Below are 121,896 nucleotides of genomic sequence, written 5' to 3'. Positions count from 1 at the left end.
TCAGTGACAATTTACAGTCCTCATTGCTGTGATTGGTTATGTGGTCATTGCTGGTATTGATAACTATCTTCTTCCACTGTCCACTCTGTATTCTCTTTGCCTTCAGGAAGTACCTCAGCTGGTCATGTTACCTGGTTGAAGGACCCAAACCTTTCTTTCTTTTCTTTTTTTTTTTAAGATTTTATTTTTTATTCATGAGAGACAGAGAGAGAGAGAGAGGCAGAGACACAGGCAGAGGGAGAAGCAGGCTCCATGCAAGGAACCTGATGCAGAACTCAATCCCAGGACCCCAGGGTCACACCCCAGGCTCAACAGCTGAGCCACCCAGGCATCCCACAAACCAATATTTCTGATGGGTCTGGCCCTTAGTAGCCCTGCCTGAATTAAGTTATCAAAGTTTTCCATTGACCTTAGTCACAGGGCATGGCAATACTAAAAGATACCCTAAGGGATCTCTGTATTCCACACATTCCTTACCTCCACTGTGGAGGATAGTCCAGTTTCCTCTTGGTAATCAGGCTCAATTACCCCAGCCAGCACAGGAACTCTCTCCTTTGCCTGTTGATGCAGACACATAAGATGTCCAAAGTGGCTGAGCTGTGGTCTCAATTTCCAGTTCAATGGACATCATAGTTGTATCTCCTGGTGGATGCATTTCTCCCCTTGGAACTAAGACTTCTAGACCAGCAGGACACAGAGTCGTGAGAACAGGAAGCAAATATTTTACTAGTGGGTCACTGGGGGTAACAGTAAGTGATACCAATTCCATTTCCACTCCTTGGCTCCTTGCACTCCTTGTGGGGGAAACAGTGCCATATATTGGATACTGATTCAGGGTATATACAGCCTTCTGGAGAATGCTTTCCCAGCCCTGCAAGGTACTGACATCTATCACCCATTTACCCTGCTGATTACTCAGACACAACATCTCCTTCTCTGCATTTGTTCACTTTGAGTTTGCCATTTTCTTGGATCTGTTCTAAATTCTGAAGTGGTTTTCTTCAAAGAATTTGGGCTTTGTTTTTTCTCACTGTGTCACTTCTTAATCTAATACAATCTACTTTTCATTTTTCATACAATTAATCATCCAAAATAATCAGTCTTGCCATTATTCAGAGATTCCTCAACATGTCTTATCTATTCATGGAAATCTTTCTCATTTTATAATGCTTCTATGAATTTCTTCTCAAATTTTAGGGGATTTGAGACATAAAGGGAAGCAAACATATGTGTTTGGCCTATTATATCTATCCATTCTCTGGCTTTGCTGTTTAAATGTAACATATCATGACCAGAAACAAAGAATTTCTGATTAAAAATGGTGAATTAGTGGGGTGTCTGGCTGGCTCAGTACAGTATGCAACTCTTGATCTTGCAGTTGTGAGTTTAAGCCCCACATTGGGTGTAGAGCTTATATTGAAAAACTAAATAAAAATATATTTTTTTAAATCAAAAACCATTTATTTTTTTTAAAAACTCCTTTAAAAAAAAAAAAAAAAAAAAAACCTTGTCCAAAGTTTTTATTTAAAAAGGTGAATTGGGCAGCCCGGGTAGCTTAGCAGTTTAGCGCCGCCTTTGGCCCAGGGCCTGATCCTGGAGACCCGGGATCGAGTCCCACGTTGGGCTCCCTGCGAGGAGCCTGCTTCTCCCTGTGCCGGTGTCTCTGCCTCTCTATCTCTCTCTCTCTATGTCTCTCATAAATGAATAAATAAAATCTTTTTTAAAAAATTTAAAGAAAGAACATTTAAAAAAACCACAAGAGCAAATGAAATGAAAAAAGACACATAATATTATGATAAATTTTGCCAACTTTTTTTTTTTTTTTTTTTTTTTTTTTTTAGAGAAGGAGGGAGAGAGAGTAATGGGGACACAGAGAGAGGGAAAGAGAATCTTAGGCAAGCTCCACAGCCAGCACAGAGCTTGGTCTCACAACCCTGAGATCATGACCTGAGCCAAAATCAAGAGTCAGATGCTTAACCTGCTGAGCTACTCAGGTGCCCCATGCCAACTTTTATTTTTATTTTTTATTTTTGGAAGGGTACCAAATTACTTTATTTGAAGGAACGATACAAATGAAAGAAGTAGATGTTTCGGTATAACTTATAGAAAAGGTAAAGGTAACCCCAACATGCGTGCACTGCCTCGGTGACCAGGGAAGTCACCCTGTGGCTATGGGAAGACAGCCTAAGGCTTAGCTCTCACTATCACTGTTTCCCAGGGCGTGCTTGTCAAAGAGATACTCTGCCATGCCAGATTCGGGAGCCCCCATCTTGCGCAGGCTGGTTACATGGTCACCCAATTCTTTGATGGATTTCACCTGCTCGTTCAGGTAATGAGTCTCAATGAAGTCACACAAGTGGGGGTCATTTTTATCAGTGGCCAGTTTGTGCAGTTCCAGTGGTGACTGATTCACACTCTTTTCCAAGTGTAACGCACACTCCATTGAATTCAGCCCATTCTCCCAATCGTCACGGTCTGGTTTCTTAATATCCTGAAGGAAGGTTCTACCACCTCGTTGGTTCTGCAGCTTCATCAGTTTCTCAGCATGTTCCCTCTCCTCATGAGATTGGTGGAGAAAATATTCGGCCAAGTTCTTCAAAGCCACATCATCACGATCCAAGCGATAAGACACGGACAAGGAGACGCAGGACGCGTAGAGCTCCACGCTGGCCCGGCGGTGCTTCTGGCGCACCTGCGCGGGCGCGGCGTCCTGGCGGGGCGGGAGCGGCGAGAGCGCTGCGTGGAGGTGGAGGTGGCCAGGCCGGCTCCGGGCGGCGGCCCCGGAGGGCAAACGAGCGCCGGCCCCGGCCCCCCGCCCGTCCGAGCACTGTTGAAGCAGGAAACCGCGGCGACTCTGGCGGAGACTCCCCCAGCCAACGCTCAAAAGATAGAGGGCGGTTGGGTAGGGTGACAGGTGACTGCCGGGGGCGGAGGGAGTGCGCGAGTCGGTCACTCCACGGAACCCCTCAGGGGCTCAGTGTTTACAAGCTAAAATGGGGTTCTCAGCCTGCTGCAGGCCTACTTCCCCAGACCACACAACTAGGTAACTATTTCCCTACTCATGTTTCTCCACCCCTCATGAATCAAAGGGCCAGAAGGTTATTTTCCGGAAAATTTGAGTCCAAGAAACTCTAGATTCAGGAAATGTCAGTCAAATAGAGGGTAGTTGTGAGGCAAGGGGCTAACAGCATGGAAAAGAATTCTTACATACTGAGCTATAACTCCTGTATCAGTTTCCTCATGCTGCTGTAACAAAGTACCACAAACCACAAGTCAGTGGCTTAAATAACAGAAGTGTGTCGTCTCACAGCTCTGTAGGCTAAAAGTCCGAGATCAAAGTGTAGGCGGGATTGGTTCCCTTTCAGTGCTGTGGGGGAGAATCTGTTTGTCTCTCTCCTAGCTTCTGGGGGTTTGCTGGCAATCTGTGACATTCCTTGGCTTAGGCTGCATCACTCCAATCTCTGCCTTTATCTTTATGTGGCATTCTTCTGTGAGTGCATGTCTGTATTCAAATTTCCCCTTTTCACAAGGGACCATCATATTGAATTAGGGGCTCATCCTATTTCAGTATGACCTTATCTTAAAGAGCTACAACTACAGTGACCCTATTTCCAAATAAGGTCACATTCGGAGATACTGAGGTTTACACTTCAACATTTGAATTTGGGGGTACATAATTCAATCAATAAAGTTCCCTTACTTATCCTATTCTCAGAATTCCAATAATTGGATATTCTGAACGCATCTTTGTCACCCTTCTCCCTGTGTGTTTGAAAAAATTGAAACAACCTAGATAAAAAGTTTTAAAAAACCTGACATTTGTAGTTCTTCAAAGATTGCATTTTGCTTCAGTTTATTCTACCTGTTGTCAAGTCTCACCCACATGTACAGAGCTTCCAATCAGCTCCTTAGTTCTTAAATATGAAATGAGCATCCTGGAATCACTAGGTACCTAAGTAGTGTTTCCAATAAGGAAGAGACAAATGGAAACAGAAATATAAAGGCCTAAAGGAAACAGACATAATGCAGTATCAGAAGAAAGCTTTTTTAAAAATTATAATTAATAATCACAGAGAGATAAAATACTGCGATCATAAATTTATCTTTTTTTTTTTTTTTAAGTAAACTCGACCCCCAATATGGAGTTTAAACACATGACCCCAAGATCAGGAATCATATGCTCTACACACTGAACCCATTAGGATCCCCTGCAATCATAAATTTAAGATGGGATGCTTTGAAAAGAAAATGTTTCCAAAAAAAGAAAGTGGTCTTAGAAAGCAGGATAGAATAAATGAGAGTAGATTATCAAAGAAATAATATAATATGAAATGTACATAATAAAACATATGTGAAAATATATATACATGAGGAGTGCCTGTATGGCCCCATAGGTTATGCGTCTGCCTTCGGCTCAGGTCATGGTCCTGGGGTCCTGGGATGAAGCCCCTCATCAGGCTCCCTGCTCAGCTGGAGCTGAATAATCTGCTTCTTCCTCTCTTTCTGCCTCTCCCCCAGCTTGTGTGCTCATGCTCTCTCTCTCTCTCTCTCTCTCAAATAAATAAATGACATTTAAAGAGAAAAGAAAATATATATGTACACGAATTTTATGTGAAATTATATCTATATAATATTTATTTTCCTGGAAACCTTCCCAACCCTTTTTCCTCTTGCTCCACTCTCAACCTGTTTTTCTCTAGATCCAATACAGTAGTCATCCTGGGATGACTAGATCCAATACAGTAGTCATCCTGGGATGTCTCTTCGCTGCTTTTCTGACAGTAAATATTTACAATCTAAAAATAACATAAAACCACCTTATAAACTAAGAAACAATATTGAGAAAAGCTCTAGATTTATTAATATAGCAATAGACGACGAAAGACAGTAAAGCAATCTTCTTAGCCAAAATTTTGATTAATTGTGATGCAACAATGAAGTTATTTTTAGTCACACAACATATCAAGAAATAAATCTTCCATACAATCTTTCTTGAGAAGCTTTTTGATGATATGCTTAAGCCAAGCAATGGATTATGCAAAGCATAGGTTGTGGACTATAAGAAAGGAAGGATCTAGCCAGACAAGCAGCAAAGCAGAGACATTTCAGGATGACCACTGTTTTGGACCTAAAAAAAAAAAAAAAAAAAAAAAGGAAAAAAGAAAAGAAAAAGGAAAAGAAAAGCAGATTCAAATTTGAGCAGGAGGAAACAAGGCTGAGGAGAAATGTCTCTAGGAAAATAAATATAATTAATAGTTTGACATATTTTTGCATTACTAAGGTATCTGCTATAAATAGGTATATAGATATTGCCATATCTCTTTGGGAAAAAAGGGAACATAATAAAATGATATAAAATTATAAAATTTTCTTAAAAATCAAAAAATTGTTTGAGAAAGGAAATATTTTTTTTAAAGATTTTATTTATTCACAATAGACATAGAGATAGAGAGAGGCAGAGACACAGGCAGAGGGAGAAGCAGGCTCCATGCCGGGAGCCCGACTTGGGACTCGAGCCTGGGACTCCAGGATCGCGCCCTGGGCCAAAGGCAGGCGCCAAACCACTGAGCCACCCAGAGATCCTCTGAGAAAGGAAATAAATACATTATTTGGTTCAGTGGTGAACAGTTATCTACAGGGCCATAAAAATGGAAACTTTTAAAGAAAATGGAAACTTTTTTGTTAATTTTTTAACTACGTAATATGGTGAGAGAAAGTGTGGAATGATGATAGTGGAAAACAACAAAATATTCATTTTTAAGCATATTGTCTAAAATTAATAAATCAAATTTGTAACATAAGCATATTGTACCCAAAATAGAAGAAGAAACAGGTAAAAGAGTTCAAGGTAGGTGATGGGAGAATAGAAGAATAGGGAAGGGTGAGAGAGTGAGGCAGGGATTACTGTTTATAAATCATTTACATTATCAGATGTTTAAAAGTGTATGCATGTGTTATTTTGACAAAAATAACAGATTTTTAAAAAAGAATACAGAAACAAATAAAACACCAAAATATACTGATAATAATTTGAAAACATATTCATATGTTTCCCAGATGTGGTATGATGACTGGTACTCTACATACAGCCTTAAGAAAACAATCAGGTTGATCAGATACTTATATTATTAGCTTCCTTGTTTATACAAGTAACAAACATAAAAGTCAATGTGATGGACACATTAATATACACCTAATGAGTTAAAGGTTAATTGTAAAGACAGAGCATTTGTAAAACCTATAGAAATGTAGAATCTAGTCATGTGTATGTATGACTCCATGAGGATACTGATTGCAATGTTCTGGCAGTATTTGCAATTTTTTTCAACTTATCATTTTACCATTTTTTTAAAAGTTTATTTATTTATAATCTTCACCCAACGTGGGGCTTGAACTCACAACCCTGAGATCAAGAGTCACATGCTCCACTGAATGAGCCACTCAGTTGCTCCAGTAGTTGCAATTTGAATTACAAAAATCAGCTCCATCTTATGGGTATTCCTAAGAATGTGGATTAATAACTACATGGATTGTAGACATGAATTTCCTACTTGTGACTCTTGTGATGTCCGTGAGTTGATATTTTGGTTTTCTTGTTTTTTTTTTTTTAAGTTGATAATATTTTGTGTTAGCCAAGGGTGCAGCATAAGGAATCTACAAGAGGAAGAGATGAAGAAGCATTAGAGGCGAAAGAAGAAAATAAGAAAGATTAAGAACAAATGGCCAGTAGAATAGGGAAAGATTGCACATTGGTTGTTCTGTCACTGTGATACTGAATAGTAAAGAAATTACTGTTGTGCCAATAAGCAAGGGGATGTTAGGCAATCCCCCACCAGAACGTTTTCAAAAGACTAAATTCCAGAATAGCTACCTTCATGGAGAATAATAGAATTAAATGACAATGACCAGACAATTAAAGTGTTTCATAGACATTATATATTATAAAGAACTACCTGATGATATGAGATTCCTTTTATTCTCACTGGATGACAGATTTTAAAACATGTTGATGGAATTTTAGCAGTGATTAAATTTATGTTTATTATAGACATTTTTGAAACACAGTGGAGTCATGTATACAACTACTATGAACAACTAGGAAGTTTAGGCTATCTATAGAAGAAAAATACAGGGATATTAAAGGTATAGCTTTGAAATTAACTCCCCAACTCCCCAGTATGTACTTAATAATGAATAACTTGGGAAAAAGAAAGATGATTTAACTTTGTAAATGTGCAACTAAATTTTATGAAAGTCAATTTTAAGAATTCAAAAAAAAGATGTTTTAAAGTATATGTTCAGCAAATTCTTTTTTTTTTTTTTAAAGATTTTATTTATTTATTCATGATAGACATAGAGAGAGAGAGAGAGAGGCAGAGACACAGCCAGAGGGAGAAGCAGGCTCCATGCCCGGAGCCCAATGTGGGACTCGATCCTGGGTCTCCAGGATCGGCCCTGGGCCAAAGGTAGGCACTAAACCACTGGGCCACCCAGGGATCCCGTGTTCAGCAAATTCTTTAAGGTTTTCATTAATAGTGTAAATGTATCATGATATTGCTATTCTTTCAGTTGGATATAACTATTGTGTTCACAGGTTTCAATAAAAGTCTACTTCATATTTCTACACACATATGTATGTGTGACAAAGATAACTTTGCTTGTTGTAAATAAGTCAACACATAGAGGTGTAAAAAAAAAAAAAAAAAAAAAAAAAGCAAGGATTCTCTTTCACCTCATTCAATATCACCACCCGTCAGGAATCTTGACATATGGTGCAAGTTGTCCACCTCATACATAGTGTACTTCTATTGCAGTGTTTTTTCCCTCAAAATCAAGAAAATGCACTAAATTTCTTTTACTTAATACTGTAGATATTTCTTCTGATCCATACTTTAAGATCACTTGAAAAGTTCTGTAATATGGATGTGTCATAATTTTTGGACCATTCTCCTATTGCTGGACATTCATAGTATTTGCAGTTGCTTACTATTATAATATTAAAATGAACTTCCTTTCCATATATCTTTACATATTATTGACTATTTTGTTCCATAGGATATATTAATAGAAGTGGAATTTGCTAGATTAAAAAGAATACATAGGGGATCCCTGGGTGGCTCAGCAGTTTAGCGCCTGCTTTAGGCCCAGGGCGTGGTCCTGGAGTCCCGGGATCGAGTCCCACATTGGGCTCCCTGCATGGAGCCTGCTTCTCCGTCTGCCTGTCTCTCTCTCTCTCTCTCTGTGTCTCTCATGAATAAATAAATAAAATCTTTTTTTAAAAAAAGAATGCATAAAACTATTATTATTGAATAGGTACTACATGAGCAATGCAAGAAAAAATTCAGAGGAAAAACAAATATAAAAAGGATGTTTTTGGGACACCTGGGTGGTTCAGGGTTGAGCGTCTGCCTTTGGCTCAGGTCATGATCCTGGGGTCATATATTTTAATCTTAAAATATCTATTTTGTGGATTACAAAAACCACCAGATTTTCAAAGGATATGCAGACCATTTAGTCCACAAATTTTCAATTTCTACTACTCTTCTTGTACAAAATAAGACTTTGAGAATCAAAACAAAACCAGTAATAACTGTTTGGCTAACCAGTCTTATGACAAATGCTTAAAGAGGCTGCTTAGAAAACACAACAATATGTCCACCTTCACTCTTATCACAGTGTTATTTATGACAATGAATTATGATACTGTATTATCATTAAAATGTATGCTCCTTGAAGGCATGGATTTATTTTCTCTGATGTGTCCCCAGTGGCTAGAGTAGTATTAGGTATAGGATAGGGACTCAGTAAATACTAGTTGATTGCATATTATTCAAATTTAACCAAGAACTGGAAGACATAGACTTAAAAAAAAAAGATTTTATTTATTTGTGAGTGACACAGAGAGAGAGGCAGAGACATAGGAAGAGGGAGAAGCAGGCTCCCCTAAGGGAGCCCGATGTGGGACTGATCCCAGGATTCCTCATGCCCTGGGCCAAAGGCAGGTGTTCAACCACTGAGCCACCCAGGCATCCTGGACTTAGACTTTTAAGTGATCTTATTTCAACATTTAAACAAGAGGTAAGATACATTCACTGTTTGTAGTATGCCCATAAAACAGCTAAAATCAAGTAACATATAGAAAGGTAGTCAGATGGAAATCATGCCCTACATTATCAAATGCATTGGATCACCCGTAGTCCTATTGTACCACCTGGTTTTAGCTTTCACAGGGATAGGTTAGCTACTCTAAACCCAGGAGCCTCTTTGCATCATGACATACTGTGTTATAGGTACATAATACAACTCAACTTACACAGACACAGAAAAAAAAAAAGGAACTGTTAGGAGACCCACAGGTACATATATTCAAGTGGTTCACCTTTAAAAAAGGTTTAATAAAGATTTTAATGAGATTTTTTAGGAAAAGTAAAGACAGATCTTTGATGCTTTGTTGATATTAAATGGGAAGCTGAAGTATTGACTGATTTTTTTAAGGTCCTTCCTAACATTTTGATTCCAGGAAATATAATTACTTTATAAATTCATTAATTTTCTGTCAGAAAGAAGCAAATAGGAGAAATGTATGCCCTCAAAACTATATAAAACTACTAAAAGGCAAGACAACTTTCAACTTCTAGCATTTTTTAACCCCAGTGGTGAATAATATAGCAAATCATTGAAAAACCCAATGAAACATATAGAAGGCAAATTAGGCCCTTGTCTTTCATAATTAATATTTCTAGAAGTAGAAAATTAAAGTTTCCAATTAAAAGCACTTACTAGGTTAACTATTACCTATGTAATTTTTTTTTTAATTTTTATTTATTTATGATAGTCAGAGAGAGAGAGAGAGAGAGGCGGAGACATAGGCAGAGGGAGAAGCAGGCTCCATGTACCGGGAGCCCGATGTGGGATTCGATCCCGGGTCTCCAGGATCGCGCCCTGGGCCAAAGGCAAGGCGCCAAATCGCTGCGCCACCCAGGGATCCCTACCTATGTAATTTTTAAGGAAAAGAGCTATTTTTAGCTATGATGTGAATCTGATTTGACAGAATATATGCTTTTATATTGAGCTTAAGGGCTAATAATCCTATAGAGATATAAGTAGTAGAAAAATAAAACTCAGTAAAATTCTGTTGGTATTTTGTAACTATGTTACTTAAGAAAAATTAAATATAGGGCACTTGGCTGGCTCAGCTGGTAGAGCATGTGACTTGATCTTGGGATCAAGTCTGAGCTCCATGTTGGGTGCAGAGATTAAATATTTAAAAAATATCTAGATGTTAACTGACTCACAAAATGTGCTTTCAAAAACTTCTGAAACAATTTCTTTTTGAAATTTATTTCCAAAAGTCAGAGACAAAACTTTAAAAGTGACACATTTATACTAAGGATACATGCTTGAGAAAAAGAAAAGAACAGGAATACAAAAATAGACATAGTAAAATTTTAATGAATACAATATTCTGATGTTCCGGATACAAGTAGAATACCACTAGGTAAGAACTGTATTTACCTTCGAAGTCTAGGATAGTATGGTTGGAGATAAACGAAGGTTTAGGACAGCCATTTTGCTATTCACAAGTTAATCAGTGCTGACCAGAAACTAAAGCAATTTATTTTGGGTTAAGAATTTCAATGAAATTATAGGATGAATCTTCTTTTTTAATGAATATGTTTTAAGGTGATCTGTACTCATATAAAGGCAGTCAGGGCAAGTCAAACCACAGAGAGCCCTCACAAAGACTAAGCACCAAATGACGAAATGTTTGTGGCTTTCATTTTGAGCCACTTTAAATTTTATTTTGTTTAAATGTGTTTTCCATTAACATTCACATACAAATTCCTTCAGGCAAAAGTTTTAACATAGAACTTTCTTCTTGGAGATCTTGCCAACTGTTACTTACAATAGTTTTTAAGCAATGAATACTTCAGAACAATCCCAAGCCGATACTTAATTGGTTACAATTGTAAGATGCAGAGCTTTTTTTAAAAAGTTTTCTGGTCCCCCAAAATTCAGTAGGGCCAAATGCATTAACTGGAAATAGCATTTGTTAAAAAAAAAAAAAAAGTCTTAAAAGAAAATAATGAATAAAATAACTATTTAGGCTCTTGTACACAATCTTTCTAAATTTTCACCCTGTAAGAAATGATTACAATGTCCTTCAGGCCTGCTATATGCCCTACAGAATTAAACAAAACAAAACAAGAAATTTAACATTTCAACAAGCTAGTAACTATTTACTGTAAGCATATAGTGAAATTCTGGAAGACAGACTACCATACTTTAAGAAAACACTATTAACAGGTAAGCTTGTATTGAAGGCAGTTTATAAATGAAACATTACAAATCTTATGTTTATGCATACAACTTATAAAATAGAAAAAAAGCTATTTTTCCAATAGTATAGCATCACACTAACACTATATAGTTAAGATCGAAAGCTTCTGTACATGTCCACTACACCTCCACAGCAGCATACGCCTCAGACATTTTCCTTTGTTATCCAACATATGCCAACCATGGTTTCACGGATTTGTACCAGTTTAGGCAGGCTAAAATAATCACTCTGCCATATTTATTTAACTATGAGACAAAGTTAACCAATTTCAGGGAACAAAAGGTTTCATAATCAGTAAACATATTAAACTTCCACAAAGGTTGGAAAATGCTTCTAAGGACATGATATAATCCTAACAGGAGGATGAATTATGCCCCTAGATAGAGTGTATGTGGGAATAGTTAGGAGCCTGGAGAAATAAAGACATATGGGACCTAAATGATCATCAAATCAGTAATAGCTACTAGAAACTCAAATTTTAGTGCAACATCATCCAGTTTACCACTTGACTACTCAAAACTGTTCTGCTGTTAGTGTGAATTAATATTGAAATAGAGAGCAGTCTGAATCACATGGAATTTTGAAAAATTAGAATGATTGTGTATCTAACCTTAGTTTTGTACTCTGAAAATGTTATAAAGCTCAATTATTTTCCTGGCTTCTTAGATCTTCTACCATCTTAAGTAATTCAAATTAAACATGGTTGCCTGCAAATTCTTTACTAGGGGAAGTAAAAGCAAAGTACATTTTGGTTGTTTTGGTGCTGGTCTCATGTATGTGCTTTAGCATTGACAGCACTACTCCAGGCATTTATTGTGCTACTTTACATAACTAAACACGAGAAAAACTCATTCAGTCTGAAAATCTTTTTTTTTCGTGGCAGGCTTATTTAAAAATGAAAACAAAAACCCACATAAGTTCTAAAAATCAGATGGGCATTTTGACAACCTGAACTAGGAACTTTTAAGTCTGTCAAAGAAACTCAGACATGGAAAGCTGCTTCTGAAAAATATAACGTTTTTTCACTTTGGCTTTTTTTTTTTTTTTTTTTAATCTTAACGATTTGTGGTAAAATGACCTCAAAGAAAACTCCCAAGTCACATTGGGCATTCATGTCAGTGCTTTGTAATAGAAGTGTATTTTCTAAGCATTTTAAATTTTAATGTTTTCAAGGAATTTAAGTTCTTTTTTTTAAAGCTCTAGTCCAAGTCTTCAGCTATTTAGTTTTTTAAAAATATACTTTGGGTCTTCAATAGAGAGGACATAACTGGGCTAAGCTACTTTGATGACCTTATAGGATAGTGAGGTTCACTCATTTCCTGAGCATGGTTGACCCTTAACAGAACTGATTATTTCCTCACTCAGTTATGCAGGATACTGCCAGTCTCTACTACAAAAATCTTGCCAGTCTTTCTAGGCAATTGTTTACCATCCATGTTTAAAAACCTTGTACTACCAGAGGCAAAGCACATAAAATGAAAATAAGTAAGCTTGTTTCTAGTCTATTTATAAAGCCTTATAAATCATATGGGAAAATTAATGTATAGAAAGTAATTTCCTTATTATCTGATCTGTCCGCCAAAAAGTAATTACTGGGTTTCTGTAAAAACAGGAAACTCAATCATAAAATGTCTACCTGTTTAAATTAAAATGCCAATCTTGAAAAGTTTTAACATCAAGACACTAAAAAAAAAAAAAAAAAAGCAAATTCAAGAGGATGTTTGAAATGAAATTTCTGGTTCAAAAGTACTAAAATCATGTCACTGCAAAATTCCCCATGGCTTTTTGGCACGGACATTGAAATAAAGATTTTAGTCTTTCCGTCACTTGAAGCTGCTACTAAACACAATTAGCCTTTAGAAGAGTGGAAAAAAGACTGAGGAACTGAAGGATAAGGTAACTACATCATATGCACACATAGTTTGAAATAAAGTCATTTCTTCAAGGGATCTGAAGATACCAGAACAGTTTCCCACATCCCTTCTTTTTTGAAGAGAATTCTAATCAGAAATAATTCCTTTATGTTACTGTGAGTGGTGTTGCCTGGCAGCAGCTTCAATTTCCTAGGCTAGTGTTCAATCCAAGTAATTAAGTAATCTCACAAGGAATAATCATATATGGCAACAGGATAAAAGCAGGGCAGTTCTTCCATGCACAAACATTTCAGGAGAAAAACCATTAATTTTAAAGATAACCATCAGGTTTCAGGTATCCTAGCACACTCTAAACCCTAAGTTTTGCTTTACACCATTGGTGACTAAAATTAACAGTAAGTTTTGCAGTGAGGTTTTTTTTTTTTTTTTTTTTTTGCCTGCAACTATATACACATTGCAAAACTATTCTGCATCACATGATTTTAAATGAAATAAATATAAAAATGAACCACACAATCAACACATAACTTTAATACTCCACATTTATCTTGATCACAATGGTGGTAACCTCCTTGTCAACAATCTTGTGAGTTGAGGAGTTGATTCTCATTTTCATAGCCATCAGGCAGATATGCTCTCCTCAGCTGGTCTGACTTAGGTATGGAGCCTCCATTCTTCACATGGCGAGACAGGAAAGCACGGACTGCTGGGTGATCAGCCTTCTCAAGTGGGATGTTGGCTTCCAGGCACATTTTCACAAAGTCCTGGATAACACTGACTTTCTCTGTTTGCGCAGTACTGTTGCACTGAAGGGATGCAGTTAGGGGCCTCTGCTTCTTTCTCACATTCTGCTCTTCAAACTCTGCCTTCCTCTTGGTATGAGTCTTTGACTTAAGGTGGTCACTAATGGCAGACTTGCGAACATGATTCAGAACCACATTGCAAGAAGTGCAGAAGAGTTTTCCTCCATCTTCGTGTAGCTCACCTCCAAACTCAGTGACTCGATCCAGGGGAGTCACATATAAAGCAGTCTTAGAACGGTTTCGAGCAGGTGGTGCTGTCACTACAAATCTTTCCATTCTGACACTGAATAAGGTTCTTTCAAGAGAAACAGAGATAAGTGTTAAAACAACAGTTTGTTTGGAGAGTAATTAACAATAAAAGGTATAAACATTTCAAGAGTAAAGACGTCGGAAAACTTAATTCAAATGAATAAACTGTCCATTAAGTCTTAACTTACCTGAAATACGTATAGGAAGGCAAAACCAGAGCAAGCTTACTAGTAACATCTAGGTCCATTCCTTGAATTTGATGAAATTCAAGTAAGTTAAAACTATGAAAAAAGAACTGCAACTAATTCAGATGTCACTATGTTTTAGGAAAACTCAATCTGATATCAATATTTAGGGTATTAATTATATATATATATTTATATTTTATTTATTTATGATAGTCACACACACAGAGAGAGAGAGAGAGAGAGAGAGAGAGAGAGAGGGGCAGAGACACAGGCAGAGGGAGAAGCAGGCTCCATGCACCGGGAGCCCAACGTGGGATTCGATCCCGGGTCTCCAGGATCGCGCCCTGGGCCAAAGGCAGGCGCCAAACCGCTGCGCCACCCAGGGATCCCGGGTATTAATTATATTAGTCTCATCCAATTTAGATGTGTATTGAAGTTTAAAAGACTCTTTTTTACCTTCACAGTTCTGGGCAACTGATTTTAGGAACACAATTATAGGAAATTATGTTCAAAAATTGCTCAAACAGGTGGGCCAATAAATTGCCCTAATTCTATATGAAGATGGGTATAATGTCCAAAATTGTTCTGAGAAGAAAAAAAGCAAAAACTGAAAAAGAACACAGACCAACTGCAATTAACAGCAGCAACAATGACATAAAATGGTAAAGCCAAGATACAGAGCTCAAAGTAAATAATTTTTTAATGTACATATATGTCTACCGAGTTTTCTAAAGATGATCAAGATATGCAAAGTGCTTTTTCTAACCCCTGTTCCCTCTTTTTTTCCCTTAAAGATGAATGCATTTGTTAATTATTTATTTCACTTATATTATTTCATTTGGTAAGTTAGAACAAATCTAAGAAGGTAACATAGTGCCTAGTATATAAGTCTATAAATCCATTTGTTGACGGAATAAGTAAATGATTTTTTTTGTTATTTTTCCAAGTATTTAACTCAGAAGCAGCTTAATAATTTCTCAATTTACCCTAAAAACATTTTTATGATCTTTGCCAAAATTATGACGTTACATTACGGACACTGAAAACCTGAGATAAAGAACAAATGTTGTCAGTGACAACCATTCGTTCTCTAGAGCCATGCCTTTGGGCTAAGCTCTTACGTTAACCCAAATATAAGAAATTAAAATGAATTTGATAGAATTCAAGATGGAATTCTGTTCTCTATAAACACGTTAGACAAAAATTCTTAAGTGCATTCTGAATAACTATCCTTTAAAAGTGTAACCAGCAATAAGGGAGTATTCCCTTAATCTATATTAGATAATTTATTGTTGGGTTATAGGAATTCTCTCTCAAAAGAATGCTAAATTGCCAATGCGTTAGAAACCCATGGACATAAACTCAAGAGACAAGACATAACGTTTCAGAGAAATTCTGGAAAGTATGATAAAGTTTAGGTTTTAATACATTTAACTGTATCTTCTTCCAATTAACAAATTATTCAATGTTCGACTCTCACGTGCCAAATATTGTGTTAGGCTATAGGTTTTCAATGGCAGAGAAGACAGATATGATTCCTGCCCCCAAATCAGTTACCATTACATATGTTTGTACTTTAAGTCAGTGGTATGTATTTTTTACTCCTCTAACAAATCAGTCAAAATTATGATTAATTTTGTTCTAACCTAGTTATAAAAACATTAAATATCTGTGCTTAGGAACGCCTAAATCTTGTGATGTGACAGTCTTCTGTCTTTTAAAATTTGGATTTCCAACTTTAAAATAAACATGATCAGTATTCTCTGAAGCGTAAAATGCTCTATCATTTGTGCTAATGTGAAAGGCCTATATACATTCCACTGCCTGTAACTTTCAAAAATCTGTTTGTGTTACCGCAGAGGGAAATATCCACCCAGTAGAGGATGCTCGGCTTTACAGAGACCCGAATAACAAAAGTGTTTTCAACAGATTGTAAAGATATTTTAAACGAGGAAGTTAAGCGCAGGAATTAGCCAACAAAAGAGAAGCTGCAAATTTACTAGACCGAAATCAAACTCACAAGTTTTCAAGTTTAAATGTTTACCCGATCAGTTTCCCGTTTTTTTCGTCTTGATATTTAGCAGTGAAGGGTCTCCAGAGTACAACCAGAGACGCTTGAAATCCTGGCACTTTGGTTTGTTCAAATCCGGAGCCGCCTTCAAATCAGTTTTTCAACAAGTGGTGATGGGGAAATAGTTCCTGGGCTTGCACCCTATTTTCCCTGCGGTGCCGGGAAGTCATGCCTTTACTGTAAAACATGAAAAACAAATGGAAAGAAAATATGGGGGAGGGGAGGGAAAGAAGGGGAGATAAAAAGACGAACAAGAACGACGCGGCCACCACGGAGGTGTCCTTAAAACCGCTCTCTTCAGGTGGACTCCACACCACCCATCCGGATCCCAACGTTTACCTCAACGCGGTCCAAGCAGTCCTCTTAGTTGCCCGCCCCCCTTGGCACCTCCTCGCGCGACCCAGGCCCCAGGGTCGGGGGCGGGGGAGAAAGGCGGGGCGCGGGGCGTCCCCGGCGTCTGGACTCCCTCCCCCGCGCCGAGCTCAGCACCCTGGCGCCCACAACCCCGGGCCGCCAGCCGGATGAGGCCGGGACCGAGCCGCGGGCCCGCGAACTCGACAGCAGAGTTGGCGGCAGTCTCAGGAGAGGAGGCGGCAGGCGCCCGGCGGAGGCGTCTGCTGTCAGGCTTCCCGTCTCCTCCCTCTTCCTCCCGCCGACAACGGCGCCCCGGCCCCGCCCCCGGCTCCCGCTTCAGGACCGAAGGCCCCGGGCCCAAACCCCGCACCAACGGCCGGGCCCACCCTCGTTCTCCCTAGCTCCTCGGTACCGTAGGATCGGGGCCGCCGTCAGGGGAAGTGGATGAGACCCGGCCGGAAAGGAAAGGAGGAGGAAGAAAAAAGGAGCACGGGGGTAAGGGAGGCGGAAGACCCGTCGCCGCCGCCGCCGCCGCCGCCGCCGCCCGATCTAGCCCCGCGGCGGCCGCCGTGTCCCCCGCCGCGCCCCGTCCTCTTGCACCGCCTACTGCAAAGCTCGTAGGCGGGCCCCAGCAACCGCCGAGCAGCGCTGACCAACGGACCGAGAGTCTCTCAAACAGACGGTTAATTTGGCCAATGGGAGTTGAAGGGCGGGCATGTGTGTGATTGGCGGCCAGACTTCTCCAATGAGAACTGGGGGCGTGGGTGGGCGGAGCCGGAAGTAGAGACCGCCGAGAGGCCTGTCCGGCTGGGGCGGAGGGAAGGGGGAGGGAACGAGAGGAGGAGGAGGTTAGCCGAGGCAGCTACAGCGGCGGCGGCGTAGGGGCTGGTACGCGCTGGGCGGCGAGAGCCTCATGGCGGAGGAAGAGAGCGATCAAGAGGCCGAACGCCTCGGAGAAGAGCTCGTGGCCATTGTGGAGTCCCCGCCAGGCCCTGTCGGGTTTAGAGCTGCGGGCGACGGCAGAGGTGGCGCTGGCGGCGGCAGCTGCGGGGTCGGCGGCTTTGGGATCAGCAGTCGGGATTACTGCCGACGCTTCTGTCAGGTGAGGCGCCCGTCGGCCGCCTGGACTTGTCACCCGGGTCCTGGGCCTCCCTGCGTCTCCTGGCCTTCTCGTTCTCGAATCAGGGCTGTGTCCGGTGTTCGCTCCCGGAGCCCAACCGGGAGAGAGAGTGAAGATCCCTTCTCCACCTATCCGGCTTGGGGTGGGGGGCAGGGAGCGGGGCTGGGATGACCCGCGGGTTTAGGGTTGCTAGAAAGTGAGAGTTTGTCAGGGGTGGAGAGGTGGCGAGAAGAAGGGTCAGCTGGCAGGAAAGCTGTGTACTGACATTCCTCCTCTGCTCCGAATAGACCCCTTTCCGCCCGAGGGTCCCGCCTTATTGGGTTTCCTACCCTGTTCCTTCTCACTTCGTTTGGAATCTCCGGCAGCATTTCCTGCCTTCCCTCCTCCGCCCCTTGCCCCCCGTATTCTCCCCTTTTTCGGAGATGGGTGGCATGCCATCTCTCTACCGCCCCCTCTCCTGTCATCGCCACCCCTCCCCCTCTGCTTAGGGTCTCCTGTCATCCCCTCTCGGGATCCCACTGGGCCCGTTCTCCAGGTGGCTTAGGAGCTGACCCACTGTTAGTTACTTTGTCGGGAGGTGGAGGTTATGGCAGTGTGATTGTCATTTTTCCTTCTCTTGCGCTGCTTTCCCGACACATGTACTCTCTTTTCTAATGAACTGCTGATAGAGAAAGTAGTTTTCCCTAAAGTGCTGCTCTGGTGACCTCACCACCCCCTTCCATGTTTTAAATTACAATGTATTTTACGCAGCCTGTAAACTGCAGCGTCCGAACGGTGACTGTAAATTATTTACTTGGTCGTCTGCCACTACGATTTATGTACTTTAGAATCTGAATATGATCAAATATTATGGCAACAAAGTGCTTGTCTAGGTGTAAAATTCTTGTAATTTACATTCACATCTACATGTATTTATAGTTTAAACATTTCGTTCTCATTCACAACACAACACTTTTGTTTTGCGAACTGTTTTGGATTTTTTTTCTCTTTTAACACGCCATTCCTTTTTTTTTTTTTCCATTCCTTTTTTTTTTTTTTTTTTATCATCATCTTGGATGTATACAGTTCAAATCATGGCTCCACCACTTCCTAGTTGTGTTACTTTGTAACCTAAGTAACCTACAAATTACTTAATCTCTTTGTGCCTTAGTTTCCTCTTCTGCCAAACGGAGAGTAATTAAGTTGGTGAATAAGTAAAAGATTTGAATCCTTCACATATTAATTAAAGTTAGCTATTCATTTCATTGTGGTAACAAGTAGGAGTAAAGTTAACAAAAAGTGGGCATTGTGTTTGCTGAAATTTGATTTTATGCTTTTGCAAGCATTGAAAGAAAAAGGATGGAGTTGACATTTTCAGGTGTTTTTAACACTTTAGCTTAAATAGTTTCTTGACTCCCTCCTCCCACCTCCATAGATAAGTTGGTTTGAAGGTGGAAATTGTCTTGGTATAAAGTGTGTCAGTTTTCTTTGGCATTTGTTGTCTGATTAGTGACTTTCTTGAATTTTTTTTTGTATTGTGATTCACTGGATTTAAGGATTATTCAGTGTCTTTACAGTACTTCTAACTATATGTTTTAGGGGATCCCTGGGTGGCGCAGCAGTTTAGCGCCTGCCTTTGGCCCAGGGCGCGATCCTGGAGACCCTGGATCGAGTCCCACGTCGGGCTCCCGGTGCATGGAGCCTGCTTCCTCCCTCTGCCTGTGTCTCTGCCTCTCTCTCTCTCTCTCTCTCTCTGTGACTATCATAAATAAATAAAAATAAAAAAATAACTATATGTTTTACATGTAGAAATCACATTATGGGTAGACTTTGTATCTATGGCAATTTTAGACTTCTGAAAATTAGGTTACAGTTGATTTTTTTTTTAGTATATTCACAGGCGAGTCTTTTCATTTTTTCTGTTTTCCCTCCTATATCATTAATGAGCAACTTGGTTTTGATAACAGTTAGTTTTGTTAATTTATTTGATCCGATAACTGTTATTTGCTGTAGAAGTTGAAATTTTGAGGACCAGAACATTTTTATAGAACTTTTAACTACTCTTCTGTATCTTGAAATCAGTTTTAAGAACAAATGAATAAATTTAGTCCAAAATACAGCATCTGAACAGTGACAGTAAATTATTTTAAGAACAAATGAAGTTGATGGTTCTATAAAGCTTCACTACCTCCTAAATATCCAGGAAAATAAACTAAACAGGAAATACTTTTTTTTTTTAATTTTTATTTATTTATGATAGTCACAGAGAGAGAGAGAGAGAGAGAGGCAGAGACACAGGCAGAGGCAGAGGGAGAAGCAGGCTCCATGCACCGGGAGCCCGACATGGGATTCGATCCCGGGTCTCCAGGATCGCGCCCTGGGCCAAAGGCAGGCACTAAACCGCTGCGCCACCCAGGGATCCCTAAACAGGAAATACTTAATGAATTTTTATTTTGTATTACTAAGTTATGAGTTAAGTTATACTGGCATACTTTCATGTTACTTTTACCTGAAACCTCATTACATATTTTATAGTACTCTAGATTACCAGTAGTTATGTTCTTAGGGTTCCTGTCCTAGTTCCACCTTCCAGGTGAGCTTTGTGTAGTTCTTTTCTGTATTAAAAGTTTAAGATGGAATAAAGGATTATTTGTATTAATTTGAATTTTATCCATTGATTAGTATAATTCTAGTATAGTAGTTCTGTTTTATTTGCCAGTAAGGGAAGCAGTGGGTCATATAATCTAATTTCCAAAGATTGTTTCTTTTTAAGTATTTGGGCTCCTAATATTTACTAAGAATAATTTTAAGTTACTTATATTCATTAGTAAATTACTTAATCATAAGTAATCTATAAAATGGATAATATGTACTTCGGTGGGTGACAGTTAACTAAATATATGAATTAAACACAGAGCCTTGTCGTGTTGAGAAGAAAGGCTCCAATTCATCTTCCTTTTAGAAAGAAATATGAATCAAAATTTCTTGGCAGTTAGTTTTGTGGGTGAAGGGAGAAAGGAAGGAGCACTTCAGGAAAGGTCTTTTATCATTTACCACAAGGAAAAGTAAAACAGAAGACAATAGGTAATGTATGTTGATAAATTATACCTACACTCAATAGTTGGCGATGTATTTTTCTGTTTGAGAAGCAATACCAGTAATTATAAATTCTCAAATTAAGGGAATAGACCCTGAGGTTTCAGCTAATTTTCGAGATGATGGATTTGAGAGATTCAAAGTGTTGGTTTCCAGATAGTTATATGGTCTAATGTTGGACTGCTTCTGTCATATCCTCCCTTGGCTTTTATTAGTAGACTCTGAACAGATGCTTAAATAGAACTGGCCCTTAACTGATACTTCATTTGCGTTAGAGGGGGAAAAATCAGTTTTATTGAGGGCCTACTAACTCTTAAGGCCTTCATATTGGTCTTATTATGCAAGTTACATATTTGAAATCGAGGCCTGAACAAGTTAACTTGTCTTCAGTTCCCAGTTGGTGGGCAAGCTGAGATTTGAACCAGCTCTAAATTTCTACTGAAAGGTTGAAATTACAAATAAATCTTCAAATAATTAGGGGCACCTGGGTGGCTCAGTCACTTAAGAGTCTGCCTTCAGCTCAGGTCATGATCCCTGGGTCCTGGGATGGAGCACACATTGGGCTCCCTGCTCGTCAGAGAGCCTGCTTCTAAAAGTTCTCTTTCAAAAAATAAATAAATAAATAAATAAATAAATAAATAAATAAATAAATAAATAAATAAATAAAAGTTCTCTTTCACTATGCCACAGTATAAAAAATATTTCAAGAAATAGTTATTATTTCTCTGACTTTGGTACTGTGAACTACGTAAATACTTGAAGGCCGTAATAATTCAACCTACCTTGTTGCTAGGTATATTGAAATGTTTTCATCATAAATTGTATACTAGTGAGTTAAGGTACTTTCTTCTTAGTTTAGTGCCAGGAAGACTATAGTGAGGGATAAAGAAGTATTTCTGGAAATACTTGGATACATTGATTAAAATAGATTTAAAATCGTTTTTTTTTTTTTTTTTTTTACTACAATAGGATTAATAGCTATTCCATGAGGATGTCAAGAGTATGAAAGAAGAGAATGAACCTGAAGTGCTCCATACTGTACCTAGCACATAAAGAAGATTAAATAGATAGAAGCTGTTAATATTTCTGTTGTCTGAAATCCTCTGAAGGTTTAAGAGAGACATTAGAGATAATCTTATAATTTGCATCCCGCATTTAAAATTTAGAGAAAATTTAGGAATGTTACATTTCTAAAATTGTTATTTAATTAGAAGACCTTGATTAAATACTAAATGATGTGCAAAAAATATTGCATTTTCTTAGAGATTTTGTTTCCTTCAGGGGACCTTTGGTAAGTCTGGGGATATTTTTGATTGTCTTCATGGGGGGGTGGTGTTGCTACTAGCATATTGTTGGTAGAGGCCAGGGAGGCTGTTGAACAGACATAGGGCAGCCCCAACAACAAAGAATTATCTGGCCCAAAATACCAATAGTGCCAAAGTTGAGAAATCCCACTATACCCTTGCTTTGGAGCTCAGTGGATACTTGATGTCTGTAATACTGATACAAATGGCAAATACGTATTTTTTAAAACACATGCTAATGTCTCTTACTTTAGAGAAATTAAAATTAAAGCTTTTTAATTTTTATTTATTTATTTTTTAAAGATTTTATTTATTTATTCATGAGAGAGAGAGGAGAGAGAGAGAGAGAGGCAGAGAGGCAGAGACACAGACAGAGGGAGAAGCGGGCTCCACACAGGGAGCCTGATGTGAGACTTGATCCTGGTACTCCAGGATCACGGCCTGGGCTGAAGGCAGGCGCTAAACCACTGAGCCACCCAGGCGTCCCAAAGCTTTTTTTAAAAGGTGATATTTATGTAAGTAACCTCTACACCCAATGTGGGGCCCACACCCACGACCATGAGATCAAGAGTTGCATGTTCTTTTGACTGAGCCAGCTGGGTGCTCCTGGAAAAATTAAAATTTAATTGTTTTTGGAAAATAAAGTCTTTTTTTCTTAGTCTGAATATAGAATTTACATGTATTTATAGTTCTTTGAGTAGTTTCTTGGGGTATAAGAATACATTATTAATTCTTGCTATTAATTGGAATTATTTTAAAATTTATTTTGAATTTTTATAAATGTTTCATACATATTTATTTTAAAAGATCCTACAGGGCTTATTTATCAGGAATTGCATTTTGCTGCTAATAGAGACCTGACTTAAATAAAACTATTTAAGTTTATTTAAGTTGTATACATTTATATTCTATGTGAAAAATCTTGAATAGATAGTGTAGGAATGACATGATGGCTTTATCATCATAGTACCATCATTTGCTTTTTCTCCTCAGTCATCCTTGTCTTATCTCAAGTTTGCCTCATGACTCAGGGTAGTTGCTGGAGTTCCAGTCATCACATCTGAGTTATAAGTGGCAGGAACAGGGTGTCTCTGTTGTAAGCCAAACATATATTGCCCAAATCCTATTCATTGACTTTCCTTCCCATCTTCTAGCAATGGCCATCTGAAAAATATGTTAGGAATTTTTTTGTCTTATTTTTTTGTGCTATTTTTCCTGATGAACACATGTCTGTGATTCTGCTTGTAAGGAAGAAGAAAACGAGAATAAATATTAGAGAGGCAACAGTTCCCCCCCACCCCAACAGTTTATCATAAAAAGCAGAAGTCATACTGTCCCATTCTTAACCCACTAGTTCCCTGGAGGTAATCACTTACAACTCTTTCAGCTGTTATGATTTTTACCTCCATGTTTATAACTTTTCCCCTTGTTATAGATATGATCAGTTAGCTTAGTTGATGGAGGAGGTAAGGGAGTACCTTATGGTCTCACTGTTCAGTTTGTACACTTTGATTTTACCACCCCTCCTCCCCCTTTTCCTCTGTATTGCTTCCCTTCCTTCTGACCCTTTCCTCCCCTCCCTGCCCTGAGTCTCTTGAGTCTCTTACAGGTTCAGCCTCTCCAGAGAATCCAGAGATTCCATTGATCTAGTATGGGAAGGGATCTGGGGGAAACTTTCACCTCCACTTTTGGAGATACATGGTGTTTCAGATTCCTAGTTTTTCTGATGTTCTTCAGTACAAATTAACCTGTTCCCGAATTCCCTCCCTCCTTTCTAAATAATAGCAATCTAAATGTTGTCATCTCCCCCTTTCCATTGTCCTCCTCGTGGATTTAGGTCCTTTGAAACAAAAATATTTTTACTGGTATTTCAGTGTTGTTCTCAAGTAGGAGCAGAAATGTGTGTTCAATATGCCACATTTAACTAGAAGTCTCAAATTAATTTTCAGCTCAATAAGAAAAATAGACATGAAAGATGATGAAAGGGAAAAGAACTGAAACTAATTCATAGTGATTTATTTACTTCTGGAAAAGAGTATCCTCCTTCCTGACGTACTCTATCGTGAATATTGAGAGCTAGAAATAATAACATCACACAGATTTACTTTATGTGTTCCTTTTGGCAAATAAATTTTTATTACTAAATTGCAAGTTAAAATGTTAGCTTTTAAAATATGGCTTTGAAAATTTGACACATTTGGGACATTTCCAGTGTTCATAAAAGGCGAATTTCATGGAAACATTTATGTATTATAGTTAGGAAAAACAAATTAAAATGAACCCTAGATCTTGATGGCCATATTTGGGGAGCTAAATGCTTTGTTAATGTTGTTTAATGCATTTTAAGTTGACTTTCATGAGTGAATGGTACTAATTGCTCCTTATGACATTATTTATGATAACAGATCCTTGAAAATAACCTTAATGACCAAAGTTAGGGGAGTTGTTACATATAGTAGAATCCTCTGTTCGTGTTTTAAAATAATACTTATTCATACGGAAAACTTCATGGTATAATTACTGAAAAGACACAAGAAGCAGGTAATTTAACTTGTGTAAATAAAAAGCCTGAAAAGAAATATACCAAAAATTTGATAGCAAATAACTTATTAGTGATAAGTTTATAGCTGAATTTGATTATTTTCTTTATTCTTATTAATTTTTTATATTTTCTTGATTAAACCAACTACCTTTATAATCAGGAAAAATAAAGTATAAGAAACACATTTTATTTTTTATTCTTCTACCATCCTACTTATTTTCTGTAAATAAATGGAGTAAATGTTGGATTACTTGAGTATGATGAAATTTTAACTACTTGTTTCCTGAAAATATGTGAATTTTTAAAAAATGAATTGGTTGAGTAAACTTTTAAAGGTCATTTTAGGTTAACCAATGAGACCCTAAATTTACATAACTTCTTTATATACAATCTTGCATTTAAAAATGTGCCCATATTGCTTTCCAATAACCACCCTTCATACTAGCTTAAAAAAATCAATCTTAATTTTAATTTTGTAGATAAAGTGGTAGAGAAAATATTTTTAAATGAAGTTCATTGCTTTTAAGTATTTTAATGATACCATCATTTTGCAGTTCTGCTAAACAGAAGTGAGGCACCAGTTGTACTATTATTGTTGGCACTGAATCTTGATTTTTCTGCCAAAAAGTGCTAAACTATACCTTAGCAATTACAAACAAAAGAAGAAAAGAGAACTTTAAATTTGAGAAAGCTATGGTAAAATCAGTGTCTAATAAGTTATTTGAAAACATAAATACGATCAGTAAAATATGGTTAATTAGTATACCATTTTATTTTATTTTTAAAAATATTTTATTTATTTATTCATGAGTGACACAGAGAGAGAGAGAGAAGCAGAAGGAGAAGCAGGCTCCGTGCAAGGAGCCCGATGCGGGTCTTGATCCCAGGACTTGGCAGGATCATGCCCTGGGCCAAAGGCAAGCGCTAAACAGCTGAGCCACCAGGGATCCCCCAGTATACCATTTTAAATGCATATTAATATATAATGGTAAGGATGGTGGGCCATTTAAAATCTAAGGTAATTTATTTAAATGTTCTAGTTATAAATCATTTATAGTAGTACCTAGTCTAAATTAAAGTAGAAAGTATTTTTAAGTTACAATAAGTTACAATCTAACACTAGATAGGTAATCTTTAGTTTTCATATAGTATATATCATGTTGATTTCTTAGCTCCCTATATCTCTTGACAGGTCAGCTCATTATTTCAGCAGTATGGGTCTGTTTCTTAGTATAAGACCCAATCAATGTTTCCTGGTTAAAGCCATGGTGGAATACTGGTGGCAAACTAAACATGTGAGGAAGTCTGTCTGTAGAATTCATTACTTAAGATCCTAAAGTCCAGTACACTGACACTCTGTACCAAGCACTTGGTATACTCAACCCTTCAAGGCAGAAGTGAATATGAAAGTAGCTAAAAGATTTTCCATCTAGGCTGTAGGAAAAAGAGTCATTGGTATTATAGTTGAAGTTTGTCAGTTATATAAGGCATTGGGTACACAGTGGTAAGGAAATAGGCTTACCATTATATAATAAAAACAAAAACAACAAAACAAAAATAAAAACTTTTTGCATACAGTTATAATTTTCTTAAGTTCTATGAAGAAAAGATATACAATATATAAAATAGAGGCTAATAAGAGGCCTATTTTTGGATTCTTGGGCAAGTTGAAGTCTGCTGAGATTTTTTTGGTTTAGTTTGAACATGCTGAATTTAAGATGCCTTTCCTTAGCCAAGGAGTGATCTTAAAGATAGCTGGATTTACAGACTCCAGAATGCAGAAGTGAGGTCTGGTCAGCCTAGCTGTGTAGTTGGATGATATTTGAAGTCATGTCTTTGGATAAGCTAGCATAGGGAGATAATATGGAATGGGAAAAGAAGAAGACTTAGAAGTGAACCTTTAGCAAATCCACAGTTAAATTTCCTGGTAGAAAAGATTGAGTCTTCAAGTGAAATCTGAGAAGGATCAGTTAAATTAAAGAGGTTGGAGAATTCCAAGTGACTGTAGTGTCACAGAAATCAAGGGATCGAATGAATGAATGGTACTTGACATTGAAAGCTATTGAGATCCAGCCATTGAATTAGCATGAAGTCTTTGGTGACTTTAAGCAGACCTGTTTTGATGTAGTGATGAGAACGGGAGTCAGACTGGAGTATGAGGAGTGAGAGGCAAAGAAAGAGAGACCAGACCGTAAGTAAAGATAACATAAAGGAGAAGGAAAGGCATGAGCAGAAGTTGGAGAACTTGTGGATTAAAGGTGAGGATTTAAAAAAATAAAGTGCCTAGAATTTGGCATGTTGAAAATCTGATGAAAGTGATTTATTTGAATGGATGAGGTAAATCTACAAAAGAAAGAAGGGATAATCTATAAAATAAGATTCCAAAACGGAAAGGAAGGTTACGATTCAAAGCACAAATGGGATTGCTTTATATAGGAGCCTTGGGGTAGCAGGAAAGTTCATCTGTTGAGAATACATGATGCTGATTGGAGATTTAAGGTAAATGGAGATCTAAAATAGTAGCTTCTTAGAGAGGTATGTTGAATTGACCTACAGAACCATTTGAATTTGTTGATTATGAATGTAGAGCGACCATTAGTCTGTACTTTTTGTTCAGCGGTGCTTATCTGCATAGGTGAAGGCATGGAGAACATGATTATATTCATTGGGGGTTGAGTGATATATTGTAATTGATCAGTTAATTTTGAGAAAAAAAGAGTATAAGCTCATTTTCTGGCTCCATTTGTGGTAAAACATGGTACAGAGAAGTGAAAGGAGGAAAGAAAAAAGGTAGAAAAGTGGTTATGTCAGTACAGTAGCCCCCTTTATCCAATTTCATTTTTTGCGATTTCAGTTACCTGAGGTCAACTGTAGTCCAGAAGCAGATGATCCTCCTTTTGACGTATTGTCAAAAGGTCAGTAGTAGCTTAACACTGTCATATTGCTTATGTCATTCTCCTCACTTCATTTAATGACATAAGCATTTTATCAACTCACATCATCAATAGAAGAAGGGTGAACAGTACAATAAGATATTTTTGAGAGACAGACCACATTGTCATACTTTTGTTACAGGAAATTGTTATAATTGTTCAATGTCATAGTTATTATTATTTATTTATTTATTTTATTTATTTGTTTATTCATGAGAGACGCAAAGAGAGAGAGGCACAGACACAGGCAGAGGGAGAAGCAGGCTCCTCGCAGGGAGCCTGATGTGGGACTCGATCTGAGGCTCCGGGATCACGCCCTGAGCCAAAGGCAGACGCCCAACCACTGAGCCACCCAAGTGTCCCTAGTTATTATTTTTAATCTTTTTGTGCCTAATTTATAAATCAAACTTCATTATAGAGATGTATAGGAAGAAACATAGTATATATAGAAGCTGAGGTACTATCTGTGGTTTCAGGTATCCACTGGGAGTCTTGGAATGTATTCCCTGAAGATACTAAAGGGGGAGTACTACAGATATTAATAAGTACACAACATTGCTCTATATACAATGAAAATATATGTATATATAAAAGTGGGTATATATAATGTCCCAATAAAATGTATACCCAGTTTATTAATATATATTTCTATAACTGGAGTTTACTAAAATTAACCATTGTCAGTTTTAAAGTTTCAATATTCTAATACTCACTAATCGCTGTTGTCACTGATGAGATGTGTGTGTTACATTTTTCATGTCTGAAAGATTTTATTTAAATATTCTATATATGTATGTATAAGTCATATTTTGAATGCTTTCCAGCTATCAGGTGCTGGATAAGTCCTTTTACGTTTTTTATCACTTAATTCGTTATGTGCTGTTGTTCCCATTTCATAGATCAGGAAACTAATAAGACCAAGAGAGTAAATGGCTTGACTAAGGCACTGTAGCTAGTTTGTGATTGTTAGATTGGAATCTGGCCAGCCTGACTATGAGGAACCTGTGTGTGTACTTAGCCATTTTAATATACACATACATTATACTTTACCTAGGAATATGCACATTTGGTATCTATGGTAGCATCTGTGTATACATATTTGATAAAGCAGTTGTGGACTGGGTAGAAATACTGATTTAAAAAGACTGAACGCAGCAGAAAATAAAGATGTTTATGAATGTAAAAGAGAGAGAAAAATCAAACTTAAGCTATCGGAAATTCCCTTTAAGGAGTGTTTTAACCCTTTAATTTTTTCTTTTCTCCTAACCCACCTAAGTGGGCTATACTTGTCTCAGAAGCAGTGGCTTTCTATAGTGTTTATTTTTAAAATGCAAGAGTTGTGATGATCACAAACCAGTTGAAGTTATCTTATGTGGAATATGTCTTAGATATTTATCCTAAATGATTAAATTTTAATGTTTCTTTCCATATTACTTAGATACAACCTTGCATAGTATGTGGAATTCTTACTAATCCAGGGTACAGTGGATATGCATTTTTCTACTTAATTATTTATCCTTTTATCATGCTTTGAAAACTCTTGCCTAAAGATCTCTCAGGTAGAAGTCTAAGTCTAAAATTTATATTCCATGTTCACAAGGGCATAATGAAATGGATATCTCATTTTCAGCTGGTAGGGGTAAAAATCACAGCCTTTCTGGACCACTGTTTATCAAAATATATTACAAACATTAAAAGTAATTTTTACCTTTGGCTTAGTGATTTTCCCTAAGCATTAATTTTTGAGGAAATATAAATTTGGACATTAAGCTGATTATCATAGCATTAATTGTAATTAATGAAAGGAATACATTTAAAATGGAGAAGCAACCAGAACATCTAAAATAGTTGAAGACTTTCAACCCTTATAAACTATTAGCACTAAAAAATGATGTGTTCAATGACTATGTAATGACCTAGGAAAACATAATAATAAAAAAATTTAGGTGGAAAATTTGTAGCAGGATTACACAGTTTGAATGTAGGCTAGTGCAGTCTCATTGTGCTCACATGCAGATTTTAGAGAAGGAAAGTGTGTTGAAGATAAATCAAATGAGCTATTTCATTAGAAATAGGATTTTTTGATGATAGTATAGAGGAGCCATTCATATACTTCAAGAAGTCTGTGAACTCTGAACTTATTTGCAAAAAGGTGTATTTGCCATTTCCTTGTTGAGTAAGTCTGAGGGTTTCTTTCTTTCCTTCTTTCTTTCTTTTTTTTTTTTTTTTTTTTTGTCTTTTGTCTTTTGTCTTTTGTTTTTGTCAGATTTTAAGAATTTCAAAATTTGGGACACCTGGGTGGCTCAGCCTTGGGCTGAGGGCGTGATCCTGGAGTCTGAGATCCGAGTCCCACATCAGGCTCCCTGCATGGAGCCTGCTTCTCTCTCTGCCTGTGTCTCTGCCTCTCTCTATCTCTTTTGTTTTGTTTTTTTATTTTTATTTATTTTTATTTTTATTTTTTAAATTTATTTATGATAGTCACAGACAGAGAGAGAGAGAGAGAGAGAGAGAGGCAGAGACACAGGCAGAGGGAGAAGCAGGCTCCATGCACCGGGAGCCCGAAGTGGGATTCGATCCCAGGTCTCCAGGATCGCGCCCTGGGCCAAAGGCAGGTGCCAAACCGCTGCGCCACCCAGGGATCCCTCTCTATCTCTTTTGAATAAATAAATAAGATCCTTAAAAAAAAAAAAAGTTTCAAAGCTTGCTAAAAAAGAAACACAACCCAACAATAATCCAAACAAACCAAAAGGTTAGGAACCTTTGCTGTAAGCCATTATGAGATAAGCAGTGTTGCCTGTTTTTATAAATACAACTTTACTGGAGTATGCACATTCATTTTAGCATTTTCTATGGCTGCTTTCATGATACAACTGCGGAGTTGAGTAGTTGGGATAGAGGATATATGGTCCATAAGCTGTTTTTTGGCCCTTTAAGAAAAAGTATGTCAGCCCCTGTCCTAGATCTCATTTATTCTTTGCAACAACCCTGTGAGATAAGTACTATTTTTATCTTCATTTTCTGAATAGTGCAGCTAAGACTCAGAGAGGTGAGGCAACTAACTCCAAGTCACACAGCTTGAAAAGGGAAATATACCAAGATGTTAACAGTGGTTATATGTGGGAAGTACAATGATGGATGATTTTGTTTTCATATAGTATTCAAGTTTACTACAATGAGCATACATAACATGATCAAGAGGAAAGAAAGTTTTAAAAAATATAGGTAGAACTAAGTTATGAGAATCTTAAAATTCATCCATCCTTTTATTATTTTGATTTCCTATGTGTTATCCTGTGTTTATACTTATAGTAGATGTGCAATTTTTGCTTCCCTTCTTGGCATTGAATCTTACTATGTAGCTCCTTCTTAATGCTAAATTGATTTTTATGGAAAAAAGAGAAATTGTTGTTTTTATGGTTTCTTAATTTTCTATTAACTGAAATCATTTGTTCTTGAACTCCTGAGATTATCTGTTCTCTTATTTTTTGAAGTTACTTCAAGTTTTAAGTGCTATAACTTAATAGACACTCATAAAATGCTGCATAAGTATCTGTCCAACAGTATATAACTTACTTTTTCTTAACATCAGTCAGTTGAATTAGCCTTAATTATTTTAGACATAGATCTAGATACATAAAGTACCATAAAAGTGTTGCAGAAAGTACTCCTAAAAGAAAAAAATTGTCTGAACTATGTGAAAACTTCATTTTAATGATTATAGGGGATTTAAGAAGGAAAAAGTCACAACCCCTGCCTTCACAGAACTGAATCATCTTAAGGAAGAAAAGACATATCTCACTACTGCATGCACTCTTAGGACTTTGATGCAAACCAGTTATCTTTTCCTTGGATTATTTTATTTCCCTGCTTCCAATTTTTCTGTTTATTCTCCATACAGCCAAAGTGATCCTTTGAAAGACGTAAGAGTGAGATCTCTTCTAAACCTTCCATGCTTTTCTTTCTCAGAATCAAAACCAAAATTCTTACAGCGGGCCATCGTGCTTCATGATCGGGCTCTTATCTAGTTCTTTGACTAGTTTCATAATATTCTTTGTCTCTACTAGTTACTTTCAGCTGTACTACCATTTTTGCCCTTCCTTCAACTTGAATAAGTATGCCCCTGCCCTTGGCCTTTGTACTTGGCCTTTATTTTGTTTGCCAGAAGCACTTTTCATTTGGATATCTATATGGTTTGCTCTAGGACCCTGCTCAAATACCCTTTTTATAAGAGAGATGGAGGTCTTCCTTGAACACCCCATAGAAAGTATAAAGTAGTATCACATCTCTAGCATTGTCTTTTCCGTTTACCTTGTGTTTTGTTTTCCAAGGTATTTAACACTTAACATATTTGTATACCAATTTTCCTTTCACTAAAAATGAAAGTGTTAGGGTGCTTGATACACATTAAGCACTTAATAAGTTTAGAATAAACGAATGAGTAAATATAAATAAACCTAAAACAGGGAAACGGCTAGTGCCACTAACACAATGTATGTTAAGTCCTCTACAAATTCACATGGAGACTACTTCTAATAGTCATAATTTAGGAAAGTTTTAGTGGACAAGGTAACATTTGAATTGAGTCTTAAAAAATTGTTAGTATTAAAATGTAGACATGAAAAAGGAAGTGGTATGAGCAGGAGGAAATTATAAGTAGAACAGATAATTTGTGAAAAAGGTAGATGACATGATGTATTTATGTATGGGGGTAGTTAATTGTGTAGAGCTGTGGTTCTTAAAGGTGTGATTCCCCAGACCTGCAGTAGGAATGTGAACACTATTAGCAATGTAAATTTCTCGGCCCCACCCCAGATTTACAGTCTTGAAACTTGGGCTGAGGCCTAGCAGTCTGTGTTTTTCACAAGCCTCCAGGTGTTCTGAGAACCACTGGACTAGAACATATATATTCAGAAAACTATTGGTACATATTAGGATTTGAAAAAATGGATTGGTCTAGATCTTGGCTTAGGAATATGAATTTTAGGTTAAAAGCACAACAGTACCATTATTAATCTTAAAATATTGTTTTAAAATAGACTTGAAGAAGTGCCTCTGGCTAGAGGTAGGGATTTTTCAGGAACTATAGCTTGGGTTGTCTTCCTCTGAGTCAGCTATTGTTGCTGGGAGTAGCTGAGTAGCTTCCTGGGAGTAGATTTTTCACATCTTTAAAAGAATTTTTTCATTCCCAATTTCTTTTGTGTCTTAACTTTTTAAAGAATCCAGAAGTCAGTAGGGCAAAAATTTATTACTCTACACAGTCCAATACCCATTAAATTTAGAACAGTAGTTTCTTCAACTTAGTACATAGTCCAGTTGACTCATATTACTTTTGCCAGTAGAGTTTAGTGATATCACAGGGAAGATAGGTGCACAGAAAGCAGGGTTTTAAATCAGTTTTGGTTTCAACCTCACTAGGGTGTCAGTCACTTGCACCAACTGCCAGAGTCTAGAACTTGTACCTAAGTCAAGTGGTTGATTGTCTCACTGTGTGTCTACAATACTTTGGGGGGCAGTGGGAACTCTTAATCTGAACATTTCTAGTTCCTTGAAAGTGTATCTGAATTTCTGCCTTGCAAAGTTTGCAAATTTCTGTGGAAAGTGGCCCTGGGCACTAGTGTGTTTGATGTTTCCTCCTCAGATTTTTTTCATATTAAAAACTTTTAGTTTCCGTTTCATCTGTGTAGTCCTGGTATTCCTGTGCTGCAGTAAGTTTGTAATCTGTTTAGTGTCACAGCTTCTAAACTATCTCTTTTAAATAGCATATCACTTACTCAGTGTGTACAGTTCAAGGCAGATCTCCCCAAGACTCCAGCCCTGCAATCTGCAAAGCCCCAGTGTTCGTTCTATCCTTGTCTGTAGATTTCTTCGTCCCCAGCGTTCTGCCAAGACATTTTTTAGTCCTCTGCTACCTTAACTGTTGCCATCTTCCTTGGCTGTTGCTGTCTTCCTGAAATTCCTCCGCCTGTTGAGCTAAAACCATAAAAGCACTCCTGTTATGCTCCATAGTGCTGTTTTGTGGAAAATAACCATAAACAGGTACCAGAGATGAAGCTGCTTTTGATGTTTCTGGTGTCTATGCTTGCAGGAGCCCAGAGAAGACAGTATCTCTTTTGCCACTTGCTCCTCTGGACCTTCTCTTTACTCTGCTTTTAACTGTTCTGGGTCTTGCATCATTTGTTCTACTTCATTGGGAGTGTAAACATTCCTTTTTGTCACATTCCATTTGGTAGTATTAGGTTATGCTATTTCAGATAAACATAGCTGGTTTTTGTTTTTGTTTATATTTTAGCCTGTTCTTAAGTTGGCTTCTCTTGTCTTTTTCCTTTCTCTTTGCCTTTGGGCCCAAGTTTGAATTACCTGTTGTAATTGTAGAACATTCAAACCCATATAATGTCATAGATAAAAGTCAAGGAATTCTGACTTCATTAAAAAGCATTCATCATCATACAGATTTTGCCCACTGTCATCTCCCTGACTTAAAGAAAATTTTATCAGCTCAATCTCAGACCTAGGACTGACCTCTTATGTTTTTCTTCAGTGTTGCTTTTCCTTTTCACTCTCTGATGTCTAACTTTGAGTTCCTCGGGCACTTTCCTTTTTGATGCCATGCCATACCATACAACCCTCCATAATAACTAGTAATTTGAAATGTCCGTGAAATGCTGCTGGTATTTTAAGGTAATCTCCTGGCCTTTTTTTTTTTTTTTTAAATCTTCATATCTGACAGATTTTATGTTACCTTATATAATGGTCTTCAAGGTGTGGTTTTTCACTTGCTCTTATTATGGACTTTCTATTTCTTTAAAAGAACATCTTGCCATAGTTCCAGTCTGGTTCACTCAGATTTTCATCCAAAGTTACCTTCTCTTTTTCTTTTGCATACTGTTGGAACTAGTCCCCCTTCCTTTCTAATGGGGAGCAACTATAAAATAGCCTTTTCCCCTAACTCAACCTTTAAGAGCACATAGTTCTGGCATATATGTTATTTCTTTTTTCCTATGTATCTAGTCTTGATTCTTGTTTGTTTTTGGTTACAATTTATTCATTTGAGAGAGAAAGAGAAAGAGTAGGGGTAGAGGGAAGGGCAGAGGGAGAAGGACAGGGAGAGATTCTTAAGCAGACTCCCTGTTGAGCACAGAGCCTGACTCAGGGTTGATCTCACCACCCTGAACCAAAATCAGGAGTCAGACTCTTAACCAACTGAGCCACCCAGGCACCCCATTTAGCCTTAATTCTAAGGGTGAATGTATTCTTAAGGTCGTACTTCTTTTACATCTTTATCAATATGATCTCCTTTTATTTTTTAACTCTCCCACTGTCATTTAATTATAAGTGTGTCATTTTTAAACAGACTTAGTTATTGAGACTGAGCAAACCTGGTACTTAAAGTTAGTGTTTGATACATGGACCTTTTAAGTTTCTCTTTTGACCTTTGAATTTGTAATAATTCCACCGAAGTTTCCCTGTGTAATAAGGAATCTGACTCTTCATCTGTTCACTTGATAAAATTTACTAGCCATCTTTGTTGAACTCAGATAAGATCTTCACATCTACAGTCTTGATTAGAGTAATGTACTTAATTCCAGAAGCTACTTGAGACCATATTGTGACGGTGAGTTTACAAGCCTTTGGACAAATTACATGAATCTAAGTTGCTCTTTGAGAACAAAACTAAGAGGTAGAGAGATAGTGTTCGTCCAACAGATCTAGAACTACTTATTCATTTATTTTTCATTTTTTATCAAATTTAGAAATTTTATTTTTTTAATAAACATACAGTGTTAGTTTCACATGTACAATATAGGTGATTCGATAAGTTCATAACCTCACCTGGTGCTCATGATGACAAGTGCATGGCTTAATCCCCATCATCTGTTTAACCCATTCTTCCAATCCCCTCCCTTTTGGTACCTATCAGTTTGTTTTTATAATTAAGAGTCTGCTTCTTGATTTGTCCTCTTTTTTTTTTCCCTTTGTGCATTTGTTTTGTTTCTTAAATTCCACGTATGAGTGAAATCATATGGTATTTATCTTTCTCTGACTGACTTATGTTGCTTAGCATTATATTCTCTAGCTCCATCCATGTCATTGCAAATAGTAAGATTTCATTCATTTTTTATGGCTCAGTAATATTCCACAGGAATAACAATTTAAAGGCTAGACGTCTAATTCACATACCAGTATTCTAAGATGCATATGGAATTTAACCAACTTTTCTGTTTACTCCTCTGGCTTGTAGTTATTGTTGAGAAACCAGAAAGAACAAAACATTTTCCACCTATTAATGTCTAAAACCTCTATATGACTAAAGGATTAAAAAAAAAGCAATAATAAAATCAGTGCCTCAGCCATACCTACAATACCCTCTCTGGCTAGGCCATGCTGAATTGAAGTCAGATGCAGAGCGCTCTGCATAGCCTAAGCCAGTTAAGTCATTTTTATGTGCACAAAAACGTGTATACCACTGGCTGCTGGCATGCACAGAGGTTTCTTCATCTTACATTCTGATTTGATGTTTAAACACATTCGCTTGTGCATATATTTTGGGGTCCACTTTTTTATTTGCCAATTTTATTGTTTATGAGAGAAGCATTTAATATATTCTTTTTAATGAGTTTGGAATTGAATGAATAATTGATAGGGATCAAAATTTGTCTAGAACATTTAAAATGAGCCTATTTTTTCTTTGGGTCAACTTAAGAGAAAAGTTGGGTTTTTATGTAAGTATGTATGTATGTATTTATTTAGAAAGTTGGATCTTTAAGCAGATACTCATGCAACCACATGGAGGACCCTGGTTTGTCTTGTGCCATAGGGATGCAGGAAACTCAGGAAGATGAGAGCCTTCTGTGAATGATATTATAATGGATATTTTTGTTTTAGTTTGTAGCTTTGACTAGATAATCATGAAGATTCCTTTTAATAGTAGGAAACATCAAGGGGTCCTTGGGTAGCTCAGGTAGTTGAGCATCTGACTCTTGATTTTGGCTGAGGTCTTGATCTCATGGTCCTGACATTGGGCCCCTCACTGGGCTCAGTGGTCAGTACAGAGTCTGTTTAAGATTCTCTCTCTCCCTTTCCCTCTGCCCCTCCCAACATGCGTGTGTGAGTGCTCTCTTGCTCTCTCAAGTAAATGAATACAATCTTTAAAAAAAGATTGTATGGAATATTAAGATTTAGAGGTGCTTACTCCATTTTCCATTTTGTAAATGGTTGAGTCTTACTACATTCGCAGAACCTATTAAAGACCTTAATGTTACAGAAATATCTGTTTAAGGAGTAGTGAGCTGAATAAACAATATGCTTAATTGAGTCTCCAAAATAACTGGATTTTAGGTTGTCTTTTACTGAAGATTATGTCCTTTGGAGATTTCAAGCAACTTTTAACTTATTAGGATGTATTTCTGAACCATTTTAGTGTTTTTTTTAAATATAACTTTAATTTTAGATTTTCTTTACATGATTATGCTGATAGAAAAATCAAATGATGGTAACTCTTGTTTTGAACAGAACTTTTCTTTACCTTTTTTATTCTCAATAGAAAACTTAAAAAAAAAAGAATCTTCAGGTATCCTCAGGCATGAGTATTGTATTGCTGTATCTAGGATACTCATCATTTGTCAATGAGTATTGGGCTAAATAGTTGAAAGTTAGCCAATAGCTTTTGAAATTGTTACTTATTTAATTTTTTTAAAAATTTTAAAAGATTTTATTTATTTATTTTTCAGGGAGAGAGAGAAAGAGAGAAGGGGGCAACAATTAGGAGGAGCTGTAGAGAGGGAGAGGGAGAACCAGGCTTCCCACCAAGCAGGGAGACCGATGTGGGTCTTGATCCTAGGACCCTGGGATCATGACCTGAGCCTAAGGCAGATACTTAACTGCCTGAGCCACCCAGGTGCTCCTTGGCAGTAAGTAGCTTTTGAATAGATTTTATTTGGGAGTGGCCTATCTGCTGGCTAAAAGTGTATAAAGTTTGTGTAATTTATCACACTTGGAAACCAACAATTAACCAGTTAACATTGATACAATGAAACAGTCAAAAAGTGAGTTTACCTTTGTCGTTTTCTTAGAGTATGCCAGGAATTATTCAGGCTTGTAATATATTCTCTTACTTCTCCAGGCACTCTGTGACTAAGGTGATACTAAATTCATTTTACAGGAAACTTAGACTGAGAAGTATAATTTTGCTAAGTTTGCTAAGCTAATAAATGACAAAGCCAGGTCTGATTCTGAAACCTGTACTCTTTCTGCATGCTGCCAATCTATCTGATGTATTTTTTTTCCATCTGACGCTAAAAAAAAAAAGATACCCATAGATAAGGGTAAATCTTGATGTGTAGTTAGGTAACAAAGTAGGGAAAGTACATGTAGAATTGTGCTCATGTTATAAAATATCGTCTAGAAAATAAAGTAGAACATTGAGGGAAAAGGTGAGAACAAAAAAAAACTTTAAAGTTTTAACAATTGAACTAATTTTATGCTTATTGAAAGCATAGTACAATTATCAGGAATAGGAAAGCAACATTGGTGTGTAATAATCACTAAGTTATAGTTATTAGAAATTTCAGTTTTGGGGACACCTGGGTGGCTCAGTTGGTTAAGCATCTGCCTTTGGCTCAGGTCATGATCCCGGGGTCCCAGGAACAAGCCCCACATCAGGCTCCCAGCTTAGCTGGGAGTGTGCTTCTCCCTCTTCCTTTGCCTCCCCCCAGCTCCGGCTCTCTTGCTCTTTTGTGTTCTCTCTCTCAAATAAATAAACAAAATCTAAAAAAATGTATTAAAAAATTTAAGTTTTTCCACTAATGTTTTTTGTGTTCCAGGATGTTATTTCTAGATCTCATGCTGTATTTAGTTGTTATTTACCCTTAGTCTCTTCCAGTGTGTAACAGTATTTCAGTTTTTTCTCATCTTTCACAACCTTGACACTTTTGAAGAATATTGATTAATTTTTTTTGTAAAACAACCTTCAGTCTGATAATTTTTCATGATTGGAATGAGTTTAGGCATTTTTGGCAAAGTACCGCAAAAATGCTATTGTTTCTTGGTTTGCCATACCAAGAGATTTATGATAATGATACATTTTATTACGTACTGGTGATATTTACCTTGATGATTTGGTTAAGTTTGGGTCTGTATGGTTTCTATACACTTTCGTTACTATCTTTCTATTTTTAGTTGATGAATGTCTTGGGGGAGATAATTTGAGACTGCAAATCCTGCATTGCCTCAAACTTTTACCCATAAATACTAGTATTGATCCATGGATCTTGTCTGTAGCATTCATTACTATGTATTTGCCTAATGCTGATTCTCTCTCTCTTTGCTTCTGTATTTATTAATTGGGATTTTACTGTGAGGAAGAGCTGTCTCATCTCTAACATTTATTTATCTGATTATTTATATCACTGTGGACTCCTGGATATTTATCTTGTTCCATGGATTAAAAGTCTAATACTATCACTTATTTTGTTGCTTAAATTATTCTAGCTTTGGCAGGTAGGAGCTCCTTCAGGTTGGCTCCTGTGTTCTTATACCCCATCATTTATTCAGCATTTCATGACTTTCTGGCACCACAAAATGTTATTATATGTTTATAATAATATATGTTTATAATGTCCATTGTAATGTTTACTTTATATATTTAGAAAGTCAGCAAATTCATTCAGTGCATAGATTGCATGTGAATTTTAGGGAGACACATTTCAGTCCATAGAGATTTGGATGATGTAAATTAATGTTCTTAAATAATGAATATAATTTTTTTTAAAATTTTTATTTATTTATGATAGTCACAGAGAGAGAGAGAGAGAGGCAGAGACACAGGCAGAGGGAGAAGCAGGCTCCATGCACCGGGAGCCCGACATGGGATTCGATCCCGGGTCTCCAGGATCGCGCCCTGGGCCAAAGGCAGGCGCCAAACCGCTGCGCCACCCAGGGATCCCAATGAATATAATTTTAACTGAATGGGTTTATAGTAAGTCTGACTTTTGACAATTTTGCCAAAGAATGAATCTATGCTCATCCTCATAATAATTTACCTTGGTAAATTAAGATATGGCAGTATGTAGTATATACTATATCCCTTTTAGATTTGGGTATATGTTCCTGTAAATGAGAGAGCTGAGAAAGTGCTGTAGGATCATTGCAGGATTCTAGCATCTTTGGCAGTAGCTCTGCCCTTCTCTTCAACCTCCCTTATATCATGCCACGCTTTTGGCCTCAGCTGTAACTTCTTTTAGCGGTATTCATATAGTTCCTAAAAATTATAGTAAATTGCATTGCAGTATGTTTGTTATGCTCTTCAAAATGAAGGAAAAATAAAAGTTTTGGGACTCCTGGGTGGCTCAGCAGTTAAGCGTCTGCCTTCGGCTCAGGGCAGGATCCTGGAGTCCCGGGATTGGGTCCCTCATGGGGCTCCCTGCTTCTCCCTTTGCCTGTGTCCCTGCCCCTCCCTCCCCCATCTCTCATGAATATAAAATAAAATACTTTTTTAAAAAGGAAAAAAGCTATAAGAATAGAAGCTGAGAAAATAGAAAGGTTTTTTTTTTTTTACCAGTCTTTACTGGACAATTGATCTTTATCCCATTTCTTAGACTATTTTCTTGAAGAATTTAGAACTGTAGCAATAGTTGATTTTAAAGATCCAGGTAAATGCTTTTTCCTTTGTTTGCAGGAATTACAACATTATTCTGGCTACTATGTTAAGACTGTTCTTTGTTAGAGTCCAAAATAGAAAGAAAAATGTAAGATATGTTGCTTGCTATACTTTGGCCTGGTAGAGCATGTTCAAATTATGATGTCATGGTGTCTACTCTCATTAGCTGAGTGCTTATGATGGCACAGGAGAAAAATTTAAAATAAAAGGGCAACATAATGCATAGTTTCACATGTTTTAAGGAAAATATTTAAGAGAGAAATAGTGTTATAGTGAGTCTTTTTTGTTTGTTTCCATTGCATTTATTACTAATATAAAAAAATGTTAAAAAGAAAATAATTCATTCTCAGTTCTCCAACAGCTCTCATCCTTCCCTCTTGCCCACACAACTCCTGACCCATTTCCTCAGGGCCAGTGCAGAACCGAACCTGTTCACTGCCGTTTTCACAGAAAACAACAAGTGCCAGGGATGAAGGGAAGAAGGTTAGACGAGGGCGACAGTACCGTCAAGGTTCCTTCCACCCAAGGGTAGACCAGGTAGAGATTCACAGAATTCAGACGAAAGGGCTGGTGGCCTCACAATGACGTACTCTAACCAAAGTGGGCTGGAGAGGAGATAGGATAGCCCGTAAGAGGCTTTAGAGGACATCTCATGGGCTTGTGTCAAACCCCGAAAAACCAACACCAGGAGAATGGGGAGACCAGGGAGGCAGTCTTACGGAAAGTTTCACAATTCTCCCACGTTGGGAGGTGGAAAGTCTAGAGGGCATCAAGAGCCTCACTCATTTTGGCAGAAAAACTTACTCTAGTGTTGGGAAGTCACAATGATGCCGTGGACACTGAAAAAGGCTACGTACGAGGGGATGCACAGTTTTCACAAAGCACAGTGGTCACAGGCCAGAGCGGTGGGGATCATGCTACTGACGCAGGATCTACAAAATCCCAAAGCAGGGAGAATGGCCTTTCAGGAAGTAACTCTGCACCAGTCATCCATACTTGACCCCAGGTCAACCTGGTGAGTTTCACAGAGCAACTGGCAACTTTGGGGGTAGGGTTTGTCACATAAAAAGGACTTAAAAACAAGCAGCTAGAAGAAGGGAATGGTAGGAAACTGCTCCAGGGCTCTTAGGAATCGAGGGCAGTACTGAGGGCTGGGTGGACAGATGCACAAGAAACAGCACCAAAGAGGTTTCCTGTTCAGCAGTCAATCAGTGAAGGGGAAGAGGATCCAGGAGGCAGTTGAAGAGAGCAAAGGTAGGGTCCCGAAGGCAAGTCTGGAGGTTGGATCGGAAGAAAGCCCACACGCTGGGCACCAGTGATGAAACACAACTCTGGACCCCCAATGGGGGAGGTGGCCGATGGGGGTGGGTGTCACTGACTGAGGGTGGTGGATGGAACAGCCTCACAGTAGCCATCACAGGGCCACAGGGAAATATATGGTCGCTAGGTCAGAGGACTCCTTCCAGCACAGTCTCCTAGAGGAGGTCTATTGACGCCTGGGTGGTAGAAGGCACAGAGATCCTCATATCAACAGTGGCCCTTTTTGGCAAAGTGTCAGCAGACAGGGTGGTTGGATTTGTCTTCCATAACTTGGGGGCCATCCTTGGGCAGGCAGGTATTTTTAATAAGAGACCAACTTTTGAGCCTTCGGGGATTTCTCTGCTCTTTGTGAAAGCCTCCTTTGGGACTGGTCCAGGAAAAGGAGGTTCAGTATTGGCCCTCCACCAGCCATGACCATATGGGTTGCTCCCTGGATTGAGCCTCTGCCCCTGGGAGGAGGTGGGAGGCTCAGCAGTGGTAGAGTCATTGGTCCCCTTGATCCTGGAGGACCTCTGTGAAGAGCTGACTTGGGGTCATCAGGCTTTCCATTGGCCATGGGGGGAGGGCCCAGAAGGCTGGGTGGTCCGATGGGACTCCCATCCTCCTTGTCTCCAGTCTCCTCCCGCTCTGGCAGCAGGGGCTGTTGCAGTGGCGGCGGCTGCTGCTGATTCTGCTTCTTTCATTTGGGCATTGTGGTTGCATCAATGGCTCTGTTATAGTGAGTCTTAAAGTGTTATATTAATGTTTTTTTTTTTAATTTTTATTTATTTATGATAGTCACAGAGAGAGAGAGAGAGAGAGGCAGAGACATAGGCAGAGGGAGAAGCAGGCTCCATGCACCGAGAGCCCGATGTGGGATTCGATCCCGGGTCTCCAGGATCGTGCCCTGGGCCAAAGGCAGGCGCTAAACCGCTGCGCCACCCAGGGATCCCTATATTAATGTTATAGTGTGTTAGTGTCTGGCATGATATTGAACAGTGTAAGAAGATATGTAAATTTCAATAATTCTGTTTATATCCCTTCAAAGGTATTCTGGCAAACTATTGGAGGTGTTGCCCACAGGGACATTTATTTTGTTAGGTTTGAGCTCAGCTAGATTAGGCAGTGTATTAGTAGCAGAATCTTGGTGAGTGAGGAAAGCTATAAGAATAGAAGCTGAGAAAATAGAAAGTTTCTCTTCTAAGGAGATAAACTCATCTCATAAATAGGAAGTGAATAAGGTTATAAGTAGATATGGATTAGGGCAAACTGTTGGAGATGGAAGATAGGAAAACATGAGACTGTCAGGTACCTATATTTTAGGTGGCATCAGAATGGTGTTATGGTGGCCAAAAAGAGCTTAATAAACTGGTCAAACACTTTAGTGAAGAGAAAATTTAGTCAGGAAACCACAGTTTATCCAACTCTTTTTTTTTTTTTTTTTTTTTTGCCTTTGGTAGTTTAGAAGAGTGTCCTATTTGGGCTCATTATAGTTAGTAGTAATTTTTACTGTCCAGTTAGCTTTCTGGTATTGCAATTTGAAATTGTCAGAGAGCCATGAAGGGTCTAAGAGTCTATCTAAGTTAGCCTGCCAGAGTTTGATGAATGCTGGCAGAAAACATGAAACTCCTGGGTCAGAGATAATGGACTTTATTTCTCATGTACTGCAAGCAGCATGAGCTTCATGCTTATGATGGCCAGTGGTTTCCCTTGACCTTCAATTTTCATAAAAGTGATGTAAGTGGCATAGGTGGATTCTCTACTCACAGTGAGTTTTCAATGCCGTACTTTAAGGAACCCTAATCTTTTATAATGGTTTACAAGAGTGTCTGCCTAGCCTTTGCTCTAGAGGGAGATGACACTGGGATTGTGCTAAATAGTAAACAGGCTCACATCTGAGGAGGGAGACATCATCTGTATTTTTCAAGGCTATTGCCTATGATTATCTTTGAAAAGATGAAGGCAGTTGGGCCTTTTTTTGAAAAAACTAGAAATACAAGAGACCCAAGGAAAATTGTCTCCTAACAGAAAGTGATGAGAGTGAAAAGTCCTTGAGCTCTTGAATGTCTTGGCTTTTGTAATCTTCTATTTTTTTCAGCTTTTAAAAAAGAGTTGGCAAACTTTCTCTGTAGTGGGGCAGATATTAAATATTTTAGGCTTTGTGAGCCATATGATTTCTGTCATAACTATGTAACTGATTGTTATAGCAGGAAAACAGCCATAGATAGTATATAAATGGATGAATCTGGTTCTGTTCCAGTAAAGCTCTAGGGACATTGAAATTTAAATTTCATATGATAGTTAGACATCACAAAATATTTTTTTCAACGATTTAAAGATGTAGCATCCATTCTTAGCTTGTGGGCCATACAAATACAGCTGGCAGGCCAGATTTGGCCTGCAGGCCATAGTTTGCCAACCAGTTTTACATGATGAATTTTAAAAATATAATACATTGTTTTAATATAATAGTTTTGCATATAAGAAATCATAATTAACAATTTATAGCCATTGATAGTTCTAATATGCTCTCTCATAAATTATCCTAATTTAGCTTCACAGTAAACCTGCAAGATAAGCATTATTATCTCTATTCTATTTTTTTAAATTTATTTTAAAGATTTTATTTATTTGTTCATGAGAGACACAGAAAGAAAGAGAGGCAGAGACACAGGCAGAGGGAGAAGCAAGCTTCCATGTAGGGAGCCTGACGTGGGACTCGATCCCGGCTCTCCAGGATCACGCCCTGGGCCAGGTGGCACTAAACCATTGAGCCAAACGGGCAGCCCTATTATCTCTATTTTATACTGAGGAAACTAATGCATAGAGAAGGAAGATGACCTATCCAAATTAATAAAGCTAGTAAAGTTACAGAGCCAAGACTAATTATATTCTGGACCCTTTCCTCCATCATGTTGTACAACTTCAACTTTAATAATTGGAGCATCCATCATACTACTATATCTTTAATACCTATTGGTGCCAAAATGCTTAGAGTTTAATCTTTAATAAGTAGTAATGATAATTATGTTTATTTCTAATTTTGTTATTATATTCTACTCTAGCTATTTTAATATTTTATAATTAATGTTTTAACAAAGGTTGGAAATGGGAGATGAAGGATATGTGGTACAGTTAATTAAAGATTCGGCATTTCAACAGTAAAATTATTCATACGCTATTTTTCCCACATTTTCAAAGATAATAGTTAAATTTTATTTTCAATTGTATACGATTAAAATAAACAATAATGTTTTTCCCCATTTGTATTCATGCTGAATTAATGTTTTAATTTAACTAGTTGTTTCATCAAATTTTTAAACTCAAGATGTTGAGAACATTTTCTATAATAACGTACTTTTTTGGATTATTTCCCCATCAGGTGGTTGAAGATTATGCTGGAAGATGGCAGGTCCCTTTGCCACAGCTTCAGGTTCTTCAGACTGCACTTTGCTGTTTTACATCAGCCAGTGCATCATTCCCAGATGAATGTGAGCACGTACAGTATGTTTTGAGTAGCCTTGCTTTGTAAGTACTTTTTACTTCCTATAAAAGAATTATTTTTCTTGACATATTTGAGAATTGGGTTTTGATTATTTTCTCTGTGGAAGGAGCCTTTCTTAATGTCTTCACTCGAAAAGAATTTCCCAAACCCTGGATTATGGGGGAAAAAAAAAAAAAAAAAAGGAAAGAAAAGAAAAAATTTTCTATTTTCATTTAAGGTTTTAGGTTTAACTTTGAACATAAAACCATAAATTTACATTTAGTTTTAGAGTTAATTGGAACTATATCATACTTAAAGGATCTATCCAACAAGAGGACCTAACAATCATGGATATTTATGCCCCTAGTGTGGGAGCTGCCAAGTTTATCAATCAATTAATAACCAAAGTTAAGACATACTTAGATAAGAATTTTTGCATAGATTCTTATGGTCACTACCATCACTTTCCTTTTTTAATTCCTTAGCTTTAATGGTAAGTCCCAAAATACAGCAATTGAGGCCATCATAGTTAGCAGAGGGACCTCAAATCAGGCCAGAAAGAACTTGGGGAAACTCCTGGTTTTTAAAAATACTTGTAGAGGAATTCAAGTTAAAGATCACATTGAGCACTTGTGTTTATTGTTTTTGCTCTCATAGATCTGTTATAGTTATAGTAAAGATGTAAAAGACAGAAATACAGTGAAAAGAAAGTAGAGAAGAGCCATCAGTGAAGGAAAGATTTAAAAAATTTTCTAGGGGAGAGAACATAGAATAGTGGTTACTGAAACATGACAGAGCAGTCCACAATTTCACTTGCTTTTTGTAGTGTGTGTGTATGTGTGTGCGTATGCGTGTGTGCGCCTCAAATCACAAGTCACAATAACATGTAGTGACATCATTTATCAACATTAGAAAATACAATTAGAAAATATATCAGAGAATGTCTTGTAGGATCAGTATTATTTAGTGAAATTGTTGTTTTATATATTTATTTTTATGTATGTATATACTTGATTATTTGTAAAATATTTTACAAAACTGTAGCAGTTAAAACAGAATCATCCCCTTCCTTATAATATAGAAGGTCTAAACAGTTTGTCCTGCTCCCCTTCCCCCAGAATCGTAGAAAGGTGTAGAGTTTGAATATACACAGCGTGAAATAGAGAGTAGGGTATGAGATACTTTGGGAAAATGCAGATAAAGGAGTTAATTGCAGTTTTTCCATTCAGGCCACTCACCAGACTTTAGGACCAAGTTGGGGTAGGGAAACAGAGTTGCTGCCCCCCCCCCCCCCCCCCCCCCCCCCCCCCCCCCCCCCCCCCCCCCCCCCGCGCGCCTCTTAAAGAATTAAAATGACTTTGGAGCAATGACCTTTGCATTCTGGTAGTTAAAGTTTCCTCTTTGAGACAGCTCACTAATCACTTAATTACCCTGAAGAAAAACTTCTCAGTCATCAAGGTCTAGACATGCTTATAGAGCTCCCAATTAGTCTGCTTATGGACTTATTCTTAAATATTAATGGGGATTCTGGAATCCTCAAACAGTGAGGAATACCTTCAACATGCAAAAAATACAGTAAAAACAAAAAAAATTTGGAAGAAAATTAAAAAATTAAGAGAAATATAAATTCTATAGTATACATTTTCAGAGAGAGTTGAGATATGTGTAGCATTAAAACATCAACATATCATGCTGTGTGAATGGAATAATGACATACTAAAAATAAATTTGTGGAAATTAAGAAAATCTAATGATGGTTAAAATTTAAAGTTCTGTAAGAAATTTGGAAAGTCAAGTTGGAGAAATAATCCAGGATGTCAAAGAGAACCAAAGAGAAGGAATGTGTCAGAGAAAAAAAAAAAATGATATGGTGCCTTTATATAGGAGGTTCATTATCTGACTAGTTGGAGTTCTAGAAAAGAACTTCTAGAAAATATATTGGAGGAGAATTTCATTCTTTATTTTTATTTTTTATATTTTTTTAAAGATTTCATTTATTCATGAGAGACACAGGCAGAGGGAGAAGCATGCTCCATGCAGGGAGCCTGATGTGGGACTCAGTCCCGGGACTCCAAGATCACGCCCTGACCCAAAGGCAGATGCTCAACCACTGAGCCACCCAGGCATCCCTGGAGGAAAATTTTAAAGAAAAAATAATTTTCCAGAACTGAAAGTCATTAACTTCCAGACTCAACTCAAGAAATGCTTAGCACAGTAAATATAAAAGATATACAGTGAGCAGCTTGGGTGGCTCAGAGGTTTAGTGCTGCCAGGGTGTGATCCTGGAGTCCCAGGATCAAGTTCCGCATCCAGCTCCCTGTATGGAGCCTGCTTCTCCCTCTGCCTGTGTCTCTGTCTCTCTCTCTCTTTCTGTGTCTCTTTGTGTGAGGTGATGGATATATTAACCAGCTCGATTTAGGTGATAATTTCACTGTATCTGCATATTAAAAGATCAAGTTATATACCTTAAATATATACAATTTCTGTTTGTCAATTATACCCTAATGAAGCTGAAAAATAAAATGTAGGAGGAAAGAGAATTTAAAATATAACCTTATAGAAGAAGTTTGTAAGAGCAATGCAATGTAAAGAAAACTATTATTTAAAAATATTTTATTTTATTTTATTTTTTTATGATGCCCAAATGAACTTGGGAGATAAAATTGGACTTTTTGATTATAATTGACAAACTTAAGCTACTTGAAGCAAAAGAGGAGGAAGTGTGGGGGGCATTTATTAGATGACTAAACCATGGAAAAGCAAGGACTAGAACTAGTTTCAGGATTTTCTGAATCCAGACAATAAAATATATTCTAGAACTGTTCTCCCCCTTTGTGTCTTCCTTTTTTTTTTTTTTTTTTTTGTCTTCATTCACTCATGGCTGCTAACTGTTCTGGGATTAAGCTTAGTTTTTTAACCAAGAGAGAAGGAAATCCCTTCTCCCATTTGTAATCCTCAAAATATTTTTGGGAACTTGAGTCCTGCCAACTTATGTGCCTACTGCTTTGACTAAAAGCCGTGTTTAGGAGAGTCTGTTGATGATCAACTCACCCCATGGCTGGAAGAATGAGGATACTACATTGACAGCCCAATCAGAACCATAGAGATGTTGGAAGGGTAAGCAGTTCCCTCAAGAAGTAAATGAGGTAGTATGAAAGAGAGCTAGCTGGCTAGGTAAACAAACATAACAGATGTTGGCTACAAAGAATAATTTTATGTGTCGTTTTGAAAACTACTAAAACCATTTTAGTTATTCTTGATTTCTGAGGAAAAGTACTAAAAGAAATACATTAGGGATCTCTGGGTGGCGCAGCGGTTTAGCGCCTGTCTTTGGCCCAGGGCGCGATCCTGGAGACCCGGATCGAGTCCCACATCGGGCTCCTGGTGCATGGAGCCTGCTTCTCCCTCCTCCCTCTGCCTATGTCTCTGCCTCTCTCTCTCTCTCTCTCTCTCTCTGTGTGATTATCATAAATAAAAAAAAAAAAAAGAAAGAAATACATTATTTGTAAGCAAGAAGTATTAATTTTGTTTCAGTGCCTGTTTGGATTTCCACCTCCCCCTTTCATCTATATAATCTTTTTAACATTAGTGTTACAATGAGAAATGCTTTTAAGGTTTTCAGAAGTACTTTATTATTTTTTTTTTACATTTAACTCATTTATTAATTTCTATTTCATTGTTTGCTATCTTTTTTTTACTACTGCTAATAAAAAAATAATGTATTAAGCAGAAGCAAATCTTATCTGAGATGTACAGTGCTAGAAAAGAAAGTAAACCATCTTAGTGGTTTGTCAAAGAGTAATGTTTCTTACAAGGAAAACTTTCTGCATTATTTGAATTTGCTTTAACAGAAAAGTTAATTGTAGTTTTAGTACCAGAAGAAAAAGGAAGAAAATAGCAACATGGTGATACTATTAAAAGAATGAGTCTGTTACAGTGTTTGATTTATTTAAATAAATATATAAACCAGAAAATTCTTGTAACAATTCCATAATTATTCATTCATTCATTCTGTAAATCTCTTGAGCTTAGTTCTAGGCTAAAATAGAAAATAAGATAAGTCCTTGTTCTCAAAGACCTTATAAAGCTAAAATATATTAAATAAGCAATCACATTATGTAATTATAATTATGAAAGAATTACAGGGTACAAAGAGTACAACAGGGGACTTGACTTGGTCTGGGTGGTCAGGGAAAATTTGCTGGGTAAGCTAACATTTGAGCTGAGCTCTGAATGAATGATAGCAATAAATTAGATGAAGGAGCAGAAGAGCCTCCCAGAGATGGCAAATAAGATGTTCAAGGTGACTGAAGAGGATGTCAAGATATTAATGGATTTCATTGTAATTCATATCTGTTTGTTGAATTCTTATATATGATCTATATCATGTACTTAACACTTTTTAATTCAGTTAATATACTAAAAAAATACAGGTGAGCTAAAGAGTTAAGTAATTATCTACTAGATTTTGTTTTATAGTGTATATATATACATATATATACATATATATACACACACATACGTATAATATATGTTAAGCATATACGTTACTATACTCTGTGGCAATATTGTCTGGTCCATGTGTCCATCTTCATAAAAGCCTGTTCCACTTTGTAAATTATACATATGTGAAGATGTGCCTTCTTTAGACTGGGAAAAACTAGTTTGTGAAGGTCTTTATAGGGAAGGAAGATGGATTCTCTTTTTATTCATCCTTGATTTTTTTAAAATTTTGTGGAAATGAATATAGTCATGTAGAGAGTTGTTTTAAATTGACTAATTACGATTTTACCTAGGTTGACTCTTTTTGAAAGCTGTATTTTTTTTTTTTTTGTATTTTTAAAGAAATGAAGATTTTGTTGTGTGTGTATATCTGTATTTGCACTAAAAAGGACCTCAGGTTAAATCTCTTTTTAGATAAGAAAATTTAGGCTTGAGAAGTTTAGGGAACTTTTGCAAATCTGAGTTGTTGTTGTTTTTTTTTTCTCCTATTGTTATCTTAGTTTCGTTAAACACTGAATTCTGTTGTATTGGTAGAACAGAGCCAGACACCCTGAAAGTAGTACTGGATCTTCAGGCAGAGAACTTAGACTTTACCAGTTTTATATAAAATAAAAGCAAACTTTAATGCTGCCTTCCCCACCACTTTTAGCCCAACAGAAAGTAAATGTTCATAGATTTTAGCATTCCATGCAGGCTTCAGTGATGAATAGTCTATTTGCCTGGCAGCCATTAGGTCCAAAAAGAACTGTATGGTTCTCTGGAGAGGGAACTAAGTTCAGCTAGTAGTGTTTATTTTGTGTAGTAGCAAATACTAAAAACGTATACCCTAATATGTCAAACTGCCTAGAATAGAAGACCAAAAACCTTCTCTTTCATGGAATTAAGTGAGTATAATCAGCGTCTTACTTAGAGTGGCTAGACATTCATGTTTTAGGCCATACATATAATGATAGATCAGTAACCTTTTCTGACTATGTTGCTAAATTGAATTACATTACAAACATAGAATTTGTGTCTAACTTCGATTTAAGTTATTTGGTTGTATTTATAACTTAGGTCTAGGCTTCAACTAAATTAGGAGATAGCCTAGAAATTAAAGGAAGAAAGGATATTTATAAAAGGCTGTTTTTTGGATTGTGGCCAGGCTCTACAAAAGGTGTTTGTCTGTCTTATGGCCCCAATCCGTATATCCTTTCTCTGCAACATATATCACTCTTACTGCTTCTTTACTTTTTAATTATTTTGACCAACACTTATTCAAAACCTTCTCTAATGTTATATCTATTATCTTTATTAATCATTTGTGGCAGGTGATCTCATTTATTTTATAGAGAAATCTAGGCTATCTGCCTGCTGTTTTCTCTCTCTAAAAAAGTGATTACTGAAGCACCTGTCTGGCTAAGTTAGTAGAAGAGCATGTGACTCAGTCTCAGGGTCATGAGTTCAAGCCCCACATTGAGCATGGAGCCTACTTAAAGATTAATTAATTAATTAAAAGAAATTATTTCCTTTTTGAGGCAACTGGTGGTCTTTTTTTTTTTTTTTTTTTTAAAGATTTTATTCATTTATTCATGAGAGACACAGAGAGAGAGAGGCAGAGACACAGGCAGAGGGAGAAGCCAGGCTCCAAGCAGGGAGCCCGATGTGGGACTGGATCCCAGGACTCCAGGATCACACCCTGGGCTGAAGGCAGGCACCAAACCTCTGAGCCACCCAGGGATCCCCGCAACTGGTGGTCTTAATTTAATTCCTGTATTAAATCCCCTTAGGATTGCTTTGTTTTTTGTTTTGGTTTGCTTTTTTTTGTTGTTTTGTTTTTTTACTATTACATTATAATATTTTGTTTCCAGGATTTGTTGTAGCTAAAGTCAACATTAGAGACACCTGTGTGCATTTGTTTATATTGACCATGTTTAGAAACTCGGCATTTCATTTGGTGCTACTAGTAGCCTAGAATCTTTTTTCCTTATAATTTTGGTCTTTATTCTGCATTTGTTAATTTTGGGGTGAAGCAATTCAGACTTCATTTTACTGGCATTTAATAGTCATTTTATTGGCAAAGAGAGAGGGATTATTAAATGCTATATTTGTATTGACAGAGATGAGAAGTGATGATGACATACCCTGTTCCCATCCATGTTGGCATTTGTTAGAACCTAGAGGTATATACATGTATAGTTTATAAAATGGTATTTACTGCTTTTCTAATATAATCGAAGGAAGGCTTGATAATTCTTTTGGTCAGTGGAGATACACAAAAACTAGAGAGAAAAAGCAGTAGACTAAAAGCTCTTACTATTTCCACTGCGATTAGGAAGATTAATTATTCTTTAGAATAAAATGTATATAGTCATTATGAATGGTGTAAATACATATTAGAATTTTTCTGAATTTGAATCTATTTATTTTGGGCTAAGCCAGATTCCTGAAAAACTACAGATCTGAACTATTTTAAACTCTTTTTCTCTTCCTCCTAATAGCTTTGGTTCATAGAACTGGACCACATCATACTGTCAGCTTTCACTATGGAATAAAACAAGAAAAAGAAAAAAAAATGAAATGCTTCTGAAGTTATTGAAAAGATGACAAAGTTTTGCCCATTGCACCTTATATAGTAAGGACTTATGCTTTTAAGTCTGTGTGACTTAAAAGCATTCCCTTAGATGCACCAAAATTACATGGAAGCAAATATTAGGAGACCTAAAGGGAAAAATAGATAGCAATATAATAGTAGTAGGGAGCCTTAATATCCGTCTTTAATCATTGGTTAGATTATGCAGACAAAAAAATAAGGAAACATTGGCCTTAAACAACATATTAGACCTGATGGACCAAAAAGACAAATACAGAATATCCTATCCAAAAGAAATAGAATACACATTCTTCTCACATGCACAGGATAGATCATTTGTTAGGCCACAAAATGGTCTTAATACATCTTAGAGGATTGAAATCATATTAAGCATCTTTTTCTGACCATAGAGGTATGAAAAAAGAAATCAATTACAAGAAAAAACTGGAAAAACTATCAATATGTGAAGATTAAACAGCATTCTATTGAGCAAATAGGTTAAAAAAGAAGTCAAAGAAAAACCAGGAATACCTTGAGACAAATTGAAATGGATATATCTGTACAGTATACCAAAGCTTGCAGGATGCAGCAAATGCAGTGTTAAAAGGAAAGTTCATAAAGATAAGTACTTACTTCAAGAAGCAAGAAAGATGGGATCCCTGGGTGGGGCAGCGGTTTAGCGCCTGCCTTTGGCCCAGGGCGCGATCCTGGAGACCCGGGATCGAATCCCATGTCAGGCTCCCGGTGCATGGAGCCTGCTTCTCCCTCTGCCTGTGTCTCTGCCTCTCTCTCTCTCTCTCTCTGTGTGTGACTATCATAAATAAATAAAAATTTAAAAAAAAATTTAAGAAAAAGAAGCAGGAAAGAGCTCAAATAAATAACCTTACATCTTAACTAGGAAAAAAGGAACAAATGAAGGCCAGAGTTAATAGAAGGAAATAAATAACAAAGATCAGAATGGAAATGAAAGAGAGACTAACCTGAAGAAAAGATTGATGAAACTAAGAGCTAATTCTTTGCAAAGAGAAGCAAAATTGAGAAACCTGTATCTAGATTCATCAACAAAAAAGGAAGACTCAAAATCAGAAATGAAAGAGAAGATAGTATAACTGATACCACAGAAATACAAAGGATAAGAGACCACCATGAACAGTTATACACCAAAAAATTTGATAACCTAGAAGAAATGAATTCCTAGAATCACATAATCTACCAAGACTGCATCATTAAGAAATAGAAATCTGAACAGACTAATTACTAGAAAGGAGATTGAATCAGTAACCAGAAACCTCCCAACAAATAAAAGTTTAGGACCAGACAGCTCCACTGGTGAATTCTATCAGATATTCAAAGACGAATTAATATCAATCCTTTTCAAACTCTCAAAAAATTGAAGGGGCAGGAACCCTTCCAAACTTATTTTATAAGGCCAGCATTACTTGAATACCAAAACCAGACAGGGACACTACAATAAAAGAAAGAATAAAAGTCAGTATCCCTAGGAGCATAGGTACAAAAATAATCAACAAAATATCAGCAAACTCAATACAGTAGCCCATTAAAAAAATCATACACCATGATCAAGTGGGATCTTTTCCAAGGATGCAAGGATGGTTCAAGCATTCACAAATCAGTGTGATACACTGCATTAACAAAGTAAAGGATAAAAATCATATGATTCTTTCAATAGATGCTAAAAATCATTTAGCATCTATTAATGCTATTGAAAATTGAGTATCCATTTATGATAAAATCAACAAAGTTGGTATAGAGGGAACATACATTAACAACATAAAGGCCACATATTATCACAAGTCCACAGCTAACTCACACTCAGTGGTGAAAAGCTGAAAGTCTTCCCTCTAGGACAAGGATGCCCATTCTTACTACTTTCATTTACATAGTAGTGGAAGTCCTCTCCAGACCATTCATGAAAAAAAAAACGTCATCCAAATCAGAAAAAAAGTAAAACTGTCTCTATGGAAGATGACATGATAATAATAAAAAAAAAAGATGACGTGATATTATGCATAGGAAACTATAAAGAAAACTGTTAGAGCTAATAAAAAAAGTCAAAGTTACAAGATCCAAAATTGTTGTATAAAAAGGTTGCATTGTTCTGTGCTAATAATGAACTGCGAGAGAAATGAAGAAAACAGTCCTATTTACAACTATATCAAAAAGAATAAATATCTAGAAATAAATTTCACCAAGGAGGTGAAAGGCCTGTACACTGAAAACTATATGACATTAATGAAAGAAATTGCAGAAGACACAAGTAAATGGAAAAATTCCATGTTCACTGGTTGGAAGAATTATTGTTATTAATATGTACATACCACCCAAAGAAATATACAGATTCAGTTTAATCTCTATCAAAAATTCAAGGGCATTTTTCACAGAAATAGAACAAACAATTCCTAAAATTCGAATGTAACCACAAAAGATCCCAAATAGCCAAGGCAATCTTGAGAAGGATGAACAAAACTAGAGGCATCATGTGACCTAAATTCAAACTATATTACAAGAAAAAAACCTATATTACAGAGCTGTGGTGATCAAAACAGTATGATAGTGGCATAAAAACAGACGTATAGATTAACATTAAAGAATAGAGAGCCCAGAAATAAATCCATGCATATAAGGTTATTTTTTTATTTTATTATTTTTTTTTTTTATGATAGTCACACAGAGAGAGAGAGAGAGAGAGAGAGGCAAAGACAGACAGAGGGAGAAGCAGGCTCCATGCACCGGGAGCCTGACGTGGGATTCGATCCCAGGTCTCCAGGATCGTGCCCTGGGCCAAAGGCAGGCGCTAAACCGCTGCGCCACCCAGGGATCCCCCATATAAGGTTATTTAATTTACATCAAAGGAGCCAAGAGAATATGTTGGGGAATGTACAGTCTTTAATAAATGGTGCTGAGAAGACTGGACAGCCACATGCAAAGGAATGGATCTAGACCATTGTCTTGCACCATGGACAAAAATCAACTCAGAATACATTGAAGACTTGAACTTAAGACCTGAAACCATAGAACTCCTAGAAGAAAACATAGGTAATACGGTATTTGACATTGTCTTGACAGTTATATTTTTGGATTTGACACCAAAGGCAAAGGCAACAAAAGCACAATGAACAAGAGGGCTTACATCAAACTAAAAAGCTTATGCACAGCAAAGGAAACCGTCAACAAAATGAAAATCAGTCTACTAGATGGGAGAAAATATTTCCAAATCATATTATCTGATGAGGTGGTTAATATCCCACATATTAAAAAGAACTCCTATAGCTCAAAAGTAAAAAAAAAAATCAAACAATCTAATTAAAAAATGGGCAGAGGATCTGAATAGACTTTTCCCAAAGAAGACATACAGTTGGCTAACAGGTACATGAAAAGGTGCGCAACATCACTAATCATCAGGAAATGCAAATCAGGGATCCCTGGGTAGTTCAGCAGTTTAGCGCCTGCTTTTGGCCTAGGGCATGATCCTGGAATACCAGGATTGATTCCCGCATCAGGCTCCCTGCGTGGAGCTTGCTTCTCCCTCTGCCTGTGTCTCTGCCTCTCTCTCTCTTTCTCTGTCTCTCATGAATAAATAAAAATCTCAAAAAAAAAAAAAGAGGAAATGCAAATCAAATCACACCGAGTTATCACTTCATACTTGTTAGAATGCTTAGTATCAAAAATACAAGAAATAATAAGTGTTGCCAACGATGTGAGAAAACAGAACCTTGTGTCCTATTGGTGGGAATATAAATTGTTTCAGGCACTATGAGAAAAAGTGTGGAGCATTGTCAGGGAATTGAAAGTAAAAATAATAATAATCCAACAATTCTTTTGAGTATTTATCTAAAGAAAACAAAACCATTAACTTGCAAATATATTATTATTCCTATGTTTATTATAGTGTTATTTACAATAGCCGAGATATGGAAAGAACCTCAGTGCCCACTGATTTGAGTAAAAAAAAAAATGTGATATACACGTGGAACATATATATGTTTATATAAACATAGAATGTATATATATCTCCTATATATACCACAAAAAAGAAGGTATCTTATTATATGTGACAACATGGATGGACCTTGAAAGCATTTTGCTATGTGAAAGAAGTTAGAGAAAGTGATCTCACTTACGTGTAATTTTTAAAAATTTTTATTTATTTATTCATGAGAGACACACAGAGAGAGGCAGAGACACAGGCAGAGGGGGAAGCAGGCTCCACACAGGGAGCCCGACGTCAATCGGCTCAATCCCGATCCCGGGTCTCCAGGATCACGCCCTGGGCTGAAGGCGGCGCTAAAACATGGAGCCATCCGGGCTGCCCTGCATGTGTAATCTAAAACAAAACAAAAGTCATAGATACAGAGAACAGGTTGGTGGTTGTCATAGATGGTATTGGAGGTTGGGCCAGATTCATGAAGATGGTCAAAGGGTACAAACTTCCAGTTATAAAATAAATAGATCGTTGGAATATAAAGTACAGCATGGCAACTATAGTTAATAATACTATATTGTATATTTGGAAGTTGCTAAGAGTGTAGATCTTGAAAATTCTTAACACTACAACAACAAATTGTGCCATGTGTGGTGATGAGTGTTAACTAGACTCGTTATGGTGGGCATTTTGCAGTATATGCAAATATCAAATCATGTTGTATACCTGAAACTAATACATGATGTCAGTTATATCTCAGAAAAAAAATAATTCCCCAAGGATTAAGGCACCAAGACAAATGTATATTTTTAAAATATTTAATAATAATAAATATGTGACTTACTTGCTTGAGGCTATTAATTACAGTTTTCTCAAGCCACATGTTCTAAAATTTTATTTTATTTAAATTCAATTAATTAACAATATAATGCATTATTAGTTTCAGAGGTAGAATTCAGTGATTCATCAGTTGTGCATAACACCCAGTGCTCATTACATCACATGCCCTCTTAATGTCCATCACTCAGTTACTCCATCCTCCCACCTCTTCCCCTCCAGCAACCCTCAGTTTATTTCCTATAGTTAAGAGTCTCTTATGGTTTGTCTCCCTATCTGATTTCATCTTATTTTATTTTACCCTCCCCTCTTCTATGACCCTGTTTTTGTTTCTTAAATTCCACAGATGAGTGAAATCATGTGATAGTTAGCTTTCTCTGATTGACTCTTTTCATTTAGCATAATACCCTCTAGTTCTATCCATGTCATTGCAAATGGTAAGGTTTCTTTTTTTTTTTTTTGATGCCTAAGTAATATTCCATTGTATATATACACCACATCTTCTTTATGAATTCATCTGTCGATGGACATCTGGGCTTTTTCTATAGTTTGGCTATTGTGGACATTGATGCTATAAATATTGGGGTGCAAGTGCCCCTTTGATCACTATGTTTGTATCTTTTGGGTAAATACCTAGCAGTGCAATTGGTAAGTTGTAGAGTAGTTCTATTTTTAACTTTTTGAGGAACCTCAATACTGTTTTCTAGAGTGTGTACTAGCTTGCATTCCCACCAGTGGTGTAACAGGGTTCCTCTTTATTCCCATTCTTGCCAACATTTGTTGTTTCCTGACATGTTAATTTTCTGACTGGTGTGAGGTGGTATCTTATTGTGATTTTGATTTGTATTTCCTTGGTGCTTTTTTTCATGTGTCTGTTGGCCACGTGTATGTCTTCTTTGGAGAAATGTCTGGTCATGTCTTCTGCCCATTTCTTGACTGAATTATTTGTTCTTTGGATGTTGAATTTGATATCTTTAAAGATTTTGGATACTAGCCCTTTATCTGATAAGACATTTGCAAATGTCTTTTCCTATTCTATAGGCTGTCTTTTGGTTTTGTCGACTGTTTGTTTTGCTGTATAAAGGCTTTTTATCTTGAGAGAAATCCCAGTAGTTCATTTTTGCTTTGGTTTCCCTTGCCTTTGGAGACATGTCTAGCAAGAAGTTGCTGCAGCTGAAGTCAAAGAGGTTGCTGCCAGTGTTCTCCACTAGAATGATGATGAATTCCTGTCTTATATTTAGATCTTTCATCCATTTTGAGTTTATCTTTGTGTATAGTGTAAGAAAATGGTCCAGTTTCATTCTTCTGCATGTGGCTGTCCAATTTTCCCAGAACCATTTGTTGAAGAAACTTTTTTTTCCATTGGATATTTCATTCCTGCTTTTTTGAAGATTAGTTGACCATAGAGTTAAGAGTCTATTTCTCACGATATGTATAAATTTTTTAAGACTTATTTATTTGAGAGAAAGAGTGCGAGAAAGAGAGAAATAGAACATAGGAGGAGGGGCAGAAGGGGAGAGAAAGAAGCAGTCTCATCACTGAGCAGAGAGCCCAATGTGGGACTCTATCCTGGGACCCTAAGATCATGACCTGAACTCAAATCAGGAGTCAGATGCTTAACTGACTGAGCCACCCAGGTGCCACTTAAACCACAATATTTTGAATACATTTTCCATTTTAATTTTATAACTAGAGGGATAGAAAATAATTTCTTGTTTGTCATATATTTGTTTCCTTTTTTATTTTCTTTTTGATTAAGATATATAGGTAATTTCATTTTTTTAAGAAAGATTTTATTTATTTATTCATGAGAGACATAGAAAGAGAGAGAGAGGCAGAGACACAGGCAGAGGGAGAAATGGGCTCCATGCAGGGAGCCTGACGTGGGACTCAATCCCTGGTCTCCAGGATCAGGTCCTGGGCTGAAGGCGGCCCTAAACCACTGAGCCACCGGGGCTGCCCTATATAGGTAATTTCAATCAAGATCTAGTTAGGGAAATGTAAATCACATGAGATAATTCAGTAGAAGGAATTTAATTCCTAGGAACCATTTAAAATATTATTAGAAGATCTGAGGGATAGATGAGGAGAGGATGGTGAACCCAGACTTAGCAATTCTGATAAGCTACTGTTAGCCATAGAAATGGAAGGACAAGGTAAAGACATTAGAGATAGTTAATGAGGGGAAGAACCATGAGAGGGGATCTTAGAAGAGCTGTAATTACTGCTAAAAATGGCTCAGAAGAAGGGCAGAAGGAAAAGGCTTGTCACTGCTTGCTTTCTCCAGTCTTTCATTTTCCACCATTGCCAAAACTAACCGGAAGCCAATTAATTAGCTTCTATAAAAGTGATAGATTTGCTTTTAAAAAATATTTACTGATTATTGAATTCTAGGTTAATAGGATAGTTTTTTCCCCTTAGTATTTAAAGATGTCCATCCATTGTTTTCTTATTTGCCCCCCCACCCATGAAAAGTCCACCTTCATTCTTATTTTTGTGGCTCTTGTATATAATGTGCCCTTTTGGGAAGCTACTTTTAAGAATTTCCTTCATCACCTTTTTCTTCTTTAAGTTTTGGGTAGGTAATACATGCTTATGGTTCAAAATTCAATAAGTAGAGTGGGTATACAATAAGATATCCTGCAATTTGTGTTTACATTTCTACAGGAAATCAATGTAATTGTTATTTTTTGGTTGCCTTCCGGAGATGTTTTATACATATACAAGAAAAAAATTCATTTTCTTTTCCCCTATTTTGCAAAATTTCACGTGTAGTACATACACTTTTGTACTTCCTTTTGTTACCTGAATATCTTTCCCCATCAACACAGAAAGAGTTTCAGCAGTCATTAAAATGGATGCAGAGCATTTCACTCTATGGATACATGGAAATTTAATTTAATTAACCTGTTCCCCATTAAAGGGTATTTGCTTTTTGTTCCAATCTATTACTGTTTTATCAATAACACTTTAATGAATGACCATGTATGAGTGGCCCTTGGAATATGGACAAGGATATTTGTCTATTGCAGATATATCATAGAATTGCTAGATCACTGAATTTGACACTTGTCATTTTGATAGATAATATCAAATTTCTTCCATGGAGGTTGAGCCAATTTATAATACTGCCAGCAGTCTAAGAGTACTTGTTTCCCTACACATTTGTCAATACTTGTATTTAAAATTTTTTTAATTATCACAGTTGTCAAACCTATTCAGAAGTAAGAAGGAATATTAAAATGAACTGCCCTACCTATCATCAGCGCAACAGTTATCAACATATCATCAATCTTGTTTTCTCTGTACATCCCCATTCTTCACTCATTTCTAGTTATCTTTTTTCTCATTTACAGATTTACTGAGGTATAAATTTCATATTACTAAATTCTTGCTTCTTAGGTGTGTAATTTGATAATTTTTAGTAAATTTATAGAGATGTGTAGCTGTTATCCCAATCCAGTTTTACATTTTCATCACACCAAAAAACTCCTCATGCTCATTTGCAGTCAATCCCCAGTTCCTCCTCAGCCCAAGGCAGCTACTGATCTATCTCAATAGAGTTGTTATTTCCAAACATTTCATATAAACAATATGACACAATATATAGGCTTTTATATGTGATTTTTTTCCCTTAGGATAATATTTTTGAGGTTCATACTTGCTCATTCCTTTTTGTGATGACTATTATTCCATTGTATGGATATAGTACATTTTGTTTATGCATTCATCAATTGATGGATATTTGGATTGTTTCCACAGTTTTTGGCTTTTGAACATTTGTGTACAAGTCTTATGTGGACAGATGTTTTTATTTCTCTTGAGTAGCTAGGAATGGAATTGCTAGGTGTTATAAGTTATGTTTAACATTTGTTTAAATTAGAACTTCCAAACCAGGTTCAAAGTGACTATACCTTTTGTAATTCTAACCAGCCGTCTAAGGAGGTTTTGGTTTTTACACATCTTTACTAACACTTTTTTTTGTCTTTTTTATAATAGCCATTCTGGTAGTTGTGTGGTGGTATCTCACTTTGGCTTTAATTTGCATTTCCTCAGGGCTGTTGATGGCAACCATCTTTTTGTGTACTTATTTGCTATTGCAGATCTTCTTTGGGAAAATGTCTATTTAAATCTTCTGACCATTTTTCAGTTGGATTACTTACCTTATTGAGTTGTAAGATTTTTTATATATTCTGTTTATATATTCAGGATCAGATAAGCAATTAATAAATACTTCCACTCTGGCCTGTCTTCATTTTCTTATCGGTATCTTTTGAAGTTTATTCCTGGTTTTAAGAAATTTGATTGTAATTTGCGTTGTGTAGTTTTCTTCATCTTTCTTGATCCTAAGCTTCTTGGATCTTTGGATTTATAATTTTTTAAAAAAGATTTTATTTATTTATTTGATAGAGATATAAACAGAGGGAGCAGCAGGCAGAGGGAGAAACAGAGTCCCCACTATGCAGGGAGCCTGATACAGGGCTTGATCTCAGGATCCCAGGATCATGACTGAGCTGAAGGCAGATGCTTAACCAACTGAGCCATCCAGTACCCCTGGATTTATAATTTTAACCAAATTTGGGATATTTCTTTATAAAAATTAAAAGATTTTTATTTTTAAGTAATCTTTATACCAACTGTGGGGCTTGAACCACAACCCTGAGATCAAGAATTGTACTCTATACCCATTGAGCCAGCCAAGCACCCTCAAAAATAATTTTGGAAGTGTCATTATGTTTTCTAAAGGGATGATACTTGAAGAGAATAGACAGTTGACCCATAGTTTACTCATGGTTCTGTTCATTTTTATCAGTTCCTTTTCCTTTGGTGTGTTTTTTTTTTTTAATTTTTTAAATTTATTTATGATAGTCACACACAGAGAGAGAGAGGCAGAGACACAGGGAGAGGGAGAAGCAGGCTCCATGCACCGGGAGCCCGATGTGGGATTCGATCCCGGGTCTCCAGGATCGCGCCCTGGGCCAAAGGCAGGCGCCAAACCGCTGCTCCACCCAGGGATCCCCTGGTGTGTTTTATTTTAATAATACCCTGTCTTATTTTCACTGATGTTATCCTCTGCAGTGTCTGGTTTGATATTAATCCATGTAATATATTTTTCATCTCAAATATTCTATTTTTTGATCTATAAAAGTTTTTTTTGAGTCTTTTATATGTTTATAACATGGTTATTCTTTACTTTAGGAGTTGGCAAACTATGGCCCATGAGTCAAATGCTGCCCATGCCCCCTTTCCCTTTTTAATATGGCTTCCAAGCTAAGAATAGTCTTTGTATTTTTTTTTTTTTAAGATTTTTTTTTATTAGAGACACACAAAGAGAGAGAGAGAGAGGCAGAGGGAGAAGCAGGCTCCATGCAGGGAGCCGACGTGGGACTTGATCCTGGGTCTCCAGGATCACGCCCTGGGCTGAAGGTGGCACTAAACTGCTAAGCCACTGGGGCTGCCCAGTCTTTGTATTTTTAATGATTTATTTATTTTATTTTAGAGAGAGAGAGAGAGCACGCGTACATGGAGGGAGGAGCTGAGGGGGAGAGAGAGAATCTCAAGTAGACTCCCTGCTGACCATGAAGCCCAACTCAGGGCTCGATCTCATGACTGTGAGATCACAACCTGAGCCAAAATCAAGAGTCAGACCTTCAACCAACTGCACCACCCAGGCGCCCCAGTCTTTGCATTTTTAAACAGTGATGTTAAAAATGTGACAGAGATCTTGTATGGACTCCCACGCCTAAAATATTATCTGGCAAGCCAACCTCCACCCTAACCACAATATAACAGTAGAAGAGGGCTTCGTCGGTTAAGTGTAGGTTAAGTGTCTGTAAGTGTCTGCTTTTGGCTCAGGTCATGACCCCAGGGTCCTGAGATTGAGCCCTGACTAGACGGCTGCCTGCTTAGTAGGGAGCCTGCTTCTCCCTCTCTCTCTGCTGTTCCCCGCTGCTTGTACTCTCTGCCCCCCTTTTCTCTCTGTCAAATAAACAAATAAAATCTTAAAAAATAAAGCAGTAGAAGAATTTGAAGCTGGTGATACAGTAGAGGTCGTGATAGCAACAACATAACACAAACCTACTTAATTCGTGACTAGATTTACTTAAATTTCCATAATGAAGGGTAATGGAAGAAAAGGGATCTATTCCCAGGCATAAATACTATTAACATCAGTCTGTTCTGTTGTATATCATGAAGTCCAGCTTTTATCTAAAAATTACAGACACATAAAAAAAGAGCAAGAAAGAAAAATCACTATCAAGAGAAAATCAATTAGAAGAACTAAATTCAGATATAAGTGCTTTAGGGAAAAAGTTGATAACATGGTTTAAACATATTGGGGATTTTAGCAGAGAGTTGGGACACTTTAAGAAAGATTCAAATGGAAATGCTAGAAATAAACGCAGTTTATTTGATGGCATATCTTAGAGTTGACACAGTTAAGAATGAATAAACTTAAATATAAGTCTATAGAGATTACCCAGACTAAAAGTAAAAGAGAAAAAGAGAAGAAAAACTAATAACATTTAAGAACTTTGGGAAAATATGAAACTGTGTAATATATGCCTACTAGAATCTAGAAGGTGATGAAAAATGAAGCTGAAGAAATATCGATAGGATTCTGGGTGGCTTGGCAGTTGATGGTCTGCCATTGGCCCAGGTCATGATCCCGGGGTCCTGGGATCAACTCCTACATCAGGCTCACTGCAGGGAGTCTGCTTCTCCTTCTGCCTATGTCTCTGTGTGTCTCATGAATAAATAAAATCTTAAAAGAAAAAAGAAATATTGATAAAGGGATAGCTGTGAATTTTCCAACTATAATGAAAGACATCCAACCATAGATCCAGGAACCTCAGAGAATGAGCAGGATAATTTCAAACATATACACACTACAGTACCACCTAGATCACCTAGAAGCATCACATTCAAACTCTGATAATCAGAAGAAATCTTGAAGGCCACAGAGTAAAAAAAGCTAATTTAGAAGACTAAAGAAATACAGCAGACATCTCAAACTATGAGCACAATGAAGTGACATCTTTAAAGTACTGAAAGAAAAAAAAAACTCTCCAATGAAGAAGGATAATTAAAGATGTTTTTAGGGGAGCAGAAGCTGAAATTATTCATCCCCAGAAGACCTGAACTATAAAAGATATAACAAATATGATGTCAGATAGAAAATCTACCCAAAGAAATGAAGAGAGCCTGTAATGATAAAAACTGAAGATAAAATATAAAATTGAATTTTTATTTTTAATCACTGTAAAACTGTCTAAAGCAGAAGTTGGCAAATACTGTTTTAAAGGGCCAGGTGTTTTTAGACCTGTAGACTATAGGGTGTTATAACTACTCAACTCTGCTCTTGTAGCACTAAGGTATCCATAGACATAAATGAATCCACATGGCTGTGTCTCAAAAAAACTTTTACAAAAACTAGTAGCCAGCCTATGGATCATATTTTCTAAATGCCTCAGCATTTAGAAGCAAGAATTATAATGAAGCATTGTTTATAGCATATTTAAAATGAAAATAAATGACAAGAATAGCACAAAGATTATTATACCTAAAGTATAATATTTGAAGGCATGCTGGGATTTGTTAAAGATATATTGTAAATTCTAGGGTAACCACTAAAAACATTGAATACAAATCTGGATATATTAAGGCTAAGTGGAGATAAAATGGAATTATCGATCAATTTGAGTAAATTTGGAAGTTACTCAGTCCAAAAATAGGTGGAAGAAGAGGTCAAGTGCAATAGTGAACCATGACAGAAGAAATAGAAAATAACTGTTAAGAGAAGAGGTTTTAATCCAAGCACATCAAAAATGATTTTCCATGTAAATGGTCTAAAAAACCTGTAAAAAAAGACAAAATTCGGTTGGTTGGATAGTAAAAAACAAGATCCACTAACAGGTATATAACCGTACCCATGTCCTTTTTTTATGTAAACAGACACACTTTACCCTTTTTAAAAAAAAATTAATATTATATCCTTGGAGATACAGATTTAGTTCAAGTCCCTGTTTATACCTCATAGTATTCTATTGTGGAGATATACCAGTTTATTCAGTCATATCTTCTAATAATATGTATTTGAATTGTTTCCATTATTTTCCTACTTAAGTGGTGCTCTGATTAATATTCATTTACATGCATTTTTAAATTTTTGCCAGCAGGTTTTTGGGGTGGGTTCCTAGAATCTGTGTCAAAGAATGGATACATAATTTTGTTGAGTAGTCCAAAGTTTCCCTCTGTAACAGCTCTTAACATTTTGCATTCACATCCACAAAATTAGGCCTTGTTTACATTCAGCCTCACCAATTTTGTGTTATCAGACTTTTTATTTATTTTTTTACTTTTTGCTAATCGAACGAGAAATGGCATTTTAGTGTATTTTTTAAAAAATATTTATTTCTTTTAGAGAAAGAGCACAAGTGGGAGGGACAGGGGGAGAGAGAGAGAGAGAGAGAATCTCAAGCAAACTCTGTGTTGAGCGCAGAGCCCGTTGCAGGGCTCAATCTCATGATCCTGAGATGAAGACTTAAGCGAAGATCAAGAGTTGGATGCTCAACCAACTGCACCACCTAGGTGCTCTTCAGTGTAGTTTTAATTTGTATTTTTCGATGCCTGGGTGGCTCTGCAGTTGAGCATCTGCCTTTGGCTCGGGGTGTGATCCAGAGTCCCAGGATGGAGTCCCACATCAGGCTCCCTGCAGGGAGCCTGCTTCTCCCTCTGCCCATGCCTCTGCCTCTTTCTGCGTCTCTCATGAATAAATAAATACAATCATTAAAAATTACAATAATTTGTGTTTTTCTTATTGTGAGTCAAGTTGAACATCGTTTTGCATATCTCTACAAATCATTATTTTTTCACTTATCTTTTGATTTTGCTTATGTTATTTGTATTTTTAGACATTTTAAAATGCAATTAAAATTTGTCAGTATTCCTCTATTGCTCCTGAATCTTGAATCATAGTTAAGAATGATTTAAAGAAAAATGATTTCTTTATAACCAAGTTATATAGGATTTTTATCTGATATTTATAATGTTTAATTTTTTATATTTAAGTTTTTGATCCACTTTGAATTTTTTCTTTTGGAAGCTGGAGTGAACCAATTTTGTCTTAGAACATTTGAGTATCTAATAAGGAAGAAGTCAACTTTTTCCTTACTGACTTGAGATGCTGCTTTTGTCATGTATGCACTTTTCACATTCAGTTGGTCTGTTTTTGGATTTTTCATTTCATTAGGTTATTTGTTCATCTGCCAATACAATGCTGGTTCTGTTATAGAGGCTTTACAAAATGTTTTAATGTCGGCTAGCTCCTTTCCATTGCTCTTGCTGTTTCATGGTTTTTCTAGGTATTCAACCTTCTAGATAATCAACTTGCCTACCTACACAAAACCTTGGGAACTGGGACGCCTGGGTGGCTCAGCGGTTGAGTGTCTGCCTTTGACTCAGAGTGTGATCCTGGAGTCCCAGGATGGAGTCCCACATCGGGCTTCCTGTATGGAGCCTGCTTCTCCCTCTGCCTATGTCTCTGCCTATCTCTTCCTGTGTCTGTCATGAATAAATAAATAAAATCTTAAAAAACAAACAAAAACTTGCAAGAACTTTTATTGTATGTAAATTTTTAAATTACTTAAGGAGAATTTGGTGCTTAACTTACTCAAGTACATACTATATATGTTCATATGTTCTTTACCTTCCTCCAGTCCAAGGACACTGGAACAATAATGCTAAAGTCTCTCCTTGCAACTTAAATGCTATTTATGTCATGTATTTTTGCTGTATTTTAAAGCCACGATGAAATTTATTCATAGTGTCAAAATGTGTAGCCTAGGGGCACCTGGGTGGCTCAATGGTTGAGCATCTGCCTTTGGCTCAGGGCATGATCCTGGGGTTCCAGGATCGAGTCCCACAGCAGGCTCCCTCTGCCTGTGTCTCTGCCTCTCTGTGTGTGTCTCTCATGAATAAATAAATAAAATCTTAAAAAAAAATTTGTAGCCTATATATCCACTAATTTTTATCTGAGGTCCTTCTTGCTAATTTAATTTCCTATCTATTTGAAAACAGTTTCTGTTTTTCTGTGGTTGTTTATAGATTGTTTTTGTATTTGATGTCTTATAGTTTACTGTGATTAGCTAAATGTAGACATATTTTTATCAATCCTTAGGGGATTTCCTGGGCTTCCTAGATCTGAAGGTTGGTATTTTTCATCAATTATGAAAAAGTCTTACCTTATTTTTACCTCATCTCTTTCTCTTTGTCTCTATTTTTTGTGCAACTATAATTAGATATCATAGACATATACATTCCATTCCATGTGTCTCCAGTTCCTGCTTGTGTTTTCCATTTCTTTGTCTCTCTACATTGTATTATTCTATATTAGTAAGTAGATTTCTTGCTTTTGGATAGGTTAAGCATCATAATTCAGAGGAATTTTCCTATGGTAGATAAATACATAAATCCACATTCTTGTATTTCAGGATGAAAATTACTTCTATGCTTCAGAGACCTAAAAAAGAATAGTAATTCTTGTTATAACTACCAAACAATCTACTATGTATGTCTTATTTTAAGGAAGTCTGGTACCTCATTTCCATTTCCATGAGAAAAAAGTCTGACTTCCCAGCCTCCTGACGGAATATACTGTTTCATAAATGGGGACTGTGGCTATACTCTAGTTATTTAAACTTGTGTAACACATAGTAGTGTACTGATTGAAGAAAGTAAAGTATGATTATACATGGTATAATTTTTTTAATTCAAAAGCATGCTATTTATCATGTATTTGTCCTAAGTAATGTTTTTATATAAATCATTTTGTTTAAGTAATTCTATTTTGAATAATTACTTCAGTTTATGTAAATGAACTTCAAGTCATAACTTGGACTAAGGTTAATTATAAATTGATTTGAATATAAACTGGTGATATTAAATATACATTATTATACAGACATTAAACATATTCAAAATTAAAAACTGATATAAACAGACACTACTAAATTTTTAGAAACCTTTTGATGAATTTAGTCAGATATCTTAAAAATCTTCATAATTTAAGTGAGGAAAAATTGGTGTATTGTGTTTCAACAAAATTGACTTTGTCATAGCAGAGAACAAATCTATGAAGATCTTGTGTTTCCTGTTAGATTATTGAAGGAGGAACTTTAATGGCAAAGTTAATAAAAATTAATAAAAATTTTATTAAATTAATAAAGTTTAATAAAAATTAACAGTATTATATTATTACAAGCATCGATAACTCTACCAGTGATTGTTCTAAGTGCTTTACAAAAGATAGTTACTATTATTGTTTCTATTTTATAAATAAATAAACTGAGACATAGAAATAGTAAACGACTTGCCCAAGGTTACATATCAAGAAAGTGCTAGAGCTCAGATTGAAACTCAAATACTGTGCCCCTGACCAAGGGTGAGTAAAGGGCCAGATAGTAAATATTTCAGGTTTAGCTCATAAGGTCTCTGTTGCCACTACTCAGTTCTGTCACTGTAGTGTGTGTAGGCAGCCATAGCCAAGATGTAAATGGGTGGGTATGGTTTTCTTATAATACCTTATTTATTGACAGGATATTTGAATTTCATGTAATATTATTCCAGGTTATCCTTCCTTCCTTCCTTCCTTTCTTTCTTTCTTTCTTCTTTCTTTCTTTCTTTCTTTCTTTCTTTCTTTCTCACAATGTAAATATAGCTAACTATCATGCATTACTCAAGAGGCTGTCATTGGGCCAGATTTAGCCTGTGGATGGTAGTCTGCCATCCCTGTTTAGACTGCTACATATATTTTGGGGTTCTACTTTGTTCTATTCTGGACTCACCCTCCACCATATAGTGTTTATTTCCATGAGGGCTAGATAACTTGATTTCCAAACGTTTAGTTGATCCTTTATGCTAGTCAATAGGAAATACAACAGATTTGAAACCTGAAGTTTCTACTTCTGTATATAATCTAGATTTTTCCCCTAGTGATTTCAGTACTACACAAATACTTGTTTAATTCCCTGAAGCCCTAAGGCAGAGCTAGCTAGATTATGTTGTTTTGTCTTTGTCTACTCTTACTTTGCATGTACTTTCTGTCATTTTAATAACATTATCGTGGAGTTGGGCCTTGTTACTGAGGTAGCTGATATTGGGTCATGCACAGATCTTTTATAATGTTGGCTCCCCTTTCATGTCGCCACAATTCAGACATATAATTCTGCATATTTTATTGGATTTGGTACAAGGTCACGCTCATCTGCATACTTAGATCTAAATATAACTACATAGCACATTCCGTTTCTACTAAAAGCCTTCTTTCAATGCAATTAATTGCCCTATCAGTCAATACTATCCATTCAATACAATGATGCAATCCCTCTCCCTTCTACTTAGTGCAAATTTCAACATGTTATACTAGAGATATATATATAAAGTATAATAATATGATAGGACAGAATCAGCTATATATTTGGAGAGAAGGAAGGGCATTTTAAACCAGATTCCTAGGTGAAATTGTATAAATAGGTCTTAAGGAAGCAATAGATCCTGTATCTTAAGAGTACAGGCCTTAAGGGAATGGGGAAAAGTTTACTGTAATTGGAGAACATGAAATATGTGATAAAAGCTCTGTGTAGAAGTATAGTTTTGATTCAGACATAAAAGTTCTCATATCATGATAAGGAATTTGTATTTCCTGCTTTAGATTAACAATCTCAAATACCTACATAGACTGGGAAGAGAATGATAGTGAAAAATAAGGTAAGCAGCTAGTAGAGGTAGATGGAGACTGGCACATTGGAAAGGAGGTTGATACTCTTGTCTACAGGCAGTAGTTGCTCAGCTTATTTTGTCATAGATGCAATCTCTGTATTATAGGGGTTCTTGTTTTTTAGGAGTGTACAGAAATCTAGATTTAATCTGAAGTAGCACAGTTTTTAAATATTAACAACTGAATAAAGCTGAAGATCTTTGCTTTAAATGGTACAATCCAGACAGCAGTTTGCAATGTCTGTTAAATAGTCAAATCATTCTGTATCTTAGAACAATAAAATGGCAGCTATATTGAGCATGGACTTTAAGTGTGGAATAGCAAGACTGGAGATAGGAAGGGTCTATTAGAAGCTTAAAAATGAAGTAAATGTGAATAAATGGTTTGTTAATAAGGATAGAGAAGATTGCAGAGGTACACTGATGGGGTTTTTTTCATATTCACTGATAGTAAAATAAATAATTGCAAAAAGGTTAATAATGCAAAACAATTCTTTATATTCCTGCCACCCAAATTCTGTTTTACTTATGTGGTCAGCTGCTTTTACCAGTTTGTCTCATATCCCTCTAGATAGTTGGTATTCATGTGCCTTCTACCCCTCCCTTCCTTCCCACAAATGATAGTGTAATTAATGTATTTCTGCATCTTTTCTTAACAGTATATCTTGGAATTTCCCCTTATCTAGTTACATATGTATATATAATACACACACACACACACACACATATTTGTATATGTATTCTCATTAACATTTGCATTATACTTCATTGTTTGGGTGTATTGTAATTCATTTTCCCAGTCCCCTGTGGTAGACATTTAGTATGTTTCTATTCTTTTGCTATTGTAAATCATTTATGGATGGATATCCCTATTTGAGCTAATGTGTGTGTATCTGGCTGCTTTAGTTCTATAAGTGGAATTGCTAAGTCAAATGATTGTGGGAGCATCATACATTTTCTGATAACAATTAACTGTGTTTCCCTTTGAAAGTACCTCTTACCATCCCTCCAACAAGATATCAGAGACTATTTCTATACATCAGAGTCGTCCTAGAATAAATCAACATTTTCATTTTTGTAAATATGATAGAAAAGGTATTTCATCTTTATAAAATTTTACTTATTTGAGTAAAGTAGAACATCTTTTCATATTTGAGAAAAAAATTCACTTGTATTTCTTTACTGTGAAGTAGTCCTCTCCCAGTGTTTTGCCAGGTTGTTAACTCTTTAAAAATTACTTGTCAGAGGCATCTGGATGGCTCAGTGGGTGTGTCTGACTTGTGATCTCAGCTCAGGTCTTGATCTCAGGGTCTTAAGTTCAAACCTGGCATTGAAATTCACACCCAGTGTGGTTCCTACTTAAAAAAAAACAACAAAAAGTAAAAAATAAAAAAAAGTAAAAATCAGCTGTTAAAGCTTTTTCATGAAGGAAATCAACAAAGATTCTTTCTCAGTGTATCATTTGCTTTGACTACATTTATGCTTTTTGGTCTGTTGACATTTAAAATTTTTAAGTAGTGAAATTTTTATAAAATGTTTATGAGGCATGGTTATTATATTTAGAAGAGTCTTTGTAATTATTGTGTGACACTTGGGACTTTTTTTTAAAGATTTATTTATTTATTCATGAGACACAGACAGACAGAGAGAGAGAGAGAGGCAGAGACACAGGCAGAGGGAGAAGCAGGCTCCTCGCAGGGAGCCCAAAATGGGACGTGGAACTCTATCCTGGATCCCAGGATCACGACCTGAGCTGAAGGCGGGTGCCCAACCACTGAGCCAAGGTGTCCCACACTTGGGACTTTTATATGATTTTTTAAAGCTCTATAGTCCCATAGCTATGTTTGCATGCTAAAAACTATTCTTAGAGAGATTAATACGGATTAAAGGCAAAAGGTGATTAAAAAATACAACTTTAGGTATTCCTAGTTGAGTGCCTTGTCAGTAAATTAAAAGCTAAAGATTTTGAGGTATTTGTCATTTTGCCCTACTTTTGGATTACTAAGTAATATTAAATAATTTTCATAGTTTTTCATGCTCATGATTAGAAAATAAGTCATTTTTTTCCTGTATGAATTATGAAGTATTAAAGACACATAAAGTATTTAGTAACAACATTTTCCAAAAACAATTATTATTTTTTTTTAATTTTTTTAAATTTATTTATGATAGTCACAGAGAGAGAGAGAGAGAGAGAGGCAGAGACACAGGCAGAGGGAGAAGCAGGCCCCATGCACCGGGAGCCCGATGTGGGATTCGATCCCGGGTCTCCAGGATCGCGCCCTGGGCCAAAGGCAGGCGCCAAACCGTTGCGCCACCCAGGGATCCCCCAAAAACAATTATTTAAGAAGGAAGAACCACAGATTTTGGGCAGTCTGTCATGAGTGGGATAATCAAGGTAAGCCTAGAGTTTGAGAACTCCTGTGTCACTTATAAGATACCTAATTGGTGATATTGCTATAATATAAATGTTGGCTGAGTTTCACAGTGACTCTAACTTTCTTATACTTTTGTGTTAATTTTATCCATTAAAATGGACCCATTTTAAATCATCTTGACATATGTAGCAACATTTTTGCCACCTGGTATATCACTACATTTTTTTTTTTTGTCTTGTGTGTGAACAGTGGTAGGCATGAGTAATATAACTGTTCATTCTATAGTTCTAGAACTTCAGTATATTTCTTTCTTTGTATTTTCTTTGAAGACATTTCTATTAAAACTTTACCGAAAACCTGACATAAATCTTTTTTTCTATTTTTAAAGATTTTATTTATTCATGAGAGACCTAGAGATAGAGGGGCAGAGACATAGACAGAGGGAGAAGCAGGCTTCTCACAGGGAGCCCATATGGGACTCGATCCCTGGACCAGGATCATGCACTGAGCCACCCAGGTGTCCTCTAACATAAATCTTAAATGATCAGTATAATGATTCAAATCTGGCTATTTTGAAACAAAATACCTGATATTACATAGCTTTTATGTCTTGAAAATATTTCAAATTGGGGCAAAAAAAATTAAAGAAGCAGTGGAAATTATTATTCACTTATTCTTTCTAGGAGCTTCTTTGAGTTGCTGTTGTTCTTTGGAAGAGATGAGTTTTATGAAGAGCCCTTAAAGGATATTCTCGGATCATTCCAGGTAAAACAGTTTACTCCTTCACATTTTGTCTACATTTAACACATGCCTTATTCTCCCCCTAAAAATGGTATATTGGTTATTTATTGCTTCTAAGTTTTTATACTTAGTAAGATGGCAATGCTTAGGATCCCATATATTTTACTAGGAGGAAAAAGAAGGTTCTTAAAATTAACTTCTAGCTGTATTTCTAAAAGCAGTTCAAATTAAGATTCTAATTCCACATTTGCTAGACCAGAGCCTACTGCTACCACCCTTGTAGATTTCTAAGCACATCTGGCACATATACTCACATTTTTATTGCTCCAGGCTTTGGTTTCAAAGCCTGTGTAGAATTCAGCCCTAGTATAAAAGGACTCTTCCTGCGTAGCCTGTCTCCTTGTCACTTGGACCCTTTGGCTATATCCTGATTTTCTCAATAGTCTTCCCCAGATAGGAGGTGATTTATTTTTTTTTATTTTTTTATTTTTTATTTTTTGGCAGGTGCTATATAAAAGGAAAGAGTAAATCCAAAAGAATGAAAAAGATCCAAGACCTCATCTGTAGACCCAAGAACATTTGATCTTTTTACCATTTACTTGAGAAACAGTAACTAGTAACTGTGGCTCAGTAATGTGTCCTTGTCTTTATCTCATTATTCTTTGAGGTAGAATAAGGAAAGATGTACTTTGAGCTCCCTCTAGGGGTGAAGTGTTCAGACATTTTATATTCCTATTATGTGTTAATAGGAGAGATTATGGTCAACTAGGAGTATTACTGTCAATCTTTAGGAAGGAGATCAGCACAGTAACATAAAAGTATGCAATCTTTTCTCTCACCTAGAATTTTTATACTTACTGAAAGAGAGCTTTTAGACTGTATTAAAATAGATTTTTATGATTGCTTACTCTGGTACGTACATAGAAATAGGCAAATTAGAAGCAGACTTAACTGGCTAAGATATATCTAAAACTTCTTCACATTCGAATCTGACTCTAGATTTGTTTTTCCACTCAGTCATTGTTTTTCTACCCCATTTTGTCTCAGTGCCATCAAAAGTATTGATGAGGTAGCAGTTCCTAAAATTATTGATGAAAGAACTAAAAGCCACTGGCACTAGGCTTTTAAAAGCTTAAGCTGGTTTTATGGTTCTGTTTAACCAGCTAGCTTTTGACTCCTGCTTAAGTATTGTTAAATTACATCAATTACCTGATATATACTCCTCCCATAGCATTTGCTTCCTAAGATTAAACAAGTACTCTGCTAGTCTTTTGGATTTTATTCTGAATCACCAATATACCTTACTGCAAGTTTTCATGCTGTCTCTTTGAATCTCCATGGATACAGAATGACAACTACATTGTGACCATTACCAGGCTGACTTGGATTCTAAGATAGCATTACTTATAAAACATACTCTGATTTTAGAGTTGTAGAAATAGTAAAAAACAAAAAAACAAAAAAATGCATCTTATCTAAAAAAAAAAAAACTCCTCTTTGAATCAATAATACTTATATTAAACATTCTACTTTATCCATCCTTATATTTAGCAAAAGAGTAAAAATACTTATTTTCATGGAGCTTAATTTTTTTTGTTTATTTTATTTATTAATTTATTTTGGTAATCTACACACTGTATGGGGCTTGAACTCATGACCCTGAGATCAAGAGTCCCTTGATTTTCCAACTGAACCAGCCAGGCACCTCCTTATGGAGCTTACGCTCTAACTGAAGTCTATATTCACTATTTAAGACTTTGTAATTTTCCACTCCACTTTTTCTTTGTCGCTTGTGTTCTTGGCAATCCATCCTTGAATTTTTATTAAGCAAATATTTATTGAGTCTCTAGTATATACTAGGCACTGAGCTCTGGGAAAAACGGTAGTAACCACAACCAGAAAAACCCTCCTATTGTGGAGACAGAAAGACTATAAATCAAATTTTTGTAAATGTAAGAGTATTTTAGAAAGTGACAAATGACTCCCTTGAAAATGAAGCAGGCCAGGGAGATAGGGAGTGCTAGCATGGTGGTATTCGGGAAGGAAATTTCAGTATTAAATGAGATAGTCAGGAAATGCCTCATGAAGATGTTAACTGAGCACTGATAATGGGAACTTCTGAAGCAGTGTTTGTAGAGAGATGAGAGATAATATTGAATTCTGTTTTAAATATGTGAAATCATAACATCTGTGAAGGGATAATTTTATTTGTTTGTTTATTTAGAGCAGGGTTTCCATACAGTTTATTAAAATAATTCCTTAGGAAAGAGTTCTTGGTTTTGTACCCTGTTCTATCGCCTGCTCAATTTCTAAAGCTCACCCTTCCTTTTGTTCTCTTTTGTTTTTAAAATCTCTATGCCACTTCTGCCACTTTGTTGCTGTGGCTTTTTCCTACTTCTGGCTTCTTTCTTCCTACTCTGAATTTTCTTGAGCCTCTAACTCCTGCCTCTTAGGAGAGATTTCGCCACCTTTCATCCTCCATTTTCTAAGCCGATCTGCTATTTGGTGTTTCCAGCCTGTGCCCTTAGGGACCCAGGAAGGGCCAACATGTAGGTCATCATATACAATTCCCTAAACTCTTGCATTTGCTAAGGTTTGTAAATTCCCCAGCCTTTGGCTTATATTTGATAGTCCCGTGATAGTCCCAGTATCACTTTTTGAAGTGTTTTTATATTTTCTTTTTTTTTTTTTTTAAGATTTTATTTATTTATTCATGAGAAACAGAGAGACAGAGAGATAGAGACACAGGCAGAGGGAGAAGCAGGCTCCATGCAGGGAGCCCAACAGGGGACTCAACCCCAGGTCTCCAGGATCATGCCCTGGGCCGAAGGTGGTGCTAAATCACTGAGCCACCCAGATTGCCCTGTTTTTATATTTTCTAATGCAAACCCTATTTCCCCAAGTGGTTTATTACTATCTATCTTTCATAAAGATTTGTACCAGCTTCAGATCTTGTGCTTTCTCCTCTACCATAAGTAGTACAAACATAATGCTGCTCATACTTTAATGTACCTGGGAATCTTGTTAAAATGCACGTATTGATTCAGTAATTCTGGGGTAGGGGCCTGAGAGTCTACACCAAGCTCAGAAGTGATGCCTCTGGTGCTTGCCTCTGGATCACAATTTGAGTTAACAGGGATTAACATTCCTTGCTGGATTTTAGTTATCCCTCCTGTCATGGTGTGGGCTCTGAAGTCATACTACCTGGATTTCTGTTTGCACAGTAATACCAAAACATGGCCCTTGAGTTTATTCTTATTTGTTCAATTAATTTCTGATCTCCTAAAATCTGAACTGCTTAAATAGAAATTTTAAATCTTGTTATTGACTGACTATAATTTTTCTTCTACCTTATTCCAAGAGGAAATTTCATTCTTAGAGCCAGATGTTCCATTTGCTGGCTTCTTAAAGCTTGCTTTCTTAATTTTTTATCTTCCAATAATTTTTCTTTACTGAAAAAAGAAGATGGCACATTTCTTATATGATGCACCTATCTCATTATTATTTTTAATCTGTCCATTGGTGAGCTTTCCATAGGCCTGTGATTGATTTCATACACTGGGTCTCCAAATCCCATTAATGTAATAAAATAAAATTTAGATTCTCAATGAAATGACAAAAATAACATGAGAACAAAATTCCTTATGAATGTTGGAAACTAGGATCAGGATCTGTATCAAGCACTCAAAGATGAATCCATCTGGAGTAATAGGCCAAAAAATATTTGATTAACTGAATGTGATTAAATAGGGGAAGGAGAGGGGAAGACCTTCCAAATGCGACCCAGTAATGCCCCCTACCCCTATCAGCTTGTAACAGTGGGGACTGGAAGAAATACCAGATGGGCATTAGGTATATGGCCAATCTCATTCTTGAAAGTGCACCAGGTGTGGAGCAGAGCATACAGAACAGGAATACTAATGTAACTAAGCTGTAAACATTAAAAATGGAATGTATGGCTCTCCACAAAGCCACTGAGAAAATGAGACTGTGACCCAAACTAAATGCAGCCTGCTGCAGTATACAGAGGTTAGAAAGTTTTGCAAAGGGGTATGGCTATCTCCCAGTGTAGCTTCCTCTTTACTGCCTCATGGGCCATTGATCTGACAAATTAAATTTACAACTTTTCCCTTCTATCTTGGTTGAACTTAAAGGAGTCAACAAAAACCTATTTACCCATTAGTAAAATAATAAAATTAGCTCTCTGATCTAGCTATTCTAGGATAAAGAGATTAATGCCATTTACCATCAGTTACTTGGTTAAGATGAGAGGACAGTTGAAAAAAAAAGATCCAGTTTTATTTCTGTGGTTGAGCTCAAGGGTATCCTCCTTGAAACGAAGTGAAGTTGAAAAGAAGGGACTAACCTAGAGTAGCTACAGAGGTAAAATATTGTATGGAGATGAAACTACTAAATTAAAAGTAGGCGATTAACAGTAGATTCGCTCCAGAAAAAAAAATGAGTTAGTGAAGGAAAAAGATCTCTAAAAACATATTTTCAATTCATAGTTATGTGCAGCCATATCTTGTAGTCTTCAATTTTCAGGATAAGGGAAAGTTCCTACAAATGCAGGACTCCTGTAAAACAGGATCCTAACAAAGGAAAAAATAAAATCAGGCTGGCGATGAATTTCTCCATTGTAACAAATACCAGAATAAATTAATGTCTATCAAGTTTTTCAAGGGAAAAATATTTAATAATACAGCTCCTAAGCCCTAGAATTTATGAGAGAGGGCAACAGAAAGAAATAGTCCAAATACTAGAGAAACAAAGCAACTACAAGTCTTTTATCAGAAAAAAAAAAGTATGCCAGCTGATTTAGAAATGGTCAAAACAAAGAATTTACAAATAGAATTGTTTTAGAATTTAAAAATAGGACTAACATGAGGAAACAAGCAAAAATTAGTAGACTGTTGTTAATATGGCTATAATGAAAATTCTGTTAATGTGTTAGGAATGATTCTGGAAAAAGAAAACACAAGTGCACACATAACGATATGGAACTAAATTCTCAGATTATGGTATTGATTGGATGGAGGTAAGGGAGATGAAGAATCAGGTATATTTGGGGGCATTTAAGCTGAAGTAACCATATAGAGTAGTGCCATTCACTAAGTGGGCACTGATCATAGGGGAAAGAAAGGTGATTATAGGAGAAAGAACAGGCTATAGAAAGAAGATAACTTCATTCTAGGTAGAATTTTAAATATTTTTGGAAGATGCAAGTACTAGTGCCCAGTGATAGATAGATTGATTGGTCTGTATTTTATCTTTCTTGCTTTTTTTAAAATTTAACCAAGAACATGTATTACTTTTATAAATCAAGAGACAAATAGATTGTTATAAAGCCTCCTCACTCCCAGTTTAAAAAAAGAAGAAGAAGAAGAAGAAGAAGAAGAAGAAGAAGAAGAAGAAGAATATGACCCAAGAGTAGTCACCAAAATGCCAACCAATAATCCAAAAGCCTTAGGTTTGTGGTTGTTTTAATAAGCCTGCCCTGACCTCAGTGAAAACTCTATCCTCATCCCTGGGGTCAATGTCTAAATCACAAAGATCTTTTTTGTTCAGAATAGAAGTAGGCCTTAGTTAAGCTTTCCTTCCTGAGACTCTACCCTATTTTTTAATATGCGTGTCCTTCTTTGGATAATTGGGGGAAACTAATGGGAGGAGATAGGGATATAACCTCCCATATAGGAGGAGGCCCAACCCTATCTTATTGCAATAGCACCTTAAAAGGAGAACAAAAGGAATCAAAAGTAAAAGAACCAGCCACAGGAGAGAAGTTTAAATAAATTGTCATGTCTATCTGTTTCACTGGGGCAAGAGTTGATTTTCCCCAAGAAGTCGGAGTATATATTCATTGGCATTATAACCCAGTATACCGCCCCAATTTTATTTTTAGCTAATATGAGAAGTTTAAAAGATATATTCTATTTGAGAGAGAGAGAGAGAGAGAGAGCACCTGTCTGAGAAGTACCCATGGGGGAGAGGAGCACAGGGAGAGGGAGAGAAAGAATCTCAAGCAGACTCCCTGCTGAGTGTTGGGCTCCATGCTCACAACCCTGAGATCATGACCTGACCTGAAATCAAGAGTTGGATACTTAACCCACTGAGCCACCCAGGAACCCCTAATATGAAGAATTGACTTTCTACTAAAACCTTCTGGACTATGTTCTCTGCCTAGACTATTTGGAAAAAAATCTTGGTATTCAAACTACCTTTGTAATACTGGTTAAAAGGCTTTTCAAGAGGGGCACCTGGATGGTTCAGTCAGTCGAGCAACTGCCTTCAGCCCAGGCCATGATGGCAGAGTCCTGGAATCAAGCCCCTCATTGGGGTCCTGCTTGGGGTAGCCTGCTTCTCCATCTATAGCTCCCCCTGCTTGTGCACTCATTGTCCTTCTCTCTCTGTCAAATAAATAAATAAATAAATAAATAAATAAATAAATAAATAAATAAATATCTTAAAAAAAAAAAGGCTTTTCAAGAATACAATCATATCAACTTAATAATAGCAAGACATTTTAAGGAGTAGTTTCAAAATTGTGTTCACATATTCTTTTCTTCTCTAATAGAAGTTTTCTCCTGTCTCTACTCAATTCATTTTGACTACATATGATGCCACCCCACTTCCTCCACCACAAGTTTTTTTACTGTTACTGAGACACTAATCCCTCTGTATTCTATTTGTGGTTTGATACGTCTCTCCAGCTATGCCATTAGATCTCATGGGTAGAGGCTATTTTCATTCCTTTGTCTCTAGCACTTAGTAGTCTTAGCCCACAGTATTCCTAGGTTTGGCAACACAAATGAAGGATAAAGAAGTCCATAGACATTTTTTTCTTTAAAAAAAAAATCCCTTTGTTGACCTCTACAAAACAAGAAACAATGAGGTATAGTTTCTGAAATTTACCTCATGGTCCATTGGTTACTACTGTACAGTGAAATGAAGGACAGATCAACCAATGCATTTATGGGATGAAACCACTAAATATTTACTTGTGGATTCTACTCTGACAGTGTTAGAAAAAAGAGAAATTGAAGTCTCCTTAATGGTGAGAAAAGTATAAGGAAAAAGATTTCACTATCTATGAAAGGAACATACTTGACAAGTATGCCACATATTTAGCACTTGGGAGTGAAAAAGATTGATGTTAAAATTAAGGTTGCATATTCTGAAATCATTTCATAAAAATTATATTCCTTAGATAAATCTTGTGTTGAAATGGCTAAAGCTTTGGTATTTTTTCACTGTCATTTTTATGTTTGAAATTGTTACTCCTATTAATAATTCTTATATATTACCACCTCAAATATTTTCACTTTCTCAATGTATTTTTTTTAATAATCTGAGAAGGAAACACTTTACCCCAACTGTTGAAGTTCTGTAATCGTTTTGAAGGGATTTAAGAGCCAGAGTTATTTCAAGCATAATGTAATAAATAAACTTGAGACAGTTAAGCTCAAGGAACCAAGAGCAAGTCTCTAAGACAAAGGGCTGTCAGCATCAATAAGTTGCATATCTCAGGAAAGGCCAGTATACCCTGACACAAAGGATGATGGTCATCTCAAAAGCAGGCATTAAACCTTGTGAATTGATAGTTATTCATACCATATTATCCAACTATAAACAAAGATCTTATGTTCTGAGCATCTTACAATTTTGTGTTGTCATGAACAGGCAAGTGCCTTCAAAATCAGTGATTTTGCTTAATGCTTTGAAAATACCTCTGAAAGCACATCAGGGTCATTAAGGTATTCATTGATCACTGAAAGATGATTCTATAGTGTCCTAATACATAATAACTAGAATTATGGACATATTAGTACTTGGAGTAGTTTGTTTTCCCAGATAAAATACTAAATTATAGAAAATTTAGCTGTAAAGAACAGTAAATGTCATTAAGTCCAACCTAACTTTAATACATGATGAAAGCAAGGACACAGAGATTCAGTCATTCATCCATTCAGCATTTATTGAAGATTAACTTACACAGTTTGTTGTGTTGCCAGAACGTGACCTGTTAAATCACGTTAAATCTGTTGAATCAGATTTTATATTTATTTCTTTGTGTGGAAACCTGTATTCAAGTAAATCCTGTGCACACCTTAATTCTGCTTCAGGGTCTGTCTTATAGGTTAGAACCATAACAATAGTACTTCTCTGTTGGCTATATTATTTCTTTACCAATTGAAAGTGTTAATAGGGTTTGCTTTCATTAGCATGGCAATCACCAATTCTGAAATTTGGTTATACTCTCAGTTGAAGGTTTTGCTGTACTTATGACTGGCCTCCCCTTCAGATAAAACTCCCAATTGCTATGCTCGCTTCGGCAGCACATAAAAAAAAAAAAAAAAAAACTTCAATTGCTAATTTAAGTATCATTTACATTTACTCCTTAAGATTTTTTACATGTATTAGAATGTAATCATGTTTATTAAAAAGGGAACAATTACTTATATTTAAATATTCATTTTTTCTGAAGTTCACAAATGGGGCATCTTAAATACTTCACTAAGTACATGATTCTAATTATTTTTAAAAATCAGATTTATGTAATTTATAGGCATTCATGCATTTTTATAACTTTGAGATTGGGCGTCACCTTAGAAATTGTTTAATCCCATAATACCTTATTTTACAGATCAGAAAATTAAGCTCTGATGGATTTGAGGTTTATATAGAAGTAGAAGGACCTAAGTCTTAGCTTCAACCAGTATTACACTTAATCTGTTCTATGAATTGTTATAAGCATGTGTTTTCAGTAATATAGATGTCAAAACAATAGGTTTAAAGAAGTCTTTTTTTAAGTTTTACTTATGTAATCTCTAGATCCAACATGGAGCTTGAGATCAAGGGTTACGTGCTCTTCCAACTGAGCCAGCCATGCTCCCCTAAAGAAATGTTTCATTTATACTACTATCTTTATAAAATGCTTTGTGTTCTAAATTTTGAGATCTTCTAAAGATTTACTGGGGAGAGAGAAGAAGAAGAAATTAATGGGGTTATCTAAATGATAGCAGATGAAAGCCTAGGCTTAGGCCTAAGTTACTAGTGTAACACTAGTAATAACAGGAAGAAGCACATCAGATAATAAATAAAATTGACATAATATTAAGATTAGTAGAAGACAGTGAGTTTAATATTTGATTCCAAATCCAATATAAAAACAAATAATACATAAAACCAGGGATATCTAGACTTTTGATAGGACAGCAATCCAGGTTTTAAAAAAATATATACTTATCAATATGTGTATATTTATGTACATGTACTTATATACATTAAAACATAAACAATTTAAAAAGATAAAAGCAAAGTAATGTTTTAACTGTAAAAACTAATGACAGCAGTGAGATTAAATGTTTTATTATGAAAAATTTTAAAACTAGGTCATATATTAATTCATAGTCTGATTTTAAGTTCAGTTTACTTTGATACTTGGGTTTAGTAGCTGTCATAGGTGTAAAGATACCTTTGGTAGATACAAATGAAAAATCTTATAAACTATGATACTTAGTTTTAAATTCCTTTCACCGAATTTAGAGTTGTCAACATTTGACTACTACTGTTACTGAAATCAGTGTTTTCTTGATACTAACCATTTTTAACGTATGAATTGAAAACCCATTAAAATGCCCCAGGCACAAAAAAAAAATGCTCCAGGCACAGATACAAACATTATAGGTGACACACTGATTTTTGGCAACTGCAAAGATGTAAAAATGCAAACACTTCCAAACAATCATTTAAAATTATTTTCTCCATAAGAATTTTCTTTGAAAAGTAGTAACCTTTTCACAGTTAACACTGTCCTGTTTACTTTATATGAGCAAACTCACAATGCTTACTTTTTAAAACAGGTAAATATTCCTTAGGAACTTACTGCAGAAAAGAACAGCAAATGTGTGATATTGTCTTTTTATAAAAGAAAACTATGTAATATCTTTAAATTTTACAACTTTTGAAATGCTTTGCCATAAGATAACCAATGGAAGTGTGATATTAAATATGATTGTATCTTATTTCAAAGTATTGTAAAGGTTTTACTATTTTAAAAGCTCTGTTTCTATAACATTAACCACATTGAAGACCTTTTTCAAATATTTTTGCTTTGATTTTCTACAATAGCTTGTTTTATGATTGAATTTGACATGGTAGTGTAATTTTACTCTGGAACCTGCATTTCATTCAGTATGAGATAAATATTTCATAGTGCTTCTGGTTACATGGACTTCCATAAAACCCTATTTTGATTAAAGAGCTAATTATTGAGAATTTAGTTTCTCTGGTATACCTTTCCTTTCTTGGCTCTGTTTGAAGAAGCTTTTGATTACCTAAGAAGTAAGATGTCAACCCTTAATAATACAAGGCCTCCTCTTATAATAAATACCAAGAGTGGACTGGAACTGATTTTTAGTATGGCAGGAGAAGGAATTAAGCTTATTATGGATTGAGGTAGCTAGCAGAGGGTTCTGAGGGAAAAGTAGGACTATGAAAAGATAGGAAAAGATTTAGATTGGTTTATGGGAGGATTTAGATAGGTTTATATGAAGTTGAAGGAGAAAGAGAGTGATAATGAGAAAAGCATAAGCACGAAAGTGCATGATGAATCTAAGAGACATGGAAGACATGACACTAGAGGAAAGGATTCATGTACAATAGGTGAATGGGAGGTATATAGGTTATAGGGAGGTATATCCAGAGGTCCTTAAATATGAAGTTGGGACATTAAGAATTTCATGTTATGAAAAAAAAGTCATCCTATAAGCTGCTGAAGAGTTCAGATCAGGTATATAGAATGGACAGAAAACTGGTCTACAGCTTTGCAGACATGTTGTAGGTGTCAGTTCTAAAGAGGCAGCAAGTTCAGGGAAGAAAATTCTTCTGGAACAAAATGCACAATATTCATGAGAGGCAGACACCTAGGCAGAGGGAGAAGCAGGCTCCCTGCAGGGAGCCTAATGCAGTACTTGATCCTGCAACTCCAGGATCACACCCTTGGCGGAAGGAAGACACTCAACTACTGAGCCATCCAGGTGTCCCCAAAAGGCACAATAGAACAAATCACAATAGATTCCGAAAAAAGAGTGAGGGAAGGAGTTGTGTTTTCTCTCTACCTTTGGCAAAAACACAAGGTTGAATGGAAGTTTCTGAGGGAATTATATTTAGCATTGTTGTGGTGAATATCATTGATAGTAGATGGACGACTTAATAAAGGACCAGGTTAATATACAGGTACAGGTTTTTAATTAAGCATTCTAAAATATATATATACACACATACACACATACAGGAAAGATAACTTGTGAATTCTACCGTGGTTTAAGTGCTTCCTTTATCACTTTCAAGGCTTTTAAGTTGTATATCATCCACAGAAGCCACCATACTACTTAAGGAATGAGGAGCCAAAAGATATTTACAGACTTACTTGTTCTCTTTCATCCTATGTCTTTTTAAGTAGGCCAAAATGAAATATACTTTTCATCTCTATTTCTGTCCAGAACTATTTCCCATAAAAGTGGTCTCCAAAATATGGTGTACTTGGCTCAAGAAGTGCACATACACAAAAAAAATCAAAACTCTACCTTATAAATTTTATCTTAGAAAAATGAACTTCAGCTAATTGGCTAATTAGCTAATTGGCTAATTATTGACCCCAGAAGGGTCAATAGGAGTACCAGTATATAATTTCTAGTATTAATATTTATGAAAGTACACTCTAAATGTAGAAAAGGTACAATTGAAAAGTTTGCCAAAGTTGTCTGTGGGTTGGGGGTTATTAAATATACTGTTTTTCAGGGTTTCCCTCTAGAAATTTTGATTGAATATGTTTGAATTGGTGTCTGGGAATCTGTTTTTTAACAAGACCTCCAAGTATTTCTTATTTCTCAGCCATATTTAGGAAATTAGCAATAGATCTATTGCACCATATCTTTACTTGGGCCTAAGTCCAGTTATAGGTCCCACAATACTAATACCTTATCTACACTAAGACAGCTAGAAACATGGGTTGTCCAAGAGCTCAGCAGCAAGCCAAAGCTCACCAGTGATTCAGGGGTTAGCATCCAGCTCACCTTATTTCTTGTGCTTCTATTGGACCAAGAGCCAGCTTATAGTAGTTGAATTTTAGCAGTAGTAGTATACGTGTCTAAAGTAACATAGGAGTTTGTAGTATGTTTGTTTACCTTTAGGTTTGAAATTGATTGTTTTATCTATTTTATTTTATTTTATTTATTTATTTATTTATTTATTTTATTTTATTTTTGAAATTGATTGTTTTAAATCATAAAGCTGTTACCACAGATTGTTACTATGTTCCATGTGTGTAAAACATATCATGGCTGATCAAAAACTTTATACCTTCTTTTTGAGAATGCTATAACATGCTTGACACATGGAAATATAAATTAATTTTATGCTAAGGTATTTGTTAAAAATTGTTTAAAAATACTAGAAGAAATAATGGTAACATTTATGAAGTGCTTACAATGTGCCAGGCACTGTACCAAGCATTTTTCAGTATATTTAAACCTCACAACAATCCTGTGAAGTAGGTTTTTTAGTATCCATTCTGCAGATGAGTTAGTTAACTGAAGGAGCACAGAGAGGTTAAGTAACTTGCCCATAATTTATAAAGTTTTTGTTTGTTTGCTTGCTTGCTTGCTTGCTCATTCTAATTTGGGAATATTCTAAATAACTTTAAGAAGGTATTTATTTTCATGTTATGATTTAATGATCCTTTGACTTCTTTGACTAAATATTTATCTTGAAACTTGATTTCTTCTACTGCCTTGTCTTATAAAACAAATAAAACCTCTTTTTTGTGTATTTTAACAAGGAATAAAAAGTGGTATATAGATGCCACTTAAAGAACATGACACATAAAGCAAAGTGTTTATTGCCACTTTGAATATGTAGCCTGATGATTTATGTCATAAGTAAAATTTGTAATGATGTATTGTTTTATACTGAAACTTTGCTTTATAACTGTTACAATGTTTTTAATGTCAGAGGGATATTTTGAGCACAAAGAAATTTGGCAGTTGTTTTTGTTTTAATTTATGTGCAATTTATTCAGATTTTTAACATTGTTAATTGCAATATCTAATTTTTTTTTTAAGGCTGTAAGCTCAGTGTATGCATTTAAAAAATAAATCTAGTCATACCTTCACTAAATCTTCAGTTAATCTTTTAAAATTATCCATTAAATTCCCTGAAACAGTTACAAAAACAATACCAAGGTATATAATGAATTTAAAAAGCATAATCAAACAATTAAATTTTATAAATCTAAATTTTATACATTTAAATTCAGTCAGCCAAATTCTCCTAATTACTAAGATTTGTTTACAAACTTGTTACATAATTCATATTATAATCACGAGTTTAATATAACATTCTATAAAAACATTTCAAACATCTTAAAAACATCCCAGAAAAATGCATGGACAAATGATCAATTAATGCCCAACTTATCAATACTTCTTTATCTTAAAACAAATGTGAAGTTTTCTTATTATAGGTTGGATTCATTCCTTCAGTCTACCATTTCTTCATCCCAAGATTACAAATCTGCTAACACAACAAAATGCAATAGAATTTCCATCTTCCATCCAGCCTTTCACCACAACTTAGAGTTTACATTTGGGATCAGAGCAAGGGACCTGTGTCTATCTGCCAACCCCAAACTGTATTGGACAGGAACCCCTCTACCTCCTTCTTATAGTCAGGCTCTTGCTTGCCATTGTTAACAGAAGCTTTATGAGCCTTCACATAAATTTAACTGAACATTTAAGTTTTACATTTTTGCAACCTGGTTCTTTTCCTAGAAATGATGCATCCTGTAAGTTTTTCCCTTAGGTTTTGCAACCTGGTTCTTTGCCTAGAAATGATGCATCCCTTAAGTTTTTCCCTTGGGTTACACTTCATCCCTACTGTAATTGGATTTTCTAAGTCCAATTATGTAAAAACTCTGTAACCTTTGGCATTAAAGCCTATTTGTGTACTGATGGGGTTTTGACACCCTACTTAGGTTACTATAGCAACCCTTTCTCTTATAATTTAATAGCTGCCTCATTGACCATCAGTCATTTTATTGACAAGGATGATCAAGTTTAGTTTTTAACCCCTTTAAATTCACAAAGCCAAAATGATTTTTCTCTCCTAGGAATGCCAGAATCACCTCCGCAGATATGGAAATGTGAATCTGGAACTGGTGACTCGAATCATTAGAGATGGTGGCCCATGGGAAGATCCAGTGTTGCAAGCTGTTCTTAAAGCCCAGCCAGCATCTCAGGAGATAGGTACTTCAGGAGACTCAAAATCAAAACCAACATTTGTGAGAAGCAAGCGCAATTTCATTTCTAATTAGAGCAGTAATAGTGATTTCTCTTTATCTTCTAATACTGAATAAGAGTAATGTATTTTCACATGAAATGTATTTAAATTGTTATACTAACCTAGCCCAAGAATGACTTTTGACACCAGACTAGGTACATTTATTTCCAGTAACTTCCCATGTATTCTAATGGGAATTCAGAGTGTTAACACTTTTACTATTCAAATGTTACTAAGAGTTGGTTTTCACCACTTGTTATATTTTAAAAATCTATTTAAGTAGGAACAAACACCCTTAAAAAAACACCCTGCTTAAGCACATGGAATCTCCCTTATACAGGAAACTCTGTGAGGGCTGGAACTCTGCCAATTTTTATCACCACTACTATATATCCTGTACCCAGCCCAGTGCCTGGTACAAAGTAGGTGCTCAATATAAGTATTTGTTAACTGAATGAATGACCATGTGTAAGTGAATGAGTGATTAGTTGAATGTGTAAGTGAATGAGTGATTAGTTGAATGAATAAGTAAATAAGTAAATAAGTAAATGAATAAGTAAATTTCAATTCCAGATACTCTGGAGCAGTATTTCCCAAACTTTATCCATTAGTAGAAATTCAGTTTTATCTCATATTCCCTTAGTGCCCTGCATACTTCTTTGATATCACCTCCTCTTCATCTTAGATCCACAGTGTTTCCTGTGGGCCAAAATTTCCTTTTGAGGCAGGAGGCTGTCAATTACTTTTCTTTTTAAAAATGTTTGCCATATAATTCTTGAGCCCCAGAACATTTTGGATCATCAAACCTAGAATGTAAACTCAGCAGTAGTATAAGCAAAAAACTGGAGAACATTTGAAAGCATGGAGAGCCCATGGAGTGCAGTAATAAGATGGCAAAAGAAAAGATAAGGCTTCCTAGCCTTGGAACCATTCAGGCCTTGGTCCAGTGAGGATACTTCATACCACATAGTATGCTGAGCAGGTTAGGATCTTTCCATTTGTCTTAGGTTAAGGATTGCAGGTGGGCTTTGGGTAGAGCTGAGTGGAGAAGGGGCTATGCTTCTTCAGCTTAAGAGCAAGCCAACCCCAGATACAAATGTGGAGGACTGTGACAAAGATGTGAGAGAAGATGAAGATGAGAAGTAGTGCAAAGTGGTGGGATGGAAAGGAGGGGTAGGATCAGAGTAGGAGGAGAGAGCTATGGTATATATGACAGTGGTTTAGTGGTAAATACCCAGGAGAATACAAAGGAGACTGGAACTTGATGTGAAGGTTTCAGAAAGGAATAAAAAAACTGAAGAGGGAGGAAACTGTAACTGAAGAGAAAGGGTTGGATCACTGAAGAAAAGTATTGAGAGTCCATATAGGGAAGGCGGGGACAGTGATAGACTGAAGAAAACTATGAGGAGACTGGGGAATGTGGCCAGAGCAGTCAGGACCTAGACAAAGAGTTTCAAAAGGAGTGAGAACAAAGGAGAAGAAAGTTTGGACTTTTAGGGAAGCTTTGAAGCTTTTCTGACTAGGAGTTAGTACAAATCTGTTGTTGGTATGAGGGCTGATGGCATCTCTCTCTCTCTTTCTAGTCCTTATGTAAATACTCCTTTCATACCTCCACTAGCATACCTCATTTTGGGAAAAGTTGCTCTGGGGCGTGATTAACATGGATGACTCTCCTCTAGTTGGTGACTATAAGGGTGAAGACTAGTTTGAAGTTTATCTTTGTAATAGCTATACAAATCACTGTCTGCTTATCATATATAGTAAACAGAATTGTAAGGCAAACGTTGAAGCCCAAATAAAACATCACTCATAGGCATTTTAGGAGCTACTGATTAAACATACACAACTAATAAAAACACTTTGGATTTGAAATATGGGTCATTGTTCCTCCTCTACCAGCTTGTTCTTTGTTCTTGGGCAAGTCATTTGACCTCTCTGAGACTCAGTTTTGTGATCTGTGAAAGAAGTATGATACCTGCCATAGGTTGTTGTTAGGTCTAAATAAACTTATGTAGATAAAAGGTGTTTATATATTTTTAAATTGTGTAAAAGCAAGTATTAGTAATTATTCTTAGTGACAAATGAGCATATATTAATAAGCAGTCCTATTGGCACTACTATTAATATATATATAATAAAATATATTACATTTTCATTAATTAAATTACTTTTCTCTATAGTTAATATAAATTAGTGTGGTTTTACTGACAAATCAGGATTCAGCCTTTTAATCTTCGAGTAATGAAAATATTGGGCAGTAAAATAATAAAGCATATAATAGATTAGAAATTCCAGACCCTATTTATCTGAAACATTTTAACATATTAGTGAACTGAAAAGAGAATATTTCATTTTATTTTCCTTTTAAATTTTTTTTCACTTTTTAGACTGAAAAGAAATCAATAGATTATTCTTGAGCACTGTTTTGGTGGTGTTCTTATTTTCATTTTTCCAATCATATAACTGAGAATTCTTTTCACAAACTCGTACTGAGGAAAATGCTAATTAAATAACTACTTAATCTAATTAGATACTACATGTTAGTGGCAAAATTTCAAACAACTTTGAGAATCTTTTCTTAAGAGTAATAAGAGTATTTTCTTTTTAATATAGTGAACAAATATTTAAGTTCTGAAAATCCGCTGTTTTTTGAACTGCGTGCCAGATACCTAATTGCTTGTGAACGCATACCTGAAGCAATGGCTCTTATTAAATCTTGTATAAATCACCCAGAAATCAGCAAAGACTTGTACTTCCATCAAGCACTCTTCACATGTCTGTTTATGTCACCTGTAGAAGATCAGCTATTCCGGGAGGTATTGTTTGAGATTATATTTGCCTATTCCTCTTTTAACCTTACCAAAAAAAAAAAAAGGTAGCCCATTCTTATTAAATTCCTTTTACAGTAACAGCAAAGATTTTAAGAATACGTTATCTAGATGTGTTCTCATTGGCACCATTCTTTGAGCTTCTGTTGAATTAGACAATCTGATATTAATAAATGATGAAATTAACAAAACATCAATAAGCATTTTTCATGTTGAGCTTCTTATGTGACAAATAAAAGGTTAAATAAAAACTGAGAATCATTTTAAAGAAAAATTTAATTCAGCACTTTTTTGGTAAATACTTTTATCAAGTATTGCCTTTTAAATAAAATACTAAGAAATTAAATGCTCATGTTTGTTATTTTGGTTTTTTTTTTAAGGTGAAATAATTAATCTTTTCCTAATAATAGAACCTATTTATCTACAAGTTATGGACATTAATGGGATTAAAAGTAGTCATGAAACTGTAGGTGCTACATAGTAAAACTATGAAAATATTTCTGTATCATTGTCTTTGTAGAAGAAAACCAGAAATCTAATTTTTTCTTGAATGTCAACTTTATATATTTAATGCAATAGCCTTTTTAGATATTTTTAGTTGATATGAACTGATTTTTCTTTTCCTCTTGTAGCATTTATTGAAAACTGATTGTAAGAGTGGGATTGATATCATCTGTAACACTGAAAAAGAAGGCAAGACTATGTTAGCCTTGCAACTCTGTGAATCCTTTCTTATTCCACAGCTCCAGAATGGGGATATGTACTGTATCTGGTAAGTGTTCCTATTGCTGAAACTGAAATGATAAGATGAGGACAGAAGAAGAATTGGTTAGCAGAGTCTGGACTTTGTTTTTCAAAAAGTTATGTGAAAATGTTACTTTTTAAAAATTTATTGCGCAAGAAACAACAGTAAGTTGTAAGACCTAAAAATGATAATGACTATGTACCAGTAATTGACAGTATATATTATAAAGTATGTTTCATTTTAATGAAACAATTATATTTTGAATTAAATGTGGAGTGTTAGTTTTTCAAGACTTTATTTTTTTAAGATTCTATTTACTTATTCATGAGAGACACAGAGAGAGAGAGAGAGAGAGGCAGAGACACAGGCAGGCAGAGAGAGAAGCAGGCTCCATGCAGGGAGCCCAATGTGGGACTTGATCCCAGGACTCCAGGATCACACCTTGGGCTGAAGGCAGGTGCTAAACCACTGACCCACCCAGGGATCCCAAGACTTTATTTTTTAAAGCCATTTTAGGTTTATAGCAATATTGAGAGAGAAGTACAGACATTTCCCATTATATCCCCATCCCCGTATGTGCATAGCTTCCCCCATTATCAGCATTACCCAAAAATAAAACAAAAAACATTACTCACCAAAATGGTACCTTTTTTAAAACAAAACAAAACAAGGATGAACCTACAGTAGTACATCATAAACACTCAAAGTCCATAGTTTATCTTAGGGCTCACTATTGGTGTTATATAATGTATGGGTCTGGATAAATATATAATGTTATACATCATTAAAATATCATACAGAATATTTATTTTCATCTGCCCCAAAAGTCCTCTGTGCTTCACCTATTCATCTCCTCCCCTCACCCCTCACTTCTGGAAACCACTGATTTTTTTATATGTTGTCATTGTTTTTTCTTTTTCACAATGTCATATAGTTGGAATTATACAGTGTATATAGCCTTTTCAGATTGGCTTCTTTCACTTAGTAATAATGCATTTAAGGTTCCACCATGTCTTTTCATAGCTTGATAGCTTGTTTCTTTTTAGTGCTGAATAATATTCCATTGTCTGGATGTACCAGTTTAGTTATACATTCATCTACTGAAGGACATCTTGGTTGCTTCCCAGCTTTGACAACTATGAATAAAGCTGTTGTAAACATCCTTGCGCACGTTTTTTTGTAGATGTAAGTTTTCACATCCTTTGGGTAAATAGCAAGGAGCACAATTACTGAAATGTTTGGTAAGAGCGTGTTTAGTTTTGTAAGAAACTGCCAAACTTGTCTTCCAAAGTGGCTGTACCATTTTGTATTCCCACCAGCAGTGTATGAGAGTTCCTGTTGTTCATCCTCACCAGCATTCGCTGTTGTCAGTGTTCCAGAATTTGGCCATTCTAATAGGTGTGTAGTGGTATCCTGTTTTAATTTGTATTTTCCTGATGATCTATGATATGGGGCATCTTTTCATATGCTTGTTTTTTATTATCTATGTATCTCCTTTGGTGAGGTGTTGGTTAAGTTATTTGGCTCATTTTTAATCAAATTATTAGTTTTCTTTTTGTTGAGTTTCAAAAGGTCTTTGTATATTCTGGATAATAGTCCTTTATCAGATGTCTTTTACAAATATTTTTTCCCAATCTACGGTTTGTCTTTTAATTCTTTTGATATTGTCTTTCACAGAGCAGAGTTTAATTTTAACAAAATCTAGCTTACCAATTATTTCTTTCATGGATCATGACTATGGTGTTTTAAAAAGGCATTACCATACTCAGGGTCACCTAGGTATTCACCTATGTTAATCTTTAGGAATTTTACAATTTTGTATTTTATGTTTAGGCCTGTGATCCATTTTGAGTTAATCTTTGTGAAAGATACAAAGTGTATGTCTAGATTCAATTTTTTTTTTTTTTTTTTGCATGTGGATGTCCAGTTGTTCCAGCACCATTTGTTGATGGGACTATCTTCACTCCATTGTACTACCTATACTCCTTTGTCAAAGATCAGTTGACTATACTTATGTGGGTCTATTTCTTTGCTCTCTATTCTGTTCTCTTGATATATTTGTTCTATTCCTTCACCAATACAGCCTTGTCTTTATTACTTTACCTTTATAAATAAGTCTTGAAGTAGGGTATCATCAGTCCTCCAACTTTGTTCTTCAGTATTGTATTGGCTATTCTGGGTCTTTTACCTCTCAATATAAACCTTAGAATCAATTTGTTGATATCCATAAAACAACCTCCTCATTTTTTAATTGGGATTGCATTGAATGTGTAGATCAAGTTGGGAAGAACTGACATCATGACAATTGAGTTTGTCAATTCAATTGAATTTCCCTATCCATGGAAACATGGAATGTCTCTCCATTTACTTAGTTATTTGATTTCATTCATTAGTTTAGCAGTTTCCTGTTACAACCTTGAGATCATGACCTGAGCTGAAATCAAGAGTGGGAGCCTTAACTGACTGAGCCACCGGGTGCCCCAACTATAGGCATTTTTTATTCAATACTTTTGATTGCAATATGTATTTTATTTTTCACAAACATTCTCTTTAATAGATAAGCTTAACATTAGCGGCAGATTTTAATAGAGTAGAAAGCCTTCAGTATATATATTGTCTTATATTTCAAGTTTATTTTTCTGAAGAGAGAAATTCCAGGACTAATGTCACTGAAGATAAGAAATTTAAGAAATAAGATAAACTGCTAGTTTAATTAAATTGTTTAACCTAGTGGCTACAGCTTGTTAGTTAAAGTTATATATAGGTTTGAGAGTGACTGGTGGTGATAAAAAGTATACAGAATAGTGAATCAAGAGATATTTGGGCTTTCAGAGGATACCACACTCCTAAAAACAACAACTATTACTTTTAGGAATTGGTCAAATTTAAGTACATGTTTTACATTATATGCTTCAGTCTACTTTATTTCTCGTAATAGTTTTTGAAAACTATCACCATAATAGGGTTTATTTCACAGAAGGAGTTATGTAGTAAACCACAGCCATCAAGCAGCATAAGCATAAGACATTTTATTTATTTGTTTGTTTATTTTTACCATAAGACATTTTAGTAGCCAGTGCCTGTTCATATATCTTTTTCTCTATTGTCCTGATTGTCACACTGTCCACCCTCAAGGAAACTGTCATTTTCATAAGTAGTTCCCACACTGTCCGGTCTATCATACTTTAGTACTCTTCCACCCCATCTATCACTCCTCAACACCACTGTATACACATAAATTGGTACATGCATTAAGCAACCTTAAGGAATTTAAATTCTGTCATTCTAATATCAAATAGCTCTTCAAAAACTTTAGTAAGCACATGGTCACAGAGGGCTTGTTATTTAATGTAGGTTTTCGTGCCTACTCTCTGAGCTTTTAACTGCATAGTTCTGAGTAAGGAACTACTTTTTTATCTTTCCTCTTTGACATTTTAATTAGTATGTGTAGTGGTGTGGACCTCCTTGGGTTCATAAGTATTTGCACTTCTAAACTCTGATTGGTTCTTCTTTAAGTTTTCTGTTTCTTTGTTGATGTTCTCACTGAGTCCATCCATTCTTCTCTCCTCTCTGGTGAGCGTCTTTATGACCATTAGTTTGAACTCTTTATCAGGTAGATAGATTATCTGTTTCATTTAGTTCTTTTATGAGGTTTTTTTCTTGTTCTTTCCTTTGGAGCGTATTCCTTGGTCCCCTCATTTGCTTGACTTTGTGTTTGTTTCTATGAATTAGGTGGAACTAAACTTGAAAGAATGGTCTTGTGTGTGGTCATGTCCTATGTAGACTGTGTGTGCCTAATGACATTGGCTACCTAGCTGGAGGTGTGGCTAGCCCGCTCTATACTGGGGCCACACTGTTGGGAAGGGCAGAGCTGAAGCAAGTGTGAGTTGGGGTGGTCCTAGGCTTCTCTGCATAGAAGGTACACTGGCAGGACAGCTGAAGCTGAAATGGGTGCAAGATGGTCCTGGGGCTCTCCTCTGTTGAAGGTGACAGCAGATGGTAAAGTGGGTACAGGCAGAGGTGTCCTGGGATACTCTGTGGAGGGGGCTGCCCTCATGGGGTGGCTGAAGCAGAAGCAGGTGTGGAGCACAATGCCCTAGGATGCTCTGCTCCAGGGGTGCCCTGGCAAGTTGCCTGGAGCTCAAGTGGTATAAGCCTGGACTATTTCAGGGTGTTTTGTGCCTGTGTACCTTGTCAAGTAGTCTGGAGTTATAGTGAACACTGACTACAGGTGTCCTGGTGTGCACTGTACTGGGGCTGCCTTCGTGGGACATTTGGGGCTGGTATGGGAGAACCAGGGCTCATTGAGACAATAGGGGGCTTGGACCATGCTCCTATCCATGCCGTCAAAGTGGATAGGGAATGTAAACTGTAGTGTTTGATAGCCCCACTGACGTAGAGAGAGTTTCAGCAGTGTCGCTGCTGTTTGGCAAAGTTCTAGGGCTAGATCCTTTAAGTTCTAATTGCCCTTTTAAACTGCAGCTTTTTGGTTTTTGGTTGTTTTTGTTTTTATGCCTCAGGACAGATGAATTTGCTTACAGTCCCTCAGTACCACCCCTCCCCCTGCCGTTCACAGTTTTGGGAGTGGGGGTGCCCTTCATTACCATGTCTCCATCTTTCTTATTGTTCTCTATGGGGTTTCCCTATCTCTTGTTATGCAGAAGTTGTTCATTGGGTCCTCAGTTCTTCAGGAGGAATTGCTCTATAAATGGGTGTAGATTTGGTATGTCCTCGGAGAAGGTGAATTCAAGGTCTCCCTATGTTGCCATCTTGGACCTAAAGTCTTAAATATTTAAAAAAGTGTGAAGATGGATTTAATGATAAACTCATTTAATATTCTTATTTTAGAGATTAAAATCTTTAAACTCAGATACAGTCAAATGGCTAATTAGTAGCAAAGCTGGGTCTAGAAACTAATGGACTTATCTTCTAGGAGAGTATATTTTTAGTTAGATTATGTAAATTTATATTAAAAAGTTACCATGAAATTGGAATTTTAAATAGAAGGAATCAGGAGAAAGTGGTAAGACATAAAATTTTAAATAGTTTTTAAAGTATTACTCTGTTTTCTTTTCTTTTCTTTCTTTTTTTTTTTAAAGATTTTATTTATTTATTCATGAGAGACACACAGAGAGAAAGAGAGAGAGAGGCAGAGACACAGGCAGAGGGAGAAGCAGGCTCCCTATAGGGAGCCTGATGTGAGACTGGATCTCAGGACTCCAGGATCACACCCTGGGCCAAAGGCAGGTGCTAAACTGCTGAACCACCCAGGCGTCCGTCTGTTCGTTCGTTCTTTCTTTCTTTCTTTCTTTGAGGGAGGGCGGGGAGGGAGGGGAAGGAAGGAGGAAGGAAGAAGGAAGGAGGAAGGAGGGGTGTGATGGAGGGATTGGAGGTTGAGTCTTGCGGGAGGAGTAGGTGCGGCTTTTGTTCATTTAGTTTTGCTTTCATTGCGTCATTTATTTATTCTTCTTTTCGGTTCTTTCTTTCTTTATTCTTCTTGCCTGTACTTCCTTCCTTCCTTCCTTCCTTCCTTCCTTCCTTCCTTCTTTCTTTCTTCCTCTTTCTCTGTCTCTCTCTTTCTTTCATGAGGGGGCGGGACAGAAGGAGAGGGAGAGAGAGAATCTCAAGCAGATCCCATGCCAACACATGGCTCAGTCTTACGATTCTGAGATCATGACCTGGACCAAAATCAAGAGTTGGGCGCTTAACTGACTGAGCCACCCAGGTGCCCCTGAAGTATTATTATTTCTTGAAATGTAGTTATTCTGAAACAGAATACAGTCATGACTGTTATAGTAGGTCTTTTCCTATGGGGAAAGGAGGAAAGGAATGTTCTGACTATGGCTATATTAACCTATTTAAACAGGGTATCTTTAGCCTTTTCATTTTAATATACTCATAAGTAAATAGGAATCTCAAGGATAAACAAACAAACAAAAAGACCAAGAAAATATTTCCTTCTTTTGACTAACCATTTTACTCTTTAGGGAGGGACCTAAAATAGAAGAGTGTCTATCTTTCCTGCTCCCAGTCACTGGCACCCTCTAAGAATAGAAGCTGGGTATGCAACTCCCAGCTGCCTGACTATTCCTTTATCCTTCCTTCTGAGTAGGCAGAGTTCTGGTTGCCTGCTCTCTTATTTCTTCTACCTTTCCTCTATATTTTGAATGGTGGGGTCCTTTTCTCTTGCTTCAAGATTGATATTCACCGTAATTGAGGAGCAAGATTCTTTCCAGCCTACAAGTTCTGTGTTGTCTGTTTCCTTTTGGCCTTCCCTATGAACCAGCTTAACCTCATCTGCTCTGAACAGATCCTGATCCAGAGTACAGTTTTGTTCTATTTGAAGCCAATGGATCAAGTTACCAACCCCATTTCTTTCACCATTGCTGACAGCAGCTACTAATATCTATTGAGTGCTTTCCATAGTCTGTACTTTGTATTTGCATTGTCTTATTTATTCCAGTAATCTTATGGGGTAGATAGTATTATGCCTAACCTAGTAAATAATGAAGCCAGGATTCAAACCCAGGCAGCCTGACTCACAGTCTTTGCTATTAAATACTACTTACTATACATAGTTCATATATATATATATATAAATCTATGTTATAAGGGTGGCTATAGCCTGCATTCTCTGCAACTTGTTACTTGATGATTTTATTTGTAGTTAGCTACCTGAGAAATGTGTTTGTATACCATATAGGTGCTATGTTTTCTAAAGGACCTTCTGTTTGAAAAGAAAATGTAAGCTTCATAAACAGTATTTGCTTATAGGCAAAGAAGACTATCAGTGGTTTTCAGGGTGTTTTCTTTTCCTTCAAAAACCATTATACAAGAAAACCTGAGAACCCTTTTGTAAATTCAGTCAAAATGGAGCTTCATAACTATATCCTGATATTTCTTCTTTGCCTGCTAGAAAACTAAAATCCATATTGGTAGCCTTTTCCTGGCAGATTTATTATCTCTTGAGATTACATTTTGTTCACCAAGTTTCATCCTGAATTAGCCGAAACAAAGGAAAATAAGATCTCTCTCTTCTAAAAAGAAAACTAATACTGTACCCTAAGGATGTATATTAGGAATCTCAACTTATTTTTTGGAACAAGTTGGGGAATATATATATTTCTAATATGTTAAACATTCATCTGTATTAAAATGAATGTAATGCCATAACTTCCAAATATCATTTTTTATTTTTTCTCTTTAAATCTGTTGCAGATATGCATGTCTTTTAAAACACAGTTAATCTGCTTTCCTCATCCCCTTGATCATAAAATACCCCTTATATAGAATGTCCACCATCATCTTTTATACCATTCTATGTCTGTAGTTTCTCTTAATATATTTTTAACAGGCTCCCTCTAAGTGTTGCATTTAGGAATATATTTTTATGTATATTTATTTTTACCAGTTTATTAACTACCAAATATTTATTGAATAAATCTTAGTGCTTGGTACCATTAAGACTATAAAGATAAAGAAAGAATATAGGAAATTGGTGATTTATTAAACATTGGTATATACTAGACATTTTACCGACCTCAATTCTTTTTATGCATAAGAAGACTGGATAAGAAAGAAAAACCACATAGCTAGGAATAAGATGGCATTGGAATTTATACTAGTCAGTTTGCAAGTGATAACGTCCTATGTCTAACTAGTTTAGGGAAAAAGTATTACATGTGGAAAAAATACTGGGGTATGACATAAAAAGGGATATAGTAGGTCCCCAAATGTAACTGCTACCAGGGATGTGGATTTCTCTCTTCTGCCAGTTGACTTCATTCTCTCCTGTTGCAGACCAGAAGGAATGTCAACAGTCTCCAGCCTTCATAGTTTAGAGCTGAGAACATTCCAGGGACTCTGACTGGCCTAACTCTGGGGTCGGTTTCCTAGTGTGGAGGATCACATAGGAAATATGGCCATTGGGATTCTAACCTTGTGTAGTAGGGTTAGTTCCAGAGAAAGATGGCTCATTGAGAACTGGGTACTACACACCAGTTAATGTATAATGTCCTTTTGAGAAGTCTCTTACTCCCAGTCTCATGTTCTTGCCACTACCGCCACTATACAATGTGTCATTGAGGTTTACAATGTAGTAATAGTTGGGGGAGCAGGACCTACAAAATATCATTAAGGATATATGAAAGGCATGAAACAAACCAGAGGGATAAGATCTGTTCTGAAGATCTGTTCTAAAGGATCCTCTGTTTGAAAAGGACCCTCTGTTATCACTTTAGTTTGGGGTATTCATGAAGGCATTCATGAAGAACGAGTACTTGATAAGGACTTTGAAAGATAAGCTCATCTTAGAAATGAGGTAGTTTCCCCAAATACGGTAAATCAGCATAAACAAAAGAAGGGATGCCTGGGTAGCTCAGTGGTAAAGCATCTGCTCAGGGCGTGATCTCAGGATCTGGGATCCAGTCCCACATCAGACTCCCTGTGGGGAGCCTGCTTCTCCCTCTGCATGTGTCTCTCCCTCTCTCTGTGTCTCTCATGAATAAATAAATAAATCTTTTTTTTTTTTTTTAAGGAGAATAAACAAAGCACATTAATTAACCTCAAAGAGTGCCCAGGATTAAAATCCTATCCTTCTGATGCCAAAACCCATGTTTTTGTTGCTATTAATACTACATGACATATGGAATAAACACTGAATGAAATGATTTGAAAGTCTGGAAACAGATCAGTTTAGCAACCCCAGTAGAAGTACATAGAGAGCCTAAGGTAGTTGCACTGAGAAGCATGGTATGGTTGTGGGCAAAAATATAATTGAAATACATAGGCTGGGACACCTGGGTGGCTCAGCAATTAAGTGCCTGCCTTTGGCCCAGGGTGTGATCCTGGAGTCTTAGGATCGAGTCCCACATCAGGCTACCTGTATGGAGCCTGCCTCTCTCTCTGCCTATGTCTCTGCCTCTCTCTTTGTGTCTCTGATGAATAAATAAATAAAAATCTTTAAAAAGAAAAGAAAAAAATACATAGGCTGTGGGAAATAAACAGATTAGAACCAAACAGGTTTGAGGAATGTTTAGTGTCATTGACTCACCTAGAGAAAAGATAAGCAGTTTTGCAGGAGTATCATTCATTCTAAGTGAGTTATGGTGATAGCAATGTAAATTGAAATATGCAGGAATGGAAATTGGGAGAGAAGTCTGAGAGCTCGGGTTTGGGAGCAAAGGTGTGAAACCTGGTAAGCATTTATGTATGTAAAAAAAGTGGGGTTGTGGACTGAAAAATGAATGCTCACAGAGAGAAGGAAATGGAAGTAGAATTTTGGTTTTATTTCTTCAACATTGCTTGCTATCACTTTCTCTTTTGTGTTTTCTGTATTGGAACGTGCACCTTCACGATAGTAGTCAAGCTATCTCAGACTTAATAGTTACATATGTTGGGCTCAAAGTACATACTCAGTAAATCTCTTAAAAGTTTTTTTCGTCAGTTATTTTAATACTTTTTAGGTTATCATGCTTTATGTCACATGACACATTTTAAAGAATTCTAATTTACTAGCATGTGATATCTAAATATATCAATTATATCTTATTATTTCCTTTATCTCAAAACTCCTTTCCTCCTATCTTGTCTATCTAATAACTTTGGCCATATTTTAGAAAAGAATCTACCTGTGAAACCCGTAGCTTGTCTGTTTAAAAGTACCCCATCTTAATAGATGAGCAGATGATCTTAAACATAAAATTTCAGAATCAGTACTATAGTATCATACACTTTTAACCTATAGTACTTTGGTTAACCCATAACTATAGTAACCTATAGTATAATCTTAATAGATTGAAAATGAAAAATATGAATATTTCTTTGCAGAAAGAATACAAAACTGATTTCTAAATTTACAAGTAGGTATTCAGGACCAAAGTTTATTTTTTTAAAGTAGTATCATTAATAGTGGTACATAGGGATTAGATTTTGTTTTCACATACTAGAGGTGCCTAGAATTATCAGCAAATGATTAGAATTCATCCCTTACCACTGTAAGATTACAGTTTCTGATTTACCACCACCACCTCCCCTACCTCTGCTGACTTCTATTAGTCCCATACAGGTAGCAGAAGTAGTTTGGAGGTTACCATAATATCCATTTACGCCCACTCTGTATACATCCCAGCCAGGGTACTATAGAATCAGCAAAAGATAGCTAATATCTGTATTTGAATAAACTGTATTTTTGATATTTCTTATTTTTCTCATTTACAGGGAGTTGATTTTCATATGGAGTAAACTTCAGCTTAAGTCTAATCCTTCAAAACAAGTTTTTGTAGATCAATGCTACCAGCTTTTAAGAACAGCAACTAATGTGAGAGTCATATTTCCTTTCATGAAAATCATTAAAGATGAGGTAAATAGTATATCTTTATCCCTTAATTTTAAATAAGTTTAAATGACAGTTTACTGAAACTTGAATCTTTTATGATAAAATTTATTTGAAGGGAAGGAGGATTTTAAAGCCACATTCTCCATGTATTACATCTTTCCCTTCCCCCAATCTCAAATTCTCAACATGGTACTAAGGGTATACATGAGTGAAAATAACTGAAAAAAAGAGAACAACTGCCAATTTGGTGTTACTTAAAATTTAATATGGAACAACTGCATCCATAAGAAGCTATTATCTCTTCCCTTAAAATTAAATGTTTGTCACTTTTAACACTGTCCTAAATCCTGTTTGTAGAATCTTAACTTATTTGCAAATGGACTTTGTATATCCATAGGTAATGCCTGCTCACTTCCACAGAAAAATATGGGGGTTCATAGTTTTAAGTCTGGTGTTCAGGTGAAAAGGAACAATGAATTTTGAGGCATTTTTGAAACCTGACAAACTTTTAAAGTATATATTTGAAGTAATAGTGAAATCCAGTACCTGTTTTTAAAAATAGTTCTAAAGGAAGTTTTTCATGGGTCACTTAAATGTGGGTACATTTCAACCTAAGACTCTTACATAGACGTGAAATTGGATCCTGCAGATCCTTTAACTTTTTCCCCTCAAATATTAACTGAACTTTGAATACAAAGATAAGGAAATAAAACTACCCTGTACTTTAGGTAGCTCCATTTAGCTGAATCTTTATGAAGGTTACTTTTAAATATATAAGAGGCATCCATTAAATAATATATTTTACTTTTTCTTATGTATTTATGCAGTTACCACTTTCATTATCACTCATAAGATGTATGACCATGTAGTATAATTACATCCTCATGATATAAAGTTAGCAACATTGCATTCAGAGAGTTTTGTAAATTTCCTATTTACTTTACTATCTGTATTCATAGTTTCATTATTAAATAGTAAAATATTATTCAAATGCACTGTCAAAGTTAACCTGTACCCCCAATTAAAAACGGAAAAAAAACACCAAAACACCAAACTATGCTATGAAATCCTTTTCAACATATGAAGTGCATCAGAATCACCTGTAAAACTTAAAAACAAAAATAAAATAAAATGTACCCATGTATATTTTTTACATAGGATTCTTATTTGTACCAAAAGTTGAAAGATTTTTGTTATAAAAAGTTTACAATATAGGTGAAGTTCATATAGTTACCATAAAGCTTTCTTATATTCACATGTCTAGTTGTCTTAAGACCGTAAAAGGAAAAATTCAAAGATGAAATAAATATTTTAAAATGTGCTTAACTATTTATACTCTATTAAAAACATCTTTACTGATTGAATAGATCATTTATACTTCAGTATGCCTCAGTGCTTTGAAAAGAGACACAATGCTGTGTGAGTTCTGAAGAATGTGACATTACAAATGACATATCTGGAAAGGCTTCACAGAAGAAAATGCTTTAAGCTGGGTTTTGAATGGTAGAGCAGGCTAATACTAACATGTAGAGGACTTTGTAGTTTACCGAGCATTTTTTGCCTCCTTGTATTACTTGTTCTTTCACAACTGTCCTTCAGCATTAATAGGGTAGAGAAATGTAGGGAGGAGGCTAATCAAAGAGACTCCAGGAAGTTGCAGGGGTAGGGGTGGTGGTTGGAAATCCTTAAGACCTTGACTTGCATGCTGCACTGCAAGCTGGAACTTCAGTCTGTCAATGTGCTGGAATTGTTGAAGGATTTCAGGTAAGGAAGTAGCCCGTTGTCCTTTGTCATGATCTTAAAATTTTTAGACTTGAGCGACTGGATACATGATAAGACAAAAGATATAGAAAGGATAAAGTTAGGAGAAAGATAAGGAATTCTGTTTCGAATTTTGAATTTTGAATTCACTAAATCTGGAAAATCTAGGTGCAAATATCTAATAATAACAGAAATAAGAAATTTGAATTCAGAAAAGGATTCCAAGCTGAAATGATGGATATACAGGAGGAAGTTATAGTCATTAGTAGAATAGATCTGATCCTGTTCACATTTACAAACATTTATTCAAAGGTTACTATATGCCAACTTCTATGCTAATGGTGGGAGGATACTACCTGTGATTTAAGAATTCAAAGTCAGGGGGCAGGGGCATACACAGTTACAAAACAATTATGTATGTGCTTTTTATAAATAAGTATAAGCTACTCTCCGTGGAAAGAATAGGAAATGTTTAACTCTGTCCCAGGGCTGGGGCCAGAGTGAATGAGGAGAAAAACTTTCAGAGTAAAACCGATTCTCAATGAATAGGATATAGATAGGAATTTACGAGCTAGGTAAAGGGGGATTATGATGAGCAAAGTTAAGGTCTGCTTGTAGAACTATAAGTAGTTAAGCAGGGTTACACAGCATGTAAGAGACAACGAAGACATGAGGCTGGCAAGGTAGTGTTCCTGTCATCCATAGTGTACCATATGCAGGCAGTACACACACAAGCACACACTTGTAAAGACATATTATCATTGTGTCTTTTTCTATTCAAACAAGCATTTATCATTCCACATCACTAGGGCCATTATTTATCATTTGAGTTAAGGTAGATGGATAGTAAATTCCCAATGCAGTTATCCTTGAGTCATCAGTAAAAGTTTCAAAGCTTGAATAATTTTCAGATAACTTCCATGTAGGTTCTGTTATTATGATTTTTATTAGATTTGGAAGGACTGTAATTGCCCTTTTCATGTGGGCCACACTTTTACTTGGAGAGATAATATTACTTAATAAGTAATATTTTTAGTGCAGATTTATGAATTTCTACAAGCAGTTTTTTTAAAAAGTATATAGTTCTTTTTTAAACACTGTTAAATGTTAAAATTGATAAATACTTTAAATATATTTAATTTAACCTTCTGCCTCAAAATGTGAGATTGGTACCTAATACACAGGGGGCTATATTTGTAAGAAACCTTAATCACCATAAGGTTATGAACCATTTTATATTATAGTTCATAGAGATTATCAAATTTGAAAATTAAACAAACTGGAAGCTAAACTGCTATATCTTCCAGATTATTCTCAAGTTAAAAAAGATTTACTTATATATTAAAAAAGACTTAAACAAGGCTACCTGTTGAGGGAAACTGCACATTTGGAATACTGTGTTTATGCAGCCTTCATTTCAGAGTTGTATTTTAAAATGATAAAAGTATAATAATTTTTTTACAAAGGTATTTATTTAGTGATGATATTTTTCCTTTTACAGGTTGAAGAAGATGGCTTACAAATTTGTGTCGAAATATGTGGTTGTGCTCTACAACTAGATCTTCATGATGATCCCAAAACTAAGTGTTTAATTTATAAAACAATTGCACATTTTTTGCCAAATGATTTGGAGATCCTCAGGATTTGTGCACTCTCAATATTTTTTCTTGAGCGTTCCTTGGAAGCTTATCATACTGTTGAAGAGCTTTATAAACGTCCAGATGAGGAATATAACGAAGGCACAAGCAGTGTTCAAAATCGTGTTCGTTTTGAATTACTTCCAATTTTGAAAAAGGGATTGTTTTTTGATCCCGAATTCTGGAACTTTGTAATGATTAAGAAAAACTGTGTAGCATTACTGACAGATAAGTCAGCAGTTAGATTTCTAAATGAAAGTACACTGGAAAATTCTACAGGTAATCTAAAAAAGGCAGTGGAACAGCAAGGTTTAGATGAAGGGCTGGACTCTCTTACAGATCAGAGCACTGGAGAGCTTGATCCTGATGATATATCTCAAGTGCAACCTAAGAGTCACATTAATACAAAGAAAAATCTTATGGCTCTTAATGTTTCCAAAGTAGATCACAATGTCCCAAGGCATCGGTGTATGTTATGTAATAAGGAATTTCTAGGTGGTCACATTGTAAGGCATGCCCAAGCTCATCAGAAAAAGGGCAGTTTTTCATGTGTAATATGTGGTAGGAAATTTAGAAACAGAGGACTTATGCAGAAGCATTTAAAGAATCATGTTAAGAAAATACAAAGACAGCAAATTGCTGCAGCTCAACAGGAGGATCAGGAAATCCCTGCTTTGGAAGAAATAAATTGTTCTGATACTTTCATTTCATTTGAAAATGGGAATTCTGAAAATAAGAATTTGGAAATAGAGACAATTACTGCTTCCAGTGATGGAAACAAAGAAATCATCCCTGCACATGTGGCTGAATTCATTGAAATTCCCGTGAGTGTATCAGAAGATGTTATTGAAAACATGATTGAAAATGGGAGTCCTGATACTTCTTTACATAATGTCTCAGAGCCTTTGACTATATGTGAGGATGACTATGAGGAGGAAGAAGATGAAGAAGGTGATTATGAAGAAGACGATTATGACCTGAATCAAGAAACTTCAGTACTTCATAAAATCAATGGAACTGTGTGCCATCCAAAAGAAATATATGCCACCGATCAAGAAGGAAACTTCAAATGCCCTGCTCTCGGTTGTGTCAGGATATTTAAAAGAATTGGATTTCTAAATAAACACGCAAGGACTGTACATCCAACTGATTTAAACGTGCGGCAAACAGTAATGAAGTGGAGCAAAGGAAAATGCAAATTCTGTCAAAGGCAATTTGAAGATTCTCAACATTTTATAGATCACCTTAATAGACACAGCTATCCAAATGTGTACTTTTGTTTGCATTTTAATTGCAATGAGTCGTTTAAGTTACCATTCCAGCTTGCTCAGCACACAAAAAGTCACAGGATATTTCAAGCTCAGTGTAGTTTTCCAGAATGCCATGAGCTTTTTGAAGATCTTCCTCTGCTATATGAACATGAAGCTCAGCACTATTTAAGTAAAACACCAGAATCATCTACACAACCAAGTGAAACAATTGTTTGGAATGTTCTTACAGACTCAAATCCTCATCATCAGGAAAAAGACTCATCTAGTAATGAGAAACAAACTATTAGTCTGCCAGTTTCTACTAGCAAATCAAGGAAAGATTCCACAGAACCAAAGACATGTACAGAAAGTATGGAAAAGAAAACAGATGGTTTAGTTCAGAATGGAAATGAACATTCTGATGACACTGTTTCTGATATAAGCTTGATAGACCAAAAGATGCCTGACATAGAGCCAAATTCTGAAAATAATTGTAGTATTAGTGATTTAGTCAATGGACACAGTGGAATAGAGCAGACACCTTTAGTTGCGTCAGATCCTGCTTTGAAAATTGATACAAATAGAATCAGGACAGAAAATGGTTCCATTTTACCCAGTGTTGTACCACAAGAACATAATACCCTGCCAGTATCTCAGGCACCTTCCAAACCAAATCTGACGAGTGAACATACTTCATATGGCTTAATTTTAACGAAGCCATATGTCAGACCACTGCCTCCCAGTTACCTTGATGAACGGTACCTTAGTATGCCAAAACGCAGAAAATTTCTGACTGATAGAGTAGATGCCTGTTCTGATCAAGATAACGTTTGTAAAAAATCTGTGAAAAGATTAAGATGTGGCAAATGCCTGACCACCTACTGTAATGCAGAAGCACTTGAGGCTCACCTTGCACAAAAGAAATGTCAGACACTCTTTGGATTTGATTCAGATGATGAAAGTAAGTCTTCTATCTTCTCGATAGGTATATCTGTAGAAATAGAAAATCCCATAGATCTTTATGAGGTTAAAGTTAACATTTGTATAGCACAGATAATAAAGCACCACCCCATACATTATTTCTTTTAATCCATACAGCCACTATGAGGTGACGTTACTACTCCTGTTTTATAGATCAAGCAACTGAAATTTCACAAGTTAAGTAATGTGCATAGGTATAGCCTATTTTCTGTGGAAGACAGAACTTGGACAGTTTTTCATACTCTTTGACATACTCATTCACTGTGTCTGAGGCATTTCTTCATTCCAAGTTTCATGTTATAAAAGTTTTAGAAACAGAGTAATTGTGATGAAAGTGCTTTTCATTTGCATGCCAGAATATAAGTCAAGTGAAGTTGGACTGCTTTTACAGAAACAAAAGTTTAACCAGAAAATAATCAAAAGACAAAATTGAGCGAAAGTCTTGCCTTTCTACTAACATCAATATTTTTTTTAATAAGAGTATAAACAGGAATCTGACTTACAGGATTCCAGTTGAACTATAAAATTTGAATTAACAGACATGTTCTGTTTTACAGGTGCCTGATAAAAATATTTCAGGAAGATCTGTCGATCAAGTAGTAGTGTGAAAAAAGCACTACAAGAAATTGCATCATCAATTTGCTATTTTCCTGATGGCCTTAATTTTCAAGCGGTCTTGGATTACTAAAGATAAAGACAAAGCACATTTTCTAGAATGAACTCAGAGAGGAGATGTGCTGGTTTAGACTCCAAAAGGGTTATTACAAAACTCCCAAAGTACCAGTTATCCAGAAAACCACATTTTTTAAAAAGCTGATGACTTAATGCAGCATGTTCAGTTTCACTTATGTGAGAATCGTGTTCAAAGAACTAGTCAAAGAAAAACCAGCTATGGCCTTACAGAAAGGGAAAAGTTAACCCATTATAAAAAGGGGGGGAGGGGTTGGTTTACAATAAACAAGTTAAAGTATTCTACAAATGAGATTTGTTTTCTTGTCATGCATAATCAGATTATGTCCTCCCTTCTCTTCAAACATGATTTAGAGAATATTGCTATTTGGTTTATTATAATTTAGAAACTGATACATGAAATAAAACTTGATTTATCACCCTGCTATCCATAAAAGATTGTAAGTTGTTCCCAGGTTGATTGATTAGACAGGACCGAGTTCCATGAATGGCATGCCAGCACTGAAAAAACAAAAACAAAAGAAAACAAAACAGCAATGCTTCACTAATAAGCTCTTGATAGAACATTTCACTTTCCATTTTTGTAATACCAGTGAATTGTATTTAAAGGCAGTAGTGTCAATTAAATAGAAAAAGTACCATCAGTAACTTTGGGGAGAGATGGGAGGAATCTAAGACCATTAAAGGCTATCTAATTCAAGGAAAACACTGAATTGCAAATAACTCAATGTGAATAATGGTATAAGCACACTGGGATATTTCTATTTGTATATAGAGTAGTGTTAGGACATTGCTTGATGATTCATAGTAAGGTCCTTTTAGACATTAATGTGAGTTATCTAAGTACAGTCCTATAAAAATAATTGGCTGTAAAAAAAATGTCAGCTAGAATCAGGTCAAGAATTCATTGGTTTTATTCAGTTAGGAGAGTTAATTCTACTATAAGCCATACTACTCACGCTTTCTTATTTATTAGTGATGAATTTGGTCTGAATAGTAATTTTTATATATAAAAGGAAATATTTACACAAAAATTTGCACAGCAAGAATACAGTTAAGATATATTGATGCTTTTATTTTCCTGGATGACCAGTGATTTTCCTAAGGAAGATTTTAACTTACTAGTCAATGAATTGTTAAAACACAAAAATATTTTTTAAGATGCTCTCTCAGATATGTTCCACTTGTACATTCTCTAAAACAGGAAGCTCATAGACCTTCTTTTACCTGTAAGTCTGTTAATCTGTAGCGGAGATAAAATGAACAAAAATGCAAAGGCAAGTTCTTAAAAAATGGAGCTACTTATGTGCCATGGTCAACCAAATATTTCAATTATTCCAACTGATAATTTTGTTCAGCAGATAATTTTATTGGACCCTACTATTACAAACTTTTGGATATTAAAGCTTCTTGAAGTCACTAAGGAAGGGGACATCCTTCCACAGTAGCATCCAGACTTTATTAAATTGGGATTTCCAGGTCATGAAAGATTTCAAAAAAATTGCTCAATTTTATTAGTTTATTTATTCATTCACTACTATGCAATTGGTAGTCACGAGTCCATTTCAATCAAATTGAGGTTTTTGTTTTGTTTGTGTAGCCTACATTAGGCTGTGGAATTAATATTTAAATAACAGATAAGTAAACAGAATTCAATCAGATTTTAAAAACTTTAAAGTCAACTAAAAAAAAAAAAAAAAAAACCTAAAAAAAAAAAAAAAACCCAACCAGACAAAAACAACACAACGCTTTCCGTATTTCCTAATACTAAAAATATAATGCTTGAGTTCTACTTCATTTCAGTATAAAATACATCATGTAATAAAGAGTCTGTTTGGAACTAGTTCATTTGGACAGTGAAGTGTTTTTGAAATATAATTTTCTGCTTTGTACATTTTCCAGAAGTTTAAAATTACAACTTAACATTTTATCACATTTTTAACTTATTTTTTGTAAGTTGTAATTATTGACATGAATCCATGTTCTGCACGTTATTTTCATTCACTCTGCATTGTGTACCATACCAAGATATTTTAAACATACTCCACTTGTTAATTTTGTCTTTAATTTGAGGTTTTGTTCCTACTTTTATGTTGCTAAGGGAAAATTGTTTCTGAAACAGATCAAATCATTCTATTCATAAATCAAGGAATGTTTTATAAAAATCTATTTGACCACACTGTTCTAAACCTCTTTATCTTTAATCAAATAATTGCTATTGAAAGTATGTGTACATTTCATTATGTATGTCTTATAAAGCATAAACTTACATCATTTTGCTTTTGTGGGGTGCATAAACTTCCAACAATTTTAATTTGGGATTCAGAAGAAAAGGAAGCTTTCTTACTCCTCAGATTCTTCTCTTTTACTTTGAATTCCTTCTATTTTGAGGATAAGTTTATCTTACATGGACCAAGTTTCAATCCTTATTTTTTTAAATAAAAATTTCCTTCAAAACATTAAATATAAACTTTTTGCTATATTAGTAAGGTCAAGGAAAGAGCAAATATGAATTTTTGCTGCTCAGATATTACAGAAAAGAGGGATCTCCGTGGACAAGGACACTGGTACTTTGGGCTTTAGCCATATTCATTTTTTTAAACCACCAATTATATAATGAGTAGATAACTTAAAACATTGAACTTGTGATTCTTTTCAAATCACACTTGAAGGTTCAGGCGTACTCCTTTCATGTTTGGTTTAAACTGTTGTATGGATGGAAAACCTAAAAGGGATGATAGTTTTATCTTTTAATTTATTTGGTACTGTAAAACACCTTTTCAGAATGCCTAAATGCTGCATATGCATTTTGGAATTGTTAATATGTGAAAGATATTACAGATTCAGCAAGAAAGGAAATTTGTGCTTCCTTGTTGAACATTAAATTATTTTACTTTGCATTTTATAAGAGTACAAATTAAAACTGAGCCATTGAACTGCAATAATTCAACAATAGCGTCTCATTTCAAGAAATTTTTTGTACTGTATATAGACCTGTTCAATAAAACATTGTCCTTGTTGGTAATGAAGTGTTCAGTTTTATGTAGCATAATGCTTCAAAAGGAATTAGGCTTAAGGTATATAGTAAGAAATTTCTATTATGTCTTATGAGATAATTATTTCAATTAATGTTCTCATATTCAGATGATTAATTTTTAAAAACATTTTAAAATAGATCTAGAAATTTACATAAAACATTTTAGACATTATTTTAACTAATGTCCACATGCAGGAATTACAAGTTGACAGAATGCTGGTTACTAAAGTTATTTTGGGTACCCTCTGCAAACTTAATAGGTAGACAAATCTCAGAACTCTGTAAATGAAAGATAGTGGATGGATTTATCTGTGTTGGTAAGTCTTCAAAGATGAAGAGCATCTGGTGGAACTCAAAAAAAAAAAAAAAACACTGGGAAGTCACTTTGAAATAAGGTTGTAAATATTTTCTTTTCTGAGACTTGAGGAATTCTGGAAAGCAACCAAATATTACTAAATATGCTTCCAAGAAAAACAAATGAGGTTGCTTGTCAGAGCAAATATAAGTTCCATACCAGTCTCAAGAATCAACTAATGAAAGGGTTAGAACTTTTGGCTATATAAAGATGTCAAATGGAGGCAATCCAGTATTACATAGAATTAAAACTAAAAGTGGGAGAGAGGTTCATGCCTTATTTATGAGTGCTACACACTGGAGGAGAAATGTCTCCTGTTTTACTAAATTACTAGCTATTTTGTATGTGTTCCTCCTATTTGTTAAAATAACTCAAAAGATATGAACACTGCGTTTTAGAAACCAAGGTTCAAAAACAACCTAAATAACTTGACTGAAGTCACGCAGGAGAGGTGGGATTGAAAAATCAGATGTGTCTTTTTAAAACTAATGCCATGCAGTTTTTACTCTGCATTCAGGTTTCCCTACAAATGTAGAGTATGAGTGGCTCTAATATATGCAAATAGTGTCAGACTTGCCTGAAGATTAGTGGTTTTTGAGACAAAGGATGAAAGGTAGGAATAGGTGGCTGATGTTTCATTTTCGTCTATTAGCAGTGATTTTTACAGTGTGGTCCTGGAGCAGTGAAATTAGCATCACCTAAGAATTTGTTAGAAATGCTAGGGGCAGCCTGGGTGGCTCAGCGGTTTAGCACCACCTTCAGCCCAGGGCCTGATCCTGGAGACCCAGGATTGAGTCTCACGTCAGGCTCCCTGCATGGAGCCTGCTTCTCCCTCTGCCTGTGTCTCTGCCTCTCTCCCTCTCTCTCTGTCTCATAAATAAATAAAATCTTTAAAAAAAGAAATGCTAAATTTCGACGGTGCCTTGGTGCAGTGAGCTAAGTCCGCTCAGGTCATGATCCCAGGGTTGGGCTCCCTGCTCAGAGGGGAGTCTGCTTCTCCCTCTCTTCTCTGCCTTCCCCTACCGCTTATTTTTCTTGCTTGCTTTCTTTCTCTCAAGTAAATAAATAAAAACAACAGGCAAGCTTAAAGAACAAATAGCAAGGGGAACCACTGTGACTAGTTTGGAGCAAGAGACTGAAAGAATAGCAGAAAATGAAGACAGGTAAAAGGTAAGAGCCAAACTCTTTACAGTGGTATATATCTACAATATCCAATACAGTAGCCACTAGCCATATATAGCTATTAAAATTTAACTGAAATTCAAATAAAACTTAAAATTCAGTTCCTTGATTGTACTAGCGATATTATAACTACATTATAACTATAATGTAATAGCTAATGTGGCTGATGGTTACTGTACTGAACAACACAGATAAAGAATATTTTCATGATCTCAAAGTGATTTTGGACAAGTGGTTCTGTATCAGTAGTTCTCAACTGGGGGGTGGTAATTTTGTTCCCTGGGGATTTGGCAATTGGGGGATATTTTTGGTAGCCACAACTGGAGGGTCGGAGGTGCTACTGGCATTTAGTGGGTAGAGGCAAGGGATGCTGTTAAACATCCTACAATGCATAGTACAGCCTCCACAACAAGGAATTATCCAGCCCAAAATGTTAAAAGTGCCTCGACTGAGAAACCCTGCTCTGGATCAATCTTGATTGCAACTCTAAACTCAGTACCCCCTCTTGCACATGCTGCTCTGGCCTCCTTTGTACACGCCAAGCACTCTGCTGCTTCTTTGGAACCTCTACTGTTGTTTCTTCCTACAACATCCCTCTGTACTTCACTCACTTCCTTCACGTCTTTCATTATTACTTAGAGAAGCCTTTCTTGACAGCCTGTATAAAATAGCAACATCTGCTTCATCCCCCTCCTTTTGATTTATTTTTCTCCATAACACTTCCTGGCACAGTTTATAGTTTCTTGCATGTTTACTGTCTGATTCCTCTTAGTAGACTGCAAGCTCCAAAGGACTTGTATTTATTCCCAACACACAGTATAATGTCTGGCAAACAAGTGTTTAATAAATACTATTTCCTCCCTTTCTAAATGAAGGAATGAATGAAAGAAAAGTTTGGGCATGCCTTCTATATAGTCCCACACCAGCATGATGAGCACTTGTCATCTGTTTATTCGCAATACTCCCAAAAGCTCCTTGAAAGGAAGGTCTAGGGGATGCCTGGATGGCTCAGTGGTTGAGCACCTGCCTTTGGCCCAGGGCGTGATCCTGCCATCCCAGGATCGAGTCCCACATCAGGATCCCTGCAGGGAGCCTGCTTCTCCCTCTGCCTGTGTCTCTGCCCCTCTCTGTGTGTCTCATGAATAAATAAAATCTTTTTTTTTTTTATAGGAAGGTTGTCATTTCTCTGAATCTTCAGTACCTAGCATAGTAGGCACTCATTAATACTTGATGAAAAATGAAGGATTTTTATCTTTTGAGTATATGATATACCATATAACATCCACTGTCAAATTAGTATAAACATGTTTGAAAGCTTATGCTCCTTTACAGTTTATTTTATAACTGATATTTAGCTGTGGTATTTTTTTAAAACATTAAATTTGCTCACCTGGATTTGCAGATATCTACATTTCAGTTACTAGATAGCAATACCCTAATTAAATGCTAACAAATCTAAAATATGCCAAAAATGTGGAAGAGGCTAGAGGTAAGTAGAATGTGTTTAAGTCAGATTCCTTGGCAGTCTTGATCAGAGACCATTACTTTCCCTCAGGTGATTAGGAGCTGCTGCCACACTAACAGTAACAGCTAATAATGCAGCTTTCAACTAGCCTCTCACTTAAGGGAGTTAGACGCTATCTCAACAGTAGATGTGGAGGTGTAAAAAATGCACTGTACATGTCTCTTGAAACAAAAATTCCTAAATGCAGCTTTCAACTACCCTCTCACATAAGAGAGTTAGACCCTATCTCAATAGTAGGTGTGGAGGTGCAATGGAAATGCAATATTCCCTAACTCTAAGACACAGGCATTCCTTGAATGCAGCTTTCAACTAACCTTTCTCGCATAAGGGAGTTAGAACCTAGCTCAACAGTAGTAGTGGCGGTGCGATGGAAATGTGATATAGTTAGCTCTGATAAACAAGCTTTCCCAGGAACACTGGTGAGAGGGAGAAAGAGTAGAGTCCTCAACTCAACTGGTCTCGCAAACTTACCTAGATAACGTTCAAACCATCCTGAATACCTACGAATTTGACCTGAGATTTAAAGAGAGACCAGCTGGAACGCTACAGAGAGAAAAGTTTTCACTTCTAACAAGGTAGGAAGGCAGAAAAATAAAAAATAAATCAAGTTGGGGAGGGGAATTGAGACTAGCCGGCAAAAGTTGAGTAGCAAAAACCTCTGGGTCATGAAAGCCCAGCCCCCGACACAGGAGAACTTTAAAAATCACCTGAGTTTTCCTTGACGGAAATGTGTTTAGCAGTGAAATTGGGCAAAAGCGCCAGAGGGGCATGAAGCAAGAAGATTCCCGGAGACGCTGTAAGACTGGGGCGCCCCAGGGTAAAGCATATCACAAATCCCGTTCCCACTTTGGTAAAGGGCTGGAGCGCCACAACCTTCTAGGGCATTTGGGAGAAGCCCGCCAGTTCCTTAGGCCTGCCCAGAGCTCGCTTTACCCTAGAACCTGGCAACGGATGGAGACGACTATACTCCATTCCCTGTGGGAGAGGCACCCCAGGGAGTGTGGGTCCAGTGGCACAGGGCCCTGGATTCCAAGGTCCCGAAGTGCACAAAGCTGGCTATCCTATGTTCCACCTGGGACAGGCGGAAGTGGAGAGGGCACAGGAAAGCAAGCACTCTCCTGCCTCTGTGCAAGCAAGCAGCGCACCTGCCCCTGCCCCAAGGAGCATCTAGGACATTGTGGACTGGGAGACTGCAGTTAATTCCTCACTGGGAGCTCCACTCCAGACCTAGAAATCAGGCTGCAGCCTTTTTTTTTTTTTTTTTTTTTAATATCTCTTCTTTTCACATTGCACCTGGGAGAGGCGGGGCCGCCAAGGGACAAAGACCTCACAGGGTAAACAGCTCCCAGGGAGCCCGGCATCCGCGGGGGGGGGGGGGGGGGGGGGGGGGGGGGGGGTGGGGAGCATCTCCCTCAGGTATACACACCTGAGAGTCAGCACAGCAGGCCCCTCGCCAGAAGACCAGCTGGAAGGACAGGGGAAAAGCAAGTTCTTGACCAAGTAGCGCTGGAAAACTCCAGGACTGAGGGAGAATAGTATATAGAACTAGACGGTCCCTTTTTTCTGCCTTTTTCCATTATGACTCATTTTTATATCACACTAAACTTTCCAATATTTGCTCTCTTTTCCCACCTTAACTACATATTTTATCACCTCTTCATTTTTAAGTTTCTTCCTTTTTGACTTTCATATTTCTACAATTATAGGTCTTAGATATATTTTCCACTTCTAGATTCCCTTCAACATACTCAATTTAATTTTGGGAAATATACGAGATATGGGCTTTTGTTTTGTGTTGTTTTCTCTGCCTTGTTTTGTTCTATGATAAAGGAAGTTAATACCTTCATATATATATAATATATATATAATAATTGAAGTTCGCTTTGCCAACATATAGTATAACACCCAGTGTTCATCCCATTAAGTGCCCTGCTCAGTGCCCGTCACCCAATTATCCCAACCCCCTTGCCCACCTCCCCATCTCCAACCCTTTATTTTTTTTCCAGAGTTAGCAGTCTCTCCTGCTTTGTCTCCCTCTCTAATTTTTCCCACTCAGTTCCCCTCCTTTCCCCTATAATCCCTTTCACGGTTTCTTATATTCCCCATATGAGTAAAACCATATAATGATTATCCTTCTCCAATTGACTTATGTCCCTCAGCATAATACCCTCCAGTTCCATCCACATCGAAGCAAATGGTGGGTATTCAGCCTTTCTAATGACTAATATCCCATTGTATATATACACCACATCTTTTCTATCTGTTCATCTGTCGAAGGACACTGAGGCTTCTTCCCCAGCTTGGCTACTGTGGACATTGCTGCCATAAACATTGGGGGGGCAGTTGTCTCGGCTTTTCACTGCATCTGTATCTTTGGGGTAAATCCGCAGCAGTGCAATTGTTGGGTCATAGGGCAGCTCTATTTTTAACTCTTTGAGGAACCTCCACACTGTTTTCCGGAGTGGCTGTAGCAGTTCACATTCCCACCAACAGTGCAAGAGAGTTCCCCATTCTCCACATCCTCTCCAACATTTGTTGTTTCCCATCCTGTTAATTTTCACCATTCTCATTTGTGTGAGGTGGTATCTCATTGTGGTTTTGATTGTATTTTCCTGATGGCCAGTGATGCAGAGCATTTTCTCATGTGCTTGTTGGCCACATGTATTTCTTCTTTGGAGAAATGTCTGTTCATGTATTCTGCCCATTTTATGATTGGATTGTTTGTTTCTTCGGTCTTGAGTTTAATAAGTTCTTTATAGATATTGGATACAAGCCCTTTATCTGATGTGTCATTTGCAAATATCTTCTCCCATTCTGTAGATGGTCTTTTAGTTTTGTTGACTGTTTCCTTTTCTGTGCAGAAGCTTTTTAATCTTGATTAAGTCCCAATTGTTCATTTATGCTTTTGTTTCCTTTGCCTTCATACATGTATCTTGCAAGAAGTTGCTGTGGCCAAGTTCAAAAAGGGTGTTGCCTGTGTTCTCCTCAATGATTTTATGGATTCACATCTCACATTTTGGTCTTTCATCCATTTTGAGTTTATCTTTGTGTCTGGTGTAAGACAATGGCCTAGTTTCATTCTTCTGCATGTGGATGTCCAATTTTCCCAGCACCGTTTATGGAAGAGACTGTCCTTTTTCCAGTGGATAGTCTTTCCTGCTTTGTCGAATATTAGTTGACCATAGAGTTGAGGGCCCATTTCTGGGTTTCCTATTCTGTTCCATGGATCTATGTGTCTGTTTTTGTGCCAGATGTTTTGTGTCTAGGTCTTGATGATCACAGCTTTGTAGTACAACTTGAAATCCGGCATTGTGATGCCCCCAGCTCTGGTTTTCTTTTCCAATATTCCCCTGGCTATTCAGAGTCTTTTCTGATTCCACAAAAAATCTTAAGATTATTGGTTCCAACTCTGTGAAGAAACTCCATGATATTTTGATAGGGATTGCACTGAATGTGTAAATTGCCCAGGGTAGCATAGACATTTTCACAATATTTATTCTTCCAATCCATGAGCATGGAGTATTTTTCCATCTTTTTGTATCTTCCTCGGTTTCTTTCAGAAGTGTTCTCTAGTTTTTAGGGTAGTTTTACCGCTTTGGCTAGGTTTATTCCTAGGTATGTTAGGATTTTGGGTGCAATTGTAAGTGGGACTGACTCATTAATTTCTCTTACTTCAGTCTCATTGTGAGTGTATAGAAATGCCACTGATTTCTGGGCATTGATTTTGTATCCTGCAACACTGCTGAATTGCTGTATGAGTTCTAGCAATCTTGGGGTGGAGTCTTTTGGGTTTTCTAGGTACAGATTCATGTCATATGCAAAGAGGGAGAGTTTGACTTCTTCTTTGCTGATTTGAACGCCTTTTATTTCTTCTTGTCTGATTGCTGAGGCTAGGACTTCCAGTACTATGTTGAATAGCAGTGGTCAGAGTGGACATCCCTGTCTTGTTCCTGATCTTAGGGGAAAGGCTCCCAGTGTTTCCCCATGGAGAATGATATTGGCTGTGGGCTTTTCGTAGGTGGCTTTTAAGGTGCTGAGGAATGTTCCCTCTACCCCTACACTATGAAGAGTTTTGATCAAAAATGGATGCTGTATTTTGTCAAATGCTTTCTCTGCATCTATTGAAAGGATCATATGGTTCTCATTTTTTCTCTTGCTGATATGATCAATCACATTGATTGTTTTACGAGTGTGGAACCAGCCTTGCATCCCGGGGATAAATCCCACTTGGTCATGGTGAATAATCTTCTTAATGTGTTGTTGGATCCTATTGGCTAGTATCTTGTTGAGAATTTTTGCATCTGTGTTCATCAGGGATATTGGTTTATAATTCTCGTTTTTGGTGGGGTCTTTGGTTTTGTAAAAAGATGATGTTGGCCTCATAGAACGAGTTTGGAAGTACTCCATCTCTTTCTATCTTTCCGAACAGCTTTAGTACAATAGGTATGGTTTCTTCTTTAAACGTTTGATAGAATTCCCCTGGGAAGCCATCTGGCCCTGGACTTTTGAGTCTTGGGAGGTTTTTGATGACTGCTTCAATTTCCTCCCTGGTTATTGGCCTGCTCAGGTTTTCTATTTCTTCCTGTTCCAGTTTTGGTCATTTGTGGTTTTCGAGAAATGCGTCCATTTCTTCTAGATTGCCCAATTTATTGGCACATAGCTGCTCATAATCAGTTTTTAAGATCATTTGTATTTCCTTGGTATTGGAGGTGAACTCTCCTTTCTCATTCATGCTTTTATTAATTTGAGTCTTCTCTCTCTTCTTTTTAATAAGGATGGCTAATGGTTTATCTATCTTATTAATTCTTTCAAAGAACCAACTCCTGGTTTTGTTGATCTGTTCCACAGTTCTTCTGGTCTCTATTTCATTGAGTTCTACTTGAATCTTTATTAACTCTCTTCTTCTGCTAGGTGTCGGATCTATTTTCTGTTTTTTCTCTAGCTCCTTTAGGTGCAAGGTTAGCTTTTGTATTTGAGTTCTTTCCAGTTTTTGGATGGATACTTGTATTGCGATGTATTTCCCCCTCAGGACTGCTTTTGCTATAACCCAAAGATTTTGAATGGTTGTATCTTCATTCTCATTAGTTTCTATGAATCTTTTTAATCCTTCTATAATTTCCTGGTTGACCCTTTCATCTTTTAGCAGGATGGTGCTTAACCTCCACGTGTTTGAAATCCTTCCAAACTTCTTCTTGTGTTTAGTTCTAGTTTCAAAGCATTGTGGTCTGAAAATATGCAGGGGACAATCCCAATCTTTTGGTATCGGTTGAAACCTGATTTGTAACCCAGTATGTGGCTTATTCTGGAGAAAGTTCCATGTGCACTTGAGAAGAATGTGTATTCAGTTGCATTTGGATGTAAAGTTCTGTAAATATCTGTGAAATCCATCTTGTCCAGTGTATCATCTAAAGCTCTTGTTTCTTTGGAGATGTTGTGCTTAGAATATCTGTCTATTGTAGAAAGCGCTGTGTTCAAGTCACGCTGTGTTCAAGTCACCAAGTATAAATGTATTAGTATCTAAGTATGTCTTTACTTTGGTTGTTAACTGATTGATATACTTGGCAGCTCCCACATTAGGGGCATAAATATTCATGATTGGTAGGTCCTCTTGTTGGATAGATCCTTTAAGTATGATAGAGTGTCCCTCTTCATCTCTTGCTACAGTCTTTGGGATAAACTTTAATCTATCTTATATGAAGATTGCTACCCCTGCTTTCTTTTGAGGACCATTTGAATGATAAATGGTTCTTCACCCTTTCATTTTCAGGCTGGAGGTGTCCTTACGGTCTAAAATGAGTCTCTTGTAGACAGCAAATAGATGGGTCTTGCTTTTTTAACAATTTTTTAAAATTTTTATTTATTATTTATGATAGTCACACAGAGAGAGAGAGAGGCAGAGACACAGGCAGAGGGAGAAGCAGGCTCCATGCACCGGGAGCCCGACGTGGGATTCAATCCCGGGTCTCCAGGATCACGCCCTGGGCCAAAGGCAGGCGCTAAACTGCTGCACCACCCAGGGATCCCGGGTCTTGCTTTTTTTATCCAGTCTGAAACCCTGCGCCTTTTTTAAGTTTTTTTTTTAATTTTTTATTTATTTATGATAGTCACAGAGAGAGAGAGGGGCAGAGACACAGGCAGAGGGAGAAGCAGGCTCCATGCACCGGGAGCCCGACGTGGGATTCGATCCCGGGTCTCCAGGATCGCGCCCTGGGCCAAAGGCAGGCGCTAAACCGCTGCGCCACCCAGGGATCCCACCCTGCGCCTTTTGATGGGGTCATTAAGCCCATTCACGTTGAGTTACTATTGAAAGATATGAATTTACTGTCATCATGATACCTATTTAGTCCCTGTTTTTGTGGATTGTTTCCTTGGTCTTCCTCTTTCTTTTACAAAGTCCCCCTTAATATTTCTTGCAGAGCTGGTTTGGTGGTCACATATTCTTTCAGTTTCTATCTTGGAAGCTCTTTATCTCTCCTTCTATCCTGAATGAGAGCCTTGCTGGCTAAAGTATTCTTGGCTGCAGGCTCTTCTCATTTAGGACCCTGAATATATCCTGCCAGCCCTTTCTGGCCTGCCAGGTCTCTGTGGAGAGGTCTGCTCTTAACCTAATACTTCTCCCCATAAAGGTCAGGGATCTCTTGTCTCTTGCTGCTTTAAGGATCTTCCCTTTATCTTTGGAATTTGCAAGTTTCTTAAATGTTGAAGTGTTGAATGGTTTTTATTGATTTTAGCAGGGGAACTCTCTACGTCCTGGATTTGAATGCCTGTTTTCCTTCCCAAGGTAGGGAAGTTCTCAGCTATGATTTGTTCAAATACTTTCTGGCCCTCTGGCCCTTTCAGCACCCCCTGGAACCCCAATTAAACGTAGATTTTTCCTTCTGAGGCTGTCATTTATTTCCCTTAACCTATCCTCATGATCTTTTAATTGTTTTTCTTTTTCTTCAGCTTCCTTCCTTGCTATCAACTTGTATTCTATGTCACTCACTCATTCTTCTACCTGATTAACCCTCGTCATAGCACCTCCAGTTTGGATTGCATCTCATTTAATTGATTTTTAATTTTTGCCTGATTAGATCTAAATTCTGCAGTCATGAATTCTCTTGAATCCTTTATGCTTTTTTCTAGACCCACCAGTAGCTTTATAATTGTGCTTCTGAATTGGCTTTCTTTTTTTTTTTTTTTTTTGAAAGATTAATATTCGGGGGAGGGAGGGCGGGTGGAGGGCTCAGGAGGACCGGGGGCAGGAAAGATCCGCCGGGCCCCCAGCATGGCTGGACCTGCTGCAGGGTTGAATCCTCCTGGCGACTGCATGGACCCCACCCGTTTACCTCTTAACGGTTTCACGCCCTCTTGAACTCTCTCTTCAAAGTTCTTTTCAAATTTCCCTTACGGTACTTGTTGACTATCGGTCTCGTGCCGGTATTTAGCCTTAGGTGGAGTTTACCACCCGCTTTGGGCTGCATTCCCAAGCAATCCGACTCCCGGAAGACCCTGGCCCGGCGGCGCAGGCGGGGGGGGGGGGGCGGGGCCTGCCGCCACTACCGGCCTCACACTGTCCCCAGGCTGGGCCTTGATCAGAAGGACTTGGGCCCCCCACGAGCGGCGCCGGGGAGTGGGTCTCGCCCCACTGTGGGGATTCGGCGCTTGGCTCCTGAATTGGCTTTCTGACATTGAATTGTAATCCAAATTTTGCAACTCTGTGAGAGAGAGTACTATTTCTGATTCTTTGTGGTGAGTTTTTCCGTCTAGTCATTTTGCTCAGTGCAGAGTGGCCAAAAACAAGTTGTACTGGAAAAAGGAGAAAAAGAGAGAAAAGAAAAACAAGGGGGGTGGGACAAGCAGAAAACAAAAAACAAGGGGGAGTATCCTCTGATTCTATACACTGTGAACCCCCGACTTCCCCTGGAACTTTCCAGCGCTACTTGGTCAATAACTTGCTTTTCCCCTGTCCTTCTAGCTGGTCTTCTGGAGGAGGGGCCTGCTGTGCTGATTCTCAGGTGTGTGCACCTGGGGGAGCTGCCCAGTCCCCTGCCAGGTGCACAGCTCAGTGGGATCTGTTTATCCTGTGAGGCCCCTGCTCAGTCCCAGGCACAAGGTGACACCAGGAGGAACAACAACAGTGACGGTGGCCGGCTCTCCAGCTCTGGAGTCAGCTCTGGCAGTAATTACCGTAGCTCCCAGTCCCC

General features: G+C 36.5%; 3 protein-coding genes, 2 long non-coding RNA genes and 1 pseudogene across 12 annotated transcripts; 1 reads left to right on the top strand and 5 right to left on the bottom strand.

Annotated features, from left to right (window-relative positions):
* Window positions 1-2,067: 2,067 nt before the first annotated feature.
* LOC100688200 (ferritin heavy chain-like) lies at window positions 2,068-4,718 on the bottom strand. Its single transcript, XM_038581722.1, has 2 exons — window positions 4,660-4,718; window positions 2,068-2,918 (listed from the first exon to the last, which is right to left on the bottom strand). Exons 1-2 carry the CDS (start codon window positions 4,716-4,718, stop codon window positions 2,192-2,194), a joined length of 786 nt encoding a protein of 261 aa, XP_038437650.1. The 3' UTR covers window positions 2,068-2,191.
* Window positions 4,719-10,432: 5,714 nt separating this feature from the next.
* On the bottom strand, window positions 10,433-17,463 carry CGGBP1 (CGG triplet repeat binding protein 1). Of its 3 annotated transcripts, none has more exons than XM_038581170.1 (3): window positions 17,293-17,463; window positions 16,476-16,703; window positions 10,433-14,313 (listed from the first exon to the last, which is right to left on the bottom strand). In XM_038581170.1, exon 3 carries the CDS (start codon window positions 14,292-14,294, stop codon window positions 13,791-13,793), a length of 504 nt encoding a protein of 167 aa, XP_038437098.1. In that variant the 5' UTR covers window positions 14,295-14,313; window positions 16,476-16,703; window positions 17,293-17,463; the 3' UTR covers window positions 10,433-13,790. The 3 variants fall into 3 exon arrangements, with proteins under 3 accessions (XP_038437098.1, XP_038437096.1, XP_038437097.1); XM_038581168.1 differs by having other exon boundaries at window positions 16,500-16,703; window positions 17,293-17,462; XM_038581169.1 differs by lacking the exon at window positions 17,293-17,463 and adding an exon at window positions 16,866-17,012 and having other exon boundaries at window positions 16,500-16,703.
* Window positions 17,464-17,679: 216 nt separating this feature from the next.
* On the top strand, window positions 17,680-110,636 carry ZNF654 (zinc finger protein 654). Of its 5 annotated transcripts, XM_038581164.1 has the most exons (9): window positions 17,682-17,982; window positions 45,191-45,336; window positions 72,986-73,067; window positions 87,214-87,349; window positions 89,997-90,199; window positions 90,844-90,983; window positions 101,175-101,316; window positions 104,555-106,901; window positions 107,479-110,636. In XM_038581164.1, the coding sequence occupies exons 1-9, from the start codon at window positions 17,794-17,796 to the stop codon at window positions 107,484-107,486; spliced, it is 3,393 nt and encodes a 1,130-aa protein (XP_038437092.1). In that variant the 5' UTR covers window positions 17,682-17,793; the 3' UTR covers window positions 107,487-110,636. The 5 variants fall into 5 exon arrangements, with proteins under 5 accessions (XP_038437091.1, XP_038437092.1, XP_038437094.1 ...); XM_038581163.1 differs by lacking the exon at window positions 107,479-110,636 and having other exon boundaries at window positions 17,680-17,982; window positions 104,555-107,466; XM_038581166.1 differs by lacking the exons at window positions 17,682-17,982; window positions 45,191-45,336; window positions 87,214-87,349; window positions 107,479-110,636 and having other exon boundaries at window positions 104,555-107,466.
* LOC102151670 lies at window positions 32,889-74,384 on the bottom strand. Of its 2 annotated transcripts, XR_005382034.1 has the most exons (4): window positions 74,253-74,384; window positions 67,392-67,669; window positions 45,167-45,462; window positions 32,889-33,824 (listed from the first exon to the last, which is right to left on the bottom strand). It is a non-coding gene; the product is annotated as an uncharacterized LOC102151670 (long non-coding RNA). The 2 variants fall into 2 exon arrangements; XR_005382033.1 differs by lacking the exon at window positions 32,889-33,824 and having other exon boundaries at window positions 45,001-45,462.
* On the bottom strand, window positions 41,870-42,532 carry LOC102153546 (annotated as a pseudogene).
* LOC111093535 lies at window positions 100,804-121,263 on the bottom strand. The gene is made up of 4 exons (XR_005382035.1): window positions 121,039-121,263; window positions 108,032-108,112; window positions 106,850-106,931; window positions 100,804-103,113 (listed from the first exon to the last, which is right to left on the bottom strand). It is a non-coding gene; the product is annotated as an uncharacterized LOC111093535 (long non-coding RNA).
* Between the last annotated feature and the right edge of the window lie 633 nt (window positions 121,264-121,896).

This window comes from Canis lupus, chromosome 31 (genome assembly GCF_011100685.1).
Source record: "Canis lupus familiaris isolate Mischka breed German Shepherd chromosome 31, alternate assembly UU_Cfam_GSD_1.0, whole genome shotgun sequence".
NCBI lineage: Eukaryota > Metazoa > Chordata > Mammalia > Carnivora > Canidae > Canis > Canis lupus.
Note: the sequence above shows the minus strand (reverse complement) of the source record. Positions and strands in the feature narration are given on the sequence as shown.

What these genes read in the sequence shown, in the direction of transcription:
- LOC100688200 (XM_038581722.1), bottom strand. Translation starts at nt 4,718, where the DNA reads ATGACTACTGTATTGGATCTAGAGAAAAACAGGTTGAGAGTGGAGCAA. An exon ending in GTGGAGCAAGAGGAAAAAGG is followed by an intron (nt 2,919 to 4,659) that starts GTTGGGAAGGTT and finishes CGCCCCCGGCAG; the next exon opens with TCACCTGTCACCCTACCCAA.
- CGGBP1 (XM_038581170.1), bottom strand. Translation starts at nt 14,294, where the DNA reads ATGGAAAGATTTGTAGTGACAGCACCACCTGCTCGAAACCGTTCTAAG.
- ZNF654 (XM_038581163.1), top strand. Translation starts at nt 17,794, where the DNA reads ATGGCGGAGGAAGAGAGCGATCAAGAGGCCGAACGCCTCGGAGAAGAG. An exon ending in AAGATCAGCTATTCCGGGAG is followed by an intron (nt 90,200 to 90,843) that starts GTATTGTTTGAG and finishes TTCCTCTTGTAG; the next exon opens with CATTTATTGAAAACTGATTG. An exon ending in GGGGATATGTACTGTATCTG is followed by an intron (nt 90,984 to 101,174) that starts GTAAGTGTTCCT and finishes TCTCATTTACAG; the next exon opens with GGAGTTGATTTTCATATGGA.